The following is a 135,306-nucleotide window of genomic DNA, read 5'->3' as shown; positions in this document are numbered from 1 at the left end:
AAGGAATGTGGGCGGGGGTGGGCCCCGCGGCCGGAGGGGCGGGGAGGTCCGCGTGGCGGGGTCTTAGCAAAGCCTCAAGCCCCCCACACACCCCCAGCCCAGGACCCGGTGGGGGACGCGCGGGGTGGCCCTGGCCGCGACCCACAGCCTTCCCGCCTTCTCCAGACGGGGCGGGGAGGAGGGGAGGCCTGGCCACTCCCCTCAGCTCTGACTCTGGAGTCTGCCGCCGCTTTGATTCATTCTGACGACCGTCTGCTTCCAGGCAGGACCAGGCCTGTGGGACTCACTGGGACCCCCAGACCACCTCCACCTGGCTGAGGGCCTGGGCCCCGTGCGCCCGAGCGACATCACCTGGGCGGCGGGCACCAGGCTGTGTCAGGCCCACCTTGCTCTAGCCTCTCAGGGGCGGGGAAGCTGGCAGACCACTCTCTCCCCGTGCCTCAGTTTCCTTCTCTGGGCAACAGTTTTTGTGCCGCCGGGTGGAGGGGGGTGTGTGAGGCTTCCTGCTCCCTCGGTGCTGGGGGGCTTCAGACTTGTGTCTGCGCCCAGGGCCCTGGATGAGTCTCACAGTCTGTGGGGGCGGCCCGGTCATCAGCAGGACAGAGGGCGGAGGGAGGCGGTGTGTGCATGCGTGCTGTGTATGTGCACGTGTGTGCATGTGTGTGCGTGTCTGTGTGTACGTGCGCATGTGTGTTCACACCTGTACCTGTGCGTGGTCACCGGGAATGCACACGTGCAAGTCCTCAGGCATGCACATGGCAGCCTCCTTTGATGTGTGTGCACACGTGTGCACATGCATGTTCTCACATGGGCACACGTGTTTTGCTCACGTGTGCACATGCATGCAGATTTTGTATTGTGCATGTTTGCACACGTGTGAGTTCTGTACGTGTGTGTTCGAGTGCATGCCAGCACCCCCGCCTGCAGCACACCTGGTCTTGATGAGCTGGGTGGTGCTCCCTTGCCCCCCATGGACGCCCAAAGTGGGGGAGCTGGGCTGGAGCCCCTCGTGGGTCTGGCCACCCCGAGAACCGGCAGCTCTGCCCGGGAGCTGCCAGCGCCAGGCAGCTGGGCGGGAAGGGTGGGTGTTTCGGGAAGCAGAGGTGTGACACTCATGTCTGGACCCGGACAGGCCGGCCGTGTGCCCCGTGCCACGCCGACAATGCCCAGGCCCATGGGCTCCACAGGGCTCCCTTCCCCCCACTCTGTGCCAGGCACTGAGCCCCAAGCACCCTCGGCCGCTCTGGCTTCCAGGAGCCGAGTAGGGACAGGGATGGAGGGAAGAGCTGGAGACCCCCGCCTGGCCCCTCCTTGCCAGAGACCCCTTCCTGCCCTGCTCACCCTACGTGCTTCCCTGTGGCCTCCAGTGGCCAAGGAGGCCAGGACACAGTGGGGTCCCCTCTCCCCTGGACCCAGGGCACCCCTTCCCCTTCCCGCCTCCCCTCCCCTCCCCCTCCCCCTCGTCCAGTGAGCTGCCCGCCAGGGTTCTGGTTCTTCAGGACCCAAAGAGCATTTACCCCCCGGCCGCCCATATTCTCTTCTTCCGTTCCTTCGCTTTTGTTCCTGTTTCTTTCTTGCACTGGTTGTTTTCTTGACCGAAGAATGATCCTGCCTCTCCCCAGTTCAGCGAGAACGTGAAAGTGGGAACCGCCACCTCGGGGGACGCAAGGTCTCAGGGTGCAAATCGAACCTCGGCTGCAGCACGGCCTGGGCCTGGGGACCTCAGCGCAGCCAGCGGGGGGAGACCGAGGCAGCAGAACCCAGGACGCTGCTGGCCCAGGGGCAGAGGGTTTGTGTCCGTCCGTCCGTCTATCCCAGGGAGCCAGGAGCCTGCTCGACCACCCTCCCCCGCCACCCTGGGAGAAGAGGGGGCCTCGCTGCCTCGGAGCCGAGACCCCCAGGAGCGGGGGCCGGTGCTTGCTCAAGAGCCAGATCAGGGCCAGCAGGCAGCACAGTGGGGCGTTTGCCTGCGCTGACCCAGGCTGACCCCAGCGTGTCAGCTCGAGGGGCCTCCAGAGTCGACTCCGCCGGAGAGACCAGGACCCCCGTGCCCGCAAGACGCAGAACGGGCTGGGGAGTGGCCTTTGGGGTCAGTCCTGGCAGTCTGGCCCGAGCCCCTGCTACCCGGCAGCCCCCACACAAAGGCGGCGGGTCCGACGGCAGAGACGCTGGCGGCCCCCGAAACTACAGGCTCCTGTCCGCGGGCCTCGGCCTGCCCTCCTGGGGGGCTGCTAGGCTTGGGGGGCGGCCAGATCCCTCCAGCTGCTCCCCGGGTGCTGTAGCCACCCCCCGCAGCCAGGCCCCCACAGTCACGAGGGCCGGCGGGCTCCAGGCGAAGGCGCGGGGCGGGGGGGGGCGGGGAGGGGGGACAGAGCGCCTGTCTGGCACCCCGGGGTGCCGTGTTGTCAAAAATACCTTTGATTGAAGAGCCGCCTCCCAGCGCGGGGCAGGTGCTGCCGGGGACCCGCCAGCAGCGCCGGAAGGAGCGACAAGCAGGTGTGAGCGTGTGGGCCCGCGAGCAGCGAGAAGACACCCAGCCCCGAGCGCGGCCCAACACCCGGGGTCCCACCCTGAGCGTGGCCCAGACATCTGGGGTCCCACCCTGAGTGCAGCCCAGACACCCAGGGTCCCGCCTTCCAGGCAATGTCCTTCCCCAGTTACTCGGGACCATTCACGTCGTGCCCAGGTGCCAGCCACCGTCCACTCCGGAGCGTGTCCACGCCCCTCAGCCACCCCCACCGACCTGCCCGGGCAGCCGGCCCTTCCCGCTGTCTCTGGCTTGGCGCTGCGTCCCGGCTCCCAACCCAGACTTCGTGTCCCCCGGGCCAGCACGCGTGTTTGCTCACGCCGGACTCTCTGATCCGCGGCAGCCAGCCCGGAGGTTGGTTCCGAGGCGTCCAGGCCTCAGCGTCCCTGGGAGGGCCGCAGGCTCCCCAGGGTGTGGCTGCCGGGCGCGGACTCAGGCCTCTCCACCCGCCGCTCGGAAACTGCGCCTTCCACGGACCAGAAACTCTCAGCACGGCCGCTCCAAAGGGGGAAATGCTTCAGAATTCCAAGCTTCCCCGGGTCCAAGAAGACTAGAATATTCCAGCTGTCGGAGCGGGCACTGGGCCCTAGGGCGCTCCTCAGGCCCCGACACAGTGCTCCCACGGGCACCAGCCTCCCGCTCCGAAGTTCCACCCTCTGACCCTGGGGCCGCACATGCTCAGGAAACCGAGTCACCCAGTTTCCCCTGGCGGCTGGGACTGACCGTGCACCAGGCCGGCTGCTGCCCCGAGGGCTGTCCTAGGGTGGGTTTCCTTGGGACCACTCCCCCCCCCAGGAACAGACCCTCCCCCACGGAGCCCCTCTCACCCGGCTTTGGCTTCGGGTGGTCAGAGCTTCAGGTGCCCTGATGGAAGTGGCCAGCCCTGGTGGCTGGGCAGGGTGCTAGCCGCAGGTGACCCCTGGGGCCCCGCCCTCTGACAGACTCAGATCCTCCCACGCTCTGTACCCGTCTGGGGGCCCCACAAGGGGAGCTGGGGCAGCTCAGGGCAGGAAGCGCATGGGGGCGCCCAGACGGGTCAGGAGCAATCCCAGGGCTGGACACTGGCCGAGCGTGTGGCCGCTCAGGCCGACCCTCAGCGTCCCGTAGGGCCCCTAGCCCCACCGGGGTAAGCCCTGAGCACCGCAACTATGACCCCCAAACAAAAGGGGCGGGGGTCAGCAGGAGAGCCCAGAGCGGGGAGCGCCACCCACCAGGCCACACGGCCTGCACTGGGGCCTCACTGGGCGGCCCTGCTGTGTGCGGGCAGACTGGGCTGTGGACAGGGCGTGGGTCACTGGCCCCAGGGAGCGGGGAGGCGGCTGGTGGTCTTGGCGGTCCCTGCCCTCGGCCCTGAGTCCCACCACTTGCCACGGCACTTGGGGGGCCTGGCTGGAGAGCTGGGGGCGACGGGGCCCCTCCGTGGGCGGGTGTGGGCAGGCAGGTGGCAGGGGGAGCCCGGACCCTCCCACCACAGCAGCCCCTGAGACGCAGGCCTGGGCCTGGGGCCCCCCACTACCGAGCGCCCCCCCTCCCGGGCTCCTGCGGGCAGCCTTCCCAGAGCCTGGCTGTATCCGCAGGCTCTCTGAGGTGAGTCCCTCAGCCCCAGGGTCCCCGGCCGCCCCCTCGGCCCCCCGGCCCCACCCTGGAGCTTTCTGGGTGCTAGAGGGAGCGTGTCGGGGCCTGTCTCAGGCAGCCCAGCTGTCGCTCACAGGGCGCCGGGCACACTGGTGTCTGGTGTCCACGGTCAGCCTGAGGCTGAGGCCAGGACCGAGAGGGCAGGGCGGGACAGGAGCACAGCTCCCGTCCTCTGCACCCTCCCACCCCTGCCCCCGGCAGGCCCCCTCCTCCAGGCTGCCAGCCCAGATTTCCTGCCCTGACAGGCAGCTCCCCTGCGCAGCTCAGACCCCACCTGGGAGTGAGAGTGGTTTCCAGGCCCGGCGTGCCCGCCTCAGGAGCTGGGCCGGGGACAGCTGAGCACCACGTGGTTCCTCGGAGGCTGTGGGGGCAGCCAGGACACAGGCCACACGCTCACCTCGGGGGCCACACCCAGGGCAGGGCAGGGCACAGAGCTCTCAGAGTGACGCCCACCCCGGCCCCCTCACTGGATGCCCACTGCATCTGGGGTTCTGCCCGCGGGCGCTGACCACTGCCCAGCCCAGCGCGGAGGGTCTCCACGAGGAAAGGGCCCGTCGCAGCCCCAGGGCCAGGCTGGGGGCCGAGCAGAGTGGAGAGGCCAGAGGGCCCCCACCGGGCTGAGGAGGGAGACACGGTCTGACCCCAAGACAGAGGACAGACACAGAGATCTAAGATGGACACACACTTACACACATGCACACATAGACGCACACACATACATATACACACGTTTGCACACACATATACGCATGTGCACATACATACATATACACGCATGCACACACACATGAACCCACTCACACACTCAAAACCACGCATGTATACACAGGTGGGCACACACCCACACACATAATACACATGCATAAGCACAAATACAAGAGCACATGTACACACATGACGAGTGGGCGCACAGCCCTAGATGCACGTGTGTGCGTATGCAGACACAGACATGTGTGCTCACACAGACACATACCCAAGTTTGCAGAGCTGAGGGCGGCCCAATGGACCGGGACCTCGTTGCCTCCCCCGCACCCCGACCCCCGGCTGTGTTCAGGCTGCTCCGGGGTCCCGAGGGAGGGGGCGGGACAGCGCGGGCCCAGGTCCCCGAGGCCGAGGGTGAGGGAAGGAGCACAGAGTGGGCAGTGCCACAGCCAGGCCGCCGCGCCCCCGATGTCCTCGCCACCGAGATGCTGCCCTTGACTCCGGGCTGGCCCTGTCCCAGCCACGCCAGGCTTCCTGCTGGGTGCAGAGAACCAGGTGCCCTCATTTAACCGTCTCCAATCCTGAGGCCAGTGCTGCTCCTCCCGAGAGACAGGGGGAAACTGAGGCCCAGAGAGGGAAAAGGGTCACACGGTGGTCTGCAGTGGCTGCTCCCGGCACGGGAGACCCCATCCTGTGGGCTCACGAGGCAGCAGGCCGTGGGGGGCTCGTTGTGGCCACTCAGCACAGCCCCCTGGTGACCACAGGCCAGGAGGGCCCACGTCAGCGGGGTCCCCACAGCCCGCAGCCGCCCCGCTTCTGCAGCGTGAGGTGACGGGGGCCCCCAGGAGCACGACGCCCACGCCCCACTGCGATCCCATGGAGGCCTGTTGCCTGGGCGAGACCACTCCAGCGCCCACCCTGTACCCATCACTCCCCCCGCAGGCCCAGCCTGACATGGCTTGCCCCAGGGCCACACACAATGGCATCACACCCGCCACAGACGCGTCCACACAGGCACCCTCGAGAGCTGGGCCCCTCTCCCCGCAGACGGCACTGCGGCAGCCCAGCCCCTCACAGTGGGGGTCTGGCAGCCCCTCCCCACCTGGGGCAGAGGCTCAGCCTGCCCTCCCGACTCAGAAGAATTCAGGGGGCCACGATCCCCGGCTGGGAGCGTGTGGCTTGGGGGGGCACCGGGACTCCGTCTGCGGGTGAAGCTGGGGCTCTGGGTGCCTGGGGGCTTCGAACATGGTGGGGGAGGAGGGGCCGCAGCCATGAGCACAGGAACCCCCAGAGACCACGAATGCAGGTGCTTTCGAGAGCTACAGAAGAGTCCCCACGAGCCACGGAATGAGGTGCCCCCACCAGGCCTGGAATGTAGCTGCCCCCACGAGCCACGGAACGTAGGAGCCCCCACAAGTCACGGAATGTAGGAACCCCATGAGCCACGGAATGTAGGAGCCCCACGAGCCACGGAATGCAGGTTCCTCAAGAAGCGAGGAAGGGGGCTCCCAGAGCTTCTGAAGGGGAGCAGCGCGGCAGACACCCCGACTGTCCCCAGAGCCCTCGGGGCCTTCTGATGAGAAAGTCCAAGAGGAGACCTGGGGGGTTTCCAGCCGCGGGAACAGCCTGTGTCCTCCACGGCCCTCTCCTGGCGGGGGTCACACATGGCGCCCCGACCTCCCGCCCTGCCCGCCCAGGCAGCCCCGGCTGACCAACCGTCCCCTGCCTGCCATTGTTCGTCACTTTATCACTCCTGGACATCTCACCTCGAGTCTAATTGGAATTTCCTCAAAGGCAGGAAGCTCAGCTCTGACCTCTGCAGTTCCCAGGGCACCCAGCGCAATGTGGGCTCAGATGGAGCCCACGCGGGTGCTCTCCCCGGGCCAGGGGTCGGCTGTTTCCACACCCCTGCACTCCCAGGGCTTTTCAGGGGTCAGCAAGGCCGAAATGAGAATGCCACCTCTTCCAAGAAGTGCTCCCTGATTGCCCTGGGTGTCTCGCCTGCAGCAAGAGCTCAGCTTCCTCCCCTCTAAACTCCGGAGCTGCACCCCACCCGTGGACACAGGTGTCTCCACCCCTGCATGGAGCACGTGGGAAGATGCTGGCCAGCTCTCAGGCCCCACATGAGGGCCAGCGCTCAGGGAGCGTCCAGGGAACTCGGCTGCCGCCTTCCTGGACTGTCCACTGTCCTCCCAGGGGATGTGGGCGAACTCAGTGCCCGCCTGCCTGGGCAGCAGGAGAGCTAACGGGCCGCCGCTGCGGGCAGGACAGGCACGGGCTGGCGGGTGCTCAGGGTCCCACAGAACAGCCTCCAGCCGCCCCTGCTCCGGGCCTTTCACCTGAACAATCCGCGGCCTTGGGCTTCAATGCCAGGAAGCGCTGTGGCCACCACGGCCAGGCGGCCGCCCTGGGCACCCTGACCTTGGGCCGCAGGTCAGGGGGGCAGGATGTCTCCCCCACCCCACGCCCACTCCCCCAGCCCCGCCCTCCGCGGACACTCTTTGTCTGAATAAAGTTCCGTTCTGGCCTGCGTGTGTCCCTGCCCCTGCCAAGAGCCAGCTGGAGGTCAGCAGAGACAAGCGGGGCGTCCTGGGGGCGGGTGGGGGCTGGGTGGACCCCCCAGTGCTCAGCCGGGGGTCAAGGGAGGGGGAGGGGCAGGGAGCCCCAAGGGCTGCTGAGTGCAGAGAGCGGAGCAGGGGCCGCTGAGGGGTGGCCATGGCACGGCTGGCCGGAAGAAGCCCAGCCCCCGCAGGCCCAGTCCCCAGCATGTGCGCGCACACACACACACACACTCACACACAACTCACACACATTCACATGCATACCTGCAGATATATATATTCACACACAAACACACACCCATTCACACACACAAACACACAGACACACATGCATACACACTCACGTACACAAATACACATACACAAAGGCACACATGCACATAGACACACACCCCCCCGTGCTTGGGCCACCTCCAAGCAGGTGGCACTGCAGGGAGCCCCAGCCCCCGACAGCCACTGCTTCCCGAGCCAGCCAGGTGGGCCCAGGAGGGTGGGGACTCAGGTGGCGGTGGGTTGGGGGGCCTGTTTGTGGGGGCCCCCTCTGCGTCCCCTTCCCGCTCTCACTGCCGCCAGGAGCTCCGGCCTCCAGGCTCCTGTTCTCCCCCCAGGCCCCGGCCCATCCCTGGTCCAGTCCAGCTCCAACTGTCCGTATGGGTATGCCACCCGGCAGGGACACCGCCCCTGCCTCCTCCGGGGGGGCAGAGGGTCCCGAGAGCCCAGCAAGGCCAGAGCCCGCTTGCACCTGGGCACAGCCCCCGAGGGCCCCAGACCTGTGGGACAAGGCGCTGGGCAGCTTTCAGGCCACACTATGATCCCGCCCCCGGCTGCTTCCTTCCACGGTGGTGGCCACCCCAGGCGGGCTCTGGCCTCTCTGGGAGCCATCCCCGGTGGTGCTCAGGCGGCACTGGCCAGGCCAGCGCCTTCCCTGCCAGACCTCTCCCTCTCGGCCCCCTACACTGGCCGTGCCCACACTCTGTAGGAGGGCCCCAGGCCATGCAACCACCACTGCCCCTTCCCGGCTAGGCTCCCACTGGCTCTCCGCTCCACGGGGCACTGTCCTGCCTGGCCCCAAAAGGAACGCCGGGGACGGGGCTGCCCATGGCCCGGCGGCCTGGGGGTAAGGGGCCTTCCCCACCTGCCCCCACCCATCCAAGGAATGTGGGTGCCCTCTTTTCCATCCCTCCGCTCAGCCCCGCAGCCATGGCTGGGGGTGCCCAGGCCGGCTGAGGTGCCAGGTCCCGGGCGCGGCGCGCCCTGGGCATGCGAGGCAGGACCGGGGTCCAGGTCGCGGCTAAATGAGGAGCCGGCACTGGAACCAGGGTTAGGAGCAGGAGGAACGTGGGGACCGCCCCAGCTGCACGGTCCCTGTGGGGCACAGAGCTGCACCGGGCCAGAGGTGGGACCCCGCGGAGAGCAGGGTCCGGAGACCTCTCTTCGCATCACTGCAGGCGCGGGAGCGGGCAGGAGGGTCCCGAGAGGCCGAGGGCCCAGCCTGAGCTCTGCCGGGAGCCGCTGCTCACCTAAGGGTCACTCGGCCCCGACGCCCATTTCTTCAATGAGTGATGGGGAAAAGGGCGTGGGGCGCCCGCGTGCCGGGACCCCGAGGGGCAGACAAGCAGACGGCGCGCGCACAGGGCGCAGGAGGGCGGCAGACGCTGTTTGCAGAGTGAAGGCTGGGGTGCGTGCGTGCCGTGGGTGCGTGCATACTGCCAGTATGTGCGTGCTGCGGGTGTGTGCGGGTTGTGGGTGCATGCCTACTGCTGGGGCGTGCCGTGGGTGCGTGCGTGCTGCGGGCGTGTGCGTGATGTATGCGGATCCGTGCGTGCCGTGATGCGTGCGTGTGGGTGTGTGCGTGCATGCATGCGTGCTGGACGTGCTGCTGGGCGTGCTGCATGGGTGGCGGGTGAGTGCGAGCTTTGGCCCTGGATCGGCCCCTCGGGCCCAGGCTCCCGGTGCTGGTGCTCACTGACACCCCCCCCTCCCCCCCCCAAGCCGGTCCCTTCCTGGTTCTCCCCTGGGCCGCAGCCTGCGGTAGCCTCTACCCCGGAGTCGGCGCCCTTCCCCCGCCCAGGGACATTTCCATAGTTTGGACCATTTTTGGGCTTTCTAGAAGCCGGCTCGGCGTGCGGCCAGGAGACACGTCCTCGTTCGCTTGACCACGAGGCTGCCTTCAGCCAGGAAGAGGTTCCAAAGCCTCCCAGGGCGCTGCTCCTGCGCGCCCAGAGCCCCCGAGCCCGGCCCACGGAGGGAGCGGCCGCCGCCTGGGCTGACCGTCCTGGCAGGGTGGGGGGCCAAGTGCCCACGGGGGGCCGGGGCGCAGGGCTGGAGCCCCCCTCTCCGAGTCATCCCTGATCGCGAGCCACAGGGCTCTCCCCAAGCCGCTCGCCCGATGATGATCCCCAGCGGCCCCGGGGGCTCACAGAACCAGCGCCCACCTCCATGCCCTCAGCCGGTCCCACCAGCCCCTCCCGGGTCCCCAGCCCCACGGTCACCTCTGCCCCCGGAACTGTCCGCCCTGCACACCACCATCTCTCCCCGTACAGGTTGTTCCTGCAGCCGGGAACGTCGTCTTCCTGCCCTCCAGCCCCCTTGCTCCTGGCTCTGACTCATCTTTCCATGTCCAGCCTGACTGTCTCCTCCTCCAGGAAGTCGGCCTGATTACTCCAGGGCTGGCTGGGTGTCCCTCGTTAGGGGCTCAGGAGGCCCCAGGGTGGGGCTGCTGTGTGAGATCTTTCTCTCTTAGCTCTGGAGGGCAAACACAGAGTCTCCCTGTTTCCCTCGCACCCAGACCCGCTGCTCCGGGCTCCCACACTCACCTGGACCCCCTTCCATGCTCTCAGCACACAGCCCTGGTTGCGGCCCTGCCCGGACCCTGTGCTGGGGCCCTGGGCTCCCCCCACCCTCTTCCCATGACCCACCCCAGATCCTTCGAGATCCTTCCAGAACAAGCACCTGCCAGGCGCCCCTGGAATCAGCTCTGCTCAGGGGCTAAGCTGTGCCCTCCCCTGCCCGGACCCCAGGACTTGGCCACTGAGGAAGACTCCTGGGGGGGTCTTGCTGCCAGAATCGGGCTGGCTGTACCCCACAGCCACTCCCCGCCGACAGTGTGGACAAAGTGAACCTGCAGAAACCGAGCGAAGGCAGTGGTGGGCAGGGAGCGGGCAGAAGGCCTGGCCCAGGGTGCTGCTGGCTGAGTCCCCAGAGATGCCGGCCTGGAGTCCGGGCCAGAGCGGGAGGCCCCCCGAGACCAGCCCGTGCCCCCCGCCCCACTCCCCCACCCCGAGGCTGGCCCTCGTGGTCACTCCCAGGCTGGCCCCGCTCGGGTCACTCCCCTGCGCTCAAAGGTGGCCAGTAGCAGCCGGGAGGGGAGAGAGGGAGGAAAGCAGAGCGGATGGGCGGAGGGAGGAGGGGGAGGAGGAGGAGGGAGCGGGGGAGGGGCGGGGGGCGGGCCTCGCGTTCCCAGCTGCCCGCCGCCCCCCGCCGTGTCCCGAGGGCCCCTCTCGCACTTGGCGGCGGGCTGCGGGACCCCACCCTGCCCGCCGCCCCCCTCGGGCCGGCCGGTTACACAAGCGGTGGCGGGCGGCCAGGTCACGTGGGCGGCGGGCGGGGCGGCCTCCAGGCCCGCTGTCGCCGCCGCGGCCCCGCCCCCACCAGCCGGCGGCCGCGGCCGCGAGTGTTCCCAGATGTGGGCCGGGAGGGGAGCTGGTTCCTGTCAGCGGCAGGAAGCCCGGGAGGGCGACCCCGCGACGGGCGGGGCGGTCCCGGGGCAGGGGGCGCCCCGCCCCCCGCCCCCCGCCCCGAGCCCGCCCCGCGCCCGGCCTGCGGGAACACTCAGCTTCCAGGACCCGGGCGGCCCGAGCATCTGCCCCAGGCCCCTGGCAACAGGGGCACGTGACCCGGCCCCGGCCAATCACAGGTCGCCGCGCTCCCGGGCACCGGGATTGGGGCGGGATGGGCATGTGACCCCCCCAGGACTGACCAATCGGAGCCCTTCCTTGGGATTTTCGAGGGGCACTTGGGGTGCGCTCCTGGGAGGGAAGAGGCGGGAGGATGCTTGGGGTCGCCCACGGTGCCCTGTGTCCCAGTGACCACGCGCTGGCCCGTGCTGCTGAGATCCGAGGGGTGGCCCGGAGCCGGCCGGTCCCCTCGCCAGGGCTCAGGAGGGCCAGCCCTGCTGTGAGGTCCAGGCAGCTGGCGCGGAGGGCGGACAGCTGGGCGGGGGGCCTGGGGCCCCGCCTGCTGCCTTCTGTCGGGGCGTCTCTGTGGCCCCAACCCAACCCAGGGCTCTACCACGGACCCCGCCCCCAGCCCCTGGGGTTGTGGGGGGCACAGCCAGTCGAGAGGTTCCCCCTGATCGGGGCCTGGGGAGCGCCCCCAGCGGCGCTCCGGGGACCCTGTGGCCGGCTGGGCCCTCCGCCAGCCCCTCTTGGTGTGGCTTTAAACAGGCAGGTTGGGGGCGTGCAGCTCACTCCACCCCGCGGTGGGGGCGGGTGGGGGACCCTGGGCAGGGCAGGGTTAACTAGGGCCGCCCAGTGTCTGGGGACCGGAAGCAGGGCCAGGGAGGTCTGGCCCCGAGGGATGCAGGATTCTTTCCCTCAGCCCCAGGCTGACCTTTCCCGGCGGGCTGAACCTTCTTCCTCAGCTTCAGAGGACCCGCCTGGTTCCAGGGCCACGCAGCCCAGTTCACACTTTCCAGACAAGACCCTGCGGGCCAGAACTGGGGCTGCCAGGGCCCCCTCAGCAGCCTGGTCCCCCTTTTCCTCCCCCCCCCCCAGCAGCGTGGGTCCCTGGGGGCTCCTCCCTCAAGACTTCAGTCTCTCTCCAATCTGGGAGGACCACCGCCCACCTGGCAGGGTGCCAGCATGCACAGACACAGACACATGTAGGTGCACACACACGCATCCACACATACGGTGCTCACAGCACACGCAGACGTGCACACACATACACAGACGTGCACATGTACACACGGACACAGACACACAGACATGCACATACCTCCACACAGTCATATACACAATCTACATGGGGATACCACATGCACAGATGTACGCACATGCATACGCAGACATGTACACAGATATACACTTACACGGATGCACACGTGTGTACATGACACGCAGACAGACACAGACAAACATGCACAGATCACACATGCACACACACACACATACACACAGGTTATACAAAGCTAGACACAGATGCACACATGGACACACAGACACGTATGCACAGACAGGCATGAGCACACGTGCATGTGCAGATGCACATACGTGCACACCTATACAGACGTGTACACAGCTGAAAAGGTGCACCCACATGTATGCTCATACATACATACATATAGACACATGCACACACACATGCAAACATGAATGAACACAGACCCGCATGCCACACACCCACACAGATGGAGGCACGTGGACACGCATGTAGGCGCCCACACCGGGGGCTGCCCTGGAGAAGGAAGTGACAGGACACGGGCCCCCCCAGGAGCCGTCCAGTCTCCTCTGACCGGCCATGGTGTTTTGGGGCCAGAAGGGGGACAGGGTTGGGGGGGTCCCCTGGGCTGGGGTGTTGTGGGTGTACCGGGGCTGGGCCTCGGTTTCCGCACCTGCGCAGGAGGGTCTGATTCGGGGGTGCTGGGCAGAGCCGGGCTGGACGCGCCAGGCCCGCGCTGCTTCTCTCTGCCCTGTGGCCAGGGCTGAGGCGCGGGGGCAGAGGAAGGAGTCCCCAGGTGGGCCGGCCTTGGGCTGCAGCCCCGCGGGCAGAGTGCCAGCCCTCTTGGCTGGACGCGTCCTTGGGGACAGCGGGAGGGCGGCGCTCGGCGCATTGTCCCGGGCCGTGGGAACCGGCTCTCCGGCCTTGCGTCCCCACTCGGAGCCCAGGGCCCTTCAGACACAGCCGCCCCCTGCAGACCCCCGCTGAGGCCGCCGGGAGAGGCACCTCGACGGCGCGCGGACCCGCCCCTCCCAGGGTGCTCGCAGGGGGGCGCCCACCGTACTCAGGAGCAAATGTCGGCCCAGACTGCGGACAGGCCTGGCCTGCTCTGAGCCCCCGTCAGTGCTCAGGGGTCACTCCCGGGGTGCCACATGGAACCGGGCCGACCGCGAGCAGGCGAGTGCTTGGGCTCTGCTCACAGGCCGGCCCAAGGGAGCCTCCCCTCGGCAGCGACTTCCGATTCCTGCCAGGTGGCGACAGAGGCGGGAGGGAAGGGCAGAGTGTGCCTGACGCTGAGTCCGACCGGCTGCGTCCGACGGTGTGTGTCTGGCCGTGTGTGTACAGTGGTGTGTGTCCGACGAATATGTCCGACAGCGTCTGGCAGGTGTGTGTCCAACGGTGTGTGTCTGATGGTATATCTGGTTGATGGTGTGTGTCTGATGGTATCTGTCCAACGGTGTGTGTCTGACGATGTGTGAGTCCGACGGTGTGTGTCCGATGGTGTGTATCTGATGGTTTGTCTGATAGTGTGTGTCCAATGGTGTGTGTCCAATGGTGTGTGTCTGATGGTGTGTGTCTAACGGTGTGTGTCCAATGGTGTATGTTCAATGAGTGTGTGTCTGATGCTGTGTGTCCAACGGTGTGTGTCCAATGGTGTGTGTCTGATGCTGTGTGTCCGACAGTGTGTGTCCAATGGTGTCTGTCTGACAGATGTGTGTCCAATGGTGTGTGTCCGGTGGTATATGTGGTTGATGATGTGTGTCTGACTGTGTGTGTCTAACGGTATGTGTCCAATGAATGTGTCTGATGGTATCTGTCCAACGATTGTGTGTCCAGTGGTGTGTGTCTGATGGCGTGTATTGATGGTGTGTGTCTAACGGTGTGTGTCTGATGCTGTGTGTCCGACAGTGTGTGTCTAATGGTGTGTGTCCAATGGTGTATGTTCAATGAGTGTGTGTCTGATGCTGTGTGTCCAACGGTGTGTCAACGGTGTGTGTCCAATGGTGTGTGTCTGATGGTGTGTGTCTGATGGTGTGTGTCTAACGGTGTGTGTCCAATGGTGTATGTTCAATGAGCGTGTGTCTGATGCTGTGTGTCCAACGGTGTGTGTCCAATGGTGTGTGTCTGATGCTGTGTGTCCAACAGTGTGTGTGCAGTGGTGTCTGTCTGACAGATGTGTGTCCAATGGTGTGTGCCCGATGGTATATGTGGTTGATGATGTGTGTCTGACTGTGTGTGTCTAACGGTATCTGTCCAACGATTGTGTGTCCAGTGGTGTGTGTCTGATGGCGTGTATTGATGGTGTGTGTCTAACGGTGTGTGTCTGATGCTGTGTGTCCAATGAGTGTGTCTAATGGCATGCGTCTGACGGTGTATGTCTGAAGGTGTGTGTCTGACGGTGTCTGTCCAGTGGTGTGTGTCTGATGTTGTATATCCAACTGTTTGTGTCTGATGATGTGTGTCCAACATTGTGTGTGTCTGATGGCGTGTATCCGACGGTGTGTGTCTGATGGTGTGTGTCCGACATTGTGTGGGTCTCATGGTGTGTATCCGACAGTGTGTGTCTGACAGTGTGTGTTCGACGGTGTGTGTCTGATGGTTGTGTGTCTGATGGCATGTGATTGATGGTGTGTGTCTGATGGTGTGTGTCCAATGAGTGGGTCCAGCGGTGTGTGTTCAACAGTGTGTGTCTTATGGGGGCGCCGATGGGTTTGGGACAACCTTGAGTCAGAGTGACAGCACAGCGGGGAGGGCGTTCGCCTTGCACATGACTGACCCAGTTTTGATCCCTGGAATCCCAAATGGTCCCTTGAGCCCAGCAGGAGTGACCCCGGAGTGCAGAGCCAGGAGGAACCTCTGAGCATTGGTGGGATCAAAATAAAACAAACAAAAAGCAAAATTAACAAAATAAAACAAAAAGAACACTACAACCTGAAAATACTGAGTAGGCCAGAGACGGCTCTCTACTCTCTGGGGGGGAGGGGGACACACCTGGCAACATCAAGGGTGCTCCGGGCAGTGCTCGGGGCTGCTCTCTGGGAAGTGCTCAGGGCTGCTCTGCGGGCAGCGCTTGAGAGACCCTGGGATTGACCTGCCCCCCTGCACCACACACACACACACACACACACACACACACACACACACAGTGCTCTGCCCTCTGCAGCCCTCCCTGCCTGGCTCTTTTGGGCAGTCCTGCCTCTGAGACTCAGTCTCCTTCCTTGCCCAGTGGCCCCAACGACCGGTCCCTGGTCAGGGTATGTGAGGACCCAGCCAGTGAGGTGAAGGCCAGGACCACAGGAAGTGGCCATTGTGACCTGAAGGGCCCTGCCAGAGGAAGGCCCGCCTCAGTTTCCCTTCAGGGAGGAGACTGGGCTCCCCCTGGGGCGTGGGTCCTGCCGGGCCTGTGCTCCCTACCCTGAGTGTCTCCAAATTTGGCGCTGTCAGACATCCCCGTTTCCTGCCTCCCCACCCTCGTGCTGGCCTGGGGAGGGGCCTGCTGGGGCTGTCCCCAGAGCCCCCCCAGGCTGCCGAGAGAGGAAATCCTCTTCCTCCTCAGAGGCGCAGAGTGCCGAGAGTTTCTTGGGGCGTCTCTGGCTTCCAGGCCGCAGATGGTCCCAGCTCCCTCTGGAGGGCCTGGCGGCCCGGCCCCTCCTCTCGGCCAGCTGCCCCCCGCCCTGTCCCCCCTGGCCTCCCCCGCCCCACCTTTCCTCCTCTGGCTCCAGGGGCCGAGGCAGCCAGACACCCGCAGCCCGGGCGCCAAACGGGGCGCCGGCCCAGCAGACTGCTGGGGGCCGGGGTGTGCCGGCTCCTCCAGCCGGCCCCTCCTGGCAGCTGAATAATTAAATATTCATGCGTTTTCTCCGGCCCCCAGAAAGTGATAAGTCAGACTTGGACAGGCAGAAGAAAGCGCCCAGGGCGGCCGCCCCCGCAGCCCGCGCCCCGCTCCTGACTCCTCGGCAGAGCTGCACCTTCCCAGATAGGAAGACAATCCCGGAATTAGGAGGCTCCAGCCCCAATTAGGCTGTTTGTGTTGACGGAGTCTGGAGGGTTCTGCTTCCAGGAGAGTATTCATGACGCTGACAGATGCGGGAAGCCCGAGTGGGAAGCCTGTGAGGCTCTGCGGGTGGGGGCGAGGGTGCCCCCATCCTCAGCTGCCGCCCACGGGGTCTCCTGGAGGCCCCCAGGGCCCCGGGGCTCATGCAGGGAGGGTCCCGCCCTGCCCAGCCCCCACGGATTCTGCGAGTGGGTCCCCTTCTCTGGGCGGCGTCAGCGGCCTGGGGGGCGGCTGCTCCGGCTCGGCTCCGGCCCCTCGGGAGCTGACCGGACCGGAGCCCGGGTGACGGCCACTAACGCGTGAGGCAGCGCCCCGGCAGCACCCGCCGGACACCTGGACGGGCCTCCGCTGGCCTGGGCACAGCTGGGCGGGCGGGCGCTTCCTGCTCTCGGCCCCACTCGCTGACCACGTTTTTCCACCTCGCCTTCCTCCCGCTAACAGCGTGTCTGAAGATGGAAATTGTTTTTGTGAATGGAATGTGGCTGGGGGCAGAGGGAAGGCCCCGCGGGCGGCCGGCGGAGACGAACAGGGCCAGGTGGGGAAGGGCCGGCGCCACCAGCCGAGGGGACAGCCGGGCGCCACCCGCCCCGCCCCCACCGGGCCCCCCTGGCCGAGGCAGGCGAGGCGGGGGTTGAGGGGGGACCGGGCAGAGGCCAGGACAGGGCGGCCAGCTGCGGCTAACAGGCGCCTGCGCCCACCGCCCACCCCTCAGCCATCCCCCTCAGTCATCCCCTCCCCAGCTCCCTCCCCTCCCCTCCCCCACCCCCACATCCTCCCCCCTCCCCTCCCCCTGCCACCCCCTCACCATCTCCTTCACCCACCCCCTCCCCACCCCTTCACCATCCCCCCACCATCCCCCTCACCATCCCCCTCCCCCACCCCCTCCCCCACCCCCTCAGCCACGCGTTCACCCACTGCCTCCGTCACTGCCCTGCTCACTGTCCTCTGCACTGGTCCAGGCTGGCACCGCTGGGGCTCAGGGCATGGCGCAGCCTTCGCTCTCTCGACGGCCTGAGCGTTGGCCCTGGCAGTGCTGGGAGACTCTGGGGGGGTCACGGCAGGGCAGGTGCTGGGCAGCAGGGAGCGACCTGTGCATCCGGGCCTGGCCACCCTCCCTCCCCCCAGGGGCCCCGAGCACCTGGCAGGTCCCAGGGAAGGGCCACAGCTCTCCAGGCCCGGGGACAGGCCCGGACAGAGGCTCCCTCTGCTTGGCCTCCTCAAGCTCAGGAAGGCGCTGGCTGAGGCTCTTCTGCCACCCCAGGAGTGCGCCCCACCCCTGATGCCACATCCACCGGGAGGGGGGCACAGCGCCTAGTCAGAGCCCGAGATCCGGTGCTGGGCGGCCCAGGGGTCCCCGGGGGCCTCCGCCTCTATCTGCGATGGTCAGCGCGGTCTGCGCACACGAGGCCATCCATCTCTCGCTCAGCCTCCTGGTGCGAGTGTGGCCTCGGCCTGGCTTCTCCAGGGAAGAAGGACTACCCCCGTAGTCCCACCAGGAGTGACCCCTGAGCACAGAGCCAAGAGTCTGCCAAGGGGGCTGGGTGTGGCCCAGGCCCCCACAACAAATAAAATGCTAGAGTTTATTTTATTTATTTTGCTTTTTAGGTCACACCCGGCGATGCACAGGGGTCACTCCTGGTTCATGCACTCAGGCATTACTCCTGGCGGTGCTCAGGGGACCCTATGGGACGCTGGGACTCGAACCCAGGTCGGCCGCGTGCAAGGCAAACGCCCTCCCCGCTGTGCTATCGCTCCAGCCCTAGTCACAGAGTTTATAAGCAGCGTGTGTGCGTGTCTGTGCGTGTCTGTGTGTGTCTTCTGTGTCTCTGCGTGTGTTTGAGTGTGCGTGTGTGTGTGCAGATTTCAGGGGCCTGTTCTTTGCGGTGGTGACTGAGTCGCTCACACTGGACACTCGTGCTCTGCCGCTGCTGCCATCTGTGCACGCGCTGCCGGTCCACAGGGGTGTGGCCAGGGACGGCTGTCCTGTCCTGTCTGTCTGAGGGAGGAGGCAGGAGGGGGGCCGCGACACCAGTGGAGACTCAGGATCCCGACCCCCGGGGGAGCGTGAGGGCCGTGTCCCAGAGAGGGTCCCTGCCTGCCCAGGGCCACCCCTAGAGTCAGTCAGGACCGGATGCTGCCCATGCACCCAGGGGCCAGGGAGGGGCAGAGGCCGGTAACAAGGGGCCACGTCAGATTCGGGCCCTTGAGTGCCCTTCCCCAGAACAGGCCCTGAGTAGGGCCGAGGCGGGACCCTGTGGGCACCAGAGCAGGGGTGCGGCACAGCGTGCACTCTCTCGGGATGGTCTGTCCAGGGTCCAGGGGCCACTCTAGGGATGGAAGGGGCAGGGCAGAGGGGGAAGGGGGCCTGGGCGAGGACACGGGGGGGGGGGGGGCGTTCCCGGGTCCGTCCCTGCAGCCGTCTCTCCTGGCACCACCAGGAGTGACGTCTGAGCCCCTCCAGGTGTGGCCCCCAAAAGGAGAGAAGGGGGAGTGGGGCCGAGGGGCGGGCGGGTGGGGACAAGCACAGACCCCGCGCTGGCTGGCGGAGCCACAGGGGCTCAACTGCGGGGGGGGGGGGCACAGCGGGGACCCCTCCACAGCGCACAGTGCTCAGAGCAGACCTCCATCCACCGAACCCAGGTGGCCACCAGAGGGCGCTGCTGCCCCCGGGTCCCTGCGGTAGCGTCCACGCGGTGAGTCCCCGTGAGTCCCCGCTGCGCCGCCTGCCCGGCCCCCCCCCCCGCCCCCCGCGGACTGCTTCGATGGGCGTGGGGGGAGGGGCTCACTGCCTCCCGGCGGCCCCGCTGTCCTGTCCAGTCCTGCGGCTGGTCTCTGCCGCCCCCTACTGGCCCTTCCCTGGCCGAGCGTCCAGCGTGGGAACCGTCCAATGCCCAAGATGCACGTCACTCGGGAGGCTGTAGGGACCCTCGAGTCCCAAATATAGGGTGCAGGACACAAGGGCCGTGGGGGGCTGCGCCCGCGTGTGCACGTCCTCCAGTACCTTTGGACTCACGCTGGCCCGGAGGCAGTGCTGACCGGCACAGCGGACTGGACAGGGGAACCTTGCATCAGGCTGCACTGATGCCACCAAACTCACTTAAACCCCCTCGGCAAGAAACGGTGCGGGGGCTGGAGCGATAGCCCAGCGGGGAGGGCGTTTGCCTTGCACACGGCCGAGCTGGGTTCGATTCCCAGCATCCCACAGGGTCCCCCGAGCACCGCCAGGAGTGATTCCTGAGTGCAGAGCCAGGAGTGACCAAAAAGGGAAAAAAAGAAAAAAAGAAAGAAAAGAAATGGTTGGGCTGGCAGGAGAAGTGTGAAGCAGGAGGCCACCGTGGACAAAGGGGACAGGCCTCAGGCCACTGTGCAGAGGGACCAGCAGCCGCTGTTACAGAGGTCAGTGGCTAGGCCACACGGCCTTGACAGGTGCAGTCACCCCCACCTGAGAGCGGTCAGTGAGCTGGCCGGGACTGCCCGGGGCTCGTCAGTTTAGTCCCTTCCTTTGTTTTGGTTTTTGTTTGGGGCCACACCCAGCAGTGCTCAGGGCTTCCTTCTGGCTTGTGCTCAGGGACGGCTCCTGGTGGGGCTTGGGGGCCACATGAGATGCTGGGGATCGAACCCCAGCTGGCCACATGTGAGGCGAGGCCAGGCCCTCCCCGCTGTCTGGCCACCCCGGCCCATTTCTCCCTCTCCCCAGGAGAGGCGCTTGTAGCATCAAAGCAGGCGACGATGACTCTGGGGTGACCGAATGTCCGAATGTTCCTTCGGGCTGTGTCCCGCCCCTCCTTAGGTACCTGTCCACAGCCCCCGACCCTGAGTTTGCACGGGGCCTTCTCACACCCCGCCCCCACCCCGCCCAGGTCTCCCAGTTTCTGGCTGGCCCTGCCACCTCCCGGGGACCCAGCTGGCCTGGTTCCTTCTACTCCAAGGCACCTCCCAGGGCTCAGGCGGGCGGGGCAGCGGTTGCCTGGCAACCAGCCGCTCCTACCAGGGCACAGCTTGAGGCCACGTTGCCCAGCAACCAGGTGGCACCTGGGGGCCCGGCTGTGCCTGCTCCCTGCTCCAGACCCCTGGGGCCGCCCCCTCTCTGGGCACAATGAATGTGGTTCTCTCCAGGTGAGAGGCAGCGGGGGGAGGGGGCCCAGGGTCCGACAGGCACTGCTGGACTGGAGGGGGGGTGGGTGTACCTCCTGCCACCCCACCTCACGGTCAGGGTGGACAGCAGGGCCGGGGGCCCCTGTCACTGCCCAGCGCTCGAGGGGTCACGGGCCCTGGCCCCTTCAGACCCCCGAGCACCACTCGGTGTGACCCCGGAGGGAAGAGGAAGAAGGGTGGCGGGGACCGGAACAGTTTGGGGATCGGAGCCTGGGGAGGCACTGCAGAGGGGTCTGGAGACGCGGCAGGAAGCGGGGTGCCCCGCCGGGGAAGGAAGTGGGGGCCACGCCGAGGGGCCAGCTCAGGCCCCAGGCCCTGCCCCGGCCCCCAGGGACAGCCAAGTGCGGGCGATGGAGGACATGGTGAACCACGCCGAGACGTACTTCGGGCACTTCTGCTCGCTGCTGGCCGCCTACACCCGCAAGACGGCCCGGCTGCGGGACACGGCCGACCAGCTGGTCAAGCGGCTCCTGGACTTCGCCAACACGGAGAGCCCCGAGATGCGCGCGGTCATGAAGAGCCTCGCCGAGGACCTGGCCAAGGTGCAGGATTACCGGCAGGCCGAGGTGAGGCCGCGCCTGCGTCCGGGGAGGGGGCCGCGCTGCGGAGCCCCCGCCCGCCACGGCCGTTCCCCCGCCCCAGGTGGAGAGGCTGGAGAACAAGGTGCTCAGCCCCCTGAAGCTCTACGGCGCGCAGATCAAGCAGACGCGGGTGAGCAGGGCCACGCGGGGAGGACGCAGGGCCCCGGGAACGTGGTGGAGGGGTGGACGCAGGGGTCCGGGGCCCAGACCTCAGGCCAGCCTCCCCTTGCCCTTAGGCCGAGGTCAAGAAGTTCAAACGCGCCCGGAACAATGAAATCAAACAACTGGAGAAGCTGGAGAAACTGAGGCAGAAGTCGCCTTCGGACCGCCAGATGATCGTATCCTTCGCCTGCGCGTGGGGCCCTGGGCCGTGTGGTGAAGGGTGGGGTCTCGTACCAGAGCCCAGCTGGTTCCTTAGCGGCCCCTTCACAGTCCCAGGTGAGTGTCCCCGGGACAGGTCGGGCAGGGCCCTGCAGGGAACGCAGGAGCTCGTGGAACAGCCAGGCCGTGTCCAGGGGCAGAACCCGCGAGGCAGACGGGTGGAACCGGGCATCTCGGCTGTCCCCGTCCCAAAAGACTATCCTGAAGGCACGTGCGCCCAGCGGGACCCTCTCAGCGCACACGCACGCACAGACACAGGCACGCTCGCTCCCTTCCCCCGGCCGCCACCTCTCCTAGCAGTGCTCACGTGAAGGAAGCTCTCCTAGGCAGGGAGAGGGAAACTGAGGCTGGGAGGGGAGCCTGGTCAAACAGAGAAGCAGATGGGGCCAGGCTCCACTGGTCAGTGAGTCCCCGGCCCCGACGGCCGGCAGAGTGGGGAGGGCCAGCAGGCGTCCCTCCCCGTCCTCCTCCCGCGTGCGCAGGCGGAGAGCAGCGTGCAAAGGGCCTCGGTGGACGCCAGCCGCACCACACAGCAGCTGGAGGAGACGGTGGACGCCTTCCAGAGGCAGAAGCTCCGGGACCTGCAGGTGGGCAGGGGCCAGCCATGTACATGTGTGTGACTGCGTGTGTGTGCTGGAGGGCCAGAGCCTGCATGCTTGCATGTGTCCACGTGTGCATATGCTCACGTGTGCATGTGTTGGTGAGAGGGGCCAGCTCGTGCCTGTGCATGCGTGCACATGTCGATGCATGTTGTGCACGTGTGTGCTGGTGAGGGGCTCTCACAGAGTTTCTGATTAACCCCCAGGAGTCCGCGCATGGCCTGGCGTGTGGCTGGTGTGTGTAGACACGGGTGAGAGAACAAGTGAGCTCAGAGTGACCAGGAGGCTCCCGTATCAGGGACGTGCCCCCTGTATGGGGCGTGTGCACGCCCGGGCCGGCTCCGCCCCTCGCAGTGCGTCCTTGTGCTTCCACGTATGTCCGTGTGCACACACGTGTCCCGTGCAGGGATGCATTGTCTGACTGCAGCCATGTGCGTGTCTGCATCCACGCCTCCATGCGGGCCGCAGTGCCTGTGTCTGTGCACGTGTTCGTGTGTGTTCGTGCCTGCCGGTGTGTTGCGTGTTCCTGCCTGCACATGATCCCACTCCATGTGTATGACGTCCATGCGTGGTCGAGCCCAGTATGCTGTGTTCATGCACGTGTGTGCTGTCAGTCTGTGCCAGGTGAATCCACCTGCACGTCCCATGTCGATGACCACATGTGCAGACCACGTTTCGTGTGTTCACGTGACCCCGTGCACACATGCTCCCCGGGCCCTGACTAGCCCAGCACCCGCCCTGCTGCCTCCTGGTCTGTCTGAGGCCGACATCACGGCCAAATCCGGGCCCCGAGCTCTGTTGGGCCGCCCCCACGGACGCCCGCGTGCAGGCCCCAAGGCACCCCAGGAACCATGAAAGGCTGCTCCTGTCCCCCCATTCTGCAAAGGTGGGGCCCCTTCCCGAGAGGCACGCCCGGGCGCTACATGGGACGCCCCCAAATCACTCCAGGGTGCTGAGTCCAGCGGGCCAAGAGGCCCGTGGACTGTGCCTCAGTGTCCCCTGAGCACAGAGCCGGGAGGACCCCCACGCCCGGCGGGGCCCCCAGACAGAGACAGCGCAGGAGCGGGCTGCAGACGGCTGTAGCAGGGGCTGCAGCCCCCCACGGGCCCCCTGGTCTCCCCAGAAGATCTTCTCGGACTTCGTGACCGTGGAGCTGGTGTTCCACGCCAAGGCCGTGGAGGTCTACTCGGACGCCTTCCGGGCTCTAAACGCCTACGACCCGGAGCGAGACCTGGAGGTGGGCCTTGGCTCTTGGCTTGGGACCCCCCCACACCTCCCGGTCCCCGGGGGCCAGCTCTGCCCCACGGCCCTGCGTGCTGGTCTCTCTGATGGTCACGTGCTGTGGGGGGCTGCAGGCCACGTGCCCACCGGGCCGGCAGGAGCTGCCCCTGCGCGAGGCGAGGCTGAGTTCACGGGAGGGGGGGGCATGGGCGGCGGCACCACCTGGCACCTCTCCGCCCCGGGGCTCTGGGAGGGGAGGGGTGCTCGTTTCCCGGGTGACCAGCCTCGGCCTCCGTGTCCCCAGAGGCAGGGTGGCCGGGCAGGTGGACGGGCCGGGCTGCCCCGGGTGCAGGGCGCAGCCTCGCGTCTGCTTCCTGGGACCCAGCCTGGACGCTGCCCCACAGGACTTCAGGGCCAGGACCCGGGGAACTTATGGCCATTACGCCGCCGCTCGGCCCACTCCAGACGCCGCCCGGTCCCTGCCGGCCGCAGCATCCTCCCCGGCCGCCCCCTGGTTCCTGGTCAAAGAGGTGAGCGCCAGCAGCGGCCGAGCCCGGGCCCCTGCACCCCTGCGTCGGCCTCTGCCCGGGGGCTGCTGCTGGGGGCCCCCACGTGGCTCATGGCTGGAAGCCCCTGAAGCCTCGTGTCAGTGGGACTGGGGTCCTGGGGGCTGGGCTGGGTAGGGGCGAGGAGACCGCATGAAGACGCGGGGCCACACTCCGGACATGGGCCCTGGGCTGGCCACTACTGGCCGCCACTGTTATTATTATTACTGTTCCTGGCCGTGCCTGCAGACCCGGGGCTGAACCCCCGACCCCTGAGCTGCGGCCTGGCCACGGGGCTGGCTAAGTGCTGCTTCTGTTATCGCCGGCCGCGGCTGTCCCGTCACCCTCACCCCGCCCGTCAGGCTCAGAGCGTCCCGAGCCCCACGCGTAGCCCACGGGAGGACGAGGAGGCCAGTGAGGGGGACGGCGCCGAGGAGGACCCTGTGCAGGACCTGAGGCCACCGCGGCCAGGAGCCTGAGCACAGGGCAGCCCCGACTGAGGGCTGTGACCTCTCCCATGACCTGGCCCGTGACCTGGCCCGTGACCTCTCCCATGACCTGGCCCATGACCTGGCCCGTGACCTCTCCCATGACCTGGCCCGTGACCTCCCCCTGACCTGGCCCGTGACCTCCCCATGACCCGGCCCCAGGCTGTCTGTCGCCCCTCCCAGCCCCCTGGCATCTGGTGCTCAATAAACGCAGGGTGGGCGAACAGGCTCTGTGATTGTGCGAAAGGGGGCAGGGTGGGCCGGGTGCTGCCCGTGTGGGGGCCCCCTCGGCCCCAGCTCAGGCTGTGGGGGCTGCAGCTGTCACCCCGACCGCCCGCCTCTGAACGATGCTGAAGAGGGGCACCAATGAGGGGGGGGGTGGTCCCAGGAGGCCGAGGGGAGGGACCCACCCTCCGGCCGGGTGGCTGCTCGCCACCAGGGCTGTCCGGGCGCCTGTCAGCCTGCACGGGAGCCCCAGGCTCTGGAAGATTCCAGCAGGGATGGTGCCGAGTCTGGGTTCCTTTGGGAATCTGCCGTTTCCTGTTTTCTTTGGGGCTACGCCGGGGAGGGCCTGTGGGACCCCGTGGTCCAGGGCTGGAGCTGGGCCCCCGTAACACCCGCGTCCCAGCCAGCCCTCGCTATGCTTGGGTCCCTCCCTGGACACCCCCCGGGGTCAGTCCCCCCACACATTCCCTGGGAGTCAGCGCCTGGACATACCCCCTGGGGGCCAGGGGCCGTGGACACACCCCTGGGGGTCAGCCCCTCACCTCCCCCCGTGGGTCAGTGCCCCCACTCCCTGGGGGTCAGACCCTGGACACACCCTCTGGGGGCTGCCCAGCCCCTGCCCCAGTGCTGATTCGCCCCAGGAGAGGTGGCGGCACAGGGCACAGGGCCGGGGGGCTGCGCCCTTCTCTGGAACAGTGCCCCCCCGCGGGGGGGCACGGAGGCGGGCATGGTAGGGGTTGGGAGGGGAGCCCCCGAGACACACACGCGCCAGGCAGCCCGACCAGTGCCAGGCACAGAGGCCGTGCCACGAGGGGTGGTGGCTCCTGCGAGACCCAGAGGCGTGGCCTCGCCCACGGCCCCGAGCACGGGGGCCTCCACCGCAACCCTGGGCCCTGCGACCCTAGGCTCCCGGCCGGCACGCAGCAGTCAGGCACCTTGGGGAAGGGGCGTTTATTCAGCTGGGCTGGGGTCCCCGGACAGTCTGCTGAAGCCCCCCGCCGCGCCCCGCTGGGGTCCCCCTCGCCCAAGCTCTGCCAGAGCCCGCCGGGACCCAGGGAGCTCCCCCCCGCCACCAGACCCAGTTGGAGGGCAGAGGCAGTTCGCCCCGGACACCCCCCACTCTAGACCGGACACAGGGGTGAGTCCCCACGGGTGCGTCAAAGGAGGCTGGGGGAGGGGCCCACGAGCCAAGTGCGGCCGCTTTTCCGGAATGTTCGGTTCAAATGACCAGACGGGGACTGTGTGGGGGCGTCCTGGCCCTTCCGGGGGCACATTTCGCCCCGCCATGCTCTCGTCACCCCAGGCTTCGCACCGCCTGGGGCCTGCCAATGCCGGCTTCTCTGGAACGTTCCAGACAGAACCCGGGGTGCAGGGGCTGGCTGAGAGGCTGTGGGGGTGTGGGGTGCAGGCAGCAGTGGCAGGCAGGGGAGGGGCACTGAGCACTGTTGCGGGGAGGGGCAGCCCCCACCCACCGCCTGGGACAGGGGTCAGCGGGAGGCGGGGGAGGGGCGGGGGAGGGGCGTACCTGGGCCGTCCTGAGGGCCCAGTCCGGCAGGAAGGGTCCTGCCCCCCGCCTGGTGTGGCTGGCGCCATGTTCCGGCACCCCCGTGGCCCAGGCAGCCCACGTCACACACGCTGACACACGGGGGTCCGGACGGTCACTCGGCTCGAGCCCCGGAGTCCCAGGGACACTGTGGCACGCGGTGGGGGCAGACTGGGCGGCGGGCAGCTACTCGGAGGCCATCTGGTCGCAGTGCTCGAGCAGGAGCTTGTACTGCTCTGGAAGAGGAAGCACCGGGTCCCACCTGTCCCCTCGCCGGCTCGCCCCGCGTCCCCGGGCGCCCGTGCAGGCTGGGCTCGGACCCCCTGCCGTTTGCTTGTCTGGGGGCCACACCGGGGTGCTCAGGGGCCCGTGGCCAGGGCTCAGCCGCTGGGCTCGGGGAGTGGCCCCGAGCGGGCAGATGGGTCTGAAGCCGGCCTCGTGCAGACGGGGCCAGGGGGTGGCATCGCCACGCCGGGCGGTCCCAGAAACGCCAGAGCCGGACACTCCCCGCAGTCCCGGCGGCCAGTGCGCGGGCCAGGAACCCTCCCGCGGGCCGCACCTTCGTCCAGGTTGCCGATGACCGCCTGCTTCTTCAGGAAGTCACCACAGAGCTTCCTGCTGAGCCCGAACGCCAGCATGTTGTGTGTGAACGTGCTGCGGGACAGGGGCCGGGGTCAGGCCTGGGGTGCCCGGTGCCCGGCACGGAGGGGCGGGGAGGCGGCTGTGTCGGGCTTAAGACACAGACGCCAGGGACAGAGCACACCTGTCGGCCAGGGCGCGGCACCCACACCGACACCAGCCCACTGGCAGGGGGCGGGGGACCCCGCGGCTGTGGTGTGTGCCGCGCAGAACACAGGCCGCGGAGGGCAGCGAACAGGGAGTGGTGTGCAGAGGCAGCGCACAGAGCTAGAGGGTGGTGTGCAGAGGCAGGGTGTGGGGAGCCGTGTGCAGAGGCAGGGCGCACGCTGCCCACTGTGGCCGCTGAGCAGTGCAGCTGAACCAGCCCGAGAAGAGAGGCACCGCCTCCCCGCTCCCTCGGCTGTGCCGCCTGCGCCCTCCCGGTGCCCGCGCTCACCCCAGCTGCCCGAAGGTGATGTTCTCGTGGAAGCGCAGGCTGTCGTCCCGCTCCTCCTGCGTCATGTGGCCCCACTTCTCCCTGCAAGCACAGGGCCAGGCTCAGGGCAGCGCCCGCACGCGGCTCTGAGCCAGGACTGGGGGTGAGGGGAGGACGGGGGGGAGCACGCAGCCTCCTGTGCGCCCCACACGCGCCTGCGGGAAGGCTCGGGGGAGGGGGTCCCGCCGGCTCTGGGGTGCCAGAAGCCCCCGCCAGGGAAGGTGCGTGTCCGTGGCATCCAGGGACACGGCACGGGGCAGATCTGGGGGAGTGACCGGCCCGGCAGCAGCCCAGGAGCAGAGCGCCAGGCTCTCCTCAAGGCAAGGCCGCGGGCTCCCGCCCCTCACGGGGTCTGTCCTCGGGCCCTGGAGTGTCCACAGGGCGAATGGCCCAGGTCAGCCATCTCCCCTGGCCCGCTGGGCGGGAAGAGCCGAGAGAGGGGGGCTGGAGGCGTGTGCGGGCGCGGACCCAGCTGGACGAAGGCTGAGGGCAGATGGTAGCCGCGTGCCGGGCGCATGGGCGGCACACAGGGACGGAGCCCGGGAGCAGAGGACTGGACCCCACTGCGACCCCCCTCACATCCCTGCTCTCCTCGCCCACAGTCCTCAGAACCTGCCCTGGCGCAGGGCCAAGCCGCGCAGCAGACCTCGAGGGGCTTGTTTCTGCTGCAGCCAGGGCCGCAGGGGGTCTCATGGGACCTCTGGGGGGGGTCCGGGGTGACCAGCGATGAGCCTCTGGGGAGCAGCCCGGGAACTGCACAGGGAGCCCCCTCCCACCAGCGAGCACACACATCTGTGCTCCTGGGCAGGGCCGCACCCCCCCCGCCCTGCCCAGGAGCATGGACGGCCCAGGGGCTGCGGGGAGGGGGAGGGGGGAGCCCACCCACCATCCACCCATCTGGACAGGTGCTGGGCACTGAGGCGGGGCGGCGGGTGGACAGCGCCCCCTGGTGGGAGCTGACTAGGCACAGCAGCCTGCGGCGTCGCAGGCTGGAGAAAGGTCGGACCAAGGGACCCACCATTGCCCAGCCCAGCCCACACGGCACAGCCTTCTCTCCAGGGGCCTGCGGGGCACATACGCGTGTGCACACACACTCAGAGACACACACAGAAACACATATGCGCACGTATGCACGCAGAAACACGCAGTCACACAGAAACGTGCACGCACACCCGGGTCACACATACACACATACAGCTGCCTCAAGCAGCATGTGGGGCTGCAGGGGCGCAGCTGGGAGGGGCGCTGCCCTGACAGTGCCCGGCCTTCAGCCCCCTCCACTTCCTAGGTCGGGGTGCCTCCCTCCGGCCCGGGACAGTCGCAGGCCCCTCGGTGGGGGCTGCCCGGGTGCCAGCCCCCCACGGCACGGGCCGCCCGGGCAGGGAGGACGTGGGCACACACCTCGGCTCCTTCTCTCCAGCTTCCCCTCTGGCGCGCAGCAGAAACAGCAAACAGAGGAACAGGTCAAAGGCACGCGAGGGGCGGGAGCAGAAACGCGGGGGCCCAGGAGCCACGCGGGCGGCGGGGGTCAGCCTGCCAGCCTCTAGTGCGGGACGACGCGGGTCCTCAGACACGGGGCCCCGGCACTCCCCCGAGAGCGGAGACGGCCCCAAGCAGCCCCCTGCACGGCCACCCCGAGCAGGCTGGCGTCCACACCCCACCAGGGCCCTCGGGCGCACGGGCTGTGCCCACAGACAGCAGCAGAGACCCCAGCGGAGACCCCCTGCCTGCAGCCAGGCCCCCGGGAAGCCGGGGCCGGGGCCACTCCGAGGAAGGGCAGGAGGGGGCAGGTGGGGGGCCAGGCCGCCCACGGTCGGCCCCTCCGAGTGCCCGCTCCCAGAACAGGCTGGGGCGCAGGAGGCCAGGCGGGGCAGCGGAAGCGAGGCATGCGGCGGGCGCGGAGCACGGCCTACCTGGTGGTGGGCGAGCGCTTCCTCCTCTCGCAGTGGACGGCGTCGAAGAAGGCCGCGTTCCAGAACCTCAGCGTGTGCCTAGGGGACGCGCCGTGAGCGGGGGGCAGCGGGGGCTCAGCCCCCCCCCCCCCGGGCCCGACAGGCCTCCGAAGCCCAGACGCAGCCCAGGGGGACGACGGTGCCTCGGCCCGGCAGAGGCTCCCGGTGCGAACAAGCCGAGCCCAGCCCTGCCGGAGGGGCTCCTGGGGGCGGGCCGCGGGGGCTGAATTCCTCACACCTGCTCCCACCCAGCCCTTCGCTCCTGAGGCCTGCGCCGACGGGTCGGGCAGAAGGTCCCAGAACCGCTCGGGGCGGTCAGCAGGGAGCTGAGTGGGGGCTCCATTCCCTTCTGGGCCTGGGCGGTCTTCCCAGGGCGGCTAGTGGCCACGTGTCACCTACGGGCACGCTCCCATCTGCCTTCCATGTGGCCCACGAGTGGCCCTGCGCTGCGCCCCGCCTCCGGGGCACTCACCAGATGGGCTGCTGCTTCAGGTGCGAGTACAGGTAGATCTTCTCCCCCTTCCTCTCCTCCTCGGGGCTGCCCGCGCTCCCTGTGGGTCGGGGAAGGGGATCAGGGCGCGAAGGGAACCGCAGGGCACCCCGGCTCTCCCCCCAAGCGGCAGGAAGTAAGGCTGGGCCAACCGGCCCCTCGTGTGGCCCGACCTTGGGGGCTGGCGACTGGGCACCCCCGCCTGGGGGTCCCGGCACTGAACTCACCTGCCCGCTGGGGCTTCCCGGGGGACTTGTCCTCCTCCTCCCTTCGGGCAGAGAGAGCACAGCTGTCACCAAGGCGCCCACGTTTGTGCTCAGAGAAACCCTCGCCCAGGCCTGGAAGGGGAGTCCCGAGCCCGCAGACCACGGAATGGGGCCCACAGGCGCCCGCTGCCCCGATCTGGGACGGACAGGGGGCCTCGGGCACTGGGTCCAGAGAGCAGCAGCGCTGTCAGGGCGGCCGCCGGTGTCCCCGTCCCGGGCCCAGCCTGGGTGGGACACCGCCTCCAAGGCTCCTGCTTTCCCGTGACGGGTGCAGCCCCCCCCTTTACACCCGCGTGGGCCCAGTCAGAGGGGAGTGTCGGGCCAGGCCCCCTCAGCACCCCTAAAGCTGCGGGAACTCGGGTGCAGCCTGCGCCGGGAGGGCAGTGGGAGGGGCCGTCGGGCTCGGGGGCTCTTACTCATCCCTCCGGCCCAGCGGGCTCTTCAGCTTGGTCTCCAGCCCGGCGAAGAAGCCCCTGGCCTGCTCGGGCCTGGCCGTGCCCCTCAGCAGGCGGCCCGCCATGTCCTTGGTCCCGGCCAGCCAGCTGTTGGCCGACTTCAGGTACGAGTCGATGGTGCCCGCCGGCTTCTCCCGCGCCTCCCCGGGGAGCAGGTGCGGCTTCCCTGGCGGGGGGGGGGAGCTCCGTGAGTCCGACGGGGCTCCGCCGCTCAGACTGGCGGGGAGACCCCCGAAACCCCCAAAGGCCCCGACCCCGTGCACTGAGCCAGGAGTGAGCATGGGGGGCTGCCGGGGGCTGCCGGCCTCACCTATGTGATAGTAGGTGAAGCACATCGTCATGAGGTTCTTGGCTGGGCCGAAGTCATCCAGCTGGTGGCACCTGGGGGGGGGCACTGTGAGGCCCCCGGGCGAGCCTGGACACGTGCAGAGCCCGAAATCCCGCGGGGCCTCCGGGACGCCATGGGGAGGCGGGACCAGCCAGAGAGAGGCTCCAGGCTCTATCCTGCCCCTCAGGGAGGTGCTGAACCCCCCCCCCCCCCAGCTGCGCCCAGCTGGAGACAGGGCTCACGCCACAGCGCGTGGCAGCTGCCCCACAGCCTGGTGCCGGCGCTTCCCAGACCAGAGCCAGCGGCACCCTGGGGTCACCCCACCCCCACCCTGCCCCTGGCCAGGGGCAATCCCAGGCCCCCTCTGAGCCACACGCTCCCACGCCAGGCAGTGAGTGCTGGCTCCGTCCGAGGGCCGGGCAGTGAGCGCAGACCCACCCTCAGCACCCTGGGAATCTAGTTCTGTGGGAATGGCACAGGCCTTGCAGGCAACCAACCCAGGCTCGATCCCTGGTACCCCACAGGGCCCCCCACGCCCCACGAGGACTGATTCCTAAGCAGAGTCAGGAGTGAGTCCTGCACCGCCAAGCGTGGCCTGCCCTCTCGCCACTCCAAGTAAACGGCACCGCCCCCACCCGTGGGCACCCGACTGTCCCTCCCTGCATCACTCCAGCCCTAGCCGGGGACCCTGCCCTCGCGAGGGAACTGCTGAACTGAACGGTCCCACAACTGTAGGAGACCTGCCGCGGCCCCCTGCCCACAGAGCAGGTCACCAGGTCCCGGCCCTCAGCCACTGAGCTGCCGTGCCTGGTGACCCCACTGGTGCGACAAGCAGTGTCCGCATCACTGCCATCAGCTCTCCACGGTGCCACCAGATGCTACACTGCTTTCGTAAAATTTTTTGTTTTTCAGTTTTTGGGCCACACCCTGTGGTGCTCACGGTTTACCCTGGCTTTGTGCTCAGGAGTCACACCTGGTGGGGCTCAGGGAATCCACAGGGAAGTCAGGTATTTAACGGAGGGGCCCGTGGGCAAGGCAAGGCTCCCCGCTGCTCTAACACTAGCAGACTCTAGATGCTACATTGTTGCAATAGATAACACAGGTGGCACGAGCTGGCCAGCAGCTACATTGTTGCACTGGCTGGCGACATTGTTGCTTTCGATGGGGCCTTTGTTGCACTGGCTAATTTAGGATAATGTGCTTCTTACACAGCCTCAATTAAGCAACAGAAGGAGGAAAGGCCGCCAGCTGGGCATGTCTACCACCAGGACTGCTCTGTGTACCCCATCCTCGGCCCCCACAGTGCAGTCACAGGGATGTGAGGGTCGCAGGCAGGAGCCTCGGGGACTCAGCGTCTCCAGGTCTTCCCTGATTCAGGTCTCCAGCAAGGCCCACGCGTGCCCGGGGCGAGGGCATTCAGGGACACGGCGTTGGGACAGACTCCAGACTGGGCTGGGGAGGGCATGTGAGCCCGAGTCACTGTCCTCAGGACCCCCATAGGCACCTGCTCACACCCACCTGGGGACAGGGTGACCCTGGGACACAGAGCAGGGCCTGGTGGCAGTGGTACTCACTCGAATAGGACCACGGCAAAGGACTGCACCAGGCGGTAGAAGGTGGCCTCGGACACGCACTTGGAGTTACAGCGCTGTGGGCGACACGACAGGGGCTGCAGGGCCGGAGAGGCCAGGGCCGCCCCCCCCCAGGGTGCCCAAGAGGCCAGGCCGGAGGGGGGTCCATGGACCTGGGGCACAGGCACTGCCTTGCCCAACACCCTCCAGTGTCTGTGTCACCCACTGACGGGAACCCTCCATGGCCACCTCCTCAGGCACTTCCCAAATGCTCCGGAAAAAACAGACAAGAGGGCCGGAGAGAAAAGATAGCAGGTGGGGCCGCCAGGACCCGCTCAGCCCGGATGGTCCCGGAACACGGAGCCAGGAGGAAGCCCTGAGCACTGCTAGTGTGGCCCCCACAAAAGAACCCAAAATAAAATGCTCAGGGAAAGTGGCACTGTTCCAGGGCTCAAGGGGAGCCACCTACCCCACACCTGGGCTCTGCCTGCCCCCGCCCACCGGGCACTGCCCCTGCTAGCCCATCTGAGCACTGTCCCGGGACCCACCTGAGCTCTGCCCGCCCACCGGGCACTGTCCCCCCAACCGGGCTCTGCTCCCCCTACCTGGGCTCTACCCCACAAGCCCACCAGGCTCTGCCCCTGCCCACCTGGGCGCTGACGAAGCGCGCGAACCACTCGCGGCCTCTGCCGTCCTCACTGCTGCAAAACTCCCCGAACTTGGCCTTGTCCTCCTGGTCCAGGTCCTCCCTGGATGGTGCAGAGGGAAGGAGACAGTAGTGAGTCACAGAGAGGCCGCAGGGGGCCCAGGCCACGGAACGCAGACACCTCACCCACTCAGACTCGCACCCCGCGATCCCACCAGGAGAAGGTGCGATTTCAAAGGCTGACAGACTGGTGGGGTGCAGAGGGGGGAGGGAGAAGGCTGGTGCATGCACCTCTCCCGGCTGCCTCCAGGGGGCGCTCTCCTCCTTGCCAGGGCGAGAGCTGGCCCTGCAAGTGGCCGGCTCGGGTTCCATCAGGGAGTGGTCCCTGGGCAGAGCCAGGAGGAGGCCCTGGCAGTGTCAGGGATGACCCCAAATAAAGAAATAAAACTTCCTGGCACTCTTGGGGGGCGGGGACTTATTTCTGATTCCCCTTTTCCCTCACGCTATGTATCCGAAGTGGGCGAGAGCAGAAACAGTCATAGTCTGGCCGTGCAGGACGGGTCAGTGCTCAGGCCACCTGGGACGCCCTGCCAGTGCTGGGGGGAGCCCCGAGGAGGACGGGGAGCTAGAGCTCCTTCCACAGGCCCTGCTCACTGAACACCCCGCCCCCACTTCTGTTCCTGCCTCTCCCCGACCCCTGCCAGACCCACAGAGTCAAGTCCAGAAGGGGGGCATCGCAGGGGTGCACACGGTGGAGCAGCGGGGGAAGAGGAGGCAGAAATCCCCCGGACGGTGCCAGCTGCAAGGTATCATCTGGAAGGCCGCCCAGACAGCCAGCAGGGCACGGGAACACTCAGCCAGCCCGGGACAGGCGGAGTCCAGGCAGGAGCTGGACAGGGGCCAGGAAAACGGGCCAGGGCCAGGTCTTGGAGAAGGCGGGGCTTTGCCCAGGAGAGAACAGGACACTGCTGGGGGCAGGGCCGGAGAGGGCGGCCAGGCAGGCCTGGAGGGGGCGGGGCTGGAGGGGGGTGGGTCAGGCCCAGAGGGGGCGGGCCCAGGCCTAGAGGGGGCGTGGTGGGGCCCAGAGGGGCCGGGCCTAGAGGGGGGCGGGCCCAGAGGGGGCGTGGCAATGCCCAGAGGGAGCACGGTGGGTCCAGGCCCAGATGGGGCGAGGGTGGACCAAGAGGGGGCCGGGCCGGGCCCAGAGGGGGCTGGGCGTGGCCCAGCTCACCCTCCCGAGAAGATCTTCTCCACGTAGTTGCGCATGAACTCCCGGAGCTCCAGCGCATCCTCGTCCTTGGCCGACTCGGTGCTCTGGTTGGAGGAGAAGGAGTCGTCGGAGGGCGAGCGGTGGTACTGGTCCCAGGACGGGTGCGAGGGCGACTCGCCCATGTCAGTCTCACTGTCCGCCGACTCGGTGGCCTCGCTCTCGGACGCGCCGTCGCCCTGGGAGCCCTCCTCGTCCTGCAGCTTGGGCCGCGGCGTGTCCCCGGGCGAGGGGGCCGGTGGCTCGGAGCCCAGGTCGATCAGGGAGCCCACGGGCACCTCGGGGGCCTCCATGGCTGGGCCGGGTGTCTGCCGAGGAGGACCGGAGGGAGGCTGGAGGCTGGAGGCGGCTCCCCAGGGTCAGAGGGTGCCGGGGGCCCGGCCCATGCGAGGGGCCGACAGCCGCGGGCCTTGGCAGGGCGCTCCGGGGGTTACAGCATCTGGAAGCGAAGGCAAAGCACTGGTGTTGGGGGCAGGTCACCCAGGCCTCGGGGACACAGGACTGAGCCCGGTTCCCGGCACAGGGTTCTCCTAACTACAGAGCTCGCCAGTGTGTCCTGCCCGCGGTCAGCGTGCCCACATGCCCGCACAAACCGACAGCCACAACCCGGCTTTCCCAGGCCCAGCCATGGACTTTCACAGCCCGGGCGGGGCAGGGGGGTGGGTGGGTGCTGCCCTTTCCCCTCCGATACTGCCCCAGTCCCTCTCCCTCCGAGGCCGTGGGTGAGGAACGCAGCGGGGAGGCTGGGCTGACACCCCCATGGCTGTCCACCTGCCCCCAGCAGACTGGGCACCAGCCACCAGGGACATGGGTAGGTGGGGGGACAAGAGTCCACTGTGCTGGACCTTGTTTCCGGCCACACCTGGCCCTGCCCGGAAGCGAGACCCCGTGGTGCTCAGGGGACCATACGGTGCTGGGGACAGAATCCAGCCCAATGCCTGTACTCTCTGGCCAGCACTTTTGTGAACCCACTGGAGAATGTGCCCCTGGGCGACCAGGCCTTGTGGCGCAGCCAAAGTGCGGGTAGGGGGCGCCTCTGGCATGGCCTGGCGCCTGGCACCCCTCATCTGCTAGGTTGGGGATGGGTGCACCAGGTCGGAAGCTTGTGATTTCCGGTCTGGGGCCCCCCGGAAGTGCTCAGGGCTCACCTCCTGGTGGGGCTGGGACCAAGCCCAGGTGAGCCGTGAGTGAGGCCGGCACTTTCCCTGCCATCCTGTCTCCAGGCACCTCCCTGGCCCTTGGCACCGGGTCCTCGAAGGGTGCCCCCCCCCCCCCCGCCTGGACACTGGGTGTTGCTAGGAGCGACATCTGGGCTCCTGGGCACTTTGGGAGGAGGTAAAGGCGTGAGCAAAGGGGGAGAGACAGAAGCACCCAGCCAGGCGGCTCTGGGATCCAGGTCACCCTGAGGCAGGTGGTGAGAAATAAATAAAGCCTCGGAGGCGAGGGGAGGGGAGCCCAGAGTCTGACACATCTGCAGCCACCCCCACCCCTGCATCTACTTTCCAGCCCAGAGCAAAGAGGTTCAAGGTCATGGGAAAGAGACTGAAGCTCGCAGCTGGCGGCCCCCAGCCTCGGCTCCGGGGGGAGGGCGTGCGTCACCCCCTCCCAGGAGGAGGGGGCAGGCTGGCAGGGAGAGGCGATGGAGCAGGGGTCTGATCTGACCACCCCCCTGACCTCCTCCTGGGCCATGGCAGAGCCCCGGAGACCAAGGTCATGGCCCGGGTCAGAGCTGGGTCCTCCCCTACCCAGAACCATCCCGTTCCTCTTCGAGCCCGTCAGCGCTATGGGCTGTACCTGAGCCCCGCCCACTCTGCACAGCAGATGACCAGGTGCACAGGCGCGGGGGGTGGGGGGGGAGTCAAGGAAGAATCAGTCCTTCCACTGGGACAAAGGGCTTGGTGGGGGGCACGGGGGCCAGGACACTTCGATCCCTGGTCCCGTCTGCCCCCCCGAGATTCAGAGGTGCAGCCCTGGGCCCCAGCACTGCAGGGGTGACCCCAATACCCTGATGCTGCACCCTCACGCTGAATCTAAGGCCCAGCGACCTGGCTCCCCCCACCCTGCCGTCCCCCCAGCACTGTGTGGGAGACCCGGAGGCAAGAAAAAGCCAAGCTCATCCGAGACTGTGGGGCTGGGCAGCTTGCCTGGCCTGGCCGCACCCCACCTCACCCCAGTTCTCTCCGGCCCTGGCGGCCCCAAGGGCAGGAGGAAGGAAAGAGGTTGCCTGGGGCCAGCCACACCCCCACTTTGCACAAACTCTGATTCCCCAACGCGGCAGGTCGGCCCCAGCCGCCAGAGCCCCCACCCTGCCCCGAGCCGCAGGGTTTCCCACGCGCCCCAAGAACCAGCTGGCGCCCCACCCGGGAAGGAGAGAGGGAAAATCTCATAGCAGGTCCCCCCAATCCCCCAACCCAGCAGGCTCCGGGCCCCCGCAGAGCCGGGGTGACCCAGGCACCACATGGAAGGGCCTGCTGTCAGGGGAGTTTCCGGGAGAGACCACGAGGTCGGTCTCGGGTTCTGCTGGGGTGGACGGCGGCTTCTCCCGGAACCAGAGCTCAGGGCCAGAACTCAGGCTTGGGGGAACTGGGCCTAGGGGGGAAGGGCAGTTCCCCCCAGGGCCTGTGTCCCCAAGGGCCAGTGCCCACCCCCAGTTCCACTGGCCTGAGGACTTCGCAGGGCAGCCGGAGCCTGTTCGATCCAGGGGTCCCATCACGGCCGCCCCCGGGACGGAGCCCCTCCTCTCCTGAACATCCTGGCCCTAGGGCTCCCTCCTGCCCCCCAGCCGCTCTTGAGTGGACGTGCCCAGGAACCCGCTGAGCCCCACGTGGGCAGCCCAGGGTGGCCCCTCGGGGCCAGCGCTCTGGAGAGACCAACAAGGCGCAGAGCAACTCCCTTGAATAAACGTGTCAAGTGCTCCTCACGCAAGAGACGCAGCCGGGGGCCGGACAGCACCGGGAGGGGCGGGGGAGAGCGCTGGGAGGGGGGCGCTGTCCCCACACGCGGCTCCTGACCCCCATCCTTCCCCCGGCTGCGGTCCTGTTTCCATGCTCCCAGCTCAGGGGGGAGGGGGAGGGGGCCCCGGGCCTCCCCCCAGACCATCCCTCGCATCTCCGGTGAGTCATCGGCTGAGTCAGCCCGCCCACACGCCCGGCGGGGTCCCTCACTCTCTCCCCTCCTGCCCACCTGCCTCCCTGGCACAGGTCGGCCACACAGGAGCAGGCCGGCCGGCGGGGGAGGGAGACTTCTAGAAGACCCAGGAGACGTCCCTCTGCCGCGCACAGCCACATTCTACTCGTGCCCTGCCCCGCTCACCCCCTACTCCACCCTCACCCCTTCACCCGGCCCCCCGTGGACACCCCCTTCGAGCTGGAAGGAGGGCAGCTCTCCACAGAACCCCCAGGTCCCAAACGGCGGGGGATGGGAAGGCGACCCCCCCACAGGCACGGAAGGGCGGTGCCATCACGTGTCCACCCGCTGAGGGGCAGGGAGTCGCTGAGATGGCTTTGCAGGCAGGAGGCCCAGGTCTGACCCCCACACTGCGTCGTCCCACCAAGTGCAGGGAGCGACCCCCAGGAGCTGCCCCGGGAGCGGCCACCGGGCCCGACAGAAGAACCCCCCAACCAAAAAGCACCAACGAAAATGGCACGAGCCACGAAGGGGTCTCCCGAAAGCAACACTGTCCCGACCCCCAGGGCCCGGGTCTCCAAAGAGGGCGTCTGCAGAGCGGTGGGGGCGCAGCCAAGGAGCAGTGGGGGACACGGGCGGGCTGGGCTGGGCACAGCTGAGGAGCCCCACGGACCCCACAGCCCATCCTGCCAGCTCCCCAGTTCAGGCCGTCCAGCTTGGCGCTGTCAGCTGCCCACAGGCGCGAAGCCATCTACACGTCCCCTTGGCCCGGACCCAATGGTTCTGATCCCAGAAGGCTCCTCTGACCTGGAACAGCACAGTGGGGAGGGCACCTGCCTGGCACACAGCTGGGCACGCTTCAATCCCCTGCAACGAGCACTGTAGCCCAAGCCAGTCCCTGAGCACAGAGCCAGGAGTCAGCCCTAAGTACTGCCGCCCGGGTGTGACCCCCCAAACAAACAAAGGTCAATACATTTGGACTCTGTGTGAGACCCTGCTGGGGGCAGCTGGGCCCACATGGTTGCTTCTGCCAGGCCAAGCCAGAGCCCAGCATGCCCCCCGCCCCCCTCGTGCAAGACGAGTGCTCCTCCTCGGAGCCACCTGGACCCTGAGAGCAGAGTGGCTGGGAGCGGGAGGAAAGGGCTGTCAGGGAAAGCCACTGAGACCATGAGCCGAAAGACGGGGAGCGGCCACTACAAAGGAAGGACCCGCTCGTGCAAAGGTCCTGGGGCAGACTGTGGGGAGGGGGAAGGCCAGTGAGGTGCTGACAGCACTGAGTCGGAAGTGGCTGGGGCGGAAGTGGCTGGGTCACGCTGTGCTCGGGGGTGCAGCGCAGCCCCTCACAGCTTTTTGAGGATCACTCTGGTTCGAGAAAAAAATGAGGGTAGGGGCCGGAGCTATAGCACAGTGGGGAGGGAATTTGCCTTGCACGCGGCCAACCTGGGTTCGATCCCCAGCATCCCATAGGGTCCCCACGTGGTACCACCAGGAGTAGTTACTGAGCGCCGGGTGTGACCCAAAGAGAAAAAAGAAATTAGGGAAGAGAACAGCAGTGCAGGGAGGGTGTTTGCCTTGCGTGTGTCTGTCCTGGGTTCGATCCCTGGCACCCCAAAGGCTCCCCCAAGTCCTACCAGGAGTCATCCTTGAGCACAGAGCCGGAGTCAGCCCCCACTACTGCCAAAATAAACCCAAGATTTTATAGAAAGGTCTAAACTTCAATCAGGCCACGTTACTCCCTGGGTTCCCGGCGGCTCGGGGCTCAGCCGAAGTTAAAGGCGACTCCCGGGATTCCTGGCTCACCTGCTCACCCATCCCAGCCGGGCTGCTTCCGGGTCCCAGGTCCCCGCTGGGCGAGAGGCTGCCCGTCCTCTGGTCCCGCCCTCCACGCGCTCTGGCTTCTGACTCAGCTCCTGCCACCTCCCTCCGTGGGGCCCGAGGGACAGCACAGCGGGAGGCGCTCGCCTTGCATGGGCCGGCCCAGGCTTGATCCCCGGCGTCCCCTAGGGTCCCCCCGGCCCCGCCAGGAGTGATTCCTGAGTGCAGAGCCAGGACTAGCCTGAGCATCGCTGCTGTGGACCAAAACAAAATGCAAAAAGCCCCAAAGGGTTCTAAGAACCTCGGCTGGAGGCCGTCAGGGGCCAGTGTAGGAAACGGCTTGATTATTTTGCTGCCTGCATTCTACTGGGAGGGGCTGCACATGGCAGTGCCCGGGGTTGACTCCTGACCTCGGGGCCCCTGGGTGCGGGGGACCGGGGAGCCCTGTGCTCCGGCCCTCAGAGCGGGCACGACCGTGTGTGTCTTTCTCTCACCTCGCCAGAACGGCTGTGACTGGTTTCCAAAAGTGTCGGCACCCGGCAGTACCGCGTCCCAAAGGCTGGACCCAGCCAGCAGGATGCGAGGCCAGTCCCACGGGGTTCACGGCGGGGGCCCGGAAGCCACTCAGGTTCCGCGGAACCACCCGCTCTTGCCTCACCCGGCGCTGCGGACACCGAGGCTGTTTGGAAATGTGAGTGACGCTTGAGCAAGCCCTGCTGCCCTGCTTCCTGCGGGGTTTCTGAGACAAACAAATCTGAGCCGTCGCTCCCCCAAACGCCGGTGCCCGGGGCGAGGGAAGGGGCACACCCGGGGTGGCGGGAAGCCACGGCACACAGTTGGGGTCTTCCCTGTGCCCCTGGCACTGCTCAGGGCCCCTGCGTCCATCGCTGGGTCTGTGTCCTCACAGGTGGCATGGGGCTCCTTAGTCCCCTGCCTGGGGCTGGCTGTGGCCCCCATCTCCCGGGGGGGGCGCTGGGGAGCACCGAGAGACCCCAGCCTGCGCCTTCCTCCCTGGGCCCCGGACTCCCTGGGGGGACTGCGCAGCCTGTCCCCCCCACCCCGAGAGCCAATGTCCCTCAGCGAGGAGCCTGGCGCGGGCGGCTGCACTTGTTCTGTGGCTCGGCCCGGGAAGCTGCAGACACAAACTCCCCTTTCCTGGACGTCCAGGGCAAATGACTCAAGGTTGGTGCTCTCCAGGCCCAGGAGGCCCGTCTGGCGGGGCAGCAGCTTAACGGCACACACCATAGGGCAGACGCCGCCGGGCATTCGGGAGGTCTTCGGGACCCCCAGCTCGCCACCCGCCCCCTGGGCCATCCTTATTTCTCCCGTGGAAAATGAACGCGTCCTGAGCCAACTTCCTCTCGCTGAGTCTCCCTTGCTGGCTTGTCCCCGTGCAGAGAGGGGTGCAGGCCGGTCAGTCTCGTGCCCCTGCCTTGCAAGCACCAGGCTTGTGCTGGACCCTCAGGGCTGCCCTCACCACGGCCCCAGGAGAACTGCCGTCTGGGACCCCGGTGCAACAACCCCTCACCGCGAGCGCCGAGGGGCGGGGCTGGGGAGCTGCCCTTGCTAGCACGGGACCCAGAGTGTGACCTGGTGGTCACGACAGAGGGGAAGGGACATGTCAGCTGTCCCCTTGGTGGAAATAAGCCCGGGTGAGCGGAACAATGGGGACACGGAGCTGCCAGGCAGGAGGGTGCAGCCCCCACCCGGTGCAGCCCCCTCCTCTCCCCGCCCGACCCGCCGCTCCAGGCTGCGGGGGCGGGGGGCCCTCGATCCAGCGGGTCGGAAACGTGGCCGGGAGTGACCGTGGCCTGGAAGGCGGCCTGGCGGTGCCGGTGACTCACCGCGGGCAGCGTCCTGGTCAGCGCGCGCCGGTGCCAGCCCGGAGCTGCCGCCGGCCCCGCATCGCGCTGTCCGAGGGGGGCGCCCGCCCCGCACGGGGGACCCCGGAGCACGGGCAGCAACCCCGGACGGCGGGCGCGCGGGGGGCTCCTCCCCACCCCGGCGCCGCGGACCCCCGCGCCCCATCCTCCTCCCCGGCCCGCCCCGCACGCGCGACCCCGCGGACCCCCGCAGCCCCGCGCCTCCCGGCCCGCGCCCCTCTCACCGCGGCCCGCGGCGCCGGCAGATGCAGCGGCCCCTGCGCCCGCCCGGACCCGCGCCGTCCCCGCCGCCGCCTGTCAGTCAGCGCGGCGCCCCGCCCCCGCCGTCTGCGCAGGCGCGCCCGCCGCGGCACGTGACGGGGCGGGGCCGGCGGGCCGCACGTGACCGGGCCTGCGGGCGGCGCTGCGGCGAAGCGCGGCCCCTTTAAGTCTCCGCGGCCCGGCCCGAGGCAGCTCTGGCGGACCCGCGTCTCCGAGGGTCGGGAGGCCCCGAAGGACGGGACGGGCCGGTCTGGGAAGGCGCGAGCCCCGGCGCGGCGAGCCCCGCTGCACGCTGCACGCTGCACGCTGCACGCTGCTCATTGCACGCTGCTCATTGCAGGATGCACGCGGCTCGCTGCAACCTGCTTGCTGCAAGCTACACGATGCTCGCTGCACGAAGCTCGCTGCACGCTGCTCGCTGCCCGTTGCACTCGCCTTTCCTGCCCAGGTCGGTGTGACACTCCCCCCCCCCCCACACACACACACGTGTCAGAAGCTGCGCGTCTGCGGCTGGGAGCCAGGTGTGAGCTCAGGAGGAAGCTCGAGGCAGCCTGAGCCCCCACGGGGCGCTGCTCTCCGTGTGGTGTGCAGGACAGACTTCTGACCTCGTCCCGCAGGGGTGAGGCCATTGGAGGAGGAAGAAAGTGGAGCTCTGCCACCCCCGGCCGTGAAAGGGACGTGGGGCCTGGGAGACACTCGGGAATGATGACTCAAGAGAATCGAAGGGGCCGCTCGGAAGAGAAGTCCAGGGAAGACCGCGAGGCTCGCTGGGTCTGAAAGCGTGGCCTGTTCCATAAAGGACCTCCTGGCCCCTGCGGTACTCCAGCGTTTTCGTTTCAATTTGGGGGCGAGGCTTCAGCCAGCCGTGCCACCGTCTGCCCGGGCGCTCAGGCCACAATACAGCAGAGCCGGGTCGCCAGGGCTGCCCCCGCAGTCTGAGGGGCCGGGACGGTCCCTGGAATCAAACTCGGGGCTGCCGATGCCAGCGTGCACTCCGGCCTTCAGGTGCTCCCCAAATTGTTTCAAAGAGGGACTATTGACTCCCCAAATTGGAGTGTTCTGGGGCTGACCAAGGAGTCTTAGGGACACAGATGAGGTCTCTCGTAGGGACCGTGCCCAGAGCTAACGGGGTGGATATGCCCAGCAGAGCAGCCCGAGCATCACTGGGGATGGCCCCAAACCCAAACAGAAAAAACACAGAACAGTTTTGAAGTTATAGCACATTAGTATAGATTTCCTGGAAGTCTATCCACATGTGAATACACGTCCTTCCTCCCTTCTTTCTTGTGGGGACTCCCTGGCAGGTCTTAAGAGTTCCTGGGGCCACTCTTGGCCGCGCCTGTCACTGTGACCTGTGCTTAGTAACTGGGCTGGCTCTGGCCGGTAGTGCCGGTAGTGCCGAGTGTGTAGTGTGTGGGGAGGAGGTGGGGCTCCGGGCCTTCGGCCTGCACACCTGCTTCAAGGCTTTACAGCTCTCCCTGTTCCTGTTCACGTCTGTGTACAGTTTCACCCTCGGGCATCATTCGCTTTGAACACCTTTCTAGGGCTTCAGAAACTGCTTCATCTTCCTCTCACAGCTGCAGGGTGGGCTCCCACTGGGAGCACCGGGCGGGCAGTGCCAGGGCTGAGCTTCGGTACGGACCCCCACCTCCAGCACTTTGGTCCTCAGTAGTGCCCCCAGCTTTCCCAAGCTTTTTTCCTGCTGTGGCTGTGGATTTGCATTTGCTGCTTTCAGTTGGAAGGACTCTCTCCACACATGTAAATAAACTCCCTTGCAGGGTGGCTGGTGGAGAGTTGGCAAGTGGCTCCCGGGACCGGGACCGGAGAACCAAGATGAGTCTGTCCCTGGCAGGAGCCTCGCACGCAAGCTTTATGTGTCAGCAGTCTCGAAATCAGGGAGAGGCAAAACCCTGCGCTCCACCAGTGTTAAAACAGGAAGAAACGGGCGAAATCAAGCCCTAATGTCCTAGTCTAGAGGTTGAAAAATAATCTCTGAGGTGGGGAGAGGGGAAATGACTTGCAGAAGGCCCACGTGTCTGTGTTGCCGGACAGGGACGTAGCCACTCCCTGGCGCGCGCTGCGGGTGACTTTTTTTTTTTATTGTGCTCTTTCCTTTCAGCAAAGGTGCAATTTTAACGTGGCAATAAACAAGCCCTGCCAGTAATTAAAAACAGGCAACACCCACAAACGTGAGGACTAAGGAGAAAGAGCAGGGGAGGACCCCTCCACCCTCTGCTTTTTGCTTAAGACTTTGAACTGGATAAGGAAGATTTGGAGTGTCGCTAAGGAGCAAGCAGGCGTGGTCTGGCCCAGCCTGTGGAGTTACATGCTAGGTGGGGTCTCTTCCTGGCTGTGACGGCCGCCGGCCCTTCCAGACTGACACAAAACAACTGGCCCCAGGGACTGGCTTCCCTCTCCTAGGTAAAAGAGACCAGTTTTTATTTATTTCTTGGGAAATAATACAGTGCAAGAAGAGGGGCCAGAGCAGCAAGACAGGAATCGGGGTGCCTGCCTTGCACGCGGCCCACCCGGGTTCAATCCCAGCACCCTACATGGACACCAGCCCTGCCAGGAGTGACCTCTGAGCCTAGAGCTACTCCTGAGCACCTCTGCGAAGCAAGCTATTCCTTTAAGGGGGCCCAGGAGACCGCCCGAAGTCGGGGACACAGGCCTTACTGTCCTCCAGGCTCCAGGCGCCACCCGGGCACCCCTGGGGCTGGGCAGGAGCAGCAGGACCCGCTGCCCAGGCCAGAGCCGGGCTGTGTGTCCGGGTTGCGAAGCATCTCTGGAGTGGCCCAAGGGTCCCCCGCCAAACTAAGGTGACCCCTTAACACCGCTTGCGCAGGCGTCCCTGGAGCAGGGGCCACCGTAGTCCGGGCGTGGCCCAAACGGGCACCTGTGCCTTCCGCCGGGTCGGCTGCCCACGGCACTCTGGATTTGCTTTTCGGGGCCACACCCGGCCGAGCTCGGGGCGTCGTCCCAGCGGTGCTGGGGCCACTCCGGGCCGGGCCGGGCGGGTCCCGCCGTCGGAGGCACGCGGCCGGCGGCGCAGGGTGGGCCCGAGCCCCCCGCTGACCCCGAGGCCCGGCCCGAGCCCCCCCCCCGCTGACCCCGAGGACCGGCCCGGCCCGAGCCCCCGCCCGCTGACCCCCGAGGCCCTGCCCGAGCCCCCACCCGCTGACCCCGAGGTCCGGCCCGAGCCCCCCCCGCTGACCCTGAGGTCCGGCCCGGCCCGAGCCCCCCCCGCTGACCCTGAGGTCCGGCCCGGCCCGAGCCCCCGCCCGCTGACCCCGAGGTCCGGCCCGAGCCCCCCGCGCTGACCCCGAGGACCGGCCCGGCCCGAGCCCCCGCCCGCTGACCCCGAGGCCCGGCCCGAGCCCCCGCCCGCTGACCCCCGAGGCCCTGCCCGAGCCCCCACCCGCTGACCCCGAGGCCCGACCCGAGCCCCCTCCCCGCTGACCCCGAGGCCCGGCCCGAGCCCCCCCCGATAACCCCGAGGTCCGGCCCGGCCCGAGCCCCCGCCCGCTGACCCCGAGGCCCGGCCAGGTGCGCGGCCGCGAGACCCCGGGCGACGCGCCTCTCGGGGCCGGCGGCGCGGCGCGGCCGGAAGTGCGTCATGCGGGCGCCGCTGACCCCGCGGTGCACTTCCGGGGTCGCGCCGCCCGGCTCTCCGGGCAGGGCTCCGGCTTCCCGTGTCCGCCGCCGGCCGCCGTGGTCGCCCGCGCCCGGCGGGACCGAGCCCTCGGCCGGGCCATGCGCGCGGCCGCATGATGCGCCCCCGCCGCCGCGGGCCCGGAGCAGCCGCCGCGCCCGGCGACCCCCGGGCCTCGGGTGAGTGCGGCCGCGCGCGGACACCCGCCCGCCCGGCCACCCCTCGCGGGCCCCGCCGGCCTGACCTTGGCGCCGCCGCCCCGGGGGCCCGGGTCCCGCCGCCCGCGAACCGCCCCGGGGCCCCGCCGCCCGCGCCCGCCGCCCGCGCCCGCTGCCCGCTGCCCGCTGCCCCCGGCGCTCTGTGCCCGGCGCTCGCGCTTTACGAGCCGGGCGGGGCGCGGGGCGTGGGCCGGGCACCTGCCCCGGCCGCTGCGGCTCCGTCCGGCCTCCCGCCGCGGGCGCTGGCCGTTTGCTGCCCCGATCGCGGGCGCCGGCCGCGGCCACCGGCACAGAGTGTCCCCCACCCCTGCCCGGAAGTCAGGACTCGGGCCCGGCGAGAGGCTCGTGGGCGCGGGGGCTTCCCGGGGTGGGGGGCTCCGGCGGGCGCTGGGCGGGGGACGAGCACGGGACCCCCGGCCGGGCGCCTCCGCTTCGGGGCGCTGATTTCCTTCCCTGCCCGCCGGTTCCCGCGCGCCCCCCGGAGCCGCGATCCCCCCTGCCCGTGCCGCTGGGGGCTCCAGGGGTCCCGCCCGTTTCCCCCCTCCAAGGCGGGCTCGGTGCCCCCGGAGTTCCTCCCCCCGGCTGTGCACCTGTCTCCTCCGGACAGCCTGGGCAACCCAGGGTCAGGTTCTAGGACCGATGCTCGGACCTCAGCCGGCCGCGGCCAGTCCCTGCTCCGAGGCCAGAGAACCGTCTAGAAGGTCAGGTGGTGCAGGAGTGGGCGTGTTCTCAGGGAAAGGACATAAGAAAACTCTGTAGAGGAATCCGGGGCAGATGGACTCGAGCCCGGGCCACGCTGGCCACGCTCTGGTCACGCCTGGCAGGGCGCGGGTGCCGTCCGCGGTGCTGGGAACCGAACCCAGGTGGGCTCTGTGCGGTGCCCCCGGCCCCTGGTTCGGGCTCTTGCTTCCCCTGTGTCTGTTTGGGGGCACAGCTGGGGGCACGCCGCTCCGTCCTTCCCGAAATGGCCCCTGCTCAGTCCAGGGCACTGAGGAGAGAAATCAGGTGCCCTTTCTTGCACGGGGAAAACGAGAGTGGAACTCAAGTCAGCCGTGGATGGTTCCAGAACCTCCCTGCCTGCCAGCCGCGTGAGAGAGAAGGCGCTCTCTTGCACAGCTCGAGGTCAGGCGTGACAGGCCCATGTGCAGGCACCGGCCAGTCCAGAGCAGGGCCAGGCCCAGGGGAGCGGGCAGCCGCACCCTAAGCCTGGGCAGGACGCGGGGCCCTTTCCGGGCGGCCATGCACCCTCGCCTCACTGCCCAGGAGAGGCCGCAGCACTCGCCTCCCGGGGTTCCAGCTCAGCTCTGATCTTGCCCTGATGTCTCGGCCCCATCCCACCCGTGAGGACCCCAGTGGCCCCCGTCGCTGTCACTTCCTGTCCTGGGCGCACTGGTGGCACCTGACCATGTGCAAGCGGGGAACTGGGCACCGGGAGTCCAGTCTGCCGAGTCTGGCTGCCCGGCTGCGTGCCTCTCTTGGGGGGCGAGGGCAGGGGGCACGCACCTGGTGGGGCTCTGGGCCGGGCAGCGGCAGGAGGGAGTGCCCAGAACCCAGAGCCGGAGACCGCCCGGACTCAGGGACAGAGTGGGGGTCCTCAAGGGCCTGGGCGTTGGCTCTGGGGCCGCAGTTTGCAGGCTCCCAGCTGGGTCCCGGCCGCGGGAAGCCTTGGCAGCCCTGCTGTGTGCTTGCACCCCCATTCCTGGCCCCGCAGCCCCTGCCTGGCCCAGCCGCCTGACTTCAGGCCTGGCGCCCCCTCCCTCCCCGCCACCCTCTCCTCGCGCCTTCTCGCTGGGCTCACACTTAGCGCATCTGCTCTGCGCCCGGCCGTGGGGGCAGGGTCTGCCCCGGACTTCCCCGTCGGGAGGCTCCTGCCTTAAGCTGACCTCTCGGGATTCTCCTCCGCCATGGGGTCCCAGTTTGGGGTCATGCGTTTCTCTGTGGGGCTGGGGTACGGTGACAGGGAGAGAAAGGCGGCCCCTGGCTGGCCTTCCCTGCGGGCTCTTCCCGGGGAGTTCAGGCGCCGAGGGCTTTCTGGAAGGCATGAGCTCTGTCGTGGCTTTGCGGGGAGGGGCCCCCTCTCCTGGGAGCAGCGCCCTTGGGGGTCTCCCCGCTGCTCCTGGCTCTGTCCCTGGGCGTCCTTTCCCCGTGGGCACTGACAGGTGACCTTAGCCAGGAAGCAGCCCATCCCGGTGGTGGCTGTTCGGGGCGACTCTGCTTTTTGGGGGCTTGTGAGCCAAGTGCCGGCAGCACAAGGTGCTGGCTTGGTCTGGGCGTTCGACCACCTTAGGGTCCGCCTGATTGGACGGGGCGCCCAGATGGTGCTCACCAGGCCTGGGGCCGCTCATGGTGACACTGACCGGGTGTGGAGTCACTGTGAAGAGACTCCGGTGCGTGCTGACCGTGTGTGGGGGTCCCTGGGCTCTCGCGGCCCTGTGTGGCACCATCGGGCATGCCCAGCTGAGCAGTGAAACTGTCAGGACGCAGAGGGGTGTCTGCCCGTGTGTGAGGGGTTAGGTGTGGCGCCTGTCTCCGGCCGGGTCAGGTCTGGCCTGGACGTGGCCTGCACTGGTTTGAGCCCCGGCCGCTCTGCAGAGCCCAAGGACTCGGCGAGAGCAGGGCTGGGCTGGGTGGGCAGGAGGCTGTCCAGGTAGAAGCCAGGGGCTCACTGGGCCCCCTGCCCTGTGTCTCCACCCACTGAAAGGGGGGGGGGCTGGCCATGTGTCTGCAAGGTGCCCCCTCCCCTCTGTCCTGCTGGGCAGTGCCCCACCTGCCCCGGTCCTGCATGTGCCCCGCCCTGCCCTGGTTGCTGGTCCAGGAGCCTGTCTGAGTCCCTCCCTTTCCCGTGCCAGGGCCGCGGTCCCCGCGCCGTGGGGGGCCCGGGCGCGTCCTTTGCTTTGGTGCCATTTCTGCTGTGCATCTCGGCAGTTTCCGACCTCTTCCCCGAGTCCCTGGGCGCTCTGGGGCCGCCGCAGCTGGGGTCCGGGCCGCGCCCCTGGCTCTCCCGGACGGGGTGGGCCGGGAGTGAGGGGGTGGGTGCCCCGCGGCGTGGGCTCGGGTGTCAGTCCGTGCGCCTCTCGCCGCGCCCCTCAGGTCCCGGCGCCCGGGACGCGCGTCTGGACGCCCCGGCGAGCACGAGCGGGATGTCCCGGTGAGGTCGCCCGGGTGCGAGGTGAGTGTCCCCGGGGGGCGGGACGCTGACGGCGGGCCCGCAGCCGGCGGGGCACCATGCCGTCGTCGGGGCACCGGCTCCGCGACGTCGAGCACCACCCGCTGCTGGCCGAGGCCGACAGCTACGACTCGTCCTCGTCCTCGTCGTCCGGGGCCGAGGCGGACGCGGCCGAGCGCGTGTGGTTCATCCGGGACGGCTGCGGCATGGTGTGCGCCGTGCTCACGTGGCTGCTGGTGGTCTACGCCGACTTCGTGGTCACCTTCGTCATGCTGCGGCCCTCGCGCGACTTCTGGTACTCCGTGCTCAACGGCGTGCTCTTCAACTGCCTGGCGGCGCTGGCGCTCTGCTCGCACCTGCGCACCATGCTCACCGACCCGGTGAGTGCCCGTGGGGGCGGGGCGCGCCCGCGTCGCGCGGGGCCGCTGCCCACGACGGCCGCTGTCCGCAGGGGGCGGTGCCCAAGGGCAACGCCACGAAGGAGCACCTGGAGCGGCTGCAGCTCAAGCCCGGCGAGGTCCTGTACAAGTGCCCCAAGTGCTGCTGCATCAAGCCCGAGCGCGCCCACCACTGCAGGTGCCGCCCCCGCCCGCCCCCGCGCCCGCCCCGCCCCGCCCCCAGCCCCTCAGTGCCCGCCTCCCTCTCCGCCGCAGTATTTGCAAGAGGTGCATCCGGAAAATGGATCACCACTGCCCGTGGGTGAACAACTGCGTGGGGGAGAAGAACCAGCGCTTCTTCGTGCTCTTCACGGTGAGGGCCCCGCGCCAGGCCCTCCCGCTGCTGGCCTGGGGCGGGTGGGCGGGTGGGTCCCCGGCGCCCGCCCCGGGAGGGGGAGCACGTGGGGGCAGGACCCGGCGCCCCGGGGCAGAGCTGACGGGCCGCGTTGCAGATGTACATCGCGCTGTCCTCGGTGCACGCCCTGATCCTCTGCGGGCTGCAGTTCCTCTCCTGCGTGCGCGGGCAGTGGACAGGTGAGCCCCGTCTGCCCTTCCCGAGCCCGGGGGTGCCCGGGGGACTCAGCTGCGGCGGTGCATGCGGGGGAGCGGGGGGTGTCTCCTGGCCACTCTCGGGCCCTGCCGCGGCCGAGCGACCCCGCGGAGCCCAGCGGGAGTCGGGGGTTGGACGGGGGCAGGGGCGCGCGCACTCCAGCCCCCGCCGGCCGCCCGCAGAGTGCAGCGACTTCTCCCCGCCGGTCACGGTGATCCTGCTCATCTTCCTGTGCCTGGAGGGGCTCCTGTTCTTCACCTTCACGGCCGTCATGTTCGGCACCCAGATCCACTCCATCTGCAACGACGAGACGGTGGGGCCCCGCGCCTGCGCGGCGGGGGTGGCTGGGTGGGTGGGGCAGGCGGGGTCGGGGGAGGGGGGCTGGGGGCCCCGGCCTCAGGGCGTTGCACTTTCCTCCTCCAGGAGATCGAGAGACTGAAAAGCGAGAAGCCCACGTGGGAGCGGAGGCTGCGGTGGGAGGGGATGAAGTCTGTCTTCGGGGGGCCCCCCTCGCTGCTCTGGATGAACCCCTTCGTCGGCTTCCGGTTCAGGCAGCTGCAGCCGCGGCTGCGCCGAGGGGGCCCCGAGTTCTCCGTGTGAGGCCGCCCCGCGCCGGGACTTGCCGACAGACTTGATTCCCGGGGCTCCGGGGCAGCCGCGGGCGCACCCCCGTTGCTTGCATTCGGGCCCCGAGGTCGGTTTCCGACCGGAACTGGACGCCACTCCCCGGCGCAGTGGCGCAGGCAGGGGCCGCCGCGGGACTCGTCTCTGCGCCCTCGCCCTCGTGGGCACCGCCCGGGCTGCCGCCTCCCCCACGAAGGGGCCGCTCCACGGGCGGGCGGCGGCCCCGAGGAGCTCGGACACTCTGCACTGAGCCTGCGGCCGCGGCCCCGGTCCGGCCGTGCGCGTGCAGGTGCGCGTGGCAGCTCCGCGCTTCAGGGAGGGGGGCTGGGCCGGGGCCTTTCGGGAATGTGGATCCAAAGAGCAGCCTCCCGTGTTCTGCTCGGACCGTGGGAGAGGACCCGGGCGCGGGCAGCAGCGGGCACGGCCCGGCGCAGAGCAAACAGCCCCTTCCCGGGCACTCGCCTTAAACTTGCCTGCTGGGCCGTGCGGGGTGCGCGCGCGGGGGGCGGCGGGACGGTCCGACGCGGAAATCCTGTTCCCCGACCAGCGGCCGGCGCCGGGCCCCGAGGCTCTCGGCAGCACGTGCGCGCGCAGCCCCCGCCTCGCCAGCCTCTTTCCGTGTCACTTTTCTAAGAAATAAAAGTCACCGGCTGACGGTTTCTCAAGCCACCCGGTCCCTGGCGGCTCGTCCCTTCCGCGACCGGCCACTGGCGGCTGGTGGGCCCCGCGCGGTCAGGGAGCTGCCAGCCGCAGCTCAGGCGCCTTCTCGCCGTGGTGCCCAGCTTCCCTGGCAGTGTGGGCGTCTGGAATATTCCTTACTTGGGCCCAGAGAGGTACCAGTCGTATAGGGGTCAGCACTTGCCGCGCACACGGCCACCCCCGGTTTAATCCCTGGCGCCACGTGAGATCCCCGGAGCCCCCTCTGGGACGATCCCTGAGCACGGCCAGGAGTAAGCCTTGGGCACCACCGGGCGAGGTCCAGAACCCAAAATCACACACGCAAGTGTTTCATTTGTGCCAGTGTGCGCGTGGCGGTGCCGGCTGGGCGCTGACCGCGTCTCTCCCAGGTGGCCGCCAGGGGGCGCCGCGAGACAGCGGACGGCAGCCGGGTTCCGCGCGGCGCCCGGTGGGCATGGACCTGGGTGGATGGAGAGGACCTGGCCTGAGCCTCGGGCCCTGCTCGCCGCTGGCGGCACCCAGGGGGGCGCACGTGGCCTCCCTGAGCCCTGGCACGGCCGAGCGGGCCCTCGGTGGTCCCAGGGAGGATAGATGGGGCCGGTCAGCCCGGACATCACGGCGGGCTGGGACTGGCGAGGGTTCGCCGTGGCCAGCCCAGGGGCTAGCGAGGGGTCGCCCTGCCCCTGGCTTGGCACTGTCGGGGCGCGGGCCTGAGGTAGCCTCAAAGCCCAGCGCGGACCCCTCAAGCTGCAGGCTCCATCGTGGCCTCCTGCCCCGGGCCTTTCCCTGGCTGCGGAGCCCTGGGGTAGGGGTGAGGGGCTGGGCTGGGGGTCGCCCCTGGGTCAGGGGTGAGGGGCTGGGCTGAGGGGCCCTGGACCCTGCGCCGGTTCGGTTTGCACTTCTCAGGGAGACGGTGTGTGGGTCAGTGGCGTGACCAGGAGCCGGACAGCGAAACCACGCCGGCCCCTGGACGGTCCCCCAGAAGGCCCGCCGTGCCGGGCGCCGCGCGCCTGACCCCTCTGCGCATCTGGCCACTCTGCCATCTGCCCTCCTTCCTCCCGCAGAGCCCCGGCGGGTGGGCACTGCCCGCCCTGGAGCTCCAGCCTGGGGAGGGCGCCCCTCCCTCCCCGTTGTTCCTCTTTTGCCAAAGCTGTGCGAAATGCCAGTGCTCCCGAGGCCCTGGGAACCAGCGAGCCTGGGTGCGATGAGACACGCCTGTGGGGGCACTTCCGCCCTGCGGGGCCAGGAGGGCAAAGGAGGAAGCAGGCCCGACTGGCAGGGGAGGGGAGGGGAGGGGCAGCAGGAGGGAGAGCAGGGCAGGGCAAAGGTCCAGGGGAGGGCAGGGCGCGGGGCAGGGGCCAGAGAGCGAGAGGCGGGGCCAAGGGAGGGCTGTGGGGCGGGGCCAAGATGGGCGGGGCTGAAGGGAGGGCGTGGCATGGGGCGGGGCCAAGATGGGCAGGGCTGAGGGTGGGGCGGGGGCAGGGGATCAGGGTAGGGCCGGGTGAGGGGCGGGGCCAATACACTGGCAGGGATGAGGGAGAGGCGGGGCCAAGGAGGGGGCGGGACCAGGTCGTGGTGAGGGTCGGGCCAATGCAGGGCAGGGATGAGGGCGTGGTGGGGCGGGGCCGAAGGGAGGGCGTGCTGCGGGGCGGGGCCGAGGGCGGGTGGGGCCGACCCCAGGCCTTCCTGGGCCGTGGTGCCCGCTGGAGCAATGTGTTCATTTCAGTCCTTCAGTGCCCGCCACCAGACACCTCTGCCACACTCCGGGGCCAGCACCTTTGCCCATCGTGGCCACAGCAGGTCAGCATGGCTGCGAGTGGGAAAATGTCGTGTCCATCACCTTGTCGTGTGTCCACATCCACACATACATGTTCATGCTGGTGTGCACGTGTCTGTGTCTGCATTCTCACATTCATCCATGCCCATGTGGGTGTCCACGTGCTGTCATATGTGTGACCGTGTCTCTGTCCACGTATTAGCGCCTGTACATCATGTCCACATCATCGTCTGTGTCTCCATGTTCCTGTCCACATCTGCCTTCACTCGTCCATCTCCGAATGTTCCCGTGTGCCTGTCCACACACGTGTCCACCCTCCTATGTCCACACCTGTGCCCATGAATCTGTGTGCCTATATCCATGTCCCTGTGTCCACACATCTAGTCTACACATTCATGTCCACAGGTTTATGTCCACACCTGTGTCTAAACATCTCTCTCCGCGTGCCTTTCTCCACGCCTACGCCTACAAATCCACATGTCTGTGTCCAGGCCTCGTGGCAGGAGCACAGGGCCTGTGGACAGCCCTCGGGATGCCTGGGGGTTCTGGTGGGGCATGTCCTGCAGGCCCCTCTGCTGAGTGCTGGCGCCCGAGGGAGGGAGCACTAGCCATTGAGCGCCCGCATGCCCGCAGGGCCCATGGCCACGCTCTGCCTGCATCCTGGGGCACCATCACTGCCAGGGGCTGGTGGGTCCTGTCACCTGCAGCAGGTCCTGCGTGGGTTCAAGAGAGCTGGGCCGTGGGCCCCTGACAGGGAAGGGATTGGAGGGATTCAGGCTGGTGGGGGCTTCTCGTCTCCAGCAGGGACCCCTGGCGCCCGCGTGTGCCCTGCCGCAGTGACTGCCCCTCTGGAGTCCTGGACACAGGGACCCTCGACTCAGGGCTCAGGGTTTCCCTCGGCCTGGCAGGAAGCAACCCTGGGAAACGCCTGCAGGGACGCGAAGCGACACCCGAACAGGGACGGGCGCGGGAGGAGACTGGAACCAATTTAGGGGCTCAGCCGTGCCGCCCGCACGGATTCATTTCAGCTTCCCCAGCGATATTCTAGATGATCCGTGAGCTGTTTCCCGCGAGAGCCGCGGCCCCAGAGCAAACAGTTCCCTTCGGGAAAGCCGTGGCCCGTTTGGGGCGATGGGCCGATCTCAAGCAGCTGCTTCCAATTTGGGAAAACAAAGTCCACAGAGGACACACAGGAGCTGCCGGGTCCAAGGGCCCCTCAGGCCCGGCGGAGTCACTCCAGGAGGGACCCAGCCTTGGGGTCCTCTGTGCGTCCTGCCACAGATCACTGGGCCTCTCTGAGCCTATTCCACGGACCCTGGGGCAGATTGTGCCAGACGGGCTCTGCAAGAAGTCGTCTGCCTGAGACCAGGCCAGGTGCAGAGGGACTGAGCCCCCACAGGCAAGGGCAGTCACAGAGGCGCGGTACTGAGGGAGCGTAAGCGCCAGGGTCAGGGAAGGGCCTTCTGGAAAGTTCGGCCCGGAAATGGGGAGGAGCAGGTTTTCTGGGTGCAGAGCTGGCATCAAGGGAGATGGCTGGGCAGCCCCGGGCCTCCCGCTGGCCGTCAGGAGCTGCGGCAGCCTGGCCGGGCGCACACAGGTCAGAGTCCAGGCAGGTCTCCCGGCCCTGCTAAACCCATCAGCGTGTTTGGGCACCGCGTAGAGAGGGAGAGAGGCCAGGGGCTGGCGGCCAATGCAGAGACTCGAGGTCAGCACTGGTAGGGCCAAGTGGGAGCAGGCCGGGCCAGCAGGCCACTGTGGTCCAGTCACAGCCACACAGGCCAGCAGGGCCAGCACTGTCAGCGCAGGACCCAGTAGCAGGCGGGAGCCGTCCCCAGCCCAGGGTCCAGCTGGGACCACACACAGTGGCCCCCTCTCAGCTCTGCCCAGGGCCGCCTCCCTCTGGGGAGCAGGGACGGGGCGGTTAGGAATCACCTAAGTGTCTGAAGAGAGGCACTAGCTAGCTGGCATCTCTGCCTGACTCTGACCCCAGGGCCTTTGCACTGCCGGGGCTTCTGCCTGCAGCCTCTCCTCACTGTGGACAGAGAAGGGTGCAGGAGGAAGCCTGAGGGGGACGGACAGCGTGGACTCCCAGGGCCCAGCAGACATTTATCCGCTCAAGAAAGAAACAAAACCAAGCAGAAAACAACACCAAGTCGGGCCGAAGAGATAGTCCAGAGGGTAAGGCAACGGCCTTGCACGCCGCCGATCCCGGCTCCATCCCCAAGCCCCGCCAAGAGTGACTCCTTCCTAAGTGCAGAGCCAGAAGCACAGCCGAGCGCGTTCCAGAACCGAGGAAGCGAACAAGAAACCCCACCAAGGAGGAACAATGGTCTCAGGTGCGCCTGGGCATGAGACGAGAGAACGTCATCATCCGGAGGAGGCTACCACGTGGGGTGGCGGCGAAGGGGTGCCCGTCCCGTCCTCTACAGCCGGCCCTCGGCCTCCGGAGACCCCCGTGGCCATCGGCACGTGGCCCTCCCACGCGCACACACAGCACTTCCCTCTCTGCAGAGATTGTCACAGTCAGACGGAACCCCCCTTGGCCCAAGGCAGGTGCTTAGCTGGCACCAGTGGGGCTCACTCCTGAGCACGGCCGGGGCTGGCCTCCGAGCACCCACAGGTGTGGCGCATAAAATAGCTGTAAGGCAAGCAGGTGGGGCCGAGCGCCCACACGCAGTCTCTGGCATCCCATAGGCCCCCTGAGCCAGCCCTGCCAGCCAGGAGTGCCCCCTGAGCACCGCTGGGCGGAAGCTCCCCTCCAAACACAGGCAGGGCGGGGGCGCGTTGACCCTCTCGTTCCCGCTTCCCTTCCGGGGCATCCAACCAACGGCAACCCTGAGGTTTGGGGGCCCCGCTCGACTCCAGAGGGTTGGGGGCTGCAGAGCTGGAGGGGCTGAGTCAGGCCTTCCCAGCTGAGTCAGAGCCCGGGAACGCTCCGCGGAGGGCCCAGGCTGTGCCTAACGAGCTCCAGGCGGCCCTTGCCCTGCTGCCTGCCGGGAAGCAGCCGATCATGGCGCCTGCACTTTCCACAGGCTCAGCAGACTTGAGGTTTCGGGGAGGTGGCCGAGGCCTCTGGGGACCAGCCCTGTGAGCAGAGGCAGCTTACTATCCTTGGACCGCTTCCCTCTGGTCTGTGAGAGAAAGGATGCCTGTCTTCTCCACACTGGGTCTCTTTATTCCAGCCACTCACTGGCATCTTGACTCCAAGGACCAGGGGCAGTTTTGCTACCTGCAGCAAAGGGTTTTTTTTTTTTAAATCTCTGGATCCAAAAGGGTTGCTCTAGCTCCTGCCATCACATCTACATCCTGGCTGCTGGGAGTGAGAAAAAGGTTGAGGGGGCTGAGGTCTCGTGCATTCAGGTCACGCACTCTTACCACTAAGCCAATTCCCCATTCCCCGAGCCTTTTTTGGCCCCCTACCCAGGCGGCGGTGCTCAGAGCCTTCCTAACTGTGCACTCGGGAATCACTCCTGGCAGGGCTCGGGGCACCATCTCTGGTCCCAGGGGTTGAACCTGGGTCGGCTACGTGCAAGGCCAGCGTCCTCCCCTCTACTATCACTCCAGTCCCCGAAGCCTACTGCTTTCAACAAGCTAACAGCGGCCCTTACGACTTCTGCTGCGCTCCACTGGCCAACTCGGCACCCCCGGGGACTCCCGGCTCAGGATGCGCCAGCGGGATGAGCAGCTGCTGGGTGGAACCTGGGCAGCTCTCAGGCCAGGAAGGGGCGGGGCCTGGGCAGCTCTCAGGAGAGGGAGGGGCGTGGCCGGACAGCTCTCAGGTGAGGAAGAGGCGGGGTCAGACAGCTCTCAGGGGAGAAAGGGGCGGGGCCGGGCATCTCTCAGGAGAGAAGGGGCGGGGCCGGGAATCTCTCAGGCAAGGAAGGGGCGGGGCCTGGGCATCTCTCAGGAGAGAAGGGGCGGGGCCAGATAGTTCTCAGACCAGGAAGGGGCAGGGCCTGGACATCTCTCAGGGGAGGAAGGGGGGAGGCCGGGCATCTCTCAGGAGAGGAAGGGGCGGGGCCGGGAATCTCTCAGGAGAGAAGGGGCGGGGCCGGGAATCTCTCAGGCAAGGAAGGGGTGGGGCCGGGCATCTCTCAGGAGAGGAAGAGGCGGGGCCAGACAGCTCTCAGACCAGGAAGGGGCAGGGCCTGAGCATCTCTCAGGAGAGAAAGGGGCGGGGCCTGGACATCTCTCAGGAGAGGAAGGGGCGGGGCCTGGACATCTCTCAGGAGAGAAAGGGGCGGGGCCTGGCCATCTCTCAGGAGAGGAAGGGGCGGGGCCTGGACATCTCTCAGGAGAGAAAGGGGCGGGGCCTGGACATCTCTCAGGAGAGGAAGGGGTGGGGCCGGGCATCTCTCAGGAGAGGAAGGGGCGGGGCCAGGCAGCTCTCAAGCGAGGAAGGGGCGGGGCCAGGCAGCTCTCAGGAGAGGAAGGGGCGGGGCCAGATAGTTCGCAGACCAGGAAGGGGCGGGGCCGGCATATCTCAGGGGGAAGGGGCGGGGCCTGGACATCTCTCAGGTGAGGAAGGGGCGGGGCCGGGCATCTCACAGGAGAGGAAGGGGCGGGGCCAGGCAGCTCTCAAGCGAGGAAGGGGCGGGGCCAGGCAGCTCTCAGGCGAGGAAGGGGCGGGGCCAGGCAGCTCTCAGGCGAGGAAGGGGCGGGGCCAGATAGTTCTCAGACCAGGAAGGGGCGGGGCCGGCATCTCTCAGGGAGAAGGGGCGGGGCCTGGGCATCTCTCAGGTGAGGAAGGGGCGGGGCCGGGCATCTCTCAGGAGAGGAAGGGGAGGGGCCAGGCAGCTCTCAGGAGAGGAAGGGGCGGGGCCCGGCAGCTCTCAGACGAAGAAGGGGCGGGGCCAGATAGTTCTCAGACCAGGAAGGGGCGGGGCCGGCATCTCTCAGGGGGAAGGGGCGGGGCCTGGGCATCTCTCAGGAGAGGAAGGGGCGGGGCCGGGCATCTCTCAGGAGAGGAAGGGGCGGGGCCAGGCAGCTCTCAAGCGAGGAAGGGGCGGGGCCAGGCAGCTCTCAGGCGAGGAAGGGGCGGGGCCAGGCAGCTCTCAGGCGAGGAAGGGGCGGGGCCAGATAGTTCTCAGACCAGGAAGGGGCGGGGCCGGCATCTCTCAGGGAGAAGGGGCGGGGCCTGGGCATCTCTCAGGTGAGGAAGGGGCGGGGCCGGGCATCTCTCAGGAGAGGAAGGGGAGGGGCCAGGCAGCTCTCAGGAGAGGAAGGGGCGGGGCCCGGCAGCTCTCAGACGAAGAAGGGGCGGGGCCAGATAGTTCTCAGACCAGGAAGGGGCGGGGCCGGCATATCTCAGGGGGAAGGGGCGGGGCCTGGACATCTCTCAGGTGAGGAAGGGGCGGGGCCGGGCATCTCACAGGAGAGGAAGGGGCGGGGCCAGGCAGCTCTCAAGCGAGGAAGGGGCGGGGCCAGGCAGCTCTCAGGCGAGGAAGGGGCGGGGCCAGGCAGCTCTCAGGCGAGGAAGGGGCGGGGCCAGATAGTTCTCAGACCAGGAAGGGGCGGGGCCGGCATCTCTCAGGGAGAAGGGGCGGGGCCTGGGCATCTCTCAGGTGAGGAAGGGGCGGGGCCGGGCATCTCTCAGGAGAGGAAGGGGAGGGGCCAGGCAGCTCTCAGGAGAGGAAGGGGCGGGGCCCGGCAGCTCTCAGATGAAGAAGGGGCGGGGCCAGATAGTTCTCAGACCAGGAAGGGGCGGGGCCTGGGCATCTCTCAGGAGAGACAGCAGGTGGTGGCACTTTACAGGAGTAATCCTGGGACAGTGCTCTCAGGCAGAGGGGCAGGGCCAGACTGTGGCGCCCGGGGGTCTGCTCCCCAGCCCCCAGAACCGTGACTGTGACGTGATGAAGCCCAGCCCTGGGAGGGGCACTGTTGGGGCACATGGTGGGGGCCATCAAAGAGCCATGAGGCAGGATTAGTGCACGGGCCCAGGGGCTGAGAGTCAGGGGGTGAAAGTGGCCTCAGGAAGCTGGGGGGGGCAGGACCCAGATTCTTGCCAGAGCCCCCAAAGGCTCGTGGTGCTGTCCCCAGCTTGGCCTGGGCCTGGACTAGCAGCTCACAGCTGGAAGCAGGACTGAACGCCAGTGCTGGGTGCAGAGTGCTGAGTGCCGTGTGCTGGCCGCAGAGGTCCGTTGCGAAGCGCACTCGAGTTTGAAGCGCCCCGTGCGTCAGCCGAGGGCCAAATGTAAGCAACAGACGAGCCGTTCCAGGGAACAAACACGCCGGGTCACCCCGCCCCACCCCCAGCCTCCTGACTCACTTGGTTCAGCTCTCGCAGGAGGCTGGACTTGACTCATCGACCTACTTTCCAGGGACTCAAAGGGCCCTTTTGCTGCAGTCCCGGAGGAATGGTCCCCCAAGCCCGGAGGTGGGCGTCAGTGGGGCCCCGACGTGGGGAGGCCCCTGGGCACCAGCCCTCTCTCAGCGGTCCCTCTCCCTCCAGTTCCCGGACTAGGTGTGCCTGTGCGAGGCGCCCGCCTGTGGCCTGTGCCCACCACTTCCCGGCTACGTGACCTGCAGGGGACCCACTGCAGGTAGGGGCGGGGCGCTGAGGGGAGCGCTTGGCCCCGGTGCCCCTGTGGCAACCCAGCGGGCCTGGCACCAGCGTCCGGGCCTGCTCCGGAACGTGTCCTCCTGCGACTCCAGGCCTCTTGGGCCTTGGCGCTCCCCTCCTGCCAGGGAGATGGATGGAGGAGCCGCCGGCCAAGGCTGGCTGGGGCCAAGCTGGTGACTCAGCCCTGGGAGCTGCTTTAGGGTCAGAGGAAGTGGACCCTGATCCTCTCCGGGCAGGGGCTTGTGTGCCCCGAGCACTTGGTCCAGGATCTGAGCTGTCCCGAGGGGCTGTGCCCCCGGCCTCAGCCCGCCCCCCTGCCCCGGAGACCCCAACACAGCTAAGGAGACGCGCCTCAGTTTCCCCCCTAGAAACCGTCTCGGGCTGGCGCAATAGCACAGCGGGGAGGGTGCCTGCCTGCATGCGGCCACCTGAGTTCCGTCCCCCACACCTGGTCTCCTGGGGCAGCTGGAACTAGGCTGGGAGCCCTGCGTCGGCCCCACCCCCAGGAGAGAAGCAGGCCTCCAGATGCCACGGCGCAGCGAGGGGGCCTGCTGGGGTGACCAGTGGGGACTGCAGTGTGCCATCCCGAGGGCGCAGTGGCCAGGAGGGCCGCGGGCACGGGGCAGGGTGGGCGGGCACCCGCTGTGAAGGGCGTGGGCAGACTCCACTCCTCCAGGAAGCGAGGGGCTTTTCCTCTGGCGGGGGTAGCTCCTGGCCCCTCCTGGGCGTTCCTGCCCAGATAAGGCTGGGCCTCTGCGGTTGGGGCCCAGGCTGCAGACACTGGAATGTTCTGGTGATAAGCCCTAAGACCCTGAGCCCCTGGGCTTAGCCGGCCTCCAGACGAATCCCCTCTGCCGGCCTCTGCCTGGCCCAGAGTTCCTGGCTGGACCCCGCCCCCGCGCCTGGCCAGAAGCCAGAGGTGCCCAGCTTGGATGTGCCCTGGGCTCGGCCTCTCCGAAACTTTAGGACTGACTGAGGAGGAAAGTTTCCCGTCCTCCCCGTTAGCTGAGAGAATACCTTGGATTTCTCAGAAGGGGACCCCCTCCCCGAAAAGACCCCAGACTGCCGCCCCCTGCCTGTGGGCCGGGGAATGGGCGGGGGGGGGCGAGGACTGAGCATGGTGGGTGGCTCGGCCTTGACGTTCCTGCCCGGGGTTGCCTCGGTACTCGCCATCTGTGCTTGGCAGAGCCACCTTGAGGAAAGAGGGTCTGGCTCATGGGGGGACCTCTGGGTCCCATCTGGTATTCTGGGGGTCCTGGGGGCAGGGGGCAGGAGAGGACTGAGCAGGGTGGGAGGCTGGCACCCGGCACCCTGCGATGAGGCTGGGGTTGGTGCATCTCTGGGCGCGGCCGCCCCCTGGTGGTGGGGCTTCTGCACTGCCCCCCTCGAGGAGGCGCCCCTGGGACGGAGGCTGGGGGCGGGCACCTGGCAGGACCCCAAGTCCCATCGCCTCCCCCTGCTCATTCCCGGAAACAGATGACCCGGCACGTGCTAGGGGCGAGCACGTTCAGGTTGAGTCACTTGCAGGGACAGACCGCCCTGGGCTGGTGGAGGGCACGCGTGCCTTGAGACGCCCCGATCTGTCCCAGGCCCACAGGGCCACCCAGAGCCGCTGGCGATAACATCCAAGCCCCAAGCTGGGAGTTGCCCCTGGCCACTGCCGGGCGTGGCCCCAGAACAGATGTCAAGGCCAGGAGGGACGGCGCCTTCTGCCTCGGCCGCCGAGTCTCAGGGCCTGGTGCGACCTTGGGGGCTGAGATGAAGGTCGGAGCTGAGAGGGTCACCCAGGGGGACATGGACACGGCGTGGTGGGAAGGTGCTCAGTCAGGCCTGGGCCCGGCTTCTGATCTGGGCTCCTCGCTCCAACTTTATTTCGCTACTGAGGCCCGTGAGTTACACGCGACGCCGCCCCCACGGTGCCCACTGTCTCAGTGCCTCCGCCTCGCCCCCACTCCTGACCTCTGCTGTGCTGACCGCTCGCGGTGGCCGTTTGTTCTGGCAACTCTGGGCACAGCCAGGATGTCTGTCGGCCTCTGTCTCCCCGTTGGCAGCTACAAGGCGGAGCTACATTTCGCTTGCTTTCTTTTCTTTCTTTACGTGTGCTTTTTTTCCAATTGTGGTGGTGCTCAGAGCTTAGTTCTGGCTCTGTACTCAGGGATCACTCACGGCGGGGCTCACGCGACCTTACGAGGTGCCGGGGATCGAACCCTGTCGGCCTCGCGCAAGGCAACACCGTACCCACCGCTCGCTCTCCCTCCCCGTCTCCCTCCCTCTCTCCCTCCCCGTCTCCCTCCCTCTCTCCCTCCCCGTCTCCCTCCCTCTCCATCCCTCGCTCCCTTTCTCTCTCTCTGCCTGTAGCTCATTGTTTCTCGCTGCATCTCCTTGCGTCTGGTTGTCTCTGGCTGTGTCTGTCTGTCTGTGCTCGTGTCTGTGTTGTGCCCACCCACATCCCCGGAACAACAGCTTCCTGGCCTGGCCGCAGTCAGGGAGAGAGTGAGGCCCCCCTGTGTCTGCGTCTCTGAGTGGGGTTCCGGGAACCTGGGCACTTGTTCAAAATGAAGCTTGTGGGGCCCAAGAGGCAGTCGAGCAGGTGGGGTGTTTGCGACGCATCCGGCCAGCCTGAGTTTGATCCCCAGCACCCCCCTGTGGTCCCTGCGCCCCACCAAGTGTGGCAACGAAAGCCGCCTCGTGGCGTCTACAGCCAGACGTGGATGCGCTTTTGGGGGGATCCTGAGGGGCCGCGGAGGCGGCTGTCCAGGTGCCTCTGATGAGGCAGGGATGCGCCCCTCCCCCTCTCTGCTGGAGACAGGCCTGGGGGGGGGTCCAGATGTGGGGGTCAGCACTACTGCCCGGCCGAGAGGCCAGGTCGGGCTCTCCGTGTGGCCACAGGGCTGGTGTCCCGGGAGCAGCTGGAGGGTGGCCGTGTGGCCATCTGGAAGTTTCCAGACCTCAGAGAACACTTACGTAACTGGTTCCGAGGGAAGTTCCGATGAGGGATTAGCTCGGGGGCCAAGAACAAGCCGAGTCCTTCACCCTCAAGCTGGGCACATGCAGGCGCGCGTGTGGGCACCCGTGTGCATGTCAGCACGCGTGTGCCTGGATGTGTATGTGCCCGAGCACGTATGTGCGTGTCTGTGCTGTCAGGTCGCTGTTAGGGCTGACACACAGGCACTGGGGGGTCTGGGGACCGGGAGCAGAAGGGTGCCCCATACCGGGAACTGGCATGTGATTATGCATATGTATGTGATGAATGTCTATGTATGACTGTGTACATGCATGTATGATCGTGCATGTCCGCACATGCGTAATTGTGTGCGTGTCTGAGTTGTGCCTGCATATGTGACTGTAATTGTGTGTGTGTGTGTGGTTCTGTGTGTGCTCTGTGATATTCTTCTGAGGATACAAGAGGTTAATGTCCTACGCCCGGAAGGATGGCACCAGCACAGACCACGGCGGTTTTGGGGTGCTTTTGTTTTGGGGAGCCTCTTCCCGGGATACTGGATGTCCCTCGAGCTGTCTCAGCGCAGGGCGTGGATGGAGCCCGGCCGCAGTCAGTGCCGCTCCCGTGCCGCTGTCTCGGCTCCTGGCCATCTTTCCAGCCGCCCGCAGGCACCCGGTTCCCTCTTCCTCTGTCCCCCCCCCCCAGGGGGCAGGACACACCCTCCCCGCTGTGCTGTGCCAGTTCCAGTCTCGAGGCCTGTGAGGCTTGGCACAAGAGCGGGAGCTAAGGGGCGCATGTCGACTTCAGACGCTTTAGGCGATGCTTCCGGTGCGGGTGTCATCTTTCCACCTGGACATCACTCGAGACGTGCAGAAAGCTGTTAGCATGGAGCGAGAGCGCCCACAGCACCCCTGCACAGAGAGTGCCTGCGGCCCCCTGCCTGGTGCCCAGGCTCTACCCAGCTCTGAGCCCTCCTGCCTCTCACCCGCCTTAAGAGAAACTGAGGGTCCCTTTAGCTCAGCGTCAGCCGGTCCCTCCAGTGAGTGCCAGAATGGGGGAGGAGGGCATCACCCGGCTCAGAGTGGAGCTCGGCGCTGCTGGTGGGTGTCTGCACACGGCCAGGGTCCGTCCCGGCCCCATCCTTCCGGCACAGGCAGTTCCTGGCCCCGAGTCTCCGGAGCTGCTCCCCACAGGCCTCTCGCCTGACTTGGGGGCCGGGCCGTGCTGCAGCAGGAAGCTGCTCCCCGGAGGTGCGGGGTCCCTCCTGGACGCAGGGACATATCTGGGCTGGAAGCCGTGGACACAGGGACGTGGAGGGAGGCGGGGCCCGCGCCTCGCCCCCGCTGCCCTTCCCGCTGCGTTGGGCCCTGGGGAGTGTCTCGGGACCCGGCGCGCCCTGCTGAGCCTCTCACTTGCGTGCAGCCCAGTGGACACCGCGTCCACTCGCTGGCTCCGGGCACTGAGCGCTCTCCTGGCTAGGCCCCCGTCTTGCGTGCCGCGTACTCGGTTGTGGGACATCGTTTCTGCGTGTGCCGTGTGCTCAGTTGTGGGACACCACTTCCGTGTTGCCGTGTGCCTCTTGACCCCACGCCCAGATGTTCACACACACGCGGGGCCCCAGGTTCTCGCCTGCCACAGGCCGCGAGATTGTGTGGCCTTTAGACTCCGTGGGACCCCGCGTCGGGGACCTGAGACCCCCTCCAGCTGTCTCTGCACCTCCGACCTGCCCATCAGCTCCGGCCACTGTGGCCGGAGCGACAGCTGCTCCCTCCTGTGCAGACCGGCCTGGCTGGTGCCCAGACACTGGAGGGGGGTGGGAGGAGCCGCGTCCAGCACCCACCCTGCCCAGGCCCCACCTGGGAGGCGCGGCCCTGTAAGTGGGGGCTGGCCACAGGTGGGGGCGCCTTTGAGAGCAGAACCTACCGGCTGCACCCGACACCCCCTTATAGCCAGGGGGTCCCAGGAGCCAACACATATGATCTTATTTAAATTTTTTTAGGGGCTACACCTAGTGGTGCTTAGGTCTTACTCCTGGCTCAGTGCTCAGGGATCAGTCCTGCTAGTACCTGGAGGACCATATGGGGTGCCGGGGATCAAACCTGGGCCAGCCACATGCAAGCCACATGTGGCAAATGCCCTCCCTGCTGTGTTCTTGCTCCAGACTAAATTCTGTGTTTCAATTCCCAGAGCACCTGGCCAAACTCTGCATCCTAACCACCGGTGACCGCAGGCCCGCCTCTCCCTGTGCACTCTGGGGGGGGGGGGGGGACAGTCATGGCTCCCGGGGCTCTGGACATCCACGGGGGTGGGGGGAGCGTAGGGGTGGGGCGGTCCTGACCTGCCCAGGAAACACACCAAGGGGGCATCTGACAGGAGTTTGGTTCTCTGGAGTGGCCAGAGAAGGGTCCACGCACGCGCACACTCAGACTCAAAGACATTAGGACGGAGGAAGCAGGAGAGTTTTCTGTCATTTTTTCATAGAAAAAAGCATACACGTAAGCTGCAGAGCCTACAGACAGGGAGAGGCCAGCCCAGGGACCACCTGCAGGACACGAGCCTGGGACGTCGCGACGACAAGGGCCCACGTGCCGTCTTGTTTCCGGATTCAGACAGGAGCGATGATGCCAGTCTCCGGGCGGGGGGTGGGGGGCTGCAGTAGGTCTGGGCCGTGGGCGCTGTCCTGCCCACACATTGTCGAGCGTCTCATTTCCAAATCTCAAACGACACCCCTGGACACTGCTGCCGCCGGGTGACGCTGCCAAAGCCTGACTGGGATGTCCCAGGTGGCTGCCGAGTCTCAAAGCTCAGCCACGCTGCCTGCCACGCCGTCGCATCACACTGTCCCGCCACACCGTCCTGTCGCAGGCCACCCAAGGTGGGAGACCGTGGCAGAGCGCCACGGGGCATGATGGCACAGTGTGGTTGTCCCCAGAGCGCCAGCAGTAACAAGAGCCGACCCTGGACAACAAGTGGACGGCTGACCATTCTTTCTCATGACATTCGGGGTCGAGCCGTGGCCGTGACTGACGGACAGACGCACAGGGCAGGCCAGACGCAGCCCCGCCACGCAGGGGTCAGATGGGATGCCTGCAGGTGTGAGACGGATTCCCCGTCCCTGGAGGCTCCTTAACGTCTGCAATAACACAGTCCCCCCTCAGAGCACCCCCAGACCGCCACAGAATGTCTTGACCAGATCTCTTTTTTTTTTTTTTGGCTAGTTCCTTGGCCCTGGGGATATTCTGATGGTGCGTTTTTTTTTTTTCTTTTTGGGTCACACCTGGCGATGCACAGGGGTCACTCCTGGCTCTGCACTCAGGAGTCACTCCTGGCGGTGCTCAGGGGACCATATGGGATGCTGGGAGTCGAACCCGGGTCGGCCGCGTGCAAGGCAGACGCCCTCCCCGCTGTGCTATTGCTCCAGCCCTGATGGTGCGTTTTGAGGTCAAATGGAAAACTGGCATATGCCAAAGTGATGTATGGTCCAGCCTGACGGCAGTGAGGATGGAATTTTACCTTCTGCAAAGAAGAGCTATTTACAAAAAACGGGGTGACTATTTAATTTCGTGTGGGTTTGGGGTCTGGGCTCCCGGAGGCTCTAGAGCGCCCCCGGAGCCTCAGGAACACTTGGCAGGAGCCGAATGGCACAAACAGGAAGTCGGTCCGGTCCGTCGGCGTGAGTGGCAGGAAGGGCCGCAGACCACAGGCTCTCCCCCCGCCCCCCAGAGCCGTTAACCTCGGCGAAGAATGTTCCAGACAGCCGTCCTCCCCGAGAAGGGCTGGCCCAGCAGTGTTGACCCAGCAGCCTGGGCACTGCCCTGCCAGGCCGGCCCCGAGGGACGGGCAGGGGTGGGCACCTGGGCGGCAGAGCAGGCGCGAGCAGGACGGGCCGTGGGGAGGCGAGGAAGGGGCTTCGTGGGTCTCTGGGGGGCCGCGGCTCAAGCACAGATGGGAGCGTGCCTGGAGCTGCCGCGGACCCCCAGGCACAGACCCACGCTCCCAGCCCACCCCCACTCTGGGCCCGGCTCACTGTCTGACCAGCAAACATGAAGCACAGCTCCCCTGGGTTCGAATCGTACCATGTGGCTTAAATAACGCCCTCCGAGGGCAGGCCAGGAAACTCCGTGCGCCCTGCGCCCATCCCTACGGGGGCCTCCCGGCCCATCACGTCGAGAATCCAGGCCCTCCCGGGGGGCTGCAGCGTGGGCCCGACAATAGACAGCACAAGGGGCGAGTCACCGAGTCCGCAGGGGACGGTCCCAGATGAAGCCCGAAGCCCTCGGTCGGCCCTTCTCCCCACGGGCTCACGGCCTGACTGCGAAGATCCGGAAGGCGTTTCCGTCCCGAGGGGCCCGCAGGCTGGGGAGGAGAAAGGCACGTCACCGGGGCAGGGAGGAGGCATGCGGGCAGCGAGGGGCCCCCGCCACCAACCACTCCCCTCGCCCACCTGCCCGTGTGTGCCAGGGCCCGCGTGGGGCAGCAGCTCAGTACAGGGGTCAGTCCCGGGAGGATACGGGGCCATCTGGGTGCCAGGACGGACTTGGTGCCGACCACATGCAAGGCCCGGCCCCTGTTCCTCCTTAGCCCCAGAACCAGGAACCTGGTGGGCGGCTGGGGAGGGGCGCCCCCTGCCTGCCCCAAGGCTGCGCCCTCCCCTCCTCTTCCTGGTCCTTCTCGGGGTTCAGCTCCGGGGCAGCCAGTGGGGTGCAGCTGCCCGGGAAGGCGGCCAGGAGCCCCACGAACGCCCCCACCACCTGCTGTCTACGCAGGGTGGGGGGGCCTTTCTGGCCACTGCCCAGCAGTGCCCACTCTCCGCAGGGCTCCCTCCCCAGTGCTCCAGAATTCGCAGAGCCCCAAGCCCAGGATGCGGGCCTGCTCGCCTGGTGTAACAGCAAACTGGAAACACAAGGCCCCTCAGTGGGCCCAGAGCCAGGCCGAGGCCAACAGCGGGAAAGGGGGCCTGGGTCAGGTCCCCAACACCCCACGGGCCCCAAGTGCAGAGCCCGGAGTGAGCCTGAGGGCTGCCAGGCCCAAGCCAAATGGGACTCCCAGAATTCCCTGCTGTCCCCCCATGCGGCAGCCCCACCTGTCCGACTGCACCCCGTTCCTGAACGAGCCCACGTAGGCCTTCTTCCTGTCCACGGGCATGAGGTCCACGAGCCCGCCGCTGCCTGCAGGCAGGACCCCCGCGTGCACGGCCGTCTTGCAGATGCTAGAGTTCTGCAACACGGAGGGCAGGTGTGGGAGGGGCCCGGCCCACGGACCCCGCGCCCCCTCCCCACGAGACCAGCCCACGGGGGTCCGGACAAGGAGCCAACGTCACTCCCCGCAACTGGAGGAGGGCGACCGGGTCCCAGGACAGGGCGGGGGTCTCACACCCGCAGGCCCCCCTGCGCAGGGCCACCACACAGACACTGGGGAACAGAGGCCACGAGCCACGCCCAGGCCCGGGCATCCTGGACACCTGCTCGGTCTCTACCCCCGCAGGGATGTGGGGACAGCTTGGTCACACCCACTCTCCCGGGACTCCCGCGCCCCAGATTCGGCGGCTCTGGACTGAGTCTGAGCCCAAGAGCCCAGTGCTGTTGGGGACAGTGCAGGCACTGTGGCCAGCGGCCCCTTCTGCACCTGCAGATGCCACCGGGGTGGCGGAGAGGCGCCGAGCTCTGGGCAGAATGCAGAGCAACGCCCCAGAAGCTGTGCCCGGGGCCGGCTCGCTCCAGCTGGGGCCTGGCCAGGCAGAGCCAGGCCCAGGGCTGCCCTGAGCGACCGCTCAGCGCCTGTGACCCCCACAAGGTCAGGGAATAGCAAAGGAGGGAGGAGCCCGACCCATGGTGGGGCCCCCATCACAGGGTGGGGTCCAGGACACACACACACACCTGCATGCACACGTGCACACACGCACACACACATGTACATGGCCGCCTGCTCTGAAACTCCTCCACCCTCCGGGCTGGAAATGGAATTTTTGGAGCCTTTGAAGCCGGTTTCCTCAGAGCCTCCCTATCAGCCTGGCTGCCTGGAGAGACGGATGGCAGTGCCCCGAGCCTGCTGCAACTTCCAGAACATTCCAGGCGGTGCCCAGCACGGCAGGCTCCTGCTCCCTGTCCAGTCACCTGCTGCCCGAGCCACCTGGCCTGTGTCTCGGCACCTCAGTGGGGGCCCGGGGGTCGTGCCTGCCCAGATCCTGGGTCAGAGTCAGACCCAGCCCTGCCACAGGTGCCACCGCTGTGAGCGCCTGGCTGACCCTGGAGTGTCCCGGGCGAAGGGCACAGCTGGGGCCCCCAGACTGAGCCCGGGGATCTGGCCGTGCAGGAATCCGGGTGCAGCCCTTCCACGGCCAGGGAACCCTCCACATAAACCTCTCGGCTGAACAGATGTTCCGAGCGGCAGCGTCACTTCCCAGCAAGAGCGCCCGCCCCGCCCGGCCCGCCCGCCCCTCCCGGCCTCCTTCCTCCAACTCTGCTTCCAGCAGATCAAAAGCACAAACTCTGCTGCGTGGCCTGGCTTACGCTGCTCATCCTTATTCTTGAGCGTTCGACAACCAAGGCCGCAGGCTGGAGGACAGGCCGGCGGGGGTCACCGAGCCTGCGGCTCACAGGGCCCCCCGAGCTCGCGGGGTCGTCCCTGAGCACAGCTGGGCGTGGTCAAGAACCAACACAAGGCCCAGGTCCTTCTCTGCTCTCAAGCCGGCCAGTGTCGGGGTCCGGGTGAGGGGAGGGCTGGCCACGGGGGCTTAGGGGTCCTGTCACTCTGGGGATGGAACACCTGATGCCCCCAACTCTCCCTCTGGCCCCGGACACTGTCTTCAGGTAAAACATGGTGTGAGACAGCCAACACATGCCCTTGGCTCTGCGCTAAAGTCGGTTCTGAGTGGCCGGTTTTCAGGAGAGAAGATGCTTTAGGGGAGGGTGGGGGGGGGGGGCTCACTGCTCTGTCTGTCTAGACCCCAGTGACCTCCTGGTCACCGGAAGCTGGAGCAGACGGGGTCAGATGGGGTGCACGAAGCCGGGAGCACTGCAGAGGGAGGACTCCGCCTTCTCCCACGTGGCCCCCCCAACCTGGCTTTCTCCCAGGCCCCTGTCCTACTGGCTGGCCACCTCATCTCAAGCCACGACTCCCGCATTTACAGGGTTATCCTTGGGGTCCCTTGGAGCACCCTGGGGCCCCAGGAGACACCCCGGCCTGCCCAGCGACCTGGCTGGCTCCGCCCATGAAGAGGTAAATGGCCTGGCAGGAGATGACAGGGCCAGTCAAGCTGAGGCCCAGCCCGTCCCTAAGCCCTGGGCAGCTGGAGTGGACAGACTGTTCTGGAACATTCCTAGGAAAACCCAGGCCAGAGATAGCACAGGGGTAAGCGCTCGCCGCTCACGCGGCTGCCTCACTCAGAACCTGGTCCAATTCCTCAGATGGTCCCTGAGCACTGCCAGGGTCAGTCACCCCTGAGCAGAGCCAGGAACGGCCCCTGAGTATCACGGGGTGTGGGGAAGGAAGGGGGGAGGGAGGGGGGCAGGGAGGGAGGGAAGGAAGGAAGGAAAGAAAGGGAGGGAGGGAGGGAGGGAGGGAGGGAGGGAGACAGACAGACAGACAGCCGGTCTGGGGCGGGGCCTCAGGGCTGACCTGCTCGGCAGCAGGGGCCCAGGGTCAATTCCTCCACCCCGCGACTCCCCAGATATGCCACCCTGTCCCGGGCATGAGGCTGGCGCTGACCCTACACCGAAGGAGAGGCGGACGGGCAGAGGCGGAGTGCAAGAGGCCGCGGCCAGTGAGGGGCTCCACGAGCCTTTCAGTGGCAACTGCTGGGGAGGGCCGGGGGGCATGCAGGGGGGAGGCGGGCAGAGCGGCTCTGGAAGGAGGGCGCGAGGGGCTGCAAGAACAAGGCCAGTGTCACCGAGACCCCGTTGGCACGGGAGCCCGTGCACTGTGCCGCAGTCAGCGGGGAGACTGAGGCACGAGCACCGAACTGAGACGCGGGAGGCCTCTGGCGGGCATGGGGGGCGGGCGGGTGGCGATGGGGTGGGCGTGTGGGGTCCACTCACGTCTGTGTAGATGTTGGTTCCGACCACGGGAGCCCAGTGTGCTGGCTCGTCTGTGCAGTATGCCGGGCAGCGGACCCTGGGAGGCGAGAGTGTCAGGCCCGGGCCCCCCACTCCGCCCTGGGGAGGGGCAGCCCTGCTGACCGGCGTGACCGGCGGGGCAGGTGCCGTGTCAGGAGCAGCTCCCGGGAGGGCAGGAGGGTGGGAGACGGCTGGGGGCTCGGGTGGGCAGGGCACGGGGAGCCAGTGTGGTGAGCGAGGGTGTGTGTGTGTGTGTGTGCGCACGACACGGGGTGAGTGTGAGTGTGGGTGTGTGAGTACATATGAGTGTTTGTGTCTGTGCGAATGAGTGGGGTGTGGGAAGTTTGTGTGAAAGAATGTGAGTGAATAGTGTGACTGTGTGAGTGGCGGAAATGAGCGAGTGTGATTGTGTGCTAGTGTGTACCTCTGTGACTATGCAAGTTGTGAGTGTGTGAGTTGTCTCTATGACTATGTGAGTTGTATGAGTTGTGACTGAGTTGTGTGTCTGTGCGACTATGTGAGTTGTGTGACTGCGAGTTGTGTGTGTGACTGTGAGCTGTGTGACTATGAGTTGTGTGAGTGCGTATGAGTATGTCTATGTGTATGTGAGTGTGACTGGGTGTCTGTGTGAGTCGTGTGTGTCTGTGAGTGTGACTGTGGGACTGTGTGTGTGACTGCGTGTCTATGTGAGTTGTGTGTGTTTGTGAGTGACTGTGCGTGTGACTGACTGTGAGTATGTGTGTGTGTCTGTGTGAGTTGTGTGTGACTGGGTGAGTGTGACTGTGTGTGTCTGTGTGAGTCGTGTGAGTGTCTGTGAGTTGTGGCTGTGTGTGTGAGTCATGTGAGTATGTCTGTGTGAATCTCTGTGTGACTTGTATGTGTGTGTGTGTGTGTGTGTCAGTATATGTCTCACAGAGGCGCGTCTCAGACCACGGAGTAGTGGCTTCATGGCGGCCGTGGCCCCCGCAGCCCCCTGGGAGGCCCCAGACAGGCTGGATTCCGCACATGGCAGCTGTTTTCTGGGGACACACACTCAAGGGTCACGTCGAGACGAGCTGGGGGAGACCCCGGTGCGATCCCCAGCCCCTCCCGAGCCCGTGGGGTCTTACCGCGGGCAGTGGGTGCCCGGCTTCTCAAAGGGGCAGAGCTGGGACACGGTGGTGTAGCAGTCCACGTCCTGCACTGTGAAGGGCACAGCGGCCGTCACTCCCAAGGGCTCGGGGGTCCCTCGGGGGTCCCAGCCATCCTTCCACCCGCTCCCCTGTGTCCGGTGCACAGAAGAGAGAACTGGGGCGTGGGGATCCGAGCCCCCAGCGGGCACCCCGTCTCCTGTGGTGCCACACAGCCTGCCGGGGCCACTGGGCAGGAAGGCGGCTCTCGGCCCTGCAGCGGTGAGGACCGTGCCAGGGTGCCCCCGCTTGGACCCCTGTGCCAAGAAAACTGATCTTCATGCCGCCCGAGTGACAGTCTGGTGGGGAGGGCGTTTGCCTTGCACGCGGCCGAACCGGGTTCGATTCCCAGTATCCCATAGGGTTCCCCAAGCCCCGCCAGGAGTGACCCCTGAGCATCGCCCGGTGTGACCCAAAAAGCCCCCCAAAACCAAACCAAATCCCGATCTTCAGAGCAGCCGGGATGGGGGGTATCTGCCTTCAGGCTGCCCCTGCCTCTCCTCTGTCCCACCCAGGGGGTCCATCAGACGGGCTCAGCAAGCCAGGGGCAAACCGCGCGGCTCCCTTCCTCTCCGGAGAGCACTCGTGGGAGCAGCCCCTGAAGGCCCTGAGCGGGGGCCCCGTCTGACAGCGCCTCAGCCTGGCCTGTGTCCTGGAAGGCCACACCCATGCGGCCACATGTGCCCGTGCCAACCGCGTGCCCTCCTGCCAGTGTGGTACAGGACGCAGCGCCCGCGAGAGGGAGAGTCGGGGCAGAGACCCCCGCACCCCGCGCCTCACCTCAGCCCTCCCAGCACCCCCCTCCCATCCCTCAGTCTCGGCTCCAGAGACAGGAGCGGGCGCTGACACCGAACCCAGCGACTCCGACAGGTCGGAAGGCCTTTCACCCCAAAACCATTCCCTCCGCAGGGCCGCCCAGCGTGTGGAGAAGGCAGGGTGGGCAGGGGACCAGAGGGGACCCCCACCCCAACTTACCTTTCACCTTTGACACCGTGAATGAGCTGGAAGCCTTGTATTTACTGCAGGAAACAGACAAAGAGGTGAGCGTGGACGGAGCATCTGCACGGGCCGTCGGCCGCTCGGGGGCCGTGTGCGGGGCCCAGGCCCAGACCCTGCTCAGAGCAGCTGGATGTTTCTTTTGTTTTGGGGTCCACCCAGGATGCTCAGGGCCAACGGCTGGCTCTGTCCTCGGGGATCACTCCGACTAGGCTCAGGGGACCAGATGGGGTGCTGGGGATCGAACCCAGGTCAGCCATGTGCAAAGCAAACGCTCTCCCTGCTGTGCTCTCGCTCAGGCCCTGGAGGCGTTATTTTGGGGAGGTAAGGGCTGCCTCCAGGCCTGGGCTGGTGCGGCTCCCCCCGTCACCCCCAAGAACGCGGGATCCCGAGGAGGCAGACTGGGGGCTGGCCCTGGCCTGCCCACTCCTCAGTGTCCACGAGACCGAGGCCCTGCACCATGGTGGGAATTCCTAGGCACGTGGACAGAACCCCCAGCAAAGGGGCAGGGAGAGGATGGAGGGACAGAGGGAGCAGGGCCATGCCCAGGGGTCTGAGCCAGGACAACGGTCTTGCCCAGCCCACCCGGTCTTCCCTCCCCAGCAGCGCCCCCCAGCTCCGCCCTGCCCAAGGGAGCAAAGGGAGGACCAGGGAGCACTGGGGGACTGGGCTCCTACCTCAAGGACTCCACGCCGTTCCTTGTGGACTTCACGAAGAAGGGGACCTTCCCGTTCCTGGTGATGTCCACCAGCCCCCCTGTGTCGTTCAGGACGCCGTAGTGGATGGCCGCCCGGCAGATGCTGGAGGACTGGGAGGAAGGGCCAGGAGTCCGGCTGGGTCCAGGCTGACCCGGCACCCGCCCCCCCCTCCCCCGCACCCCACAAGGCGCCTTTGTGCCCGGCTTATCCCCACAATCCCCCTCTTCCAGCAGAGGCCACCAGGGCCCTTCCCAGATTAGCAGATTAGTCCCGGCTGGTGGGGACAGGCACGGGCCCCGCCCGCGCCCCCCGCCCGCGCCCCCCGCCCGCGCCCCGCTCGCATACGCTCTCGTAGAACAGGGTCCCGAAGATCCTGGCCCTGCTGCGCGCGCAGCCCGCCGGACACTGGTACCTGCGGGCAGGACTCGTGGTCGGGGTGGGCACATCGCCCCGCGGCCCTCAGGCTCCCGGCATTAGCGGCAGGGTGGGTGCACTCGGGCCCCTGGGTGCCGGCCCTGAGGGGGCGGGGCGGCCCTACTCTGAGGGGCGGAGCCTACTCCAAGGGGTGGAGCCTACCCTAGGGGGCGGGGCCAGCTCTAAGGGAGGCGGGGCATGCCCTGAGGGGCGGAGCCTACGGTGAGGGGCGGGTCAGGCGCTGAGCAGCTCTAAGGGGGGCGGGGCGAGCTGGGCCCTGAGGAGTGGGTGGGGCGGGCCCTACTCTGAGGGGCGGAGCCTATTCTGAGGGGGCGTGGCATGCCCTGAAGGGGCGGGGCAGGCGCTGAGCATGCTCCGAGGGGCGGGACGGGCCCGAGTCGGTGGGGTGCACGCGGGCGCCGGCTCTGGGGCCCCCCACGCCCTACCTGTTGCACGTGGACCCTTTGCACTTGTCCTTGAGCTTGGTGTCACAGCTGACGGTCTGGGCTAGGGGCAGAAGCAGAAAGGCACGTCACAGTGGGCGGAGGGAAGGTGCGAAACCAACTGTCCCCTGCCCCCACTAGGAAGAACTGTTTGGAACATTCCGGAACCGTGAGAGGGGGCGCAGGCTGTCGCCCAGAGACACCCCCTTACAGAGCAGAGGCCCCGGGGCCTGCGGGGGTTCCTCAGGCCTAGGGACAAAGGGGCAGGATGCAGCACCCCAGTCCCGGACGCCAGAGGACAGCTGAGGTCTCCAGGGGCCCCGGGGCTGCGCAGGGCTGGGCTCACGAGGTGGGGGGACCCGGCCTGCCCACCCGGCTCCCCACGGCCAGCTGGCTGGGCTCTGCTTCCTATTCTGTAAATTGGACGGAGAATTATCAGACTTGTGGACAAGCACTGTGGTTGGATCAAAGATAAGCATTTTTGTTTTGTTTCGGTTTGGTTTCTTTTGGTTTGGGGCCACACCAGCTGTGCTCGGGCCCCCTCCTGGGGAGACTCGGGACCCTCCTGGGTGCTGGGGATGGGACCTAGGCTGGCTGCGTGCGAGGTGCATGCCCTCCCCACTGTCCCGTCACGCTGGCCGCCAGTCATGTTAGACCATAGCTGCGTGTCGCTTCACGGCACCCTGTCCTGAGAGACGCCCAGTGCCCAGCCCTTGGCCAACAAAAACTCCCAGCGGACAGACGCACAAATGGACGGAAGGCTAGCAGGCCGGGGAGTGGTCCCGGGAGCAGGGCCGGGGGGTTACGAGGCAGGGCAGCCGGCTTCTCCCTGATGGACAGAACATGGAGGCCGGGGCTGGACACTGGGGCCCCCCACCCAGCTCCAAAGGAGTGAGTAGAGCATGCAGGAAAGGGGCCCTGAACTCTGTCCATCTGGGGAAGTCGAGGCACCCCGGGTGCTGAGGGGAGCCTGGGACAAGGGCCCGATCCCAGCAGCCTCTCGGGGCGCAGTAAACGCTCCTCCAAGGGGTCTTGGCCCCGGGGGCTGCTGACCTGGATGGGGCTGCCGAGTGCTCACCCATGGGGCACCAGGGCCCCCACTTTGTGGAAGAGCGAGGTGGACGCTGGATCCCTGGGGCCAGCTCTCCCGGGAGCCTGGAGGGTCCCGACTCAGCGCAGGCCCATCTGGAAGGACGACGGGCGCCGCCCTGCCAGCCGAGGCTCTGGAAACCGCTGGGTGCGTGCCCTTCTGGTGCCCGCCCCGCCCACGCCAGCACCGCTGTCCTGGCACCGCTGCCCCGTCCAAAGCTCCCACCCTGCAGGGGTGGGCGGGCAGGCAGGCACTCACCCATGTAGCTCACGGCGGGGGCTTTCTCCGGCTTCCGGGGAGGAGTGGCACGGGGCGGGGCCCAGTCCTGCGTCCCCACGGGGCTGGACACCGTCTCCACCTCGTTCGCCTCATCCGGCTCAGGCTTTGTGGGGTGGGTCCCTTCTGGACGGCAGGGGGAGAAACAGACAGTTTGGGCGTGGGGAGGGGCTGAGGCCACACCCCACGGGGCCAGGCTCAGTGGAAATCTACCAGCCGGTCAGCCGGGCCCCAAGGCAGCGGTTAACGGGGCCTGGAGCCTCGCACCCACACCTGGACGCTCAGTGGTTCCTTGTCCACTCCTCCTGCCCACTTGTGGCCCGGAGTCCCAGGAGTGACTTTGAGCTCTGCCCCCAAGTTACGCTTCCTCTGGGCGGAGTCTTCGCTTCATCACGCTGCTTGAACCCCCCTCTGCCTCTGCACCCCCCAATGTCCATCTGTGTCCCCAGGACTCTCGTCACCAACGCTCAGCCCCTTTCTCAGCACCCCAGTTCCATGATGGCCCCCAGGCCCAGCTCCCACCCCCAGAGTCACTTGGTCCGTCTGGCTCCACACGACCCGGCTGCCTCATAGCCACAGTAGCTGCTCAATAAAACTGCAGTGAGAGCTATTGCCGGGCTCCCCAGAGAATTCTTTTTCTTCTGGGAAGACGTGTCCAGGGATGGAGAGTTCCAAATCTCCAGGCACGGAATTTCGAATGCCCCCTGGGCCCCGAGCTTCTCGGGGTCTGGAGAAGCCCCACATGCAACAATGCGCCCTTTCAGACCGGTGGCCCGGCCTCTCTCTGGAAGGTGCAGTGTCCTTTCACCGGCGGCGGGACCCGCAGCCCAGACTCGTGGCTTTCTCAGCCCTGACGGTCTGGCCGGGCTATTTCAGAACTCAGGCGGACAGTCCTGCCTCCCACACATGAAAGGGGCTGAGGGGCTGCATCCCAGGACCGCCAGGCCTGGGGAAATTCCGCGCCCGGGTCAGCGGATCTGGCCCCGGCCAGCCCAGATAGACACTGGGCAGGGCCTGTGTGCAGGCCGTGAGCGCCCAAAGCGAGCACTGTCCCCGGGGTTCACTCAGACGCCCTCGGGAGGCCTGGCCAGCCCCTGGGCACCGGCCGCAAAGCGGATTCAGAGGTCTAGCCACTCCTGGACGCCCAGGGAGAGTCTTCCCGGTGACTCTGCCAGGGAAAGGCCTCAGGGCCTGAGCCGGGCCAGAGGTCACCGCGGCCTGCCGCACCCCCAGCCCGATTAAGGACCTTAGGCAGATAAGCTGCTCTGCGGGAACTTCAGCAGGGCCAGACTTTCTGCTCCCCTGCCAAGGGGACTTGGGAATTTTCCACCAAAAATAAAGCAGCCGAGACAGGACGCCTGGGGGCGGCTTAGCGGCTTCTCAAGTATCTCTGCGGTGTCTGCTCCTTGGAAATGCGCCTCTGAGCTTGCGGCTGCAGACAGGGAGCACCTCTGCCCGGGTCCTGGCGCCCGAGAGGCACACAGCTGCAACCACAGGTGCAAGGAGAGGCTGTGTGCCTCCGCGCAGGGAGGCAGGTGCCTGGCCCGTGTGAATCAGGGAGGGCTCCCTGGAAGAGGCACAGCACTAGAGAAGGAGGCACTTGCCAGCCAGGGTCCAAGAGAGATGAGGCCACAGGAGAACCGTGAGGGCCTTAGGGGCAGACAGGAAGGTCCCCTGTACCTCCCAGGGGCTGACAAGGACTGAAGACGAAGGACCCTCAGTGCCAGCTGCTGTTCACCCTGCCGGCCAGGGCTCAAGGGAAGTCTGCTCCCCTCACTCCCAGGTGGGGAAACTGAGGCCCGGGTGTGGGTGGGATGTGCAGGCACCCGTCTGTCCCCTCCTGAAACACTTCCCTGCGCCTCACCGGGCACGCTTCCTCCCCAGGCTCAGACACCCAGGGGGGCACGGCCCCCCGCCTCCTCCCGCAGCCCCCACCCTGAATTCGAGCCTGCAGGTGCTCGGCAAATGTGGGTCCCGGCACACGCTCTCGCCCGCGCTCTCCTGCTCCCCAGAGAACGCTCCCACCAAGGCCCAAGCCGGGCCTTGCACACCTGGGCTAAGTCGGCCCCGTGGCCCCGTGCCCTGTGCTCAGCCTAGGGCCGCGCTGAAGTGGGGGTCGAAGGTCGCCCTCGGGCAGCAGGACCAGCAGCGCAGCCACGGCTCCCGAGAGGGCCCGGGACCCTGCCACTTCACCCCGGAATCCATGACCCCCCAGCCCCCACCCCAGGGTCCACCATGGAGCCACAGGACTCACTGCGGCCCCCGGGGCCAGCCCTGCTCCAGGGACAGAGTTCGAGGCCGGAGCCCGACCAAGAAAGGCCTCAGGCACAGCGCCCCTTATGGAGACGGAGATGGGGGGCAGAGGGCCCCCCCAGAGTCAACCCACAGCCACACGCATGCCAGGCGAGTGCCCCGCCACTGACCACGTGCTGGCCCCCAAATTTCCCTTTTTATTTTTAAAAGCTTTTCGCTGCACCCAGCAGTGCTGGGGGATCATGCAGGGTTGGGGCCTGCAGGGCGGTGGGGGGGAGTGTTGTGCAGGGCTGGGTCGGAACCCGGAGCTCCAGCACGCAGAGCCTGTGCTCACCCTCAGACACCCCCTTCGAAAGCTGCCTGAAGCCTGAGCGAGGAGCCTGCGTGGACCCCGGGTGCCAGGGCTTCCGCCCGGCCTCTGCTCCCAGTGTCCTGGCGGTGTCTGATCTGCATCCGCCTGGGAAGCCACCGGGCAGGGCTGCCACAAGGACCCCCGGGGTTGGGGGGGGCGACCCTTGACGCCTCTGGCCCCCCAGCTGTCCCAGGGTCCCAACCCTCCGGTCCCAACCCGGCGTTTCCTACCTCGGTAGCACAGGTTGTTCTTACAGCTGCCTCCGTAGCTGGGGGGGCATTCTGAACAGGGCTGGCCACTCTTGTAGGGGGCTTCTCCAATCCAGTTCCCTCTGGAGACAGAGCAGAGTGGGGAGTGTGGAGGATTCTGGGGCTAGCTGAGCACCCGAGGACCCGAGGACCCCGGCACTGGCCCTTAAGAAAAGGAGGCGAGGCGGGAGGGACAGTGGGGAGGGCCTGGCCCGGTTCCATCTCCACACCCCAATCCCGAGCCCTAGCAGGAGTCATCCCTAAGCGCAGAGCCAGGTAGAAGTTCTAAGCTGGGCGAGAAAAATAATTAAAATAAAATAAAATAAAAGGGGAGGATGGTTCTAAGGGAGCCCCTAGCTGATTTTAAACAGGCCAATGCAAAGGCCCCGTGGGCCACCACGGTCTGGCCGGGAGCTCCTGCCCCTCCCTCACACCGGGAAGCTGGGCCTCCCCGGCCCTCCTCCTGGGAGCCTGTCCCAGCCCTGCTCCCGCGGCGGCTCCGTGCTCACAGTGCTCGGACCCAGAGCAGCGCACGAGGCCGTTCCGGGCACCTGTGCGTGCCGGAGGCCCCCGCAAGCACAAAGAGGGGGTAACCTGGTGGGCTCGGCCTGCGGGGAGCCGGACCCCAGAGAGGCTGGCTGTGAACACCCGTGAACACCAGGTCTAGCTCGCTGAGCTGCTTTCTAGGAATTCCCATTTTGAGAAAAAAATTGAGAAAGTCAACAGCAAGACGCAAGGAAACTGGCCAGCCAGTCCACTGGGGCAATTTCACTGGCTGGAGCCCAACAGGGAGCAATTTCATTGGCTGGAATCATTGGGGGCGATTTCATTGGCTGGGGTCATTGGGGCGATTTCATTGGCTAGAGCCCAACAGGGAGCAATTTCATTGGTTGGAATCATTGGGGGCGATTTCATTGGCTGGAGTCATTGGGGCGATTTCATTGGCTGGAGCCCAACAGGGAGCAATTTCATTGGCTGGAGCCCACCGGGGCGACTTCATTGGTAGAAACCACAGGGGCGTTTTCAGGTGGAAGCCCCTGGGCGTTCTTGTCCAGTCTCTGCGGAAATTAGCCCTGGCCAGTGGCAGGAGGGAGGGGGACGCTGGGGACCGACGGCTGGAAGCACAGAGTCCTCCCTGCCGTGCTCCTCGGTGCTCCTGCTGCTGGGTGCGTCCCCAGTGCCGAGCCAGGAAGCACGCGCCCGAGTTCCAGGGACCCGCCGGGCCTCCCCGCGCCCAGGGGCCACCGGCGGGGCTGCTCGGGGACCCACGGCCACCGCCGTGCGACCCACCCGGCGGGGGTCTCGCGGCTGGCTCTTACTTGGGGGAGTAGTTGCAGACCAGGTAGACGGCGTTCTCCCAGACATCGCCCCACACGCTCATCCTCGGGCAGGTGTGCACGGCACAGCCGATCTTGGTGGTGGTGGCCCAGACGATCTAGGGCAAGGACACGGGCATCAGGGGCGGGCTGGGGCTGCAGGAGCCAAGGCTAAGGGACCAGAGCTGCGGGGTGTGGACACGCCCCACGTTTGTTTCAAGGACGAAGCAAACCAAGGGGACACAAGGAAGCACCGCGACCTGGGCACCGCGGGATGTGGGAGTGTCCTGAAAGGGGGGCGCTAAGGTGAGGCTGGCGGGGAGGGGGTGGGCTCACCTGTGTGTAGTGGGTGCACATGGCCCCCGAGCAGCGCTCCGGGCACCAGGGGTTGCACTCGTGCGGGGCAGGGTAGGTGTAGTCCTTCACCTCGTCGTACCAGGACTGAACATGGAAGGCGGGAGAGCGGTACCTGGGGGGTCCAGCGCCGCGTTAGGCCCACCCGCTGCGCCCGACACTCAGGAGACCCCGGGACAGAGTCCCCAGGCAGCACAAGCCTGGAGGGGGGTCTGGTTGACCCTGGCCCGGAGCTGGGCAGTGCTCCGAGAGCCTCAACTCAGGTGTGGACTCAGGCCCCCGAGGCTGTCCCCAAAAAGCACAAATGAGAGGCTCCGGCAGGGAGGAGAGGCGGAGTCCCTGTGCGGGAGCCCCCCACTCCGATGCTGTCCTACAGGTCCATAAGCTACGAGGCCGCAGGGCTCCCCCCCACCCCCCACCCAGGGGCCCAGTAGCTGCAGGCCGGCTGGCGGGTCACAGGGTCAGGCCAGAGAATGAGCAGAAAGCTTCCTGCTGATTTCCGTCCCGAAGCTGGGGTCTTTGCCCCAAACCTGATGCGATGTTTGCATCAGTTTCATTCCTGGGTTTCCTCAAGAATCCCACAAGAAGGTGCGGACTGCCCGACCCAGCCCGGAGAGAGGAAGGCCAAATCCCTCTGCCTCAGCCCCCAGGCAGCTGCTCCGACCTGCACAGGAGCGGGGGGTGGTCAGATGTGAGGGAGGCCGTGAGCGCTGACCGCCCCCCACGCCCAGCCAAGGCCAGCGCAGCCTCCCACTGCGGGGCCTCACCAGGAGCAGGAATTCCCCCAACTTCCTCTCAGGGCCTTCGGAGGGGGCTTCTGGGAAATGGCAGGGCTGCCTCGGGCAAAACAGGACAGCTGTGTTGTGTAGACACCTGCAGGACACCTTCGGGACACCTGGGAGATACCTGGGAAACACCTGGGGGACACTTGGGGGGGGGACATCTGCAGGACATCTGTGGGACACTGGGAGACACCTGCGGGACACCTGCAGGACACCTGGGGGACCCCATGGGACCCCTCCCGAGTCCCCTTCCCAGTGTCCTGAGCGACTGACTAGGTCACTGCGTCTCCTCCGGGTGACCCTCAACGCCAGAGCCCGGAGCTGCCGAGTCTGGGGTGCGGCCCCCTCCCGAGCTGTGCTTGAGAGAATATTTAGTTTCGGTTTTGGGGTCAATCCCTGAGCAGCAGTGCTCAGAGCTTAGTCCTGGCTCTGCACTCAGGAATTTCTCCTGGGGGCCTCAGGGCACCGCATGGGGTGTCAGGGCTCAAACCCAGAACCGAGTGTGTACGGCTGGCACCCGCCCTGCAGCCTGTGGTCCGGAGAGGCTCTACGTGTTGTTCTGGGGAGACTTCCCCGCAGCACTGGGGGCTCGGGGGGGGGGGGGGCTGCCGAGGAGGTGGGGCTGCTCCCAGCCAGAGGCGTCACCAACCAGGGCCACACCCAGCGGCGGAGGCTGGGGTCCTCTAAACCACACCCAGTGGTGCTCAGGGGTTAGGACTTGGGTCCCGACAACCAAGTGTTCACCCCAACCTGAGCTCCCCTGGCCCTGAGGGGCTCCATGAGCACTGTTAGCGGAGTCTCTCACCGTGCTCTGCACCCACACCTCAGAACCACCCCCGTCACTTGCAGGGTCTGGGAGGGGCGGCTCCACTGGGGACCACCTGCGGGGGCAGCCACGGCCTGGACCAGGGAGAGAGGAGCGGTGGGCAGCCAGCCCCTGCCCCACGGCTGGACCGGGAGGGACAGAGGCCCAGAGAACATTCCCCGGGTGCCTGTGGCTGCCCCAGCCTAGGGCAAACGGGCCGAGAAGCAGCAGAACCAGCCGCCAGCCCCACGGATCGGGACTCACCTGCCCCAGTGCACGGCCAGGTTCTGCCCAATGGACACAAGCAGGTGGGTGGGTCCGTGCTCCCACTGGCACTCGTGGGCCCAGGCGGCCGCCGACCGCTCCAGCTCCTCGTCCCAGGTCTGCAGGGAAGCGGGAGGGGTCAGAGCCGGGCGGACAGAAGCTCGCGGGCCACCCCTTCCCGGCCCGGCCCCCTGCGTGTCTCTCTGGAGTCCTGACCCGCGGAGGGGGAGACGGCCTGACCCGGCGGGCCTGACGCCAGGCCTCACAGTCTGCTGCTGGGGGGCGCTGCACGCCCCTCCCTCCTCAGCCCGCTGCCCCCACCCGGCCTGGGGAAGAATGAGAGGGGCTCGGGGACGTCCGGGGAGTCGGGGGTGGCGCAGAGAGGGCTGTGTGCAGTGCCAGCCCTGGCCTGTCTCGGCCCTGCGGGGTCCCTCGTGGCTGACGCGCTCCCCGTGTCTCACCCCAGAGTGACAGGCGCGAACACTTCGCACGCCTGACCCCGGGGCCTGGCAGAGGTGAAAGGATGCGGCGGGCGCGGCCCAGGCGTGAGCACAGGCCCTGGAATGAAGCGTGGGTAAGGCAGGGGCCAGGGCCCGCGGAGGCACGTGTGTGGATCATGCATGGGCGATGCGTGTGTGAGTAACGCAGACATGCCCGGGTGATGCACCCGAACACCAATGACGCGGCCGCGGAGGCCCTGCCTCCTCCCACGCCCCCCACCCACCCCCTGTGCCGCTCAGTCAAGCACGTCCCCCGCGGGCAAGGCGGGGGCCCCTTGCAGGGAAGACCCTCGGACCCTCTGCCCTCTGGGATGGAGCAGGGCAGAGCAGTGCTGGTGGCAGCGTGCAGGGGTGAGCAGAACCTGGTGGGCCGGGGACGGGGGAGGTGGCTCCCCTTTCTGTGACTCAGTTTCCCCGATTAAGTGCATTCGTGGCCCAGGCTGGGCCGGGGGGGGGCAGCAGGGAGCTTCACTGGGACACCTGGAGTGACGGCTGAGGCGTGTCTCTCCTGCCTGCAGCCCCAGAGGGGTCACATCTGCGTCTGGGCCGTTTCAAGGGGCTCCACCAGCCCAGCCCGGATCACCACCAGAATGAGCCTGGCATGCGGCCGGCCAAAGCGGAAAACCCGTCACTGAGACGGAGGCAGGGTGGCAGTGCCCGCGGAGGGCTGTCCTGGGTGAGCTGGGGCCCCGCCAAGAAGGGGCCTGACCTCCCCCGGCTGCAGGGGGGTTGGGGAGAGCAGAAAAACCAAGGTGCGTCCCGCGGAGCCCCAGGCGTGAGCGTGGCCGCACACACCTGCACCCCGCGGGCATGCAGGGACTGGGGGAGGGTCAGGGATCAGGGCCGGGGTCATAGACGTCCCCTCTCGGGACCCCTTGGCCCCCCACTGAGGACATCCCAAAGGCAGAGGATGGACAAAGGCGGGTCGGGGAAAACAGGGCAGGGACAGGGGGTCCCGACTCGGGACACAGGCCCAGACGTCCCTCGCGGATCTCCCTGTGGAGACTCCGGTCACGGTGCTCGGAGCGGGCCCCTCCGGTGGCTCACCATGTACTCCATGTTGGAGGCGGGGGGGTACACCTGGCCTCGCAGCTTGTTGTGCAGCAGAAGAATCTCCTCGCGGTCCGCGTGGGGGATGGCACGGCGTGCGCGGCCGTGCGGCTCGGCCCCCTGGTACTTGCCCAGGAGCCTCTCCAGCTGCGTCACGTTGCCCAGGAGGAAGCCGTGGGCCCCGCAGACGAGCAGCGCCAGCCCCAGCGGCACGGCGCCCGTGGGGACCCGGTGCATGGCTCGGGGGCGGCCGAGAGCGTGCTGAGGGCGAGGAAAGGAAGGTTCTGGAAGGAAGCAGAGGGAGGCGGGGGCAGTGAGGAATGAAGGGCCGCAGCTGTATCGCCCCTCTGGCAGACGCGTGGACCAAGGAGCGGGCCCTGTGCAGGGGAGGGGGTCCCCCAAAGGCTCGCGGCCCTCCCTCTGGGCTCAGGCAAGAACTTGGGGTCTCCTGCCCCAGGACCCTGGGCTGCGCCTCTCAGACCCCCCTTCAGGCAAGCCCTGGCCCCAAGGGCACTTGGAGCACTCCTGAGAGTCCCCGGGACCCCAAGAGCCTGTCAGGGTCCTCGCCCATCGCCCCCTGGGTGCCCCCGCGGCCGCACCTCCCCAGCCAGGAGGCTCTGAGAACCGCTGCCAGTTCCCAGCAGCTCTGGGAAGACGCCGGGGCCTGGACAAGCCTCAACCCAGATATAAATACCCTTGGCGGGGGAGGGGGCTCAAGGACTTGTGGGAGCTCCCCGGCCTCAGGGGAGCCCAGCAGTGACGTGGGACCCTGGGAGGCGTCCGGGAGCCTGTCCCGGCGGGCAGTGGATGCAGCAGGGGGAGAGCCGAGTCGTCACCCAGGAGCAGCTCGGGGTTCTGACTGACGTAGCCGGGGCAGGGCACCCCCCAAGGCCTGAATGTGCACGGCCTCTATGACTCAGCGGGTTGTCTGAACTCCAGGAAGGGGATCCCCAGCAGGCGGCGGTGCACCCCGCAGCCTGGGAGCGTCCATGAAAGAGCCACAGACGCGCCGGCTGGTCAGCAGTGGCCTAACGGAGGGTCTCGGGTCAACTTCAAAACAGCAGACGTGGGGCTGGAGAGATGGCACAGCGGGGAGGGCGTTTGCCTTGCACGCAGCCGACCCGGGTTCGATTGCCAGCATCCCATATGGTCCCCTGAGCACCGCCAGGAGTAACTCCTGAGTGCAGAGCCAGGAGGAACCCCTGTGTATCGCCCAATGTGACCCAAAAAGAAAAAAAAAAAAAAAGCAAATGTGGGCCTCAGAGATGGCAGCACTGCAGGGCACTTGCCTGGCACATGACTCACCCAGGTTTGATCCCCAGAACCCCCAAGGGTTCCGGAGCCCAGCTGGAGGGGTCCCCAAGCACAGAGCCAGGACTCGGCCCTCAGCCCACCAGGTGTGACCCCAAACCCAAAACCCAAGTCGAACGAACCTCGTTCTGCCTTGTTCACGAAGGCTGCGCGCTCAACGCTCCACCGTGCTCGCACGGCACATGCGGGTGTGTGGACACGTGTGTGCATACACACACCTGCACACACACAGGTAGGCAGGTGTGAAAGTGCGTGCACAGCCCTCTGGGTGCATATGCCCCCACGGGCAGGCCTGGCGTGGACACGCCTGTGTGCACGTGTAGTCGTGGCCGCTGACTCGGGCGGGGCAGGTCCCTGGTGCCCTCCCAGCACCGCCGCAAGAGGACAGTGGCTGGACACGGGCCCGCGCGGAGGAGCGGCAGGGCAGTGCTGCCCACCTTCCGGCTCACGCTCCTGCGGGCCCCGCCGGTCCCATCACTGAGCCGGCACTGCCGCGTGGGGCGGAGAGAGGCCCCCGGTCCTCCCAGGGACCCCCGGAGCTGGAGATCCAGCACACGCACCCGGGACTCCGTGGCCACCGTCAGGTCTACAGCTAAGAGCGTGGCGGGGCCCGTGGACGTGGCCTGCAGTGAAGAACCTCGTGGGGCGTGTGCCCAGGCTTCTGGCACCCTCAGCCCCCTTGATGGAGGCGGAGACGGGGTCCGGGACGCGGCCGTGCCTGTGAGGTCACCTGGCTTTCGTGACTTCCTGCTCGCCGCAGCCCCGGCCTCTCTCCAGTTCACTGCGGGGGTGGGCGCGCGCTTGTCTCTTCGTCTCCATCTCGCGAGGGTGCCCCTGACCCCGTGTCCCGGGCGAGGGAGATGCTCGGTCCCTCCCGGGCCCCGCGGCGGCTTCGCACTCAGCTCTCGGTCACCCGGGGCTTGTCTGGGGCTGCACATCCCGTGGGACACCAGGTGCTCGTGCATACTTGGGGGGTGAGCGGGCGAGGTCGGGGTGCCCCGCCCAGCACTGCACCCAGGACACGGAGGATCAGGCTTAGTCAGACCAGGGCTCAGCACTAACACATCCCACGGAACGCCGGGATGGGGAAGGACCAGGAAACTTCCAGAAAGCAGTGCCCCCCCCCGCCTCCCAGCTGAGCTGGAGAGGGAATCTGGCCACCAGGCTGCAGGGGCAGCTGGGGTCAAGGGTGAGCCGTGAGCCGGTGGCCAGCCCCAAGGTAGGGTGGAGCCTCGGCGGGGGGCCAGTCAGTTGTGCCTCGCCCTGAGGGTGAACAGGGACAAGCCCTATCGCGTGTGTCCGTGGGCAGAGCTTGCAGGGGGAGACCTTCCCCCCAAACCTCGACGCCTGGAGCTGCCTCTGAGCTGTGGGCCACGGGCAGTGGTCCAGGATGCCCGGGCCAGTGATAGCCCAGCAGGGCAGGCGCTCGCCTTGCACACATTCAGCCCTGGGTCCATCCCTGGCACCCCGTGTGGCCCCCCGAGCACTGTCAGGAGTGACCCTGAGTGCAGAGACAGAAATAAGCCCTGAGCACCACCAAGTGTGAGCCAAAAAGAAAAATTTAACATTTTAAATTACAAAACAAACAAGTGCCTGGTCCCCGGGCTGAGCGCGCACGCGGGAATCTGGCTGGAAACCACTCCTGGGGACAGTCCACGGTCACCTCACTGAGGACAATGACCTGGCAGAAGCCACCGCTGCCAGGAAGCCTTCCAGGGCTCAGTACTGGGTGGGCAGTACAAGGTGGGTAGCACGGCAGATGACAGATAACCTGTCATCTTCCGTGTGTCTTAAACTACAGCCTGGACTGGTTTGCAGTGTCCACTGCCCATGGCATCCACCCGCAACACTCGGACAATGCTGGAAGCAACAGCGGAAGCTTCTAGAAAGGGCTCCCGCTCGCACACTGCTCTGTGGCCCAGCTTCCATGCCAGTGACGGTGAGAGCAGGGAGAACGGCGCCGAGTTAGGACGGGCCCCCGCGGCTGAGACTGACCCGTGCCAAGTGCAGGCCTCAGGGTCAGAGTGCGTGACCCCGAGGCCAGGCCCTCGGCACAGTCACGGCAACGCAGAGAGGGGCTGGGAACCAGAGTCCTCAGCCGAGCGCCGTCTTGGCAGGCCGTGCCGCCGTCGCTGTGCCGCGCCTCCCGCCAGCGCGGTGCCAACAGGAAACCGAGGCTCAGACTAGGGAGAGACTGGCAGGGCCGTGCCCGCGTCGCCGTCCCCACTGTCCCTGGCTGCACCCCACAGCAGGTCACCTGGGGGGCCGGCCACCGTCGGGGAGGCCCCAGCTCTGTGCTTTGCCAGGTGGTCGCGGGCCCCAGGTCAGTGTGAGTCAGACCCGGCAACCGCCAGAAGCCTCGAGAGGGGCCGGTGGCTGGCCGGCAGGGCCGCTATCAGCAGTGTCCACGGGGGCAGGGTCTGGGAAGGCCACGCCGGGATGACGCTCATTCCATCCAGATCTGGCCACTCGACCCCAGAGGTTCTGCTGGACGGGGAGGAAAGCGCCCTGGGAGCTGACCTGGGCACCCCGCAACCCCACCGGCCACCAGGTGTCCCGTCCCCTGAGCCAGAACCCCGTGCCCCTTCAAGGGTGCGGCCACCACTGGGCGTTAGTTGGCCAGAGGCTCCTGGAGTCAGAACCCAGCGGGGGTTCCCGTGTCCAGAGCCGGGAGAGGTGGGGGAGGGGTGCAGCCCTGCCCCTCCCCCAGCGCTGAGGGTGCCCGAAGAGCCCGGCAGGCCCCCAGCGATTCCTGGCCCAGAAGGGAGAGCAGAAACCCGCAGACCAACCCTGGGGCGGCCCATGACTCCCTTCCTCCCCTCCCGTGTGAATCGGGTCCCCAAGCCGGCTCTGGGCCCCGTCTTGGCACGGCAGCACCTGGCGCCCTAGCCCAAGGGATCCCCCACGCGACCCCCAAGCACAGAGCCGGAGGGGCCCCCAAGTGTGGCTCCTGGGCACAGATGCCACCAAGGCATGTGTGGAGCGGCCACCAGCCCTGGCACAGGGAGCGGGGGCAGGGAAGGGGCGCAGGACACAGAGCACACTCAGACCCTGGGGCGGCAGGGCGGGGTCCGCACATGTGACCCCAGGGGACCTCTTTTAGGTGCCCCCCAGGGTGCCCTCACTGGGCACAGCGCTGTCCCCAGCCGCCCAGAATCCAGCCACGCCCAGCTGGCGTCAGTCTCCAGGGAGCACCCCTGCCCAGCCACCCCTGAAACCCAGCACCCCTGAGTCTTCCTCCGGGTCTCCACCCTGACCCTCTCCTGGCAGGAAGGGCTGTCCTCTGCTCCGCAGCGCCCCCACGCCCCAGAACCCAGGCTCACCCCCAGACTGGCAGGTTCACGAGCCCGCCCACCTGCTCGCCGCAGGAAAGGGGGCTCGAGCCTGTGCCCCCTGGGACGCGGCCGTCCTTCGGCACTTGGCGGGACTCGCTCCAGGAATCCGGAGTGAAAATGTGGGATTTCGCAACTTATGGTATTCTTGAAGGGATGGTCCCGACTTGCATAACCGTCAGCAGGACAGCCCCGCTTCCGGCCCGAGACAAAGCTGTGGGTTTCGCCGGAGCTGGGACCGCACTTGGGACGAGCAGAGAAGATAAATGTCCTTCCAGCTGGAACTGGAGGAAACGTCCTGGACCTGGAAGGGGGGTGTGGCCACAGCGGCACGTATCCGGGACAGGGCAGCCCCCGCGCCTCTGCGGGCGGCCGGAAGGAGGCGGCCAGCACCGGGGCTCGGAGGGGCAGCGCCCCTGCTTGGCGGCTGGAGGCCCTGGTTGCTCTCCTGGCACCGCATCCACCCCAAGAACTCCCGGGTGCAGCCCTAAGCTCCAAAGGTGTGACGCTCCCCCACACACACATGCACACGCACGCACATGCATGCACGCACGCACGCACACACGCATACATGCACACACGCACGCACAAACATACGCACACATTCGCATGCACACACATGCGCACGCACACACACGCACGCACACGCACGCATACACCCACACACATGCGCACGCACACACGCACGCACAGAGGCACGCACGCATACATGCACACACGCACGCACAAACATACGCACACATTCGCATGCACACACATGCGCACGCACACACGCACGCACACAGAGGCACGCGCGCGCACACACAGAGGCGCGCACGCATACATGCACACACGCACGCACAAACATACGGACATATTCGCATGCACACACATGCGCACGCACCCACACACATGCGCACGCACCCACACACATGCGCACGCACACACGCACGCACACAGAGGTACGCACGCGCACACACAGAGGCACGCACGCACGCATACATGCACACACATGCACGCACACGGGACGCAGGCCAGAGCTCGGAGGTGCAGCCCGAACCCTGGGCAGAACCCAAGCCCGCCAGCACGCCGAGCCGGAGTACGACTCAGCCAATAAAAGGAAGGCGGCCCGGCGGGCGCGGATAAGCCCCGAGCACGCCCTGCGGAGGGAGAGACGCCAGACGCGAAACATTGGGAAACCGCAGCTGGAGCTGCTGGAACACGCTGACCCGGACGGCGGGCGGCCGGCGGGGGCGGGCGGGGCGGGGCCGGCGGGGGCGGGGCCACTCGGGGGCGGGGCCTGCGCGGGGCGGGGCGAATCGGGGCGGGGCCTGCGCGGGGCGGGGCGGGGCGGGCGGGGCCGGGCGGGCGCAGCCGCCTCGGCCCGGGGTCTCCTCTTTGGCAGAGCGGGAAGAAGCTCCCAGAACGAGATCAAAGCTTGCGTATTTCCAGCGTCCTAAATGCCACCGGACTGTGTCTTCACCATGAGGAAAGCACGTTTATGCTTTTGCCTCCTGCACCGCAATAGAGAAAACCTTTCCCGGGGGAAAAGAAAGAAAGGAAAAGGCCGAACATCCTCCTCTCCGCGGGGCAGAGCGCGCACCCCGCCCCGCCGCCGTGCCCGCGGCAGCTGCTCAGCCCAGGAGGAGCCGGACGGGAGGACCGGGATGGCCTGCGCTGCGCTTCCCTTCCTTGACAGCCCGTCGCCCCGCTCGCTCGGCGGAGCTGGTCTGAACATCTGGGACTGATCAAAAACCAGTGAGTGTGCAAAAAAAAGCCTCTCCGCCGGGGTCTGGAGCAGACGCAGTGACAGAGAGCGAAGCCCGCCAGCCCCGTCCCGGGAGCAGCACGTGGTTCGGCCCCCAGCAGGCTCTCGGCTCCCCAGCCTGGGGTCTGCGGTGGGGGTGGAGGGGCTTCCCGCGCCAGACCAGCCTTTCCTCATCTGCAGGCAGCCGCCTGCAGGCGGGGACCTCCCTCCCAGAGAACCAGCAGAGGAGCCTTGACCCCCGGGGCCCCACTCCCTCCTCCGGGCTCATCCCTGGCAAGGCGGTTAGATTCCCACAGACATGAAGGGCCACGCGGCTGGCAGCACCTCCGCCGCGGCCCCCATGCCACCCAGTAGCCCCTTCCTCCAGGTGCTCTCCAGATGCCGCCCCTGCCCTGGCAGTGCCTGTCTACGCCTTCACCCCTGGGCAACCCACCCCCCACGTCAACTGCTGGTGTGACTCTAAACACCACCCTGACCCCATGCCCGACCACATCTGGAGGAACTGCAAGCCAGGAGCACTCTTCCGGGGAGCAGCATGGGGGGGCAGGTCAGTCTCCCAGATCCCATCTTACCTGCAGGAAAGAACGAGAACAGGGGGAGTCTGGTGCCCTGCTGGGGGACGAGGGGGTCCCCTGGCAAGGTGATGGGAAGGGGCTCCTCTGTGAGCCCGCTTCCTCCTCTGAAATGGGAATCAGGAGAGAGCCTGAGTGCGCTGCTGGAACCCCAGCCCTGCTGGTATCGCTGGTGACCCCCAATCGAGCCCTGCCGCCCAGGTGTACACGCCGCAGCTGTGACAGTGAGTGGAGCTGATGGCGCAAGGCGCCTGCCAGCCCCTGCCCCCTGCTCCCACACCGGCCCCAGGCACATGCGGGAAAGCAGGTGGTGTGACCCAGCGCCTGGAGGTGGCTCTGCCACCTGGGGCGGGGGGCCTGGTCCCCTGTTCCACAGGACCCGCGCTGTCCCCAGCCCCATGCAAAGCCACCGGTGCGGTGCAGACCCCGGCTGCCGGTCAGGCGGAGCAGCCGCCAGCGGCCAACTCAGACCTGCGGTGGGAGCGATGCTGAGCCGGACACGCTCAGCCGGTCTCTGTCCGCTGAGGCAGGAGAGGGCTGCGGGGCCACGGAGCCAAGCCCTAGACCACACATCGGGCTGAGTCCCCAGACCTGCGCGCACACGTCCCCCGCGTGGGCAAGTCCATCTGGAGCTCTGGAGCCCCCACCGCCAGCCCCCAGCTCAGCCCGGAGCCTCGGCCTCCGCCTGACCTCCGGGGGCGCGGAGCCCCCTCCCGAGAGCTCCGAGGGGCGTGGCGCCGTGCAAGTGCGGGCTGGACGCGCCGTAGCATCTCTCTGGTCCTGCGCCCTGGCACGGCCGGCGCACGGCAAACTCCTGCACCTCCGTGCCAACGGTGCGCGCGCGGGGGCGCAGCAGCCTGCGGCCGCGCTGCCCGGGGAAGGCGGCGGCGGGGAGAGCCCGGCGGGCAGGGGCAGCGACGGCCGCGCAGACCCGCCGCCCGGATGCGAAGCCTCGTCCCGGCCGAACGTCCGGCCCGCTGTGGCCCTGGGCAGGTGGCGCGCGCTGCCCGGGGCATCGCTCCGGGGAGCGCGGGAGGAGACCACGGCCGCCCGGAGCCGCACTTACCTCCGCGGGCTCCCGCCTCCGTCCGAATCCCGGCGAGTCCCGCGTCTCGAGGCCGCAGGCAGGCAGGGAACCAGCTGGGGACCCCAGTCCTGCAGCGCGACCCCGCGCGGCCCCTTTTATAGGCTGCCCGGAGGGGCGCGGCCACGCCCTCCCCCGCTCCTCCGGGCGCTGATAGGGCCGCCGCGCCCGGGCCCCGCCCCGTCCCCCCGCCCGCGGGCCCCGCTCCAAGCCCGCCCGGGGCCCCGCGAGCCCCGCAGACCTGGGGGAGGCGCGCCCGGGTGGCGGGTCTGCCGGGCCGGCCGGGAGGGCCGGGGATCTGGCGTCCCGGGGAGCTGGCCGCAGGAGAGGACGCGCTCAGTCTGACCATAAAAGTCTCGTTTTCATTGAGCTCTTACTAGGAGCCCGGCGAGGCGCCAAGCACTTTCCACCGGGGTTTGCAAACGTCCCAAACCCCGTCTCTGTGGCTCGGCTGGAAAATGGGGTGAGACAGGCGACCTCGTGGCTCGCTTGCGAACGAATCGCGAGGGGCTGTGGGCGCAGGCGCCGACACGCGGTGCCAAATGCGTTCCCTCCGTCCCCACGTGGGGAGGAGCGGCGAGATCACCGTGGCTGGGCGCGCACCCACGCTCGCTCCCGACTGCACGGCTGGCAGGCCTGATGGGTGCAGGCTCGCGGGCCCCGGGATCGTGCCCAGGAAGCCTAAAAGAGCAGCAAACGTCCCATTTCACAGAGCCGAATGCCGAGGCCCCCCCTGCTGGGGCTGGAGCACGGCAGGGGAGGGTCCAAACTGCTCTCACTGCTCTTAGCTCCCGGACAGTCAAACCACTGAGAAGCAGCCGGCGTCTCTGACAGGTAACCCCAGGCCGCTGCTGGAGAGAGGAGGCTGGAGGAACGACAGGACCTGCTGGGTGGGGCCAAGGCAGGAGGGAGCCCCCCGGGCGAGTGGCGACCCTCCGAGTCTCATAGTCAGGAGAGAGATTGGGGAGGGTCAGGGAAGGAAGGGGACCCCCCTCCAGCATCGCTCTGAGGGGGAAGCTTGAGTTGGAAATGGCCGAGACTGGAGCCCCACAGTTCCCCGGGAGAGGCTGGGGTTTGACTCGCTGAGTGTATCCTATGGGGTCACACCCAGCAGTGCTCCAGGGTTACTCCTGGCTCTGTGCTCAGGGATCACTCCTGGTGCCTCAGGAACCACACGGGATGCCGGGGGTCGAACCCGGGTCAGCTGCGTACATGGCAAGCGCCCTCCCCGCTGTCCTGCCTCTCTGGCTCTCCGGGTACCCATAAGCCCGGGCAGTCGGAGGACAGTCACCTGGGCCCACAGCAGCACAGCGGAGCCACACAGCAGAGCCCTTTCCTCCCACAGAACCTTCCAGACCCGCCCGCTCTGCTCCTGAAACCCCACCCGTGCCTGACACCTGACTTCCAGCAGGCACCGACAACTCCCTCGATCCGAGGGAAAGGTCTGGCCTGGCTTTTAAAGGGGGAAACTGAGGCGTGCCACAGAGCACTGGGCTTGGTAGTGTGGCCATGGAGTTGGCCCGGGACCTGCACGCGTTTGGGGGACGGTCATGGGCCCCCGTCCCCACACTCCCAGTGCAGGTATCAGGGAGGCAGCAGGACCCCGCGGGGCGGCTTCCTGCTTCGAGCTCAGAGGTCGGCCGCTGGCCTGCCTGTTAGGCTGGGGTGGGAGCTCCCGGAGCACTCCCTGGCCCTCAGCAGCCTTCCAGGTGACCCTCACCACTGAGTTCCGAGGGGCCAGGGACAGGCCCAGCTCAGGCCGTGACATCTGGGGGCAGTGAGCTGCCCAAGTGCAGAGGGGGAGAGAGAGACAGAGACAGAGATGGAGGGAAGGAGGGAGAGAGAGAGGGAGAGAGAGAGACAGGGAGAGAGAGGGAGGGAGGGGGGGAGAGAGAGAGAGAGAGAGAGAATGGCTCCTCCCCTTCTGTGGCACACACCAAGGAATCTGCAGACATGTTTCAAGCTGATTGTAAAACGGGAGACAGGGCTGGGCGTGTCGCTGAGGGGTGACGTCCCACGCGTGTGTGAGGCCCTGGGTTTGAGCCCTGGCACCGCCATAAAATAAAACGAAATGAAATCCTGAGCTGGCGGAGCCAGAGCGACAGTGCGGCCTGGAGGGCGTCTGCCTCGCATGCAGCCTGGGTCCCCCCCAGGGTCAGCCTGCCAGGAGTGATCCCTGAGCACCACTGGGGGTAGTCCATAAACCAAAACTTAAATAAATAAAATCATCAGGTAGAGAGGTAGGACAGGGGTGAAGGCACTCGCCACACGTGTGGGCACCCAGGTCTGGACCCCGCCATGCAACGCTCCCCCGAGCTCCGGCAGGAGTGATTCCTGAGCGCAGAGCCAGGAGTCACCCCTGAGCATCGCTGGGTTGACCCAAAAAGCCAAAAACCAACCAACAAAAAAATAATTGGGGGGGTTCTACGATTGAACAAGGAATAAAGGCCAGTGTGGCCACCACTGTGTCGTGGACACCCGTGGGCATGGCCGTGCTCAGCACTCTCCAGCTCACACCGTCCACCTAAGGACTGGGGGCTCCCTCCCGGCAGCCCTGAGGCTCCCCAGCAACAGAGAAGGCCAACCCGGCTGATGCCACGTTGTCAGGTAAACAGAGATTCTCCGAATAAGCGAGCGCCAGGCCTCCTTCCGGGCCTCCTGGAAGACACTGGCGGGGACTGCCTTTGATCCGGGCTTCCTGGAAAAAGGATGAATCAGGCAGACGAGACCAGGCAGTGGACGGGGACCCCAGGAGGATGAATGGTCAATGTGTCCTCTGTGCTAAGTACAGTGAGAGCCTTCCAGAAGCTTCTGAGGGGCCCCACAAGAGGAGAGAGCGCCAGAGATGCAGGCAGGAAGGACCAAGTGGGAAGAGAGGGGCTCGTGCCTGGGAGGGGTGGGAGTGCTCCCTCTGCTCCCCAAACCTCTCCCTTCTTCTGGGCTGCCCCGGCTCCCCTTCGGGACCCCAGACACCACCCATTGCTCCCCTGACCAGTGCCCGGCACTGTGACTCCCTCAAGTCACACTTGAGAAATGGAAGCCCAGGAAAGGCAAGGAGGGTCCCTGCTCAGCCCCCGGGGCGGCACCTGCCCCTCCCCCGATCGGGGCCAGAACCTGCCCCTGCCCCCATCTGGGCCGGCACCTGCCCCCGCTGCCCACCCAGCGATGCCGCCCTGAGCCCATCCTCACGTGCTGGCTGGAACCTGCCTCCCGCCGCGGGCTCTGGCGCGGCTCCCAGACAGGCAGGCTCACCCCGCGCCTTGACCTGCCGAGCAGGGGGTGCAGCACCCCGAGTCTCCCTCTCCAAGTCCGCAGCACCCCCCAGCTGAGCCCCCCAGGGCCCCCATCTCGGAGGCTGTTTGTAGGTTCCAGACGCAGCCACGGTGCCAGCCCCGGCTAGGACGGAGGTGAGGGCTCAGCCCCTGGGCAGGGGGCAGCAGCTCCCAGGAGAGGCTGTGGGGGCAAGGCAGGCTGCACCCTGGGGGAGGGACCTCCATGGAGGCTTCTTCGCCCAGGGGGGAATTTCTCTCCTCATGGGGTGTCCGTGGGGAGGGCGCGTGGTGGGAGGCCAGTCTCCTCCCCTGGGTCGTGCTGTCCCGGGACCCCTCCCCTCGTGCCTCAGGCCCCCACACCCTCTGATGGGTTTGTCCCCTTGGGCACACACACACACACACGCATGCACACACACTCGCACACACATGCACGCACACGCACGCACACTCTTCTCGGCCCCGAGTTCTCTCTGTCCTTCCGCTGAGGCAACGCGGCGCTGCCTTCCTGTGGGGCAATGCTGTGTCGGAAGCGGCTTCTTGGGTAAGAAGGTGTCGGAACGTTGACGAAAGGATGCTGTGGCCTTGGGGTGCGAACAACGTGACGGCAGTGCGCAGCGGCTCCTCAGCCAGGGGGTCCCGCGGAAGCTGGGCAGCCCCGCCTCCGCCGGGCTCGGGTCTGTGCTGTGCGCTGCTCAGTCAGCCCCTCCCTTCCCGCAAGCCCGCACAGCTTCCTGATTTGTTCCTTGTTTGGGCCACATCTGGCTGTGCTCGGGCCTGAGTCCACGCTCTGTGCTCAGGGGTCACTCCTGGTTGGTGCTCAGGGGACCAAACAGGGCGCCGGGGATGGGACCCGGGTCGGCCGCGTGCATGGCCAGCGGCTACTCTCAATACAATCTCTTATTTTTTATTTATTTTTTGCTCTTTGGGTCATACCCGGCGATGCACAGGGGTTGCTCCTGGCTCTGCACTCAGGAGTTACTCCTGGCGGTGCTCAGGGGACCATATGGGATTCTGGGAATCGAACCCGGGTCACCCGTGTACAAGACAAACGCCCTACCCACTGTGCTATTGCTCCAGCCCCTCTTCTTATTTTTAATTAATTTTGTTCTTCACTTTCTCTTTGAATCTTCCCCCGCACCTCTTCATTCCTGGGGAAGTGAAACTCTTGGCGACCCTGGCCCCCAGGGAAACGCCGCTGTCTTCCCTTCCTGGTCTGAGCTGCTGTGGTCAGTCGCTCCCCTGGACTGGCCCACCTGCCCGGGACCAACAGAAGTGAACTACTCCCAAGGCTCCATCAGACAGTCAGACGGCTCCCAAAGAGGTGAATGCCAGGGGTGAGTGGGGGTGGCTTTTCTGGAAGATTCTGTCTGGAAGGAAGCTAGCCTCTGCGTGCTGCTCCCTCGCAGGGCGCCCCCTGGTGCGTACAAAGCATCTCTGCACCAGCCAGCGCGTACCCCTCGGCCACCGCCACCCCCTGCACCCCCTCCCTGCCTCATGAACCAGCAACCTCGGAACCCCCGGGCAGGATGCTGGCGGTGCCCTGGCCCCGGGTGTGGCTGGAGTCTTGCAGAGAGGACAGGACAAGCTCCAGGCTGAAGACACAGGCTGGACCCCCACCCCGGCCGCGGGAGGGGCGCAGCTGCGCGCTGGCTGGTGCTCACCCCCTCTGGAACCCGCGACTGCCCTCACAGCCCCAGCCCTGCTCTCACGGGGGTGGTGGGCAGGAGCCAAGGGCCTGGGGCCCAGCCTGCCTGGGGGCTGGCATTCCCCAGTACCCCTGCCTTTGTCGCTGGGACCCCAGCACAGCGGAGCGGGGGGCTCTCAGGGCCAGACCCCTCTCGCGGAGGACCAGACGCGGGACTCCGGCTCACTGGCGCCACCTTCACCAGGGTCCTGACGTCAGAGGTCAGAGGTCAGGTCAGATGCCCTCCGTGGTGGGGGCAGCCGGGGGTCTCCCCGACCCCTGGCAGGGGCAGCGCGGTGTCCAGGCCGCGTATGGGTCAGGACCACCCAGCCGGGCCCTGACTCAGCGCTTCTGCCCCGAGCGCCCCAAGTATTTTTCTAGCAATCAAGTAACACTTTCCAGATGCGGAAGCTGCCCCTCGCCTGCCCTGCCCGGGCTGCCCGGGGCTCCGGGGCGCGGACCCCCGAGTCGGCGCCTACGAGCTCGGGTTGGGGTCACGCTTGCACAGACCTGGGGGCCGCCCGGAGCTGCTCGCACCGGACCCCAGGCCCAGGGTCCCCTCACACAGGAGGAGAGGCACAGGAGGCACAGGAGGCCTTCCTCTGCTCCGCCCCTCTGCCCTCGGCCCCAGGGTTAGGGCCGAGGAGGCCAAACCCGCTGCCCCGCGCTGGACACGCCCCCAGGCCCGCTGCCCCACCCCTGACCGGCAGGCACTGGGCACTGTCCCACCCCTGGCTAACAGCCGAGCGCCTCTGGCCCTGCGGCGGTCCAAGCGTCAGCACGTGCTCCCTTAGGACCGAGAAGGGCCCGTATGACAGTGACAGCTGGGAACGATCACTCCGGACAGGAACTGAGCCTGAAAGGAGGTGCCTGGTATACAGGAGAACCTTTCAGTAACAGTGTTGCAAACCGCAGTGCCCAAGGGAAAGGCGGGGGAGGGGGGAAGGAAAGAGACTGACGGAGGGGGAGGGAGAGGGAGGGAGAGAAGGGGGGGGAGAGAAAGGAAGAAGGCGGAGGGTGTCGGGAGGGAAACTGAGGACACCGGTGGAGGGAAACATACACTGGTGAAGGGACGGGTGTTGGAACATTGTATGACTGAAACCCAGTCAAGAGCAACTTTGTATCTGTGTATCTCAGGGTGATTCACTAGCAAGTGCTCCTGGCTGCCTCCATGGCTGGGTGGGGGGATTCCTGCCAGGTCCGGACGTCCAGGCACCCACCGTCACTGCATCACTGTGAGGGCCGTCTCCGCCACCTCGCCACCATGCCCCAAGCTTCGCCTATGACTCAGGCAGGCCTGCCCCTCTCCCAAAAGTGCACGTCCAGGCATCAGCGTTCCGAATCCATCACCAGGACAGATTTTTTAAAAAACGGGGGTGGGTGGCTGGAGAGGTAGCACAGCGGGTGGGGCGTTTGCCTTGCACGCGGCCGACCCGGGTTCGATTCCCAGCATCCCATATGGTCCCCTGAGCCCCGCCAGGAATAATTCCTGGGTGCAGAGCCAGGAAGAACCCCTGTGCTTCGCCGGGTGTGACCCAAAAAGCAAAAAAAAAAAAACGGGGGTGGGCGGGAGAAACAATGGAGCGGGCGAAGCACTTGCCTTACACGCAGCCGACCCTGGTTCAGTCCCCAGCACCCCCAAGCCCCACCGGGAGTGATGGCTGAGGGCAGAGCCGGGAATAAGCCCTGAGCACAACCAGGTGTGGCCCCCAACTAGAACCAAAATGCACCAGAGCTTCACATGTTTGTCCGTGACGAGAGTACCTGTCTCCCAGCTGTGCCTGGTGCTCAGAGCGCTTGGGTGTCACGTGCCTGCCCGTGGCCGCCTTCGCTCTCCGAGGAGCCTCCGAAAAGCGAAGCCGGACCAAGACGCCCAGCGGGACAAAGGGGAAAAGACCCTGTTTGAGAAAAGGAAAACCAAGGGTCCGGGAGGTGGCTCAGGGCTCGGGAGCGCGCCTCGCGTCCCCGAGTCCCAGCAGGAGTGACCCTCGGACTGGAGTGTCGCAGAGAAGCCGGGGAGTGACCCCAAATAAAAACACACGCAAGCAGAGACCACCATCGGCCACCCTGCCGCACACAGGGCAGCACCGGACTGTGAGGGACACGTCCACGGAGGCTGCAAGCGTGAGTGGGGCCCCCGGGGATGACGGGAGAAGGGAAGTGGCGAGTAGGACCCACGGGCAGCGAGGGCCCTGGGGACAGTGGCTGCGTCAGCTGCCTAGTCTGTCCCTGCTGGGGCCCAGGCCGAGGGCAGCGGCGACAGAGCCCGGGCCGCGGGGTTCGGCCTCATGGGAACAGAGATGAGCCGAAGGGACCCAGGGCAGAGCTGGGCAGCGGCAGCCCCTCCCTGCAGCTCCTCAGAGAGGGCGCAGTTGGCTGAGTCACGCCCGAGGGCCGTCCCTGGGGTCAGAAAGGCCCCCGGTGACGTGGTTCTGCTCCCTGGGCAGAAGGAGCCAGGCTAGGGCGGAGAGCAGAGACCCGGCTTCCCAGATGCTCCGTCCAAGGCAAACGCACGAACGAACCAGCCCCCGGGTGCGGCCAGGCCTCTCCGAACAGTGCTCCACGGAGGCCTAGAGTTGGAGGCACGTCCGAGACCCTCTGCTGGGCTCCTCGTTCCCCGAAGGCCTGGCAGGGCCGGGAGAGGCCGGGGCGGAGGAGTTGGCTGCCCCGAGCCTACCAGGAGGATGCCTTGAGCACCCGGCCAGTGGCCCCCAAACCAAAGTAAGGAGAGGGATGGAGGTGCTGGAGACTCCTTTGCACTCCACGTCTCCGACCTGCCCGGGTGCCCAGCTGCACCCCTGTGCCTCAGTCTGTCCCCGTGCCGTGACCCACACCAGCCTCAGTGCCCAGTGCAGCCTGGCCAGCAGGGAACAGCGGGGACAGGGTCAGGCCAGGATGTGAATACAGATGGTCCCAGTTGTCTTCCTTTGGTGCCGAGGCTCGAACCCAGAGACTCCCCAGCATGTGCCCTTCGATGCGATGCTTTGTTTGGGGGCGGGGGGGGGGACGGCACCGGACAGTGACTGGCCCCCAAGAGCCCCGCACTGAGGTTTTTTTTAAAAATTTTTTTGGGTCACACCCGGCAATGCACAGGGGTTATTCCTGGCTTTGCACTCAGGAGTTACTCCTGGCAGTGCTCAGGGGACTATATGGGATGCTGGGAATCGAACCCGGGTTGGCTGCGTGCAAGGCAAACGCCCTACCCGCTGTGCTATCACTCCAGCCCCCCTTTTTTTTTCTTTTTTTGAGCCCGGCACCGAGTGCAGGAAGGAATTCTTATACCTTGGAGGCGGGGTGCAAGGCCTTTGGGTTCCCCAGACCACGCCCAGCACCCCCGAGGAGGAGTCACGCCTGGTGCAGGGGGCAGGAGGGAGGCCTGGAATGTTCAGGAAAAGTCCGGGCAGGAGGGAGCACAGGCTCTGCCTGTGGGGAGCCAGGTGGAGCCGCGTGACACAGGGTTCCCCGAGCACCACGCGAGTGGTGACCCCTCGAAACTCAAAGGAAATCGCTCTCACGCACGCGGGCAGCTGAGCTCGGCCGCACACATCGCCCTCCTGACCTCTCCTCCCTCCCCCCTAAACTTCCCAGTAAACTTGTTAAACTTAAAAGGAAAGAAAAAGCCCAAAGCAGATTCCACGGGGAGAGCCCTGGGCTCTGGTTTCTATTCCCACACGAGCTGCCAGGACCTGGAGTCCCGGGGGAAGCCGTAGACGCAGACGGGGCAGGGCACACGCTCCACTGCCCAGTGACGAGACGCGCCGAGAGGACAGGGGAAGCCCAGCCTTCAGGAACCTTCACAGACAGGGGTCTTCCCTTCGCCTGGGCGCCCAGACGCGCCCCGAACTGCTCGCTGAGGGTCTGCACCCCGGGAGAGATGAGCAGCAGGGCTCAGAGCCGCGGCACCGCGGGACCTTGCACACGGCCCGCCCGGGTTTGATCCCGGCATCCCGCACGGTCCCGAGCACTGCACGAGTAACCCCCCAGCATCGCAAGGCAGAACAAATGGCAGCCAGCTCCTCCACGCGCGGCTCACCCTGACGAGGCCCCCTGTGGACTCCATGATTTTTTGCTGCTCTCTCTGGGACATATTTCCCCTTTTTTCCTGTTTCACAAAGGGCTGAGCACCCGCTTGGCATGTGGGTGACCGGGTTTGATCCCCAGCACAGAACCATCGTCCTGAGCGCCTCGGGCGTGGCCCGAAAATCTAAAATAGGAACAAAGATCACTGGGAGGTAGGGAGAGAAGCCTCGGGAGTCCACGTGGGCCACCTAGGCCAGGAGTGGGTGCGAGGACAAAGCTCTGAGCGTGGCCGGCATGGCATGGCGTGGCTGCAGACACCACATGGCCATAGGCCCGGCTGCCGAGACAGGCACTCTGGCTTCTGTCCGCAGCCGTCACCTCAGGATGCTGATGTCACCGTCACCTCGTGGGCCACAGAGCCAGGGAGGGGCCTGAGTCTCCTGAGGACACTGTCCAGGGCATCTAGATCAGGGCTGCTCCGCCTCGGCCAGCTGTGGCTCAGGCCGGTCAGCTGACGGGTGGACAAACATGTTTAGTTCAAAGACGCAAATCTTGGCTTTGAAGCAGGCGGCCTCGCCCCGAGCAAGTGGCCCAGGAGCCCGGGCACCAAGACACAGACGGGCGACAAGAAAGCCCACATTCGCCGCCCGCTCTTGGGGCCCTGGAGACAGCGCCGAGGTGGCGGTGGCCCCCGCCGGCCATCCCCTCCCCCACGACGGAGCCGCGGCTACCGGCCAGTGAGACCCGCCAGCTGCTTTCGATGCCGGGATGAGTCGAGCCAACACGCGCACCTCTCCCGTCCCCAAGCCGCCACGCCCCCTCGGTGGGGTTTCTCCAGCGGAGCCTCCCAGCGCGGGCAGAGCGGCAGAGCGGCAGTGGGGCCGCAGACGCGAGCCTACAGCAGCCAACCTGGGCTGGGTCCCTGGCACGCCCCAGCCCTGCCAGGTGAGGCCACTGAGCACGGAGCCAGGAGCAGGCCCTGAGCACCGCTGGGGGAGCCCCAAACGAATGAAAGAAAAGCAGCAAAACCCTACTGGGTGCTAACGGAGCGGCCCCATCTGCACCCCAGCCAAGGCCAGTGGGCCAAGAGAGGTGCAGGCGCTCCGAGGCTAGCGAGAGCCCAGTGCTGAGTTCCGAGCGCAGGGCCGAACAGCCCGAATCGGGCGCAGACGGGGAGCCCCGATTCCTGGGCCCACCTCCGGCCAGAACTTAGCTGAGGGCAGGACCTGTGCAGTCCACCCACGTGCGAGCAAAGCGTGTCCCGGGGGTTCCTGGAGCCCCAGCAGGCATGCAGACACCCCCCACCCTGTGCCCCCCCCCCCCCACTGACCGCCTAGTATTACCAAGGGCGTGAGGCTGGGACAGCCCCTGGTGTGGGGGCACAGCTGGGGCTGAGTCCATGGTCCAGGCCTGGAGGCAGCACTCGAGAGGGGCGACAGGACGCCCCACGGCACCCCGATGACCCGAGTGTGTCTCCCCGAGGTGGGGGGACGCCGGCACTCGCTGGACTGGCGCCAAGTCACCGCCGAAGGGCCCGGCTTGGCTGCCTCAGCGCAGACACGGAAGCACAGACTGATTTGAAATCTTTTAATGTAACGACGTTCCAATCACCGTCTATGGGACGAGCCCCGACTCCGGGGGTCTGGTCGCAGCGTGGCCGGAGGCGGTCTCCCGGTGCGGCCACCAACACGTGGCTCTCGGCAGGGACCAGCGACTGCTGCAGTTTCCTTCTGAAGAACTGCTTCTTCTCTGGCAAGTGGCTCAATGTTTTAAAATCATTTATCAAAAGCTACAGGGCAGGGGGGAAAGAGTGACGGGTTAAAAAATTTATTTCCCAGGAAAGATAAAATTCATTTTCACAAATTTACAAGTGTTGCTGGTGCAGGGTATCCTTGGAGCGACGGGCCGGGCCCGCGGCGAGCTCCCTCGGGACGCGGAACCACCATCCGCCGGGGACTCGGCGCCTCCTCTCCCCTCAGGCGAGTCTGTCTGACCAAGTGCCCTGGACCGGAAGCGCCGCGGGCTACAGCAGGTCGGCGCGGCGGTAGTACAGGAGGTAGGCTGTGCGGCCGGCCGCCGGCTTCACCACCTGGTACTGGCTCACCACGCGCACCGTCTGGTCGTCGATGCGCAGCCAGCCGCTGAGGCCGATCTGGAAGACGTCGGTGGTGTAGTGGCCCCCGGTGGCGCTGCTGCCGTGGTGGTAGACCACTGCAAGAGACACGGCGTGGGTGCCGGCCCGCCCCCCCCCCCCGCAGTGCCACGGCAGCGACACCGGCGGGCGCGGGGGCTCCCCAGGGCACCCGGCCCAGCCTCGAGCTCTCGCCCCGGCGGGATCCCTGTCGACAAGGATGCTCCGGCAGCAGCTGCGCCACCTCCATCTGGCGGAGGCACAGACTCAACTGCCTCGGCCGGGCACAGGCAGGAGCGGCAGCGGAGCGCTTCGGGGCGGCAGGAAGGGCCCACCCACAGCTGAGGCCGCACCCTGCCAAGGGCCGCCTGCCGCAGGAACGCACCCCAACTGACCCAACAGCCCCGCGGCAGAGACATGGGCCCCCAGTGGACAGGCCGCAGGGCCCAGAACGGGCCCCTGCTCGCTGTGCGAGCGAGTCAACTCGGACCAGAAAGGCACTTACCTGCAAAGAGCCGGTAGGTTCGGTGGCATTTGAGGTTCTTGTTTTTGACTCCCGGAGAAAGCAGTTCTGGAAAACCAAAGTCAACACTAAGCCCCTGAGCCCCGAGAGGAGAGGCCCCGTGTCCTGTCCGCGGAACTCATGCCAGCTCTACACACGGCGACAAAGCTGCGTGGCTGGCGAGAGCGCAGCCGCCAACCCGAGACAATGGGCGCGTGGGGGCCCAAGCGACAGCTCAGCAGGGAGATGTCTGCCTTGCAGGCGGCCGACCCGGGTTCGATTCCCAGCATCCCATAGGGTCCCCTGAGCACCGCCAGGAGCGATTCCTGAGTGCATCGTTGGGTGTGACCCAAACCCCAATGGGGGTGCACGGAGAAGACGAGCGCACACGAGACACGGAAACCAGAGGGAGACCCCGTCCCACTGACACCACGGGATGGACTCGCTGGACGTCAGCCCCTGGACTGTCTGCACCAATTCCTCTGGTCTCCACACAGGAGTGACAGTCAAAGGAGAGGGGCAGACACCAAACGGCACAGCTGCGCCCACCACCCAAGCGCCCCTCAGTGCCCCCGGCACCTGGCGCACGCCCCAGGCTGAGGGACCAACGGGCGTCTCTGCCACCTCGGCTCATCCAGGCCGCCTTGGGCCCTGCCCCTCCCCCGCCGCCTCACCCCTGCTGATCTCCAGGTCCACGGGGTAGTCGATGTTCTTGACGAGCTTCTGGCAGCCGCCGCTCTTCTCGTACACGAAGCGCTTCAGGTGCAGCACCAGCACGGGCGGCAGCTTCTCCAGGGTCACCCGGCGGCTCACCTCCACCTGCGACAACAGCCCAAGGGCCGTGACCCTGCGCCCCGCCCGCCCGCAGTCCCGCTCCGGCCGGGCTCCCGCTCCGGCGCTCACCTCCTGCCGGGTCTTGGTGGTGTAGCCCTGCACGGCCTCCCGCGCCGCCAGGCTCTCCAGCGCGTCCTGCACCGTGTGGATCCTGTCGGACTGGATGTCCAGCTGCAGGGTGAAGAAGGGCTGCAGCGTGGCCGAGTCCTTGGAGCTCTGCTGGGACACCACCGACCTGGGCGACGGGACGGCGTCAGGGCCCACCAGGGACCGCGGGTGGCACCAGGACACGCAGCGCCCCTCCCCCCCCGCCCGTTCCAGGCCGCCCACGTCACAGCAGGGAGCACTGCGAGGGGCACCCCCCTAAAGCGAGCACCCAAAGAGCTCTTCCCAGGGGCCGCAGGGAAAGGCAGGCCGGAGCCATGGAGACTCAAGGGCCCTTGACCCCGGGGCAGACACAGATTCATTAAAACAGGCCCGAGGCAGGTGGCATAGGGAAACTGACGCCTCGCCCCAGGAATTCTATTAGAAAGCCGGCAACGTTTTCGGACGGAGAATCTTGCTTAAAGACGGCTCCTCCCCTAGCCGGGCCCCAAAGTCCTGACAACACTGAAAGCCAAGCAGTGCGGCCAGCTGTGCGGCGAGAGTCAGCCTGAGCCTAGAGGCGAGCTCGCCCGCCCGTCACTGCCTGCCCCAGACGAGCCCGTTTTTTCTCCAACACGCCCTTCCTCTCCCCTCACATCTTCCCAGAAAGTTCCAATAAAACTTGCTTCATTAAAAATGAGCGAGGGGCCTGCGCACCCCTGTGTGCCCCCACCCCCAACAGAACTCGAGCAGGGCTAGGGCAGGGTGGGACGGGACTCACGCTGTCAGCCCCAACCAAGCCCACCCGGACCAACCCCGGAAGAGGCGGGAGGTGTCCAAGCCCAGCTCCAGCCCCCCAGTAAGAGGACCAACTCTTCACTGCTCTCGCCTGCCCTCAGAGCCCCAGGGCGACCTGCACTTGCAGTGGGCATCCAGCCGGGGCACGAGCGGGTCCTCCTGGGGGGCCCAGTCTCCCTGGGTGGGCGTCCACGGCTGTGCGGCCACAGCTCTGGGTGTCAAGAGGAAACGGCAGACGCCCTGTGCCGTGCCCAGCGGGACCCCACTCCTCCCCCCACGCCCGAGGGCCAAACGCTAATGACTCCCGGAAGCGAGACCTGATGTGTCCCCCGAAAATGCCGGTGATCGGGGTCTGCACGAAGTCCGCCTGGCGCGTGACGGCCGTCCTGTTGCGAGGGCCCACTTGCTCCCACTCGTCCTCACTCCCCTCGCTGCCCTGCTCCTCCGGCTCCTCGGCCGCCGAGCGCCTTCCGGGCCCATTGGACACAGCAGCTTCTGGAAAGCAAACGGCCGCTCAGCTGCAGACAGGCGGACAGCCCTGCTCGGGGGGAAACAGCCCCCGCAACTTCACGCGGACTCATCCAGGGAGCGGAGGAGTCTGTGACTGTGTCTGAGCGTTATGTGACGCTGTGTGTGGCTGTGAGTTGTGTGTGGCTGTGTCTGAGTATATGTGAGAATGTATCTGTGAGTCTGCGTGTCTGTGTATGCGTCTGCGTAGCGTGCGGCTAACGCTGGCAGCCCCCGGGAGGTCGGAGCTGTGTGAGCCCCCCGCTCGGAAGCCGCCGGGCCGGGGCAGCTGAGGGCCTGCGGGAGGGCCGGCCCCAGGCACTGCAGCGGGGTCCGAACACACCCTGACCTACTTTTGCTGTTGGGCAGAGCCCCTGCTCAGAAGGTCACCGGGCCGGGACTGCTGAGGGCCTGCGGGAAGGCTGGCCCCGGGCACTGCAGCGGGGTCCAAACACACCCTGACCTACTTTCGCTGTGGGCAGAGCCCCCGCTCAGAAGGTCACCGGGCCGGGACTGCTGAGGGCCTGCCGGAAGGCTGGCCCCGGGCACTGCAGCGGGGTCCGAACACACTTTGACCTACTTTCACTGTTGGGCAGAGCCCCCGCTCAGAAGGCCGCTGGGCCGGGGCAGCTGAGGGCCTGCGGGAGGGCCGGCCCCAGGCACTGCAGCGGGGTCCAAACACACCCTGACCTACTTCCGCTGTCGGGCAGAGCCCCCGCTCAGAAGGTCACCAGACCGGGGCAGCTGAGGGCCTGCGGGAAGGCTGGCCCCGGGCACTGCAGCGGGGTCCGAACACACTCTGACCTACTTTCACTGTTGGGCAGAGCCCCGGCTCAGAAGGCCGCCGGGCCGGGGCAGCTGAGGGCCTAAGGGAAGGCCGGCCCCAGGCACTGCAGCGGGGTCCAAACACACCCTGACCTACTTTCGCTGTCGGGCGTGAGCAGCTTCTTCAGGGCCAACATCTCCTCGTGGAGCCCGTTCAGGATGAAGCCCAGGTACTCCTCGGCGTCTTCCTGCCGTCCCTGCGGAGAACAGACAGGCCGTCAGCCATCACTGACCCGCAGTCAACCTTCCGCCTTGCTCCGTCCGGCAAGACCCCGGAAAGGCGTTTGCGGAGGAACAGGCAACATCCTGGAGGGCTGACAGGAGGGAGGAGACAGACACCAGCGCTGGTTCTGCTCACGGACGGGAGTCGGCGGCACCAGCGGCCGACACGGGGTGACGGGGCAGGGAGGACGCAGCCGGCCCTTCGGCCAGGTCGGCCCACACGCCCTGTCCAGGCCCTGTGTCCTCACGCCACGTGCAGTGACCGGGCCTGGCGCCCGGCCAGCACCCGCCAGGCCCACGCACCTTTTCCGACAGGCTGGACTTGATGACGGTGAGGAGGCGGTAGATGTAGGTGGGCTCGAAGGCGGCTCCGGGCCGGATCTCCCGCAGGGTTCTGTCCCCGAGAGCTGCAGGGAAGAGCCCCGGCCCGGCTGCAGGCGGCAGAGCGGACTCTGGCCCACCTGCCCACCCTGGCTACTCGTCCAGCGGGCAGCGGCGACCAGCCCCAACGGCACTCACCTTGCCTGGGCTTTGGGGGCACCGGCATGTTCGTGAACTCGTTCATCAGCCGGACACTGGACACAAGGACAGAAACATCAGGCTGCTGGCAGACCCCCGCCCCCCCCCCACCCCAGCTCACTTCGGTCCCCGTGCGGTGAGCGGGGCGCAGACCCCAGGCCGCCCCACTCACAAGCTGTCGATCATGGGCGTGGACGTGCAGGGCCGCTGGACCTTGGAGTAGAGGGGGATGACCTTCATCAGGTGGTACATGGGCGGGCAGGCGACCAGGGCCTGCAGGGTCTGACGGCGGCAGGAAGCGTGAAGGAAAGGAACGGAGGAGCCCGGCCGCGCGTCCCGGGGGCAGGGGTGGGGGGTGGGGGGCAGGCAGGGCAGGATACGGCGTTGATGTAGCACCAGTTCCCCTTGTTGATGAGCCCGCGCGGCTGCAGCGACACGGGCTTGTGCACCAGGGTCACGTTCTCCAGCAGCTCTGCAGGGAGGCGGCGGGTGAGGCCGGCGCGGACAGGGTGAGGCCAGCAGAGCCCCGGCCCACTGCCCGGCCAGGGAGGGGCACGGGCAACAGGGTGGGCTCGACAACGACAACGCGCGCTGCCGCCCACTGGACCCAGCCGAATCCCCGCTCCCCACCCCGAGGCTCTGGAAGGTCACTGCGCTGGCCACGAGCAGCTGACCCAGGCGCCCACAGCCACTCCCCGTGGGTGCTGCAGGCGGGGAAGCCTCCCGCCGCGCACACGGCCGACCCCGGCTGGGTCCTGGCACCTCGTGAGGTCCCCGAGCACCGCCAGGGCACCACTGGGCACAGAGCAGGGTCCGTGGAACTGTCAGGAGCCTGTTCCAGGGAGGCTGCGCCTCACCCGTGCCCTCGTCCCGTGATGGCAGAACCCAGTGACGAGCGACCCAGTTGGGACAAAGGAGGCAGTTCTGCACCCGAGCACAGACACTGGACGCGGGCGGCACCTGGCGGGGAGGGTGGCCCAGGCACAGCCCGCGTGGAAGGGGACGAGGGCAGTGGCCGGCCCCTCTCCCGGGCTCCTCACCTCAGTGCACGCGCCCCCTCCCCCCATCCTGCTGTGCTGGGCCCTGTGCGCCATGCCCAGTGGTGAGCCAGGGCAGCGCCCGCCCCCCCACCCCGCACGGCACCCTGGCGGCATCGGAGCCTCAGCAGGACGGAGCCTGCAGACGCCAGGCCCGGCCCCTTGGCCGGGGCTGCAGCGTCAGGAGCCTAAGCCTGGCCGAGAGTGATGGTTTTCTTTTCCGGTCAGGAGCTTACGTGGGGCCCAGACGGAGTAAAACCCACTTCCTTGCCCCCAAATCACTGTTACAGAGAAGCCCAACGTCTTCCTGGTAGCGTAGGAAGGGCGGAGAGGCCGGGGTGGAGGGTGGGGGTGCAGCAGGGAGGCACCCGCCTCACAGGCAGCCACCACGGGTTCGGCTCCCGGCATCCCTGACGGTGCCCTGGGCAGAGCTAGGGTGTGGCCCCACGGAGCCAGGGGCCGGGAAGGACGGCGCTCGCAGGCACAGCGTCCTCTGGCTCCTGAGTACCGCGGGGTCGCTGCGTGAGCCTGGCGGCCTGCTCTGCAGCGCCTACCTGCCATCTCCAGGGCGACAGGGTCCTCGGAGACGGGAACCAGCCCCTCCTTGGCGTCCACCTGCTTCTCGGCGGGCACGGCGGGAGGGGAGTACTTGAGGTCCGGGGTGGGCACGGGCAGGGCCGAGGGCACAGCGCCGTGGAAGAGACTGGCCCACGACTTGGGCTGGCCGCCGGGCACACTGCCCTGACCGTCGGCAGCAGAGGGGCCGCGGGCGGGCGCGGGCTCCGAGTCCGTGCTCTCGGCTGTGTGGAAGGCCAGGCCGTTGGCGGCCAAGGCCTCGCCTGAGGATTCAAGTATCTGTCCGTTCACGACGGCGAGCTTTTCAGTAGTGTCGGCCCCCGCGGTCCTGGGCACGCCGCCCGCGGGGAGGCAGGTCAGCTCCGGGGCGGCCCCGGGGAGGCGCTCAAGCTGCCCCGCAGTCCTGCCCTCCAGGGCGCCGGGGAAAGACCCGCCGGGACCCCCGGCACCGCCGCGCCAGTCCGCGGGCTCCTGAGGGCTCCTGCAAGTCCTCGGGGACGGGGACGGGGTCGAGTCCCCTGCCACGGCCATCTCGGCATCGTCAGGGCCGGTGTGGCCGTTGACCAGGGCCCCGGGGGAGGCGGCGTCCTGGTCGCCGTCCAAGTAGCTGTAGTAGCCGGGGGGCCGTTTCTTCTTCCTCTTCCGCTCCCTCTGCCCCAGCCCACCCTCCGGACCCTCGTCCTCTGCACCGCCGGGGCTGTCCAGGGCCAGGCCCGTGTCGGGGTCCTGGCCGTCCACGGGGTTGGAGGTCACGTCTTTGTCTCCGTCCTCAGCGCTGGTCCTGGAAGTCGCGCAGCTCAGGATGAACTCGGGGGCCTGAGGGTTCAACGTGCTGCAGATGCCGCAGCTGGGCGCGGGCCCTGTGGCGCTGCGCTCCGGCACCTCGTGGCCGGGCTGGGGCCTCTGGTACTCGGGGCTCTCTGGGCCTGGCGGGGAGGGGGACACACCGTCAGCTCCGACCCTGACGGACTGCGAAGGACCAGCTGGTCCGCCTCGTCGTCAGCACTGAACCCTCGAGAGCCTTCCCCACCCATGAGGCCGCGACCGGCGGGGGGCTGCACGCGTGGGGCAGAGACCTGACGCGCGAACACTTGACGGGGAGGGACGCAGCCCACGCCCACCCTCCCTCCCACAGCAAGGGCAGCTTTTCGGGAAGGACCCGGGGAGGGGGCAGGGGGCTGTCTAGCTGACCCCTGCTGTGCTCAGGGTCACTCCTGGCAGCCGAGGGAAGCGGGGCCGGCCGTGTCAAGCAGAGGCCCCCCCCCCCCGCTGGACTATCCCTCTGGTCCAGGAAGTAAGTTTTTATGAGGAGTCCAAAAAGTCAAAAACCAAAAATGAAATGACATCTTTTCACTCCTGGGCACCAGGTCAGAGTGTCCGAAAGCGAGACCGTGACGGAAGGCCACGTCTCGGCACGCGCTGAGCGGTCCCGGGAGCCCCGCCGACTGGGTAAGGGCACGACTGGACAACTAATCTCGAAACCCGACCGGGGAACAGCTGACTCGGGCAGTCCACGCCGTGCTCAGTGAGGCCTCGAGGGAGGAGGGGAACTGGCCGAGCCCCCCCGCCCCAGGCACCAACCAGGAGCAGCAGGAAGCGCTTCTGCTGGCCCAGAACAAAGACACACACTCACGCCTGTAGGATAACACTCTTTTGTCCTTCCTCAGGTAGCTTAGGTTTGTCAGGTCACACCCATCTAAGGACACTGAACTTGTACTGTAAGCAATGTCCTTCCTGTGTGGACACAGGAAGACAGTTAATATTATGCTTTGTGCCTTGGGAGTTGATTGACTCCGAATAATATTTACTCCTGGGCATCTATTTCTTGACTCAGTTGCCTTTAGTTCCTAGCACCCCAAAAGCAGGGTCCCGACGAGGGACTGAATGGACCCTGGGCAAGCAGTGAGCTACCCTGGCATCGAAATGGGCCAGGCCAAAGAGCCACGATACTCAACTATACGCTGAGGGCATGATCATGGACAAATGCTGTCATGATCCAGAAGTAAGTAACGACGAGACTAGGACCCTGCTGGAGCTAGGAAGATCAACCTGGCCTGAGGACTGCGGAATGTGTAGTGAGATGTTCTCAGGAAGAACCAAACTAAGTTTATATCTCTTACTCTGCTCATACAGAATGAAAGTCAGCCCTCGACACACAGAATGACATTGCTAGAAATATTAGAAGTAGATTACTAACTGAGGGAAGAACACACCCTTGTTGGGATCCCACCCTTGGGTGGATCTCCTAGTAATCTGAAGTAATCTCTGTAGATGAGATTTCATCCTTGAGTTAATCTCCTGGAGGAGTGGTCTTACCTCTCTTTGTTGATTCGTCAGTATTCAACCCACCTTTATGTCACCGCCTTATGTGACTGCTATATAAACTAAGACGTAAGCTCGGAAAGGGAGTCAGAAGCGAGAGAGCTCGGGCTCCAGAGATCCGGAGTCAGAGCCAGAAGGAGAGAGCTTCCAAGACTGGGGCCCAGGAGAGAAGGAGGCAGAGAAAGACAGGAGTGAAGAGAATGGGAATAAACTACTATTGATATAGACCGGCCTGGCCCTCGTTTCTTCTTCCCGGCCTGGCCCTCGTTTCTTCTTCCGTCTGCCCTTGGCCAACAGCCGTTCCGATCCAGGCCACAGACAGCGGCTCAAGAGCACCGAACGCAGGTGGTGAGACAGTGCCGTCCAGTGAGCCCGTGAACACACAACCTTCGGCGTGATAAGATTTTGCACACGCCCTCACAGGCTGCACACACAATCACACAGGCTCTCACACACAATCACACTCACGTAGGCTCACACAACACATACACTCACACACGGCCCATCTGGTGCTGGGGCCAACCAGGGGCTCCTGCTGAGGCGGGAGCCTCTGAGCAGACACCGCAGTGCCTCTGGGGGTGGGTGCACGGCGCCAATAGAGTGACCTTCACACCCTGTGGCCCTGAGTTCCAGTTTTGCTCCTTTTCACTCAGAACGGAGAAGCCCGTCCGCCGAGCGCACAGGAGCCCGGCCCAACCCGCAGCGCAGACTATCGTGGGTGGCCAGCCCAGGACGCTCGCTCGAGCCGTCGCACGTGGCACCCCCAGCCCGGTGGCACCAGACAGTGCCCATCCCACAGGAGCGGCCGCGGCCAGCAGGCCTGGGGATGTCTGGGCGGGCTCAGGGACGCCTGGGGACTGTCCTCGCCTCCCGCCCTTGCCACCATCCTTCATCGAGGGCACCCTCGGGTGTGGACACTCGCACCCCAGGGGGTAGCTTACCCTCGGGCGGGTCCTCCGTGGCCGGCGGGCCATCCAGGGCCACCCCATCGAACGGCGGCAGCTGCGGAGGCAGAGAAGACAAGCCTGAGCGGCAAGACACAGCCAGAAGGCAGCGAGGGACAGATGCTCCCACGCGAGGGGAGGCCCTGGACCGGCAGCTGGGGCCCGGCTCCCCTCCCGGGCAGCCCCGCGGCAGGGCGAGGTCAGAGGGAGAGAGCCGACCCTTGCCACAGCAGCCCACCCGGAGGGCCGGGGCCACACGGCACTCACCACTGTCCCCTGGCGGCAGGATCACCTGGGGCCACTGGAGACCCCCCCCCAGCCCGCTCCCTTGTGGACACGACAGGGCAGGCACGTGCCAGCTCAGAAGCCACCAGGCAGCGCCGGCTTCAGGCACAGCTGCCCACACCGGGTGGTGCAAGGGCGCCCCCTGGTGGCGGCCGGGGAGGGCTGCAGCGCCTCGGCAGGAATTCCCAGAGATTGGGTGGGAGAACCAGCAGGGAGAGGGGGATCCAGTGGGGGGATCTGGCGGGTGCTGGGCACAGGCAGCCCGCAGGCCCCAGGCTGCCGTTGCCGTTTTCCGGGCGTGTTTGCTCGGGCACTTGTTCTGATCTTCCCAGGAGGCCTGGGCGGAACCACCGACTCACTGAAGACTGGACCTGAGCCTGGGTGACCTGAGACGGGTGACGTGCGGGTCCCTCGGCTGCTCGCACCCAAAGGCGCCTGGATCTACCCAGGCGTGGAAGGGCAGGGCTGAGCCCTTGGCTCCGAGGGAACCCCGGGAACCCCCGTCAGCTCACTGCCACAGGCACATGCACACGGCGGAGCTGCCCCGGCACCTGGCAGAGTGAGCACCAAGGATGTGATAACTGTCACCGAGGCACAGCACAGGGTTCCGGTGCTTTTTTTGTTTGTTTTTGGGTCACACCCGGCGATGCACGGGAGTTCCTCCTGGCTTTTGCACTCAGGAATGACTCCTGGCGGTGCTTGGGGGACCACATGGGATGCTGGGAATCGAACCTGGGCCGGCCGCGTGCAAGGCAAATGCCCTCCCCGCTATGCTATCACTCCAGCCCCTGTGGTGGTCTTTTTGTTTTTTTTTTTTAAGTCTCTGGGCCACACTCAGCAGTGCTCAGGGCTGACTCCCAGCTCTGTGCTCAGGGTTGACTTCCTGGTGAAGCTCAGGGAACCAAATGGGGTGATGGGGTTCAAACCCAGGCCACGTTCAAGGCCAGCGCCCACCCCCACACCATCACTCCAGCCCTGAGTCTGAGGGCCTCCCTGCACAGGGAAGCAGGCCACGCCCAGCCCCGACTCGGACTCAGCCGGTGGGTGAAGCACTCCTCATAGGAGCAGTGGGGCTGAGGGCCGCCCCAGGAGCACCGCGCGACAGGTAGGAACCGGTGTCGGTCTGTCGGAGCCGCAGTGACAGCAGCAATCCAGCCCAGGAATGGGAGGGTGCTGGCCCTGCCCACCTGGGTCCAGCCCCCAGCACCCCATCAGGTGCACTAAGCACTAAGCATGGTGGGGCGTGGCCAAGGATCAAAGCGAAATATCTGATTTGTAATAAGCAAAACCAAGGACTATTAAGCCCACAAATCAGTAAGAATAAGGTAAGTTTTCAATCAATTGATTAAAAAAAAAATAGGACAAAAAAGATGGATCAGGTAATTCACAGACGCGAGAATCTCTGTTGCTCACAGACACAAAGAAAAGCTCAAATCCAGGAACCGTATGAAACAGAATGGTGGTGTTTCGCTCATGACCCCCACCGACAACCCTTCACCTGCAAAGCGGGGGGCGGGGGGAGCTGACGCTGCTCCCAGCAACACTCAGCCGCCCGGCCGGTTCCGTTCCGAGGGCCAAACCCTGGTCCTGGGCCCCAAAACGCCCCCGAGCTGCAGAAACAGGCGAGGTGCTGGCCCGGACACCCTGGTCCACCCCTGAACCGAAGGGCAGCTCAAAGCCTTTGTGTCCACCCCAAAAGCAGAGCCCGCACCCGCCCTCCCACGGTCCTCACGAGGCGCCCAGCCCGGAGAAGCCTGACAATCCCCGCAGAGTTCAAAGGCGCCTCTGCCAGGCGTTGCAGGGCCCGGGGGAGGAACACAGGAACGGGGGACAGCGGGAGGGAGGGGTCCGCCTCACGTGCCGCCCATAAGGAGTGAGCGAGCCGAGAACCGTGGGGCATGGCCAGAAACAAGCACGTCTGGGCCCTGCGTGGGCAGCGCGGGGGTCCCACCTCGGGCTTCCTAACCTCTGGGGGGTGGGGGGCCCAACAAGGAAAACCAACAACTCAAACAGGAAAAAATACACGTGTGATACACGTATGTATCGACTGCAGTATATGAATAGATGCCACACAACTGAAACTACGCATAAGACAAAAATGTATCAGCATGGCACCGGGGACATGTGGACACGGCCAGGGCCCGCCCGCTCTGTGCCACTGTCTGAGATCTCAGCGGGCACCTGGGGCCTCTGGGATGGAGGGGCGGGTGGGGGGGGACACGGAAGCCTCAAGAATCTTTCATGTTCTACTGTTTAGTAGTAGAGCAAAACAGCGTTGGTTCGCATTCCTCTCATTCGTCTGTGCTTTTCTGTAAGTCAGAATCCTTTATCAAGAAGCACCAACCTGGGGGCTGGAGCGACAGCACAGCGGGGAGGGCGTTTGCCTTGCAGGCAGCCAAGCCGGATTTGATTCCCAGCATCCCACATGGTCTCCTGAGCACCGCCAGGAGTGATTCCTGAACGCAGAGCCAGGAGGCTAGGAGTAACCCCTGAGCATCGCCGGGTATGAACCCCCCCCCCAAAAAAGAAGAGAAGCACCAACCAAGAAACCAAACCCAAAACTTAAACATTAACGTCCAGGGGCTGGAGCGATAGCACAACTGGTAGGGCGTTTGCCTTGCACGCGGCTGACCTGGGTTCGACTCCCAGCATCCCATATGGTCCCCTGAGCACCCCCAGGAATAATTCCTGAGTGCATAAGCCAGGAGTAACCCCTGTGCATCACCGGGTATGACCCAAAAAGCAAAAAAATAAAAAATAAAAATAATAATTAAAAAAAAACATTAACGTCCATCCATCCATCCATACATACACCCACGGAAAGTCTTACCTCGACTGAAGAACGAGGAGTCACAAAGAACTGATTGAATTCATCGGGGCTAAAATCTCCAAAAATGTACTGGAAAATAAAAGCAAGAGTCACCCGTCACGTACCAAGGACAGACCACGTCGCTCAGAGGAAGGCAGTGCCGGGGAGACCCCAGGGTCCGTGCACCGGGCCCGCCCCGGATCCATCACCTCTCGCTGCAGAGAGAGATTCAAGCAGGGAGGCGCAATTCAGGAGGGGAGGTATCAACGATCCCACAAATGGTTTGTAACTGTGTTGACTTTATCTTAAAAATGCACTGGAAATGGTAGTGAGACTGGTAGTGAGTACCTGTAAAAATCATCACCAACGACTCTGTAAACCACAGAATTTATATAAAGTATACGGGGAAAACGAAATTTTAATTTTAAAAACTGCATTGGAACACTTATGTGACAGGCAAAAACCAAGTCGTAAGCCTTCATCTCACAGAAACCTAAATGAGATTTTTCGGGGAAAAAAACACTGGTTAAAGCGCATGGGAGTGAGTTTCATTCGTGCCTGCCAGCTCGCGTGACCCTGGGGCTCCCAGAGAAGTCACGGGTGGCTCAGGGTGACAAGGTTGAGAAGTCAAAGACAAGCTCTGCATGAGAAGGCCCACGTCCCTCCGGGGCCTGCAAAAGAGGGACCCCCCCACCCCATACAAGCCGGAGGTGGAGGCCAGAATTCCCCCAGCACTGATGAGTGTGGTGGGACCCTCCCCCAAAAGCCAGCCATGGGTCCTCCCAACGACCAAGAAAAACCATCAAGTCCTTCTACATCAACAGCTAGTGGCTCAGAATCGACCCAACGGCCACGAGCACAGACGCCAGAGACTGCAGCCGCCTTTCCGGGCGCCCCGACGGCAGCTCCCGAAGCTCCGAACGCTGATTAGAACCAAACCCACCACCGTACACATGCGTGCCCAAGGCCACGAAGCGTGCAGGGAACAGAGACAGCACAGCAGGTAGAGCACACGGCTGACCTGGTCAGCACCCCGTGGGGTCCCCTGAAACCCCACCAGGAAGGATCCCTGAGTACAGAGCCGGGAGCGAGCCCCCAGCACGGCTCGGCCCCGGGTGGGAGGGCAAGTCCCACGGGTGAGGGCTGTCTGCAGCGGGCAACGCCGCGCTTCCTGGCAGGGTCTGGGGCCACCCATGGAGACCCCGGGATTCACTGCAGAGCCCGCTGCAGCCTCTCCGTGCCTCCTCTCTGAGGGATTTCCCCAAGAATCCTTCCATCGGACCACAGAATTCAGTGCAGGGGTCAGGGACAGGGTTGGAAGGGCCCAATTAAGAACGGGGCCCATCGGACAACCCGTGATCTCCGCAAACTGTCTCAGAGCCGGAGCACATCATATGCCCGGCCGCCAGCTCCAGGCCCCCCGGGGTGCAGGGCGGAGTCTGGAAGCGCCTCCGGGCACCACCAGCTGTGCGCAGAAACAAGATCCTGTGTTCAAAAGCCCGCCGCGGGCACTGGCAGAGCGGCCCCTCACACACATGCGGCCGACACCACACCCACGTGCAGGTGAGTGTCTGCAGCGCAAAAACGGGGGGGGGGGGGGGGGGGAGGGGGCCCACAGCACCCCAAGGGCACGTGCGCCCCATGACGAGAAATCCAGCCCTGTGTGTGCGTGCTGGGAAGTACACACCCACGGCCACACGAGCTCGGGCCGGCACCGGAGACCTCGCCGACCAAGACCTGATGAGCCTGAGCCCCGGAACCCGCTCACAGCCGCACAGGGCCGCACTCGGGCCGGGGACCATGCGGTGCCTGGCCGGGAGCCACGTGGGTCGGAGGCGGGGCAGGGAGCCAGGGCCCAGCGGGTGGCGAGGAAGGAAACTGGGCTCAGGTGTCTGCTGACACACGGCCCGGCTCGGCCCAGGTGACCCCAGGAGCGACCCCTGAGCACTGCCAGGTGTGGCCGCCACCTGCTCCCCCACCGAAAAGCCCACGCTATGAACGGCTGGCTGTGAGAAAGTTCCAGATGGCAGGAAGCAAGGCCGGCCACCGGCCCGGACACACAGACCTGACAGGGCCGGCCGGGCACACTCCTGGCTCAGCGCCAAAGCACGGCTGCTCTGGGATGGACGGACAGATGGACACACGCAGCTGCAACCCCCAGGCAGGGAGAGTGGACGCAGAGCGCGAGGGGGGCAGGAGCCCAGGCCGAGCGGAAGCTCCTGGAAGAGGCGGAGGCGAGGCCAGGCCGGCTCAGGGGCATCTCTGGAGGGTCCGAGAGTAAACACCGTGGGGGGCACGAGCCCCAAGGGCCACTGCAGGGCCCGTGAGAGCCTCCAGGAAAGGCCCTAGCACCAGGCGGCAGAGGCCGTGCCCCCTCCCACCTGCTCGCTCGGGCACCACCCACCACGCTGGGCTCCAGCCTCGCCCAACGAAGCGGCTTCTGGAGAGACGGCGGGCTGGAAGGACTCGGCAGCCCGGACCAGCACAGGCCAGAGGGGCCCTGCCCGCCAGAGCAGAGTGGGCGCAGCCGCCCCTCCGCCCCCCGGGAGGCCCCAGGAAGAAGCTCGTTCTGGACCCTCCACCTGGGTCAGTGCTCGCGGGGCAGCACCCGAGAGCGCCTGCTTGGGCCACACACGCGGGATCCGGTGAGTCAGGAGCGCCCCAGAGCCGCCTCCCCACAGTGACCCACTCACGGGGCCTCCACATGGGTTCCGAACGGCGGGGGGACCAGGCACAGGGCTGGAGCCTGGCACACTGTTTGCCTCCTGGGCAGGGGTACTGAAAAAGGAGAAAACGGGCACAGCCACACTCAGCGATGCTCAGGGCTGACTCCCAGCTCTGTGCCTGGGGGCTCAGGTGGGACACTGGGACAGAATCCGGGTTGGCACGAGAAGGCAAACCACCAGCCCCTTGTGCCAGCTCTGTCTCTTCTTGCCGGGCCGCTTTTAAATAAAGCGGTTCGCACTCAGAACATGAACGAGGCCCGCGCAGGGCGCTCAACCCCACAGCCCAGGCCTCCAGGACAGCCCCGGCTGAACCCACTCTGCCGGACCGGCCAGCTGCAGGAGACGGAAGGAAACGCAGGTCAGCGGGGACGGGGAATGGTGACTCTGGGTCCCTTGAACGGAGCAACCAACGAACGGCTACAAACAAGTGCCTGTGAAGGACGGACATGAACAACCCCAGCACCGCAGGGAACAGGTGCCCGTCTTTCAGCGGGAGGGGCAGACGGACGAGCTCAGGATTCTGAGATGCACACGCCCTCGGGGCAAGCTGTGCACCCTACCTGGGGAGCTGTGGGGGTTGGCACTACTGGTTGCTTTGGGACCACCTGGGATGCCAGGGCTGGAACCCGGGTTCGCTGTGTACATGGCAAACGCCCTCCCTGAGGTGCTCCCATTCCAGGGGGGAGGAGGGTGTCGGTGGCGCGTGACTGCAGCGTTCAATGCCCCAGCCCCCTCTACAGCCCCGCATCTCCCGTGGCTTTTGGAACCGCCTGGACTGACCGGCGTCTTCCCCCAGAGGTTCCTTTTCAGGGGAAAAAACAAAAATCTGTGTCTCCCTGGAAATCTCCCTCCTTTCAGTGAATACAAAGCCCCCAGCATGGGGGTGTCCCCCTGCCGCCAAATGGTGCTCCCTGGGGGCTGTATCACTGCCGTCTGTCCACTCGAACCCCAAGAAGGTGGACCCAAAGCTGCAGTGCTCCAAGTGGGCGAGAGACGGTTTCAGGGGCGCCAGTGTGCCCCGTGTTCTGCCCTGAGCTTCTATCCCAAACCACAAAGGGCCGGAGTGGGACGTGTGCGTCCTGTCCCCCTCCCAGGGTCCCTAGGGTGCAGCTGAGCACGGGCAAAGGGGGCACACACGTGCCGTTCACTTTCCCTCCAGGCTCGGCGGGCCCGGAAAGATTCCTCGGACAAGAGGACTCAGGGGGGCTGGAGCAACGGCACAGAGGGGAGGGTGCTGGCCTGGCACACGGCCGACCCGGGTTCGATCCCCAGATCCCATACGAGCCCCGAGCACCGCCAGGAGGAATCCCCGAGCACTGCCTGTGTGACCCCCCCCCCAAAAAAGAGGCCAATGGAGGCCCGTGGGCCAAAGCAGGGCACGCCCGTCCCAAGGCAGACGAGGGGAAGGGACGAGGAAGTACGGAGGGCGCGCACCCCACCCCCACAGCAACCCCATGCCGAGGCGAGCCTCTCGCTGTCCTCCTGCATCGGGCCACTTCCGTCATGCACGAACGCCAGGACGGTGTCCAGGCAAAAGCCCGCCTCTGCGCTGCAGTCACCTCCGACCCGCACATCCGCAGCGACCAAGACTGAACTGGACAGCACGCTGCTGGCCCCGGGAGTGTCACGCAGCCAGTGGCAGCCTGGGGTGACGCCCAGTCCCATGCAGTCCCCCGATCACGGAGCTGGAACGGCCACTCTCCACACTGACCTCGGGGACTAGAGTCTAGCAAGGAGCAGCTCTTGGCGCAGACCCCCAGGCCCGCAGGGCGGCCCCGGCTCCTCCCACACTGAGGCACTGTCAGCACCTGCGCCGGGGCCTGGCTGTGCCCAGCAGGAAGTGGCCCGAGAGGCAACCCGTGCTCAGCCAGCCTGTCCCGCAGGTGACCCCTGGCCTCCTGCCCCCACCCCAAACCCTGCACCCTCAGGCACCGGGGCGGGAGGCTTCGGGGAGCAGGAGGGGCGGGACACTCGAGCCGGTGCGCAGCTCCCCTCTCAGCCCTGCTGAGTCACGGCCCCACGGGGCCGCCTCCCCGGCTCGCGCGCGCGTGCTCCGCCACTGCGCCCCGGCTGCCCACACCCAACTCGGGGTCGGCCCGCCCGTGGGGCAGTGCACCACAGAGTGCGCGCGCAGAACAGCCAGGCCGGGGGACAGGGCTGAGGCCTGGGGGAAGGGGGGGCGCCAGCCTGCCTCCCGCTGGGCAAGATTTGGGGCACGGCGTGCTGGGCACCCAGTGCGCCAGGGAGTGCCAGGTCCAGCCCGCGAACGAACGAGACGGCTAGTAAGCTGGCACACAGGGTCCGGCCCGGTTCAGTGGCCAGAAGTCAGAGCCCCGGCAGTGGGCAGTGCCACCTGCTCCACCACTGGCACCAGGAGATGCCCCTGGACCCCCGCTGTCCTCAGGCCCTGCTGCCCAGGGCCGGCCTCTCCCACGACCCCCCGTCGCACGAGTGTGGTCCCCCAGACACTGAATCCCACCCACTCGGGCCCAACAGCACCACCGCGAGTGACAAGACCCGTGACGGAGCCGTGACGCCGCAGGCAAAGGAACAGGGCCCGGCGGGGCTGCCCGGCTGCGCGGCGAAGCCCAGCCAAGGAAGGGCTTGCTCTACCCTGTGGGGGGCCCACTGACTCCCCGCAGAGCAAGCGCCTGACCTGTGTCCTCCTGAGAGCTTCTGGGTTTTTTACAGCCGCTCTCACCTCTCCTGAGAACTCCCGTCACGAAGGAAAACACACGCCCCGGCATTTACCTCACACCGGGTGATCGCCACGCGAAGAGCCAAGCCGGAGTCATTAATTCTGCACCAGCTCGTGAAAACCTCAAGGTAAGAATGCCCAAAGCTCCTGATCCTCAGCCCAAGGCTGGCAGGGGCTGGACAGAAGGCGGGGGGCGGGGGGGGGGGTCGCCTTCCCCGGCACCTCCAGGAGCGATCGAGTGCAGGCCAGGCGCAAGCCCCGAGCACTGCTGGGTGTGGCCCCAAAACCAAAGAAACCAACCAGTGGGACTGCATCAAAATAACACGCCGACAACGACAACAGCGAAGAATGAAGCCGACCGGCTGGCTGGAGAGACACTCGGCCAAGAGGCCGACAGCGGGCAGGGGCCCCACACAGGCCCGGGGCAGTTCTGGGGGCCGGGGCACCCACAGTGGCAACAGAGGCGCCCGGAGGACCCTCCCGAGACCCACCCACACCCCGCACGGGCGAGGAGAGGCCTCCAGCCGCTCCCCTCGGCCAAGGGGAAGGCAGAATCCCCGAACATACCAGCCAGCACGCAGGACGTGGGACACGCCCCAGCACGCGTGAGCAAAGGCTGCAGCACCCCCAGGGCCGGGCCATGGGCGACCCGGGGAGGCTGAGCATGACGGGGGACGCTAGGGCTGGCCATGCGGGAGCCCTGCTGTGACGTGGTGTAAAGGGCCCGAGTGACGGGGCTCAGCTCCCCCGAGCAGTGACAGGGAGCCCCCCCCCCCCCCGCAGGCCCAGCAGGGGCCCCAACCCCCACCAGGTTCCCATGGCAGGAACTGCTGCCCACTGCTGGCACCGGCCAGTGCCCTGGGCACCTCTCACCGACCAACTTCTTCTAGCGGCTGCAGACACTGGCCCAGAGCACGGGTCAGAAGGGTCCCAGGCGGGCCTGTCCGTCCTGTTCAGGGGCAAGAGTGCCGAGCTGTAACCCAAACCCGCAGGGGCGGGGAGACCAGTGGGTGAGCCCGCGTGACTGGGGCCCCACGGGGAGGCGGGTGGCAGCAGAGCCCAGGGAAGGGGCATCACGTCCCCTCTGGCGGCTGCCCCACCCCCAGGATCCAGACGGGGGCAGATGACCCACCTGTGACCCACCCGTGCTTGTGGGGCCAGCGAAGGCCCTTCCAGCTGCAGGCCCTCTAGGGTGGAAGAAATGACAGACATCTGTCTGTCTGTCCCCCCTCCTTGGAGGCCTTCCCAGGCAGAGACTCGGCCGCTGCTTCTGCCTCACTGGCGCCCAGAAACCCTCTTCGTCCGCACGGTTCAAGAAGCCGGCACTGGCCGCACCCGGCGGGAAGGTGGACGCAGCACCCGCCTCCAGCCGTCACACTCCCTCAAGGTGCGGGGTGCCCACCGGGGCCGCACCCCTCTGCCCGCCGCCAGGCTGCGGGATCAGGCGTGGCACCGGCTCTGCGCCCCGGGTCCTCTGGGACCCCGCTCTCCAGCTCCCACTGCTGGGCTGGGGGGAGCCGAGTCCACAACCCACCCCCACCCCGAGGAGACGCTGTGCTCTGGGAGCTGCCACACACCGGCATGCGGAGGCCCCGGTTCCCCTCGGCACCCCACGGTGCTCGGGTGCAAGCGAGACAGAGCCCCCAGCACGGCCAGCCCTGCTCCTCCCCACAGCCCCCAGCCCTGCCAGGGGCGACTCGCGAGCAGAGCCGGGTGAGCAGGAGCCCAGCGGCCCACAAACGAGGCGGGTAGGGCGTATGCCTTGGACGCGGCTGACCCGGGTTCGATTCCTCCGCCCCTCTCGGAGAGACCGGCAAGCTCCCTGTGGCGTAGTCCATATGCCGGAAACAGTAGCAAGTCTCACCATGGAGACGTTACTGGTGCCCGCTCGAGCAAACTGATAAACAAGGGGATGACGGCGCTCCTGTGCTACATCTTCAGCAATATCTTAAAGATTAATACTTTGAGATTCTTCCAACAGAGACGGAAACAAAGAGAATGGCTTTTCCTCTTAACCCTAAATGTTTCTACACTGTTTCCATGTTTTAGAAACACGATGTCTTTTTTTTTGAGGGGGGATCAGCCACTGGTGCTCAGGGCTTCCTCCCAGCCTGACCCTATGTGGCGGGGAACAAACCTGGTTCCCATTCACTGGACTCTCTCACACCTCTACTTTGTTTTGGGTTTGTTTCGGTTTGGCTTTTGCTTTTTGAGTCACACCCGGCGATGCACAGGTTACTCCTGGCTCATGCACTCGGGGATCACTCCTGGCTGTGCTCGGGGGACCATATGGGATGCTGGGAATCGAACCCGGGTCGGGCCACATGCACGGCAAACGCCCTCCCCGCTGTGCTGTCGCTCCAGCCCCACACACCTTTATTTTATATTTATGAATAAAATCATGGGCTGGAGCGGCAGCACAGCGGGGAGGGCATTTGCCTTGCACACGGCCAACCCGGGTTCGATTCCCAGCATCCCATACGGTCCCCTGAGCACCGCTAGGGGTGATTCCCGAGTGCATGAACCAGGAGTAACCCCTGTGCATTGCCGGGTGTGACCCGAAAAGAACAACAAAAAAAGAATAAAATCAGTCTACGGCCATACCACCCTGAACACGCCTGATCTCGGCGGATCTCAGAGGAGCAGAACCACGGGCAGAGTGACAGCGCAGCAGGCAGGTGCTTGCCTTGCAACCTCCGACCCACCCCGGGCATCCCGTTTGGTCCCCCGAGCGCTGCCGGTTATGACTGCCCCCCAACCCTAAAAATATTCCCACCGGGCTGAAAGATGGCTCCAAGGGCCAGGACCCCACAGGGGAGCGCTCCCCGGGCGGAAACAGCTGGGCCCGCAGCGAGGTCTGTGGCCCCAAGCCAGGGCTCCTGGATTCCCCCAGAAACGAGTGCCCCTCACACTGCAGGGACACAGGCCTCACAACGGAACCGGGCAGCCACAACCGGTGAGCCCAGCCCGGCCAGTCCCCTCAGTGCCCAGCGACTGGCCCCTGCCCGGAACCACTCGGCCGTTACCTCGCCTCTCGCCACGGCTGGGCACACGCAGGGGGTCTGGTCACTGCTTGGCACCTGTTCCTGTACCCTCGTGTGTGTGTGGGGGGTAACACCTGACGATGCTCGGGGCCGTGTGGGATGCCAGGGCTCCAGCCCCCCCGCTTCTAGCCAATGCGCCCTTCACTGCCTCCCTCGGAGGAGCGGGGCGAGACGCCTGCCGCATCAGCCGGACTTCACCACCGGCCCTCCACGCACCGGCACGCAGGAGCAGAGGCAGGCGCCTTATCGGTCTCTGGAAGAGCAGGGCGGCCAAGAACTTGAGGGAGAAGCGCCGCCCGCGAGCCCCCATCACGCCCCAGCAGGCCGGGGCCCAGGCTGGCCCCTCTCCTGTGCAAGGTAGATAAGGCGACCCGAGCAGCCGGCGACATCGGCCCCCGGAGACACTGCGGCCCGTTCTCCAGCCCGAGGGGGCCTGTCGTGGTCCGAGCGTCGCAGCAAGCATGTGTCTCCGCTGCAGCATCAGAGGGACCCAAGAGCAGCGTCAGGCAAGCAGAGTCCCTTGGCAGCCGGCAGAGACCTTATTACTTAAGATCTCCAGGGGAGAATGTCACAATACCGGCCGAGAATCTGTAAACACTCAGATTAAACTTCAATTTCTAATTCTCTTGTTTTCGCCAAAGCTTAAACACGACCCATCAAAAGGAGAAAAACAGGGTCTGGAGCGAGAGCACGGGGGGAGGAGGGGCACTTGCCTTGCACGCGGCCAGCCTGGGTTCGACCCCCAGCGTCCCGTACGGTCCCCAGGCACCAGCAGGAGTCACCCCAAAACCAAAAACTAGGGAGGACAGACTCTCCAGAAACCGGAAGAGAACCTGTTTTCAGAGGAAAGGTGCGTCTTTCAAAAACTGAAAAATGGGCCAAGTTCACGTCCGCGGGGTCGCAGGGAGAGAAGAGGAAGGGGAGGGCGGCGAGGGGCAGAGGCCCCCCCAGCGGAGCAGCGTAGGGGGCAAGGACGCCGAGACAGCCACAGGGCCAGGGCAGCACCAGGTCAAGGCATCCGCCCACACACGGCCAACCAGGGCTGTCCCCGGCACCCCAGGAGGCCCGAGCAGAGCCAATCAGGTCCTGGGCTGGTGTCCGAAGGGCCAGCACGCCCACGTCCAGCTCGGAGCACACGGTCCCCAGCACTGCCGGGCGTGGGACCCCTGAGCTGCCGCAAGTGTGGGCAAAAGCAGACCCGGAGGAGCTGAGGGCAGGGAAGGAAACGGGATGGACCCGAGCGGGGCCGGCTCCCCAGATGTGCCGGAACCGCCCCGCAGGCCACCTCGCCACACCCAGGGGCTGGGTTGTTTTTGGGGTCCCCACAGCTGGCTCCTCCCCAGGCTTGCAGTGAGTCTGCGGTTGGTCCCTGGGCCCGGGAGGAGCCAGCAGGTGAGGGGCGTGCCCACGCGCTCGGGCCAGCCAGGTCCCAGCCCCCGCAGCCCCAGAGGAAGCCTGGGCACGGGCGCCCTGACCTCGCCCGGGCGCTCTGAGCCTCCCCAGCCTCCTCCTCAGCCCGGCTGGACCGAGGGAGAGTGACAGGAGCGCACTGGGGACAGCCAACAGCAAAGCCGGCAGGCAGCATCCGCTCTGCTGAAATAGCACTAAGGGACAAAGGACAGCGTCCCCCGGCCTGGGGCCAGTCCACTGCAGTGGCTGGTGGATCTGGTGCCAGTGAATCCTGCCCAGGACTCAAAGTCGGCCTGCGCTTCCTCGGACGCCAGCGACGCCAGCGACGCCAGGGACCCCTCCTGTGACCCCTCCTGATCCCCGGGGTAATCCTGTGCAGAATCTGACTTCCAGTTAACGACCCTGGTGTAACTAATTCAGGCAGAAATGATACAACTGTTCCCCACTCAAGGCTACACTAACTGCTCTACTCAGAGCCGCCCTTGGTGGTGGTGGTGGCGGCGGCGGAGGGGGGGTCCCCCTAGCGAATCCGGGGTCCCCCTAGCGAATCCCTCCCTGCTTGAAAGGCAGCCTCACAGCCGCGGTGGTCAGCCTGGCTTCTGAGGGCTCAGGAAGTGGGCGCCCTGGTCATGACTGCCATTCCAGCATAGGTGGCCTGGGGGGGAGGGGGCCAGCGCCTCTGCCCAGGCAACACCCTGACCCCACCAAGAGCTTCAGGCACGGAACACAGAGACCAGGCAAAGGACAGTGGTGCCTGGAGTCCCTGTGCTGACCCCAACTGCTGCCCCTGAGAGCTGGACCCTGAACTGCCCACTCAGCGGTCGTGTATAAACACAGGCAACAGTAGCATGACCTCTGCCACATGCTGTCTGCTGGACCCCAGAAACCCCACGGGGGAAGACGTGGGTGCCCGCCGAGGCACGGTCAGGCCCAGGCCGGGGGCGGGCGGAGTGGCCGGCAGGCAGCGCCTGGGCCGGGGTCCACGCAAAGCCCCTCTGTGGCTCAAGGCAGAAGGCGCAGTTGGAACGAACCATCCCGAGCACTTTCCCTTCACATCTGAGCCCACGGCAGAGGCCACGCCGCGCACCTTCACCTCCCAGGGACAGCGGCCACGCTCCCCTGCCTACCCGGGGGGCCTCCGCCTCCAGGGACCTGACGGGCAGCACGGACGGGTGCAGCCTCCAACCCTGAGCCATGGCCCTGCCCCCGGTCTGGAACTGTGACCGGCAAGTCCATCTGGAAGCTCCTTCCCCTAGACTGGGTCCGGGGCTGCAGAGCCCGGCAGGCAGGGCCGGAAGAGCTGGGACCCTGGAGCTGGGACCCTCGTCACCTCATGACTGGTGTTCAGCACGGCCCTTCCAAAAAGAAACTCGCGATGAGGGCAGCCGGCAGCTATGCCACCATCCGGACCTTCACGGCACTCCAGCTCTAAGACCTGCACCCGAGGAAGGGGTCCCAATCCTCACCGATTCTGCGCGGGTGATGCTGTTGTCTGACAAACACGACGGGCCTGGCCGAAAAGGCGGTCGCCGGGGGTCTGCGCGTGCCATCCCGCGACACCTCGCTGGCCGGCGGGGCACCCAGGGCAGGGCACCCAGGGCCCCGAGCCCCGACGCGCCTCCTCGCTTCAAACTCGCGAGGTCCACGCGGCCGGGCGGACCTTGCACCCGCCGGGCCGCGACGAGGCGCCGTTAAACATTAATGTTCCCGCTGCGAGGAGGGCAAGGACGGCGCTTCCCGGGAGAAGCGCGCTCGAGGGACGCACGTGCCGGGACCCCCGAGCCGCGCTGCCCCCCGGAAGCCCCCGGGCGAGGAGGAGGAAAACGGGGGAAGCAAAAAAGAAGGAGACTCCTTGAAGTGCTCGGAGAAGTCGCCCAAAGTCACCGGCGGGGCCGCGCGACCCGCACCCCCACCCCCGACCCCGGCCCGCACCCCACCCCGCGCCCCGCCCCCTTCCCGCCCCACCCCCACCCCCACCCCGCGCCCCGCCCCCCGCCCGCACCCCGGCCCGGCCCGGCCGCCCCTCACGGGCGCACAGAGACGCGGTGCGGGCGCGCTCAGCCCCCGCCCCCTCCCCGCACCCCGGCCCGCCCCCCCGAGACCCCCGGCCGCCCCCGGCCCGCCCTCCGGTCAGGCGCCGCGCGGCTCCGGCGGGTCCGGCGGGTCCGGCGGGTCCGGCGGGCGCGGGGCCTAGTCCCGGCGGCGCCTCCCCGCGCGCCCCGCGCCGCCCCCGCCCCGCGCCGCCGCCGCCCCGCGCCCCGCCGCCGCCCGCGCCCACCCACCTGCGGCTCGCGGAGGGCCATGGCGGCCCGTCTCGGGAGCGCGGCCGGCCGGGCTGCTCACGCCGCTGCCCCCGCCGCCGCCATCTTCTCGCCCGCACGGCCACGCTCGCCGCGCCCGCCGCGCCTGCGCACTGGGCGCGCGCCGCGGGGCGCGGGCCGGCCGGGCGCGCAGCGCGCCTGCGCGGCCGGCAGGTGGGCGTGCCCGGCGGGAGCCGGCCGGGCGCGCAGCGCGCCTGCGCGGCCGGCAGGTGGGCGCGCGCGGCCGGCGGCGGGAGGGCGCGCACTGCGCCTGCGCGGCCGGCCGGTGGGCGTGCCCGGCGGGAGCCGGCCGGCCGGCCTTGCAGTGCGCCTGCGCGACCGGCAGGTGGGGCGCGCGGCGGGGCCTGCCGGGCTGGATGGACTCGGCGCCCCGGGCGCTGTGCGCGGCCTCCCCGGCCTGCGGGGAACCCGGCTTAGGCGATCGCGCCCGACGCCGGGCGGCCGGGGGCCTCTCCGCCGCGGGGGAGCACACCTGGGGGCCCCGCTGGTCGCGGGACGTCCACCAGGTCCCGGCCGGCGCCACGCGCTTTGCAGGAGTTGGAGAATCCTGGGTGCAGCGTTTGGCGATGCTGGGGGTCCTCCGGGCCGACGGCGGGGTGGGGGCTGCGCGCGGTGCGGGGAGGAACCCAGAGCCTCGCCCCTGTACAGCCTGGCTCTACTTCAACCTCAGGCCCGGTGCTGGAGGATGTTAAGAAGTAAAATGGGGGCTAGAGGAATAGCACAGCGGGTAGGGCGCCTTGCACGCGGCCAACCCGGGTTCGAGTCCCAGCATCCCATATTGTTGGATACAAGGAGCTTAGGTTTATCTGGTTACACCCAACAATCTAGTTACACCCATCACGGTTCCCCTGAAGCAGATAAACCACTTCCATTGTGTTTATCTGTAAACAGTCTTCCCTATGCTCTCCTTCCCACCCAGTTAATCAGCTTTCCCCCTAATCAGACTGTTAATTTGTAAGGTCAGTTTCCCAGAAATCTTTGATTTTATATGAATGAGTGAAATATTGCCCTTCTCCTCTCCTTATGCCTTATGAACAGTTTACCTTAAAGTAATATCTTTTTGTATAGATACAGGAAGACCGTTAACATCATGCTTTGTAACTTAGGATTTAATTGGCCTTGAATATTATTCACTCCCGGGCATCTGCTTTCTCGACTTAAGCCTCAGTTGCCCTTAGTTCTTAGCACCCCAAAAGCAGGGTCCCGACGAGGGACTGAATGGACCCAGGGCAAGCAGTGAGCTACCCTGGCAGCGAAATGGGCCAGGCCAAAGTGCCACGATTCTTAACTATAAGTTAAGAGTTTGATCATAGACAAATGCTGTCATGATCCAAAGGTAACGACAAGACTAGGATCCTGCTAGGGGTGGGAAAGACTATCTGGCCTGAGCACCATAGTCTGAGATCGAGATGGCCCTAGGAGAGCAATTCTATAAGTTTAAGATATTTCTTACTGTATCCATACAAAATGATTTATATTATATTCTTATATGCTTGTCGGACAAGGAGAGGAGAAACACACCCGTGGGATTCTGCTCTAGGGTGGGTCCTCCTGCTGAGGATGGATCTGTCCTAGGAGCGGCCTTCCCTGAGGCTAAGATTTCTACCCCTATTGATTGTGACCGCACCTATGTGTAATTGTTCCCCCAATTCCTCATGGAGAGAGGATTTAACTGTACTATAGGAGTGGGCTAGGGTTCAGAAGAAAGAAGCAGAGGAAGAGAAGCAGGATGAAGGGGAATGGAGAAGGAGAATGAAGTAGCTGGGGGAGGAAGAATGGGGGGCAGAGACAGATGAAGAGAGAATCAGAATAAACTACGACTAATACCTACCAGCCTGGCCCTCGTTCCTTCCTCCGCCTGACCATCGCCATCGACCTCTCCAGGATGGGAGAAGGGTGAGACTACTGAACACTGGCGGCGGGAGAGATAGAGCCACGGCCGCTGTGTGTGCTGTGCCCCTTTTGTGTGAGTTTACACACATATGGTCCCCTGAGCACCGCTAGGGGTAATTCCTAAGTGCAGAGCCAGGAGTAACTCCTGTGCATTGTCGGGTGTCACCCCAAAAGCAAAAATAAAATAAAACAACGGGGCCAGAGAGGTAGTCGTACAGTGGGTAGGGCGTTTGCAAGCGGTCGACCCGGGGTCGGCTTCCGCATCCCATACGGTCCCTTGAGCAGCGCCAGGAATGATTCTTTAAGCACCCATGCGTGTGGCCCCAAAACAATGAGGCCCTAGAGATCGTACTAGAGGGAAGGCTGTCTGTCGCAGACAGGCCAGGGGAAGTCAGAGGGGTGTAGTAATTAGTGAGGGTGATTTGGGAATAGTAAACCTTGAGGGGCCGGAGCGACTGTACAGCGGCTGGGGAAGGTGCCTGCCTTGCACGTGGCCAGCCCCGGTTTGGTCTCCTGCCTCTCACCCAGACCTCCATAACCAGAGAAGCCCAGGGAGGCATCGTATGTAACCTCCTAAAAGGCATCCCAGGTTTCTCCACTCTGGAGAAGGCTCCAGCACTCAGAGTGTTGCCCCAAACCAACGAAACCTTCCCTGTGGGGCTGAAATCGGTGACCGCCCAGTGATTAGACTATGAGAAATCAGTCAGGAAGTGACAATTCGTGATGGTTTTGCTCAAACATACTCAAAGCGAAAAAGCAAGTGAAACCCAAACTGGACCGTACAGAAATTCAGCATTCACCTTGCACATGGCTGGCCCCGCTGACTCCCCCACAGCACATAGGGACCCCCCCACCAGGCGCCAGGAGCTCTGTGCTCAGCATTGCTGGGGACCCAGCTGGGGTCGGCCGCACCCCAGGGAGCGCCTTGCCCCGGCGCTCTCTCCAGCCGTCTTCCTCCCTGCGCCTGGTGAGGGAACGCAGGCTGGCCTGGAGAAGGGGTGAGGTGGCGTCAGACGGGCAGCCAGTCGGATGTCAGCATACTCCTGTGTTCTGAGCGAAGCGGCTGGTGGTTGGGTGGTCTCCAACCGCAGTCGCGTTCTTTCCGCCAGCATTTAAAGCCAGCAGCCGCAGGAGGGGCTGGAGAGATAGCACAGCGGGTCGGGCGTTTGCCTTGCACGCAGCTGACCCAGGTTCGATTCCCAGCATCCCATATGGTCCCCTGAGCACCGCCAGGAGTGATTTCTGAGTGCAGAAATTCCTGTGCATCGCCGGGTATGACCCAAAAAGCAAAACATAAATAATTAATTCACTTACTAAATCACTTAACTTCCCGTTAGTCGTCGATTTGCTCGAGCGGGCGCCAGTAACGTCTCCATTTGTCCCTGTCGCGTGCTAGTGTAGCCCAATGGCATCTCTTCGCTCCGGGAACATGGAGGGCCTCAAACCGATCGTTCATGATCTTGACGAAGAAGTCTGACCATCTGGTAGGTGGGCGGCCACGCGGTCTTTTGACATCCCATGGAATCCAGTCGGTAACAGCTCTAGTCCAGCAGTCATCTTTAAATCTCATTACGTGACCAGCCCATCTGATTTTCGATACCTTGGCAAATGAGACAGCGTCCCTGATCCTTGATCGTCGACGGAATACGATCGACTGGTTCAGCACCTCCATGAATGTGCGAGGAACGCCAAGAGAGAGATAGCCACAAAAAGTCGCCTATCTTCGAAAACTCTTGAGCTAATTCGCCAGCGTGGTTTGGCGCATGCCTCAGGCAACCGCAAGCTAACGTCCGAGCTTGCAAAGCAGTGCAGAGATGCGATCAAGGAAGACCTCAAAGAGAGAAGAGCAGAAGTACTGGTAGATGCAGCAGAAGCCGGGAAAAGTATTCGTAATGCCCGCCTGTCCTTTGCCAACTATAAGACCAAGATGACTGCCCTCCGACGTCCTGATGGATCCATCACATCCTCCAGAACGGCAAAGGAGAAGATTATCCATGACTTCTACTCAAATCTCTTCGATAGCCATGTCCACTTGCCGACATACCAAATTCCACAGGATGGGTATGTCGTTCCCAACGTTCTCCCTTCCGAAATCCGACACGCCATTTCATCAGTAAAGAAGCAAACAGCACCCGGCCCAGACAAGGTCAGACCTGAACACCTGAAGAACCTGCCGTCAGTACTCATCAATACACTGGCTCGGCTCTTCACTCGCTACCTGTCTGAATGCAAGGTTCCGTCCCAATGGAAAACCAGCAGGACCGTACTACTGTTCAAGAAGGGAGACATCCATGACATTGGCAACTATCGCCCGATCTGCCTATTGTCTGTCATCTACAAGTTGTTCACTCGAGTCATCCTGAATAGGATTGGCAGAACACTAGATGAAGGACAACCATGCGAGCAAGCAGGGTTCCGCAAAGGATTCAGCACCATCGACCATATCCACACGGTAACCAAGCTCATTGAGGTTTCTCGGGAGTTCAAGATGCCGCTCTGCTTAACGTTCATTGATTTAAAGAAGGCCTTTGATTCTGTTGAGACGGAAGCGGTCATTGAAGCCCTAGCCAATCAGGGCATTCAAGCCCAATACATCAGGATCCTCCGTGAGCTGTATTGCGGATTCACTACCAGGATCTCACCATTCTACAAAGAAGTGATCGTTGATGTCAAGAGAGGGGTGTGGCAGGGTGATACCATTTCACCAAAACTCTTCAGTGCCACCCTCGAGAACATCATGCGACGACTGGAATGGGAAGGAATGGGAGCGAAGATAGATGGTCGGCAACTACACCACCTCCGCTTTGCTGATGACATTGTTCTAATAACACCAAACATCAGCCAAGTGGCACAAATGCTGACCGACTTTGACCATGAGTGTGGAAAGGTATGACTACAGCTGAATCTTACGAAGACAATGTTTATGAGAAACAGCCTCGTTCCTGATGCCCCATTCGCTCTCAATGGAACGACCATCTCCGAATGCAACAGCTATGTGTACCTAGGTCGAGAGGTCAACATGAGAAATGACCTGGCACCCGAGCTGCGCAGGAGGAAGAGAGCGGCTTGGAACGCCTTCAAGAACGTCGAAGAAATAGCTAAGAGGACGAAGAACCTCCGGCTCCGGGCACATCTCTTTGATTCCACTGTTCTTCCTGCATTAACATATGCCTCAGAGACCTGGGCCCTACTGCAAACAAGATGAGAACGCCATTCAGGTCTCCCAAAGAAGAATAGAAAGAGCTATGCTTGGAATATCACGTTTCACTCAAATGAGAGAACGAATCCGGAGTTCTGACATCCGTCGACGATCAAATAATTAATTAATTAGAAAAAAATAAAGCCAGCAGCAGGATTGCACTTTGACCGGTAATCAGGGCGCTGCGCCTGTGCATGGGGGAATGCACCGCACTTGTGTGGAGGAGGGAGGATGTGAGCTCAACGGGGTTCGGGGTGGGGCCTCCTAGGACGGGGACCGGTGTGTGCCACCTCCTGCAGGGCCTCAGGGCCCCCCTGGTGCTGAGATCTAGACCTGGTGAAGACGGACCAGCTCTGCAGGTCTAAGGACTTAGATCCTTCCCGGGCATAAGGACGCAAGAGAGGACGGCAAAGTGGACAGGAGGAAATGGGCAACGGACCGGGGAGGGCGCTTGCTTGCACACAGCCAACCAGGCTCGATCTCCGACTCCCTATAGGGTCCCCCGAGCTCCACCAGGAGTATTTCCTGGTGCAGAGCCAGGAGTAGCCCCTGAGCATCACCAGGTGTGGCCCAAAAAAAGAGGGAAAAAAATGACCCTGGTGGTCAGTGGGAGGAGGACCAGAGTTGCACACATGGGCCACCGTTTGGAAGTCGCTGTCACCACCTGCACTGAACGTGGTCTGGTCCCGGTGGCTCTGTGTGACTGTGAACAGGGTACAACGGCTAGCGGTACCACCACAAATGCGCCAACAGCAGTGCCCAGCGCGCACCCCCTGATGGGCACTGTGGGCACTGCAGTGCCTCCAGCCCCAAACCTCCAGCCAAAGGCCCAAACCTGCCTGAGCACCTCAGCTCAAGGGGCAGGCAGGACCCGCACTGCTCCAGCACAACCAGGGCGGAAGGGGTAGGACGGCAGGGAAGGAGCTGGCCTCGCAGGCGGCCAGGCGGGAGCGCCTGGTGCAGGTCCCTGGGTGCAGAACCAGGACCCAGTCCTGAGCAGCGCTGGCTGTGCAGGGTTCAGTCCTGACACAGATAGCCCCCAGGGCAGGCGGGGTCAGAGGAGGACAGGGCATCTCTGTTCCCCAGGGGCAGAGGGGACGCGGGCATCTCTCTGACCACGGCTCTGAGGTTTGCATTTGAGTTTCCTTGTGACATACATTAGTTTGTTTCCATATTATTAGAAAGGGGGTTTGTGAAATTCTCTCCCGTGCACGCTTCCTGTGTCCAAATGGCCCTAGTCGCTCGCGTTGTCATGACCAGCTTGATGCGTGTCCTTTTACACGCCAAGGTTGCCATCGCAGTCCTCATGCTCAGGACTGAGTTCATCCCAGACACCCACGGCCCGAGAAGTGCCTCATCCGCACGGAACCCCCCAGCCATCTGGCATCTGCACACTGCTTGGGACCCCCCCACTGAAAAAGAACACACATTTCAGGGGGTCACTTTGAGAGGTAAAAAGTACAACCTCTTTTGCGAGAGAGATAATCCAGGGGTAGGGCACTTGCCTTTCGTGTGGCCAACCTGGGTTCAATCCCTGGCTCCGAGTAGGTTCTCTTGAGCACTGCCAGTTGTGGACCGCAAACCAAAAGTAAATCACTTGGTCACTTGACTTCCCGTTAATCATCGATTTGCTCGAGCGGGCACCAGTAACGTCTCCGTTTGTCCCTGTCGCGTGCTAGTGTAGCCCAATGGCATCTGTTCGCTCCGGGAACATGAAGGGCCTCAAACCGATCGTTCATGATCTTGACGAAGAAGTCTGACCATCTGGTAGGTGGGCGGCCACGTGGTCTTTTGACATCCCGTGGAATCCAGTCAGTAACAGCTCTAGTCCAGCGGTCGTCTTTAAATCTCATTACGTGACCAGCCCATCTGATTTTCGACACCTTGGCAAATGAGACAGCGTCCCTGATTCTTGATCGTCGATGGATGTCAGAACTCCGGATTCTTTCTCTCATTTGAGTGAAACGTGATATTCCAAGCATAGCTCTTTCTATTCTTCTTTGGGAGACCTGAATGGCGTTCTCATCCTGTTTGCAGTAGGGCCCAGGTCTCTGAGGCGTATGTTAATGCAGGAAGAACAGTGGAATCAAAGAGATGTGCCCGGAGCCGGAGGTTCTTCGTCCTCTTAGCTATTTCTTCGACGTTCTTGAAGGCGTTCCAAGCCGCTCTCTTCCTCCTGCGCAGCTCGGGTGCCAGGTCATTTGTCATGTTGACCTCTCGACCTAGGTACACATAGCTGTTGCATTCGGAGATGGTCGTTCCGTTGAGAGCGAATGGGGCGTCAGGAACGAGGCTGTTTCTCATAAACATTGTCTTCGTAAGATTCAGCTGTAGTCCTGCCTTTCCACACTCACGGTCAAAGTCGGCCAGCGTTTGTGCCGCTAGGCTGATGTTTGGTGTTATTAAAACAATGTTTTCCGCCCGCACGGCAGAGCCTCGCAAGCTATCCGTTGTGTATTCGATATGCCAAAACCAGTAACTGCAAACCGAAAGTAAATACAAATAAAAAATAAGATGCTTACCCTAGGTATTAGGATTTGGGGTAATTTGTACATTTCTTCTCTGTTCTTTGGGTTTTCAGATCTTTGTTTCACATCTAGTATTGCAAAAATAATTTTTTATAGTTGTATTTGCACTTATTCATTTTTGGGTTTGGGGCCACACCCAGTGGTGCTCAGGGCTTACTCCTGGCTCTGTGCTCAGGAATCACTCCTGGCAGGGTTCAGTGACCGTCTGGGATGCCAGAGATGAACCCGGGTTGTCCGTGTGCAAGGTAAGTGCCCTTCCTATTGTCCTATCAGTTTTTTTTGGGGGGGTCGGCTCTTTTGGGTCACACCTGGCGCTGCACACTACTCCTGGCTGTGCCCTCAGGAATTACTCCTGGCAGTACTCTGGGGACCATATGGGATGCCGGGGATCAAACCTGGGTTAGCTGCATACAAGGCAAACGCCCTTCCTGCTGTGCAATACTCAGGCCCACAAAAAATAATTTTTACAGAAGACTTCGGTGTAGAGAAGTTCGCCTCGGGGCTGGAGCACCGGCTTTGCATGTGGGAGCCACAGGTCTCCGGAGCACTGCCAGGAGTGGCCCTCGGAAGCAACACCCAGGAAACCGCCACCAACCCGCCCAGATGCACTTGGTGCTGTCACCGCACTCTGTCCCTACCCAGGCGGCTGGGCTGGACTCTCAGAGGCTGGCACAGCCCCACCTGAGCCGCCAGCGCCCCCCAGGCCGGGGTGCCCTTGGGGCTGGTCAGGAGGGGCTCCTGCACCGAGGGTCTTCTCTTGTCTGGACGGCGCTGCCGTTCGGCCCCTGGGAGGCTTCAGGCAGCGTCCTTGGTGGCGGCCAGAGTCCTCCGTGAGTGCCCTGCCCTGTGTCTGGATGCCAGCAGGTGCTCTTGCACAGTGGGAGCCTGGCCCCCGGCGAGCCTTCAGAACAGGGGAGCAAGGGGGCTGGAGTGATAGCACAGCGGGTAGGGCATTTGCCTTGTACACGGCCGACGCAGGTTCAATTCCCAGCATCCCATAGGGTCCCCTGAGCACCACCAGGAGTAATTCCTGAGTGCAGAACCAGGAGTCATCCCTGTGCATTGCTGG

At 66.0% G+C, this 135,306-nt stretch overlaps 5 protein-coding genes across 6 annotated transcripts; 2 read left to right on the top strand and 3 right to left on the bottom strand.

Annotated features, from left to right (window-relative positions):
* The first annotated feature begins 20,501 nt into the window (after positions 1-20,501).
* CIBAR2 (CBY1 interacting BAR domain containing 2) lies at positions 20,502-24,395 on the top strand. The gene is made up of 9 exons (XM_056137008.1): positions 20,502-20,536; positions 20,907-21,141; positions 21,218-21,286; positions 21,393-21,494; positions 21,589-21,594; positions 22,020-22,124; positions 23,260-23,373; positions 23,762-23,887; positions 24,265-24,395. The coding sequence occupies exons 1-9, from the start codon at positions 20,517-20,519 to the stop codon at positions 24,379-24,381; spliced, it is 894 nt and encodes a 297-aa protein (XP_055992983.1). The 5' UTR covers positions 20,502-20,516; the 3' UTR covers positions 24,382-24,395.
* A 1,865-nt stretch (positions 24,396-26,260) lies between these two features.
* Positions 26,261-34,566, bottom strand: KIAA0513 (KIAA0513 ortholog). Of its 2 annotated transcripts, XM_056137005.1 has the most exons (12): positions 34,212-34,565; positions 32,984-33,083; positions 32,338-32,411; positions 30,746-30,816; positions 30,397-30,601; positions 29,942-29,982; positions 29,697-29,775; positions 29,186-29,263; positions 28,674-28,700; positions 27,234-27,314; positions 26,718-26,812; positions 26,261-26,394 (listed from the first exon to the last, which is right to left on the bottom strand). In XM_056137005.1, exons 1-12 carry the CDS (start codon positions 34,538-34,540, stop codon positions 26,345-26,347), a joined length of 1,230 nt encoding a protein of 409 aa, XP_055992980.1. In that variant the 5' UTR covers positions 34,541-34,565; the 3' UTR covers positions 26,261-26,344. The 2 variants fall into 2 exon arrangements, with proteins under 2 accessions (XP_055992980.1, XP_055992981.1); XM_056137006.1 differs by lacking the exon at positions 28,674-28,700 and having other exon boundaries at positions 34,212-34,566.
* A 13,804-nt stretch (positions 34,567-48,370) lies between these two features.
* ZDHHC7 (zinc finger DHHC-type palmitoyltransferase 7) lies at positions 48,371-50,471 on the top strand. The gene is made up of 6 exons (XM_056136997.1): positions 48,371-48,748; positions 48,820-48,944; positions 49,022-49,118; positions 49,258-49,339; positions 49,538-49,668; positions 49,779-50,471. Exons 1-6 carry the CDS (start codon positions 48,428-48,430, stop codon positions 49,953-49,955), a joined length of 933 nt encoding a protein of 310 aa, XP_055992972.1. The 5' UTR covers positions 48,371-48,427; the 3' UTR covers positions 49,956-50,471.
* Positions 50,472-66,202: 15,731 nt separating this feature from the next.
* Positions 66,203-83,280, bottom strand: CRISPLD2 (cysteine rich secretory protein LCCL domain containing 2). The gene is made up of 14 exons (XM_056136992.1): positions 82,999-83,280; positions 81,452-81,570; positions 79,583-79,715; positions 79,250-79,365; positions 77,913-78,013; positions 75,060-75,203; positions 73,715-73,775; positions 73,200-73,266; positions 72,834-72,964; positions 72,136-72,179; positions 71,101-71,173; positions 69,974-70,049; positions 67,021-67,154; positions 66,203-66,293 (listed from the first exon to the last, which is right to left on the bottom strand). Exons 1-14 carry the CDS (start codon positions 83,236-83,238, stop codon positions 66,239-66,241), a joined length of 1,494 nt encoding a protein of 497 aa, XP_055992967.1. The 5' UTR covers positions 83,239-83,280; the 3' UTR covers positions 66,203-66,238.
* Positions 83,281-101,608: 18,328 nt separating this feature from the next.
* On the bottom strand, positions 101,609-126,700 carry USP10 (ubiquitin specific peptidase 10). The gene is made up of 14 exons (XM_056136979.1): positions 126,579-126,700; positions 114,440-114,508; positions 111,322-111,382; positions 108,037-108,984; positions 106,826-106,917; positions 106,618-106,727; positions 106,446-106,501; positions 106,230-106,333; positions 105,802-105,901; positions 104,690-104,867; positions 103,560-103,725; positions 103,331-103,475; positions 102,660-102,725; positions 101,609-102,234 (listed from the first exon to the last, which is right to left on the bottom strand). The coding sequence occupies exons 1-14, from the start codon at positions 126,597-126,599 to the stop codon at positions 102,047-102,049; spliced, it is 2,304 nt and encodes a 767-aa protein (XP_055992954.1). The 5' UTR covers positions 126,600-126,700; the 3' UTR covers positions 101,609-102,046.
* Positions 126,701-135,306: the final 8,606 nt, after the last annotated feature.

The sequence above is a fragment of the Sorex fumeus genome, unplaced genomic scaffold (assembly GCF_029834395.1).
Source record: "Sorex fumeus unplaced genomic scaffold, SorFum_2.1 ptg000122l, whole genome shotgun sequence".
Taxonomy (NCBI): Eukaryota; Metazoa; Chordata; class Mammalia; order Eulipotyphla; family Soricidae; genus Sorex; species Sorex fumeus.
This window is presented reverse-complemented; position numbering and strand designations above follow the sequence as displayed.

What these genes read in the sequence shown, in the direction of transcription:
- CRISPLD2 (XM_056136992.1), bottom strand. Translation starts at nt 83,238, where the DNA reads ATGCACCGGGTCCCCACGGGCGCCGTGCCGCTGGGGCTGGCGCTGCTC. An exon ending in CCCCGCCGTGAGCTACATGG is followed by an intron (nt 73,776 to 75,059) that starts GTGAGTGCCTGC and finishes TTCTGCCCCTAG; the next exon opens with CCCAGACCGTCAGCTGTGAC. An exon ending in GAACCAACATCTACACAGAC is followed by an intron (nt 67,155 to 69,973) that starts GTGAGTGGACCC and finishes TCCGTGTTGCAG; the next exon opens with AACTCTAGCATCTGCAAGAC.
- ZDHHC7 (XM_056136997.1), top strand. Translation starts at nt 48,428, where the DNA reads ATGCCGTCGTCGGGGCACCGGCTCCGCGACGTCGAGCACCACCCGCTG. An exon ending in GCACCATGCTCACCGACCCG is followed by an intron (nt 48,749 to 48,819) that starts GTGAGTGCCCGT and finishes CGCTGTCCGCAG; the next exon opens with GGGGCGGTGCCCAAGGGCAA. An exon ending in CCATCTGCAACGACGAGACG is followed by an intron (nt 49,669 to 49,778) that starts GTGGGGCCCCGC and finishes TTCCTCCTCCAG; the next exon opens with GAGATCGAGAGACTGAAAAG.
- KIAA0513 (XM_056137005.1), bottom strand. Translation starts at nt 34,540, where the DNA reads ATGGAGGCCCCCGAGGTGCCCGTGGGCTCCCTGATCGACCTGGGCTCC. An exon ending in CTTCACCTACTATCACATAG is followed by an intron (nt 30,602 to 30,745) that starts GTGAGGCCGGCA and finishes CCCCCCCGCCAG; the next exon opens with GGAAGCCGCACCTGCTCCCC. An exon ending in CTGAAGCAGCAGCCCATCTG is followed by an intron (nt 29,264 to 29,696) that starts GTGAGTGCCCCG and finishes CGCGTCCCCTAG; the next exon opens with GCACACGCTGAGGTTCTGGA.
- CIBAR2 (XM_056137008.1), top strand. Translation starts at nt 20,517, where the DNA reads ATGAATGTGGTTCTCTCCAG. An exon ending in AGGATTACCGGCAGGCCGAG is followed by an intron (nt 21,142 to 21,217) that starts GTGAGGCCGCGC and finishes CCCCCGCCCCAG; the next exon opens with GTGGAGAGGCTGGAGAACAA. An exon ending in CCTGGTTCCTGGTCAAAGAG is followed by an intron (nt 23,888 to 24,264) that starts GTGAGCGCCAGC and finishes CCCGCCCGTCAG; the next exon opens with GCTCAGAGCGTCCCGAGCCC.
- USP10 (XM_056136979.1), bottom strand. Translation starts at nt 126,599, where the DNA reads ATGGCCCTCCGCGAGCCGCAG. An exon ending in AGTCCAGCCTGTCGGAAAAG is followed by an intron (nt 105,902 to 106,229) that starts GTGCGTGGGCCT and finishes TGTTCTCCGCAG; the next exon opens with GGACGGCAGGAAGACGCCGA. An exon ending in ATTTTCGGGGGACACATCAG is followed by an intron (nt 103,726 to 104,689) that starts GTCTCGCTTCCG and finishes CCCGTCGCCCAG; the next exon opens with GTCGGTGGTGTCCCAGCAGA.